The 120,168-nt window shown below is 47.3% G+C and overlaps 1 protein-coding gene, 2 long non-coding RNA genes and 1 pseudogene across 5 annotated transcripts; 2 read left to right on the top strand and 2 right to left on the bottom strand.

Annotated features, from left to right (window-relative positions):
- The first annotated feature begins 21,659 nt into the window (after positions 1–21,659).
- On the top strand, positions 21,660–28,389 carry LOC144382295 (uncharacterized). Its single transcript, XR_013448916.1, has 2 exons — positions 21,660–25,565; positions 25,823–28,389. It is a non-coding gene; the product is annotated as an uncharacterized LOC144382295 (long non-coding RNA).
- On the bottom strand, positions 25,334–32,780 carry LOC118524449 (uncharacterized). Of its 2 annotated transcripts, none has more exons than XR_013448918.1 (3): positions 31,444–32,780; positions 31,174–31,256; positions 25,334–28,335 (listed from the first exon to the last, which is right to left on the bottom strand). It is a non-coding gene; the product is annotated as an uncharacterized LOC118524449 (long non-coding RNA). The 2 variants fall into 2 exon arrangements; XR_013448917.1 differs by lacking the exon at positions 25,334–28,335 and adding an exon at positions 29,529–29,640 and having other exon boundaries at positions 31,178–31,256.
- Positions 32,781–33,029: 249 nt separating this feature from the next.
- HAPSTR1 (HUWE1 associated protein modifying stress responses) lies at positions 33,030–62,009 on the top strand. Of its 2 annotated transcripts, none has more exons than XM_078074812.1 (4): positions 33,030–33,411; positions 34,086–34,166; positions 44,902–45,177; positions 60,942–62,009. In XM_078074812.1, exons 1-4 carry the CDS (start codon positions 33,186–33,188, stop codon positions 61,001–61,003), a joined length of 645 nt encoding a protein of 214 aa, XP_077930938.1. In that variant the 5' UTR covers positions 33,030–33,185; the 3' UTR covers positions 61,004–62,009. The 2 variants fall into 2 exon arrangements, with proteins under 2 accessions (XP_077930938.1, XP_035930555.1); XM_036074662.2 differs by lacking the exon at positions 60,942–62,009 and adding an exon at positions 57,150–59,574.
- Positions 62,010–83,531: 21,522 nt separating this feature from the next.
- On the bottom strand, positions 83,532–84,592 carry LOC118524429 (PIH1 domain-containing protein 2 pseudogene; annotated as a pseudogene).
- Positions 84,593–120,168: the final 35,576 nt, after the last annotated feature.

Here is a 120,168-nt window from a genome sequence, read left to right as displayed (position 1 = left end):
CTCTGTGTTGCAGTGTCTCTGTGAATCTGTTAGATAAACATCTTTGGGGGGCGCCTGGCTGACTCCGTCAGTAGAGTGTGCGACTCTTGATCTCGGGGTTGTAGGTTTGAGCCTACATTGGATGTAGAGATTACTTAAAAAAAACTGGAGCCCCTGGGTGGCTCAGTTGGTTAAGCAGCCGGCTCCTGTCATGATTTCAGAGTCATGGGATTGAGCCCCAGGTTGGGCTCCAAGCTCAGCAAGGAGTTTGCTTGAGGACTCTCTCCCTTTGCCCCCCTTCGAATCAATAAATAAATCTTTAAAAAGATTTAAAAAATCTTTTTAGTGTCATGTTTCTAATGTACAGTCAAGACTGAGATTCACTTTACTGAATTGTTATCAAAATTATTTCACTAATTGGGGCGCCTGGGTGGCTCAGTCGTTAAGCGTCTGCCTTTGGCTCAGGTCATGATCCCAGGGTCCTGGGATCGAGCCCCACATCGGGCTCCCTGCTCTGCGGGGGGCCTGCTTCTCCCTCTCCCGCTTCCCCTGCTTGTGTTCCCTCTCTGGCTGTCTCTCTCTGTGTCAAATGAATAAAATCTTTAAAAAAAAAATTATTTCACTAATTATTCTTATGATTCCTTTTTTTTTAAAAGATTTTTTATTTATTTATTTGAAAGAGAGAGAATGAGAGAGAAAGAGAGAGAGTACATGAGAGGGGGGAGGGTCAGAGGGAGAAGTAGACCCCCGCTGAGCAGGGAGCCTGATGTGGGACTCGATTCCGGGACTCCAGGATCATGACCTGAGCCAAAGGCAGTTGCTTAACCAACTGAGCCACCCAGGCGTCCCTCTTATGATTCCTTTTAAAAAGGATACAGCAAGGGGATGTATCATGACATCCCACATAATTTGGTTCCTAGTTTGAAGTCCTCTGCTAAAGATAAGGAACTTTGATGCAACAAGGTTATTATTACTGAGCAGTGAATGGAGATTTAGTTTCATAAAATGTGAAAACAGGGGTGCCTGGGTGGCTCAGTCAGTTAGGTGTCTGCCTTCAGCTCAGGTCATGATCTCAGGGTCCTGGGATCCAGCCCTGCGTCGGGCTCTCTGCTTCTCCTTCTCCCTCTGCCTGCCATTCTGCCTATTTGTGCTTTCTCTCTCTCAAAATAAATAAATAGAATCTTTAAAAAAAATAAAATGTGAAAACAAATCTCCTAACCCTTTAAAAAATAGATCCGACCAACTCCATGGTCAAAAGAAAAAAAAGGGAAGTGTCCCATGATTTTTTCCCCTTTCTTTATATACAGCGATCTGTGAATATTTTTTTTTTTAAGATTTTATTTATTTAACAGAGAGAGACACAGCGAGAGAGGGAACACAAGCAGGGGGAGTGGGAGAGAGATAAGCAGGCTTCCCGCCGAGGAGGGAGCCTGATGCGGGGCTCAATCCCAGGACCCTGGGATCATGACCTGAGCCTAAGGCAGATGCTTAATGACTGAGCCACCCAGGCGCCCCTACTGTGAATATTTTTGATCATATTTATGACCTCCCCAATAATGCACAATTACCTTTACGTCAGTAAAGCACACAACTGTTAAAAAGAGACATTTTGGGGTGCCTGGCTGGCTAAGTCAGTAGAACATGTGACTCTTCGTCTCAGGGGTTGTGAGTTCGAGCCCCACATTAGGTGGGGCTTTTTAAAAAAGAGAGACACATTTTGTAGTGGAGAAGCAGACCCCGATTGTGGTGGTGTTTACACGGATCTGTAGACATGTGGTAGAATCCCATATGTTGGAGCACACACACAGAGTGTATATAAAAACTGGTGAAACTGGATGAGGTTTGCAGTTTGGCGAACAGCATTATACCGGTGGTAATTTCCTGGTTTTGATAACAGACTACATTTATTTATGTGAGATGTTATCATTAGGGGAAGCTGGGTGGAAGGTATATGAGAAATCTCTCTACTATTTTTTTTGGAACCTTTTGTAAGCCTAAAATTATTTCCAAATAAACACTTTATTAAAAATGGAGAAGGGGGGCGCCTGGGTGGCTCAGTCATTGAGTGTCTGCCTTCAGCTCAGGTCATGATCCCAGGGTCCTGGGGTCAAGCCCCGCATCGGGCTCCCTGCTCAGCAGGAAGCCTGCTTCTCCTTCTCCCACTCCCCCTGCTTGTGTTCCTGCTCTCGCTATCTCTCTCTCTGTCAAATAAATAAATAAAATCTTTAAAAAAAAAAATGGAGAAGGGACATCTGGCTGGCTCAGTCCGTGGAGCGTGTAACTCTTGATCTCAGGGTCATGAGTTCAAGCCTCACGTTGGGAGTAGAGATTACCAAAAAGAATAAATTAATTAATTTTAAAAAATGAGGAGGGCTGGGGCGCCTGGGTGGCTCAGTCGTGAAGTGTCTGCCTTCGGCTCAGGTCATGATCCCAGGGTCCTGGGGTCAAGCCCAGCATCGGGCTCCCTGCTCCGTGGGAAGCCTGCTTCTCCCTCTCCCACTCCCCCTGCTTGTGTTCCCTTTCTCGCTGTCTCTCTCTGTCAAATAAATAAAGTCTTTAAAAAAAAAAAAACTGGGGAGAGCAACTGGGTGGCTCAGTCGTGAAGCGTCTGCCTTCGGCTCAGGTCATGATCCCAGGGTCCTGGGATGGAGCCCCGCATCGGGCTCCCTGCTCGGCGGGAAGCCTGCTTTTCCCTCTCCCACTCCCTCTGCTTGCGTTCCTGCTCTCACTATCTCTCTCTCTGTCAAATAAATAAATAAATAATCTTAAAAAAAATGGGGAAAAACTGAAGAGCTACTTTGGGCATGTTTATTTTAAAATAAACAAACAAAACAAATAAAAAAATAGCAAAATTTCAGTGGCTTCCTGCTGCCTTCAGAATTCAGTTCAAAGCCCTTGGGATGGCATTCGCGGTCCTTCCTGGTCTGACTACTGTTCCCAGATCATTTAAGGTTTGGAACATACAATCAAAGTGTGTCATCAGTAGACAGCCTAGAAACCCAGATGTGAAAGACAATTAACAACTTTGCTCCTCAAGGTCAACCCTAGAGCTGGGCCAAGTCAGAGCCTGGGTCATGCGGACAGCTCATTAGATCCACAGCTCCCTTTTAGTGCAAATATTTTATGACCTCACTTAACTATGCTGAAAGAAAATTCGTGAATAAGGTAGCTTCTCTCTACACATAATTTACAAGACTCATGATAATTCCCCAACTATATTCTAAAAAGGAAAAATGAAAAGAAAGCCATTCGAAAAATAAAAAATAAAAGAAGGGCGCCTGGGTGGCTCAGTTGGTTAAGCGACTGCCTTCGGCTCAGGTCATGATCCTGGAGTCCTGGGATCGAGTCCTGCATCGGGCTCCCTGCTCAGCAGGGAGTCTGCTTCTCCCTCTGACCCTCCTCCCTCTCATGCTCTCTGTCTCTCATTCTCTCTCTCTCAAATAAATAAATAAAATCTTTAAAAAAAAAAAAAGAAAAAAGAAAAATAAAAAATAAAAGAAAGCCATTTCTAATAAAAAGAGCATGCATTTTTATAAGTAAATGCTTCAAGTTTATTTATCTTTTTTTTTTTAAGATTTTTTATTTAAAAAAAAAAAAAAAGATTTTTTATTTATTTGACAGACAGAGACACAGCAAGAGAGGGAACACAAGCAGGGGGAGTGGGAGAGGGAGAAGCAGGCTTCCCGCAGAGCTGAGAGCCCGATGCGGGGCTCCATCCCAGGACCCTGGGATCATGACCTGAGCCGAAGGCAGATGCTTAATGACTGAGCCACCCAGGCACCCCTATCTTTTTTTTTTTTTAATTTTATTTATTTATTTGAGAGTGAGCAAGAGAGAGAGAGAGCATGAGCAGGGGGAGTGGCAGGCAGAGGGAGAAGCAGGCTCCCTGCTGAGCCAGGAGCTCGATGTGGGGCTCCATCCCAGGACCTTGGAATCAGAACCTGAACCGAAGTCAGATGCTTCACTGACTGAGCCGGCCAGGTGCCCCTATAAGTTAATGCTTAGGAACAACTGCTCTGGAAGACTTAAACAAGCAGTCAGAGTCAAGTGATAAGGGTGTGTCTTGTAGCCACTCAATATATATATATATATATATATATATATATTTGGGGATGTGTGTTTCCAAAATGGTGGATGAATGATGGATGACTCTTGGTAAAATTCCAAAAAAAAAAAAAAACTCCAAAAACCAAAACATGATCTTTCCGGGATTTATTGGTAGTTAACTTACTGGAATATTCCATGTATAATGAAACAGTACAAAAGGTACTTTGTGATTATACATAAAACAGAGGTAGGTTCAAAGCTTATAGGGGTTTGTTTGTTTGTTTAATGAATGTTCAGTGGGATACTCAGAAGTCACATAGGGGACCCAGGACAGTTCTTCATTTTGTAGTACTGTCTGGTACATTATAGGACACTTAGCATCCCTAGCCGTTGCCCACTCAGTGCTCCCCAATAACTGTGGAAACAAAAAAGGGCCCTCTTAAATTCCAAATTCCCCAAATGTTCCCCTGGGAGGGGTGGTCATTTCTGGTTGAGAACCAATGTTCTAGAGCTGTGCTTTCCCATAAGGGTGCCACCAGCCACACTGAGCCTTTGCAATGTGGGGAGTCCCCAAACTGAGACGTGCTGATGTATAAAAAAAACAACACAGGATTTCAAAACTCAGTATGAGAAAAAAGACAATATTTGTGTCCTCCTTAAATTCATATGTTGAAATCTTGCCCCACAGTGTGATGGTTTTAGGAGGTGAGGTCTTTGGGAGGTGAGTGGTCATGAGGGTGGGGCCCCCGTGACTGGGATTAGTGTCCTTATAAAGGAGACCCTGAGAGTTCTCTCTCCACCACGTGAGGACACAGTGGGAAGACGCCGTCTGTGAACCAGGAAGAGCCCCTCACCAGACGCAGGATCTGCCAGCACCTTGATCTTGGACTCCCCAGCCTCCAGAACTGTGAGAAATAATGTGTGTTCTCTCAGCCCCCATCTGTAGTATTTCTGTTATAATCTGTCCTATACAGACTTGGACTTGGACTTAGCCCATCGGACTAAGACAGTAATTACGGTTCTGATTCTGTCCCACTTCTTGATTTCTTCCTTAGGTAGGGAGAGGCCTGGCCTTTGCCTCTGTCCACCTTGGGGCCTGAAGTCTCTGAGGATTTGGTTTATCTGTAGAGGCAGGTTGGGAGACGCTTTGAGAAGGCGGAGAAGAAAGGAAGAAGCACAGAGGGGTCGGGGGGCTGTGGTCACCAGAGTCCTGAGGCCCTCCCAGGTCACCCAGGGCACTGACCCAGTGAAGGAAGCAAGGCTGTTTCAGGACCTCCTGGGGAATGATGTGCAGCTCTGGAAAGGCATCCACAGATTAATGTCCTCCCGCTATTGATGGGGATGGTGATAATGACAAAATGTGCTCGCTTGGTGAAATTAGCTGGGAGGCCTGCCAGGAGCCATAGAGAGCAGACTCTTTTCTGTGGAGAAGGCCTCTCCCTCAGGAGACAGGCTAGCTGGACAAGGCTGGACGAGGCTGACCGGTGTCGGGGTGTGGGTGCCCTCGGCAGGTTGGCATTGCCACACTCTCAAGGGCACGTTGTGGGAGCAGAACGGGAGTGGTAGGCAGGGTCAGGGCACGAGGGCGGCCTGAAAGTCAGGTTGGGGACAAGGGTGAGGATCTCTAACTTCACCCCAAGTCTGGTGGGTGGCCTGAGGAAGGTCGATAAACCATTTGGTAGAAAGATGACGCTGGCTGCAGTATGGAAAGCAGACAGCAGGGGGCAAGAGGAAGCCAGCAGAGGTCATCCTGGGACGTCCACCTGCAGGCCTGGGGACACCCCAAATAAGGGTGTCCTGTTCTGGATGCCTCCACAGACAAAAGCCCATACAAGACGTGGCCATTGTCCTCAAGGGTGTTACAGGAGACACGTGTCCGTTGTCCCTGTGCCGAAATAAGTAAAAGATGAGTGGGTTTCAGCAGAGTTCTTACTGCAGCATGAATAAATAAATAGCCAGACGACAGGCAAATCTGTTGTGGGAATGTGCTTAACCCCCCAAGCCCAGCTGACTGAATGTCATACCCGGCCACAGGCATCTGTGTCCCAAATACCGTGTCTAGAGCTTTTCCTGGAAGGCAGTATGATGTGTACTTGTAAGATCATGACCATTCCCTCCTGTTAATTCACCTTTCAGAACTTTAGTTTCTTTATCTGCAAAATAAGATCACGATTTCCACCATAGCGTGGTTATGAGGATTCGCTGAGATGATGCACTGAAGTGCTTAGCCCAGTGCACCAAGAAATGATAATTATCATTATTGTTATTTTTTTCTTGAATAAGAATGTAATCCACATATATTATTATTAAGTCATTGTTCAACCACATAGGCTGTTTCTCCCATAGGACTGTGAGCTCCCCAAGGGCAATGGTACATCTTAGTCACCTGTGTGTGCCATAATAAACCTATTACCAGGAGTGGGAGTGGAGGAGTGAGCCTGCCCCTGTCCACAGTGCTGAATCTTCATGGCTTGGGTAGTTCCCGTGATGCTTCGTCTCCAATCCATTCACATCGTGTTCTTTGCCGATATGCCCTCTGGAGTGGGGCAACTCAGGAGCCCTGGGCCTGATCTACCGCATATGTTAACGTGTAGGAAAAGAACACATACCAACTGATCTCACTGTTGAAAAACACACTGTATGCACATTCGTTTTTGTAGAATACACATTGGGCACAAATTACTGAACATGTTTATAGAAATATGTAAAAGGAGGGGCGTCTGGCTGGCTCAGTCGGAAAAGCGTGCGACTCTTGATCTTGGGGTAGTGAGTTCGAGCCCCATGTTGGGTGTAGAGCTTACTTAAAAATCAAATCTTAAAAAAAGAAAAGAAAAGAAATATGTATGATATATACCAAACTGTTAATGGTGGTTGTCACATTAAGGTGGGAGTGGTGGGGTGCCTGGGTGGCTCTGTCGGTTAAGCGTCTGACTCTTGATTTGGGTTCAGGTCTTGATCTCAGGGTCATGGGATCAAGCCCCAAGTTGGGCTCCGTGCTCTGCTTAAGATTCTCTCTCCCTCTCCCTCTGCTCCTTCTAGGAGCTGCTAGCAGTCCTTGGAGTTCTTTGCATCCCACTGGTTTCTTCCGTTGTCATGTGGCATTCTTCCTGTGTGTGTCTGTGTCTCTTTGTACGAGGTTACCAATGATTGGACTTAGGGCCCACCTTAATCCCATTTGACCTCATCTTAATTTACACCTGCAAAAGACCCAATTTTCAAATAAGGTCACATTCACATTCGCCAGGGGTCAACACTCGAACATATCTTTTTAGGAGACACAGTTCAGCTCACAACACCCTGTTTCAGCCATACCAAGATGCCTCATTGTTCAATAATAGCTATTATGAACAATAAATTCTAATTTTCACTGACCACTTGGTACATCATAGGCACAGTGCTAAGTACTATAAATACATCCTTTTATGTGATTCTTTCTCGATACGGTAGACACTATTATTATCCCCATTTTACTGATGAGAAAACTGAGACCAGAGAGGTGAAGCAAAGTGCCTGGTATCTCATACAGTTAGTGTGGCAGATTATCATTTTCCAAAAGTGGTCACAGCAATATTTCCGGTTCCATGTGCCTTTCCAGAACCTTGTGACTCCCTGTCAAGAAGCAAAATCTACTTCCTCTCCATCTGACCTTGGGCAGGACCTTGGAACTGCCTCAATTAATAAAATATGGGGGGGGGGGTGCTGGGTGGTGCAGTTGGTTGGACACCTGACTCTTGGTTTTGTTTTTTTGTTTTGTTTTGTTTTAAAGGTTCTATTCTTTGACAGAGAGAGACACAGCGAGAGAGGGAACACAAGCAGGGGGAGTAGGAGAGGGAGAAACAGGCTTTCCGCCGAGCAGGGAGCCCGATGCGGAGCTAGATCCCAGGACCCTGAGCTCATGACCTGAGCCAAAACCAAGACTCAGGGGCGCCTGTGTGGCTCAGTTGTTAAGTGTCTGCCTTCGGCTCAGGTCGTGGTCCCAGGGTCCTGGGATCGAGCCCCGCATCGGGCTCCCTGCTTGGCGGGAAGTCTGCTTCTCCCTCTCCCACTCCCCCTGCTTGTGTTCCCTCTCTCACTGTGTCTCTCTCTGTCAAATAAATAAATAAAATCTTAAAAAAAAAAAAAAAAGATTCTCTCTTCCTCTCCCTCTGCTCCTTCAGCTTATGCTCTTTCTCTCTCTCTCAAATAAATAAATGTTTCAAAGATAAAATAAAATAAAATAAAATAAAATAAAATAAAATAAAATATGGGGGAAGTGATGCTACGTGACTTGCAACACTAGGTCATGAACGGCAGTACAACTTCCAGCTGCCTCTGTTTCTCAGGATGTTCGGCCCTGGAACCCAGGCACCATGCTACATGAAGACCCAAACCAACCACGCGGAGACGCCCGTGTGGAGAGAAACTGAGGCCTAGCCTACAAGCAGCCTCAACCGCCACCTATGGGAGTGAGGGAGCCTCCCAATGTCTTCTAGCTGCAGCCCTGCAGGTAAGGAAGCTCAGAGACAAGCCACCATCGCTGGCGTGCTCTGTCTGAATTCTTGACCCACAGCGTCGGTAAGCATAATAACTGGTTGCTCTGTGGCACTAAGTTTAGGGGTACGTTGTGTTGTAGTCGTAACGACTGGAGCAGCTAGCAAGTGGGGGAGTCAGGGTTTGAAACTGGGAGTCGCCGGCTCTTTCCTTTCTCCTTCTGCCTTTTCCCTGCCCTTGCAACCTGGTGAACCTGCCCTGTTGTCAGCAGTCAGGAGACTCCCCTTTCCTAGCCTAGGAATAACCTCGGACTAATCTCAAGAGCAGTCATTTGGAAAAGAAAACCCAGAATTCAAAGACGATTGTTTGCAGAATGTATAAGAGGCTCCCTTGGTGAGAGATGTGGTTCTTTCCACAAAGGAGAGTGGCCAGCCCACGATTCGCCCACACCCACGCCAGAAAACCTGAGTCAAACAAAAAGTGATGAGAACGGCTGGCTCTTCATTCCTGCCGCCCCTGCTCTTTGCTCAGATCACAAAGGCTCCTCTTTCTTGTTTTTTTGTTTTTTTAAATGAAGTCTTCAAGCATCTGCCAAGGCAGGCATTCTCTTTTCTATGCCTACCTTATCTCCTCCCCCTCCCCCGCAAAACAGTGGGGCTCATTCCTTCCATTTGGTTTAGCATTTAAAAAAAAATTGCACTTAACTTTTCCTGGGCATGCCTAGAAGCACATCTGTGCACCTTCAGGCTGGAGGGCTGAGTTTGGCTGAATGTGAATCTGTTTTCTTCCTTCGGGCATGAGGATGGATTAGGATGCATTGCAAGGTGGGAAACGGGGGGAAAAAAAACAAAAAAACAAACCAAAAAACGAAAATCCAACCATCTCAACTTAAGCTCTTTAAAAATAAGGATAATTAAGACAAAGAAATGCATTCATTTATACACCACCAGGAAGTTCAAGCATAGTTTGAGTGTGGACAAGGCTGGACCCAGCAGCTCAGACAACACCATCCAGACTCAGAATCTCTGCATTCCTCAGCTTTGCGTTCTCTGTGATGTCTTCATTTCCTGGCTCCTCTTGGGGCTCCAAGGCCATTTCAGGTTTTCCGTATCACTGAACCCAAAGCAGAGGAAGACAGAGTTCCTCTGTCCAATGGCTTGAAAAGACGTCAAGGATTGGAGACTTATTTTCTCTGGCTGGCCCTTCTTGGGTCCTGAGGGTTGCCCTAAACCGATCAGCATGGCCCAGCGACCAGAAAACACCTGTTGGCTCCCTTTAGGTCAAAGGCTGTGAGTTTGAAAGGGTCTGGGACAGAGGGCCTGTTATCCCAGGAAAGGGGAGAGGCTTTGGACAGCAGAAGGTAAGTGGCCACGACTGGATGGAATTGGGATGTGCAGAGAAAGAAACATTAAAAATTCACAGCCTCTAACAGAAGATATCCAGGGGCACCTGGGTGGGTCAGTCGTTCAGCGTCTGCCTTGGGCTCAGGTCATAATCCTGGGCTCCTGGGATCGAGCCCCACATCGGGCCCCTGTTCCGCGGGAAGCCTGCTTCTCCTTCTCCCACTCCCCCTGCTTGTGTTCCCTCTCTCATTGTGTCTCTCTCTGTCAAATAAATAAATAAAATCTTAAAAAAAAAAAATTACCCTAGTAATACACGAATATATTTTTGTGAGAGAGTCTAACAATTCAAATCTATGTAGAGCAAAATATGAAGTTCCTCTTCATCAGCTTCTACTATCAACAGTTTGAAGCACATCCTTACAGCCTCTTTGCTTTGCATTTATGTGGATATGTGCACAGGGCTCCTAGCTAACACTACTTGGGCACTTACTACCTGTCAGGCACTGCTCCAAGGAATTTACATAGATTAATTTGTTTAATCTCCACAACAATGGCATGAGGCAAATTCTATTATCTCTTTTATTTATGTATTTATTTTAAAGATTTTATTTATTTATTTGAAAGAGAAAGAACATGAGCAGGGGGAGGGGCAAAAGAAGAGAGAGGGAGCAGCAGGCTCCGTGCTGAGCAGGGAGCCCGATGCAAGGCTTGATCCCAGGACCTGAGATCATGAACTGAGCCGAAGTCAGATACTCAACCTGCTGAGTCATCCAGGCACTGCTCTATTATCTCTTTTACAGAGGAGGAAACACAGGTCCAGAGAGGTGAAGTAACCTCTCCAAAGCCACACAGCTTCAGAGAGGAGGAGCTCAGATTCAAACCCAGATAGCCTGGCCCCAGATTCTATATACGTAACCATTGCATTCTACTCTCTTAAGAATTTTCTCTTTTCCATAAAGGGGATCATACCTTGTGTATCCTTGGCATGTTGCTGTTTGCATTCGATACCTTTTAGAGAGCATTCCGTGTTAGTTCATACAGGTCTTCTTCCCTCACTTCAAGGGCAGCACAGTACTGTATGGTGTCCCAGCACAAAGATGCTGTAATGTATCTGTCCATTTCTTGCAGACAAACCGTCAAGGGGTTTCTACCCTTTCATTTTGACAAGCAATCCTTTGGCCCTCATCACTTGTCCATATGTCTCTGGGCACTCACAGCGATTTGCAGTTTACACCCCACTATCAGCAAATAAGCACCGAATCCCCACACTCTTGCCAGCGCTGGATGGGTACAGCTTCTGCTTACGGCCCCTGGATGGGGGAGGTGGGAAAGTTATAGCTCTTTTGATGTTTTGCTTCGCATTTCCCAGATTACCAGTGAGCTCAGGCATCTTTTCAAGTGTTTACGAGGACCATTTCTGGATTATCTTCTGTGAGTGGATATCTTCCTTTTTTTTTTTTTTTAAGATTTTATTTATTTATTTGACAGAGAGTGACACCGTGAGAGAGGGAACACAAGCAGGGGGAGGGGGAGAGGGAGAAGCAGGCTTCCCATGGAGCAGGGAGCCTAATGCGGGGCTCGATCCCAGGACCCCGGGACCATGACCTGAGCCGAAGGCAGATGCTTCACTGACTGAGCCACCCAGGTGCCCCTACTAGGGTAATCGTTTTAAAGCTCCCACCCTCCAATCCCTTGCCGTGATGTCCATTAACATGCTTCCTTTTGTGGAATATTCTCATTCCGTGAGGGACAGGGCAGGGTCTGGCATGGTCCAACCCCCACTCTTGTGCAGTTGGAGAAAGGGAAGCTGCCAGAGGTTAAGCTATGGGTCCAGCCTCAAGCTTTGATTCGCCGGCCAGCCTGGGGCCCCCACCCAGAATCTTGTTACCTCCATCCCACCCCACAGCCATCTCTGTCACGGAGTTCAGTTCTCAGCATTCCACTGTCTTTATACCCTTAGGGCATGTTTTCCTCCTTTAGGCTGTGCAAATAGCCCTCACTCAAAATGTCCTGTTCTGTCCTCTTGCCAACTCTCGGAAGCAGATGATATTTCCTCGTTTTCCACATGAGGAACCTGAAGAACAGAATGGTCAAGTAGCATGCCCAAGGGCACACAGCTCATAAGCAGCCGAGCTGCATTTCAAACCCATCTCTTTCTGGCGTTAAGGCTTGTGTCTTTTTTTAAAAGTTAGATTTAGGGGCACCTGGGTGGCTCAGTCATGCATCGGGCTCCCTGCTCAGCGGGAAGCCTGCTTCTCCCTCTCCCACTCCCCCTGCTTGTGTTGCCTCTCTCACTGTGTCTCTCTGTCAAATAAATAAATAAAATCTTTAAAAAAATAAAATAAAATAAATAAAAGTTAGATTTAATTCTTGTTTTAAATAAGTTACTCCTGATACTATCCATCCAAGAAAACCTAAAAGCAGGAGTGTATTCTGAGGTCTCACACTGCTGGTGTTCAGAGCCCACCATGGCTTCGGATGCTTGCATCCAAATCTGCACGGCCCTCTGGGCATGGCTGGCCTGGACCGACATCTGTGGTTTCGTCTGGGTCATAATGTCCCAGCCAAGAGGGTAGAGTTAAGATGAGAAAGGAGCCTTGGACTATGTTGAGCCCCTGGCCTCACCCCAGCACAGAACTCGTGGAGGCCAAGACCTGGAGTATGAACGAGTCAGCACAGAGGGAAGCAAAAACGATGACTCAGCTCCAGGTCATGATTTCCCTCTTCCTTGCCTAAGAGATGAGTCATGGCCTGTATGCCTTTAATTTTCAGACTTCTAACTCATCCCAGCAGGGACTAGGAAGCTGATGAAGGAAAACTCCCTGCAGCGTAGGCTCTGCCCCTGGATGGTCTGAGTTCAAATTCTGTCTCTGCTTCTTACTAATCCTGGGACCTTAGCAAATCACTGAGCCCACATTTCCCCACCTGTAAACGGCAGATGCTAACCCCTCTCTTGCGAGGTTACTCCACCTAATCAATAATTCATTGAGCACCTACTATGTGCCAGGCACAAGGAATGTGGTAGTAAACAGAACGGACAAAACTCCTGCCCCCGCGAAGCTTACATTCTGGGGAGAAAAAAAAAACTGATCAAATAATGTGTGTACATTGTAATGTCAGCTGGTGATAAGCGCAGTGAGGAATCAAACAGTGAGGTAGGACAGAGGGTCAGGGGGGTTGACGGAGACAGTTCCTATAAACTACCTGGCACAGGGCTCAGCACATAGTAGGGCCTCCACAAGGAGATCTGAATTCCCCTCCTTGTGGTTTAGGGAGTAAGAGCTGCGTGGTCTGCAGGACTGAACAGGCCTCTGCTCGCTGGAGGAGACAGAAGGTCATTCCCAGCTGCGGGGCAGGAAAACTGTTTGCTCAGTGTGTGTGTGTGTGTGTGTGTGTGTGTGTATGTGGTGTTTAAGATATTTTTTATTGAGATGAAATTCACGTAGCATAAAATTCACCTTAACCACTTTCAAGTGAACAATTCAGTGATGTTTAATATGTTCACACTGTTGTGCAACCATCACCTCCATCCTCTTCCAAGATATTTTCATCACCCCAAAAGGAAACCCATGTCCGCCAAGCAGTCAGTCCCCGTTCCCAGCTCCCCTGTCCCCCACAACCATTAGTCAGTGGCAGGGGCAGAGCAGGATTCAAACCCAGAAAGTCTGTGCTTGTCATGACCACTTGCCACTCTTGCCACTCCCCTGTCGTGTCTTGCTTCCTGTCATGCCTCCCATACATGCAGAGCACCGACTCTACCGGCTGTTTCCTTCAGGTCTCAGCTTGGGGACCACCTCCTCTAAGAAGCCCTCCCTGATCACCTCTTCTGCTAGTACCTGTGGCAGAGTTCTGTTAATTTTCCTCATAGCACTTAGCAGTTTGTAATTATTTTGTCTGCTGCTTTACCTACTTACTGTCTGCCTCCACCCCTAGACTATAAGCTTTGTGAGGACAGGGGCCCTTCTGTCTTGTTCACTTTGTACTCCCATTTCTTATCTCAGGGCCTAGCTCGGAAGAGGTACTTAATAAATATTAAGTGCACCTGGACAGTAGTTGAATAATTAAATAAATGAACCTAACATACAAAACATACTGATGTCATGTTTTTATAGGCCTGACACATACAAATTACATTGTTTTCCAAATATTAATTAATGAAGCCTTTGGAATGGCCCCGAGGGGTTGGCCAAGGGTGCTTCCATGCAGAAGATCCAAGACACAAATAGAGTGAAATGATTTATTCTGGGTCACTGATGACTCAGTGTCTGGGAATAGAAACATACTCCAAAACCTTTGCTCTAATTAGTCAAGGTAATTATTGGGCACAATAATTAGGCACAAATGACCTCAGCCAGGCTGTTTTGCAACCTCGGGAATTTAAGACCTGTACTAATTTTGCTTTAATGACTATTTCTTGCGGCTTGCCACCCCCAAACCTTTTCTGCTTTTTCTGAGCGCAAACATTTGTCTCAAAACACAGTCTTTTTGGGGCACCTGGCTGGCTTAGTTGGGGGAACGTGGGACTCTTGATTTCGGGGTTGTGAGTTCGAGCCCCAAGTTGGGTGTAGAGATTCCTTTAAAAAAAAAATCTTAAAACACACACACACACACACACACAATCTTTTCGATAAGAGATGCTTTTCCTCAACCACTGTCACATTCGGGAGTCATCCCTCAAATAATTTCCCTCTGATACAGTTTTTGCTTTTGTGGGATTCTTTAGGTTTGGGGTTATTATAAGAGGTGAATTCTGGTCCTTAGGAAACTCCTGGCTTGTTCGGTGGTTGAGTCAATATTTACTGCGCCCCCTACCGGGAGCAGAGCTCTATACACCACGCTAGAGTCAACGGGGAATAAAACAACTCCCACCCCGGGGTGGGGGTGGGGGGGAACTTTCTGGGCATTCCTGGCAGTACGAGGAGGGTTTGCAGCATTTTAGTGGTTTCTTTATCGTACTCTTAACCCCTCATCACAGCCAGCCTTTCCCGTGGCCTTTCTCTATATAAAGCATGGCATTGCGTGAGTTTACTCAAAACAGACCTATGAGGAAGGTACTATTATTAGTGCTAGTATTACCACCCCATTTTACAGATGGGGAAACCGAGGCACCGTTAAGTGCCTTGCCCAGATTCACACAGCTGGTAGGTAAGTGACGGTGGCAGGATATGAACCCAGCTCTCAGAATGGGCGCTCTTACCCACTTGACTGGACTCACCGTACCAACATTTTGGATTGTCCAGAAGGGCCCCCCAAATTCTCTGACATTGCACACCCACTTCTATATTCACACACAAACATCTGCTGGGGACTCTCTGGTGGGAGGCAAAGAGCAGGGATATGGAGATGAACCAGAGCACATCCTTTCCCCATTCTGAACTGCTCCACGCAGTAGCTGGGGTAGAGGGGATTTTGAAAAACCAGGTCAGGCCACTGCCTACTGAAAATCTTTTGAGGTTCCCAAGGCTCCTAGACTGGAACCCAGAGGCATCTGGATGTACCTATCATCCCCGGGCTGTAGGTGGCGCCATGGGGCAGAGACCCTTCTCAGGAACCACTGCGTTGCTAATCTAGCATCGCTCTTCTCTTAACTTAACCTACCCGCACCTCCATCCCGGAGCGCTGCGTGCGAACTCCTGAGGTGAAGGAGGAGGGAAAATGCACGGGGATTTAATCCAGTGGGCGACCACCAGATATCCATCTGCCTCTCTCCGGCTCCCACATCCTCCCCATCTCAGCTACCCTGGCCCACAGAACCACCACTTCTTGCCTCCAGGATTGTGATAACCTTCTTGCTGGTCTCCCAGCTTCCGCATTAAAACTAACAATCGCAGGATTTTTTTTTTTAATTTTTTTATTGTTATGTTAATCCCCATACATTACATCATTAGTTTTAGATATAGTGTTCCATGATTCATTGTTTGTGCATAACACCCAGTGCTCCATGCAGAACGTGCCCTCCTCAATCCCCATCACCAGGCTAACCCATCCTCCCACCCCCCTCCCCTCTAGAACCCTCAGTTTGTTTTTCAGAGTCCATCGTCTCTCATGGTTCTTCTCCCCCTCCGATTTCCCCCCCTTCATTCTTCCCCTCCAATCGCAGGATTTTTAATATGAAAAATTTCAAAAAGGTAAAGAGAATAAGGGCGCCTGGCTGGCTCAGTCGGTGGACCATATGCAACTCCTGATCTCAGGGTCATGAGTTCGAGCCCCACGTTGGCTGTAAAGCTTACTTAAAAAAAAGAAAAGAAAAAGAAAAACAGAAATAGACTGGAATAATGAAGGCAATTGCAACAATGATTAGCTCCTCAGCTCACGGCCAACCATGTTTTACCTCTTCTTTAGCCCCCTGGAATTTCTAATTCCTCCTCTCTGGGTTTTTGTTTTTGTTTTTGGTTTTTTTTGGACATTTTCACCCTCGGGGACAGGATAATCTGACTTTTCATCAGTTCCCCCTGCAGATGTATTGTCTGTTGTGGCAGAAACTTTATTCCAAGATTCCTTCAGGGAGTTGCTTTTGAATCCAAAGTCTTGCTACTCAAAACCAATTCAGAGACGTTTAAAAAAAAGAGCCTCTTTTGCGAATCTTGCAAATCAAAAGCCTTGGCTTTCAAGGTTATTATCTCTGCCATGAATTTCAAAAGCCTGTTTAGGAACTGGTGGAAGCCAAGAATTTGGCTCTTTGGCGCTTTCTTTTTTTTAACTGGTTTGGGTCAAGCCTCTCCAAGGGGTGTGTATCCAGAGTGATTCAGGCCTGAACTTCAATACTGGGTTTTGTGGGGAGAGGGGTCACAGGATTCCTCTTTAAAAAGGAACAAACATAGCATTGCTTCGTGTGCAGAAAATGCTACTCATTGCTATTTTTGTTGTTGTTAGAATAATTTTAGTGAATTTAAATGATTTCTCTGAATGCTCACAGATGTGATGTCCATTCCCTCGTGTTTCCCTCTGGTTTTAAGCTCTTCAACTATAATTTCTCCTAATTTAAACTTTCACAAGACCCTAACTCCCACCTCTGGGGCAGTTATTTTCTACTGAATAAGTCAGGTTCTTAGGTGTTTCTGCAAGACCGGCTTCTCAGGGCTGGACCAGTGTGCGCTTGCAAACCAGCGGGCCTGGCTATCACCTAAAGCCCCATGTCATTTCAAAGTCTGATGCTCCTGCTTCGCCTTGCATCATCTGATTTCCTGTCATACGTGTTGGCATTCATGTTGAAGTTAGTCACCTGTTAAAAAAAAAAGTAAGATGGGCGCCTGGGTGGCTCAGTTGGCTAAGCGACTGCCTTCGGCTCAGGTCATGGTCCCAGGGTCCTGGGATCGAGTCCCACCATCAGGCTCCCCCTGCTCTGCAGGGAGCCTGCTTCTCCCTCTGCCTCTGCCTGCCACTCCCCCTCTCGTGTTCTCTCTCTCTCTCTCTGTCTAATAAATAAATAAAATCTTTAAAAAAAAAAAAAGTAAGATTTTTCTTTCCAGGCAAATCCACTGAAATTTCCCAATGTTTTCCAACACCAAAAGTCTCCCAGAATCAGGACTTAGCCAGACAGGATAATTCAGGCCCAGACATGATACACACTGACGGGGAAGGAAGGATGGTTAGCGGTGAGAGCTACTTAGAATAGAATCGCTGGTGTTTATCCTCAGCTCAGCCAACAGCTTCCCTGGTGATCCCACATGCCCACAGCGGGGCTCTGTTTCAAAACGGGCAGTTTTCCTGATGACAAAATCGAAATAAACTTGTGTCCTTAGAGCTAGAGGCAAGAACCCTTGTATTTTTTTTTTTAAGTGGCCCAAATGATCGCAATCGGGTGTGATTTTTTTTAATAAACTTCTATTTTTTAAAAAAGATTTTACTTATTTTATTTGAGAGAGAGAGTGGGAGGGAAAGGGAGAGAGAATCTGAAGCAGATTCCCATGCTGAGCACAGAGCCCGATGCGGGGCTTAATCCCACAAGTGTGAGATCATGACCTGAGCTAAAACCAAGAGTCGGATGCTCAAATGACTGAGCCACCCAGGCACCTCTAAAAATAAACTTTTAGAACAGTTTTAGATTTACAGAAAAGCTGCAAAGATAGTACAGAGAATTCCCATATGCCCCACACTCACTTTCCCCTGATTTTCCTGTATTATAAACATCATACATTATCGTATATTTGTCACAATTAAACAACAAATGTTGATACACGATAATTAACTAAAGTCTGTACTTTGTTCAGATTTCTTTAAGTGTTACTGAATGCACTTTTTCTGTTCCAGAATCCTGTCCAGAAAACCACATTACGTGTGGGTGTCTTGTCTCCTTAGACTCCTTTTGGTTGTGAAGGTTTCTCAGACTTTTTTTTTTTTATTGAGATGTAATTCATATACTATAACACACACCCTTTTAAAGTGCCCAATTCATTGGGATTTAGTATATTCAAAAATCGTGCTAATTTGGGGCGCCTGGGTGGCTCAGTCGTTAAGCGTCTGCCTTTGGCTCAGGTCATGATCCCAGGGTCCTGGGATCCAGCCCCGCATCAGGCTCCCTCCTCAGTGGGAAGCCTGCTTCTCCCTCTCCCACTCCCCCTGCTTGTGTTCCCTCTTTCACTGTGTCTCTCTCTGTCAAATAAATAAATAAAATCTTTAAAAAATATAGTGTATTTAAAAAAAAATTGTGCTAATTCTAGGACATTTTCTTCACCTCGATAAGAAACCACATACGCATGTAGTCATTCCCCATTCCTGTCACTCCCCATTCCTGCCACCCCCAGCCCCTGGCAACAGCTGATCTACTTTCTGTCTACGGATTTGCTTATTAAGGATATTTCATATACATGGAGGCATACAGGGGCGCCTGGCTGGCTTAGTTGGTAGAGCATGAGACCCTTCAGCTAGGGGCTGTGAGTTCGAGCTCCATGCTGGGTATAGAGATTACTTAAAAATAAATGCAGAATGCCCTTCAATTGGGATTTGTCTGATGTGTTTCTCGTGATTATGCTGGGCTTATGGGTTTTGGGGAGGAAGATCACTGAAGTAAAGTGCCCTTCTCATCACTCATGTCAAGGATGTTGTACTACCATTAGGATTTTTCACTTTTTTTTAAAGCTTTTATTTATTTATTTATTTGTCAGAGAGAGAAAGAGAGAGCACAAGCAGGGGAAACGGCAGGCAGAGGGAGAGGGAGAAGCAGGCTCTACACCGAGCAAGGAGCCTGATGCGGGACTCGATCCCAGGACCCTGGGATCATGACCTGATCTGAAGGCACACACTTTAACTGACTGAGCCACCCAGGAGTCCTGATTTCTCACTTTTGATGTGAACCTTGGTCACCTGATGGACGTAGTGTCTGTCAGATTTCTCCACTGTAAAGTGCATAATTTTAATAGACAGTTACATTGATTTCCTCTTCACTTTGGCCACGTGGTTATAAATCTAATATTAGTTTTTGTGACATAGATCTATTCAAATGAAGGCTAGTTTTAACATACTTCATTTGGATTCACACTTTCAAAATTTGGGAGGCAGGGCTCCTGGTTGGTTCAGTTGGAAGAGCATGCCACTCTTGATCTCGGGTTCATGGGTACGAGCCCCACATTGGGGGAAGAGATTACTTAAATAAATTTTAAAAAACTTTATTAATTTTTTTTAAGTTTTATTTACTTGTTTATTTTTAGTAATCTCTACACCCCACATGGGGCTCAAACTCACAACCCTGAGATCAAGAGTTCCATGCTTCATTGACTGGAGCCAGCCAGGCGCCCTTGGATTCACACTTTATTATTATTATTTTTAAGATTTTATTTATTTGACAGAGAGAGACACAGCGAGAGAGGGAACACAAGCAGGGGCAGTGGGAGAGGGAGAAGCAGGCTTCCCCCGGAGCAGGGAGCCTGATGAGGAGCTTGATCCCAGGACCCTGGGATCATGACCTGAGCTGAAGGCAGACGCTTAGCTGACTGAGCCACCCAGGCACCCCTGGATTCACACTTTAAATAAAGACTTTTTATTTTTTCAGATAGAAGATATTAAATTGCATTAAAAATATCACGCTGAAGCAATTTGCACAGATTTTTAAACAAATATTTAATATCCAGTGTTGGTGGGTATATAGAGAAAACAGGCATTTCACACTCTGTCTGGGGTGAGGGTGGAGATGGGGAGGACACTCAGCAATTCACCTCCGAGGGCTCGAAATATGCCACCTGAACCCTTCGATTCTATGTTTAGAAATTTATATGAAGAAAACAAATGTGTATGCAAAGATTTGGTCAACAGAAAACCCAACCCAGCTCATTACAGTATTATTTGTAAGAACCAAAAACTGAAAATAAGCTAAGTGCCCCAAATAGGAAATTAACTTTAGAATTGATGACACAACCTGCCAGCCCAATGCCATCTGGTGTCAGAAGCGTTCTGTGGGTAATGTCAACTATACTTCAATTAAAAACATAAATCATAAACAAAAAGAAGTGTTCTGTGGATAGAAACATCTTAGGAGCCTCTTTGAGCCTCAATTCCTCATCTTTATTTTATTTTATTTTTTAAGATTTTATTTATTTATTTGACAGAGAAAGACACAGTGAGAGAGGGAACACAAGCAGGGGGAGTGGGAGAGGGAGAAGCAGGCTTCCTGCTGAGCAGGGAGCCCGACGCGGGGCTCGATCCCAGAACCCTGAGATCATGACCTGAGCCGAAGGCAGACGCTTAACGACTGAGCCACCCAGGCGCCCCTCATCTTTATTTTTTTTTTAAGATTGCTTATTTATTTGAGAGAGAGAGAGACAGACAGAACACAAGTGGGAGGAGGGGCAGAGGGAGAGGGAGAAGCAGACTCCTCACTGAGCAGGGAGCCAGATGCCGGGCTCAATCCCAGGACCCTGGGATCATGACCTGAGCCAAAGGCAGACGCTTAAGGACTGAGCCACCCAGGCGCCCCAGTTCCTCATCTTTTTTTTTTTTTTCTTTAAAGATTTTATTTATTTATTTGACAGAGAGAGACACAGCGAGAGAGGGAACACAAGCAGGGGGAGTGGGAGAGGAAGAAGCAGGCTTCCCACTGAGGAGGGAGCCCGATGCGGGGCTTGATCCCAGGACCCCGGGATCATGACCTGAGCCAGAGGCAGACGCTTAACAACTGAGCCACCCAGGCACCCCCCCAGTTCCTCATCTTTAAAATGGGAATAAAAATACAAACCTCAGGGCATCTGGGTGGCTCAGTCAGTTAAGCAGCCAGCTCTTGGTTTTGGCTCAGGTCATGATCTCAGGGTCATGGGATCAAGCCCTGCGTGGGCTCGGCGCTCAGAGAGCGTCTGCTTGAGATTGCGCTCTCTCTCCCTCAAATAAATAACAAATAAATCTTCAAAAAAAATATTAACCTCATTGGGGAATTATTAGGATCAAATAAGTTAATACAAAGGCCTTACCATAAATATTAAAACATGTGGAATCATATGTGTGGCAGGGGGACCTTCTCTGAAAAAGGTTATTATTTTTTTTTTTTTAAAGATTTATTTATTTATTTATTTATTTGAGAAAGAGAATGAGAGACAGAGAGCACGAGCAGGAAGAGGGTCAGAGGGAGAAGCAGACCCCCCGCTGAGCAGGGAGCCCGATGTGGGACTCGATCCTGGGACTCCAGGATCATGACCTGAGCTGAAGGCAGTCGCTTAACCAACTGAGCCACCCAGGCGCCCCTGAAAAAGGTTATTATTAACGTTAACTTATTCTCAGGTGTAAGGAGATACCCATCCCAGTCCTCTTGTGTTAGGCAGGGTCATATGACCTGCTCTGGTCAACAGATAATGATCAGAAGTGATGTGTCACTTCCTATTTGAGGCAGCAAAAAGTCTCTGCAAGACTCTCCAGGCTTCATCTTCCCTTTTGTGGAGGTTGGAGTCACAAGACAGAAGCCGCCTGTACCCCTGAGTCACTGAGCATCATCCTGGGGAGGGTAGCCGCCGTGGATCGTTGCCTGGACCCAGAGCTATGCCTGAGTAAGAAACAGTTGTTTGTGGGGTTAGCTGATTAGCTCTTTTTGTTGTTGCTTGGTGATTGACAGCAGCATAACCTCTCCTGACTATTATAACACATCTGAATGCTTCTGGACAATAACCCAGACAATGTGTTTGGACGATGCAGGGCACCGCCCCTCACATCCTTCATCCCACCGCACATCTCGGCTGTTGTTTCAGCCGTCTGGAGAAACCACAGAAACACATGCTGAGCCAAAACCAAGAGCTGGCTGCTTAACTGACTGAGCCACCCAGGCGTCCCTGGTGCTAATTTTTTTTTTTTTAATTGAGATATAACTGGCGTTTGATGTCTGACGTTGTATTAGTTTCAGGTGCGTGACATAATAGTTCAATATTTGTATATATTGTTAAATGATCACAGTAAATTTAGTTAACATCCATCACTACACGTTGTTACAAATTTTTTTCCTTGTGAATAGGACTTTTAAGATTTACTTTTTTTTTTTTTTTTAAAGATTTTATTTATTTGACACAGAGAGAGAGACAGCTAGAGAGGGAACACAAGCAGGGGGAGTGGGAGAGTGAGAAGCAGGCTCCTGGCTGAGCAGGGAGCCCGATGTGGGGCTCGATCCCAGGACCCTGGGATCCTGACCTGAGCCGAAGGCAGACGCATAACGACTGAGCCACCCAGGCGCCCCAAGATTTACTCTTTTAGTAACTTTCAAGGGTACTGTTTTTGTTTTTTTTTTTGTTTTGTTTTTTTTTAAAGATTTTATTTATTTATTTGAGAGCGAGAGAGAGAGAATGAGAGAGGGAACACAAGAGGGGATAGGTCAGAGGGAGAAGCAGACTCCCTGCTGAGCAGGGAGCCCGATGCGGGACTCGATCCCGGGAGTCCAGGATCATGACCTGAGCCGAAGGCAGTCGCTTAACCAACTGAGCCACCCAGGCGCCCCTGCTGTTTTTGTTTTTTAAGATTTTATTTTTAGGTAATCTCTACACCCAAAGTGGGGCTCGAATGCACAAACCTGAGATCAAGAGTCTCAAGCTTTACCCGAGTGAGCCAGCCAGGCCCCCCAAGGGCTGTTTTTTTTTTTAAGAAGGAAAGAATATGTCCTTGTGAAGTGATTCTGACCTGCCGGGCCATGGTTAACATTCCCTCATTTGGGCAGACCTGGAGAATCTGTATGTTTGCACCTGTTCCTTGTGGTGGGCAGCCTCTGAGGCGGTCCCCAAATATCCACGACTCTCTCGGTATTCATGCCCCGGTGCAATTCCCTTTCCTATGGTGTGGTTTGGATTCGCTGACGTGCCTCCGATGAATAGAATACCGCAGAAGTGATGGATGTCACATCCAGGAGTAGGTTATTAAAAACTGTCACTTCTGCCTCGGGCACCTTCTTGCTCTCTCTCTTCCTCTGCTGAAAGAAGCCAGCTGCCAAGTCGTGAGCTGCCCCCTGGAGACTTAATTAACATAACTATCACCCAAACTGTTTCCTTTCCCAACCGGGATTACAATAGAATCCTTTTGTAATCCCTCTTTCTGGTCCTTCCCTGTCCTTCCCTTCATCCCCAGGCAACCTTTGGTCTGTTTTCTGTGACTATAGATTTGTTTGCATTTTCTGTAAAGGGAATGAATCATAAAGCATGAACTTTTTTTTTTTTTTTGGTCTGGCTTCTTCCACTCAGCATAATTATTTTGAGATTCATCCATGTTGTATCGTGTACCGAGAGTTCATCCCTTCTTATTGCTACACAGCCGTCCGCTGTATGGATGCCCCACAGTCTGTCTATCCTTCCACCTGTTAAGGGATCCTTGGATTGCTTTCTGTTTTTGCTTCTTGCAAACAGGGCGGATATGAACCTGTGTGTACAGTGTGGGCATAGGCTTTCTCTTCTCTTTGGTAAATACCTAGATGGAATGGTGGGGGTCTCATTGTAAGTGTCTGTTGAATTTTATTTTATTTTGTGACATTTATTTATTTTTAAAGTGACCTCTACACGGGTAGAGATGACTTAAATCTCGAATTCACGACCCTGAGATCAAGAGTCAGACAGATGCTCTACCGAGGGAGCCAGCCAGGCGCCCCTGTATGCTGAATTTTCAAAGAAACTCTTGACTTATTTTTCAAAGTGATGGTACCATTTTACAATCGCACGAGCACTCTGTAGGATGTTTTAATGACCCTGGCACTAACCCAGTAAGTACCAGGGGTCCCAGTCACTGTGACACCCAACTCCCACCACCCCCATTTCCAAAAATGCTCCTTGGAATGGGACAATACCGCCACATCTGAGAACTGCTAGACCAGAGGCATTTTTGTTCCTGCAGTAGGAACCCCCCACCGACAAACGATGAAAGAAAGCTTGTGAACCTGTATTATCTGAACGGAGTTCATGGTCGCCTGAGGTACAAGATGGTGACAAGAGCAGGAGGTAGGTGCTGGGGGTACACCTTGCCTTGACTTTGCATTTTGTGGTTCTTTGGCTTCTGAAAAGACCAAACTGATCTTTATTTAGAGAACCAGGGTTTATATGTAGTGGAGAAGCACCGCGTGGTGGTTGGAACTCAGAGTCGGGACCCATTTGCTTTCCATTCTTCACTTTAGACCTTTTTGTTGTTGTTTGGTCACTGACAGCAGCATAACCTCCCCTGACTATTATAACACATCTGAATGCTTCCGGACAATAACCCAGACAATGTGTTTGGACGATGCAGGGCACCGCCCCTCACGTCCTTCATCCCACCACTCGTCCCAGAGTCTCCCTGGGGTAAAAATAAGTGGTGTTTGGTAATCCTGAGCTGAAAGGTGGTACTTAAGTCCAAAGTACACCTGAACTCAGTTAATTTGCTCTAATCACCTATACTAGCCAAAGATGCGTAGGCGGGCCACACACACACACACACACACACACACACACACACACACACACACACATCATTATGATGCAACCACAACCACACATTGCAGTACAAAGCCACCAAACTCTTTGTGATTTCTAAAAACCTTCATCCCTGGCCCCCTGTCAAACTGCATCATGCATCAGAATCCCTGGGAAGGCTTGTTAAAGCACGGACTGGCTGGTCCCACCCAGGAGATTCTGATGTCAGGTGTCTGAACAGGTGCCTGAGAATCTTCATTTCTAACCAGTTCCCAGTCGGCACGGCTGCTACTGGAGCCACCCTCTGAGACCCGCTTCCTTATTGGAAGCATTTATTTGTCGATATGAAGTCCAGCCAAGGCAGTGATCTTCCACCGGGGTGATTTTGCCCACCAGGGGACAAAATCTGGAGACATTTTTGGTTGCCCTAACTGGGATGGTGGGCACTGCTGCTACTGGCATCTGTTGGGGAAAAAGCCAGGGATGCTGCTCAACATCCTACAATGCTTGAGACAGTCCCCCCCCCCAAGAATTATTTGACCCAGAATATCAACCATGCCAAGGCTGAGAAACTCTCAACTGCTGAGGAATGCATAAATAAATTAGAAGATTATTATCAGAAGGAATAAATATTATGCAGCCACTAGGAAGAATGCTCCTGAGACCTTTTTAAAACTTGAGCAACTGTTTATGATATGTGAGGGGAAAGATAAAAGGAGTACATTTAACACATCAGTGGTTTTGTTCATTTTCTTCATACCGACTGCTTCCTAAAATTTTCCTGTTTATGTGTTTACTTATATGTCATCTGTCTCCATTTACTAGGATGTAAGCTCCTGGTGCACTTTAGGAGAGTGTTAACTAGTTGGGATACATGCCTGGAGAAACCTGATGTCGTGTAAGTTAAATCAGTGGTGTACTGGTAGGTTGTTAGCAACAGACTCTCTGGTGGCACCTGGGTGGCTCAGTCGGTTAAGCATCTGCCTTCAGCGCGGGTCATGATCTTGGGGTTCTGGGATCGAGCCCCGCATCGGGCTCCCTGCTCAGCGGAGAGTCTGCTTCTCTCTCTCCCTCGGTGCTCTCTGTCAGATAAATAAAATCTTAAAAAAAAAAATAACAACCGACTCCCTGAAACCGAAAATCTCTCATTTGTAGCATTTCTATGGCATAAATGTGCCCACCGTGGCTGATTTCAAGCTACTTCATGATGTCAGCAGAGGAGGAGTTCGATAGATGGACACAACTGGCTTGCTAAGCTCGCAGGAGCCAGCTCCAGCACACCACTGGAAATAATTACATTAATATAAAAGACTGAAAGGAAAAATGCCAAAAGGTTAATGGTAGTGCACTGGGATCATGCATATATTAGAAACCAAGAAGCTCCAGCTTGCTTGGAAATGAATTTGAGGGCATGGCTCCTGGGCTAGGGTTATGTCCTCCAAGGAGGAATAGAACAACCTAGCCATTAATATGACTCTGCTCCCAATTTCTGGTCTCAACCCAAATTCTAAATTTGTGATTCAGAGAATCAGTTGACATGATCTTATGGGAGTTCGGGGTGGGGGGGTGATGCATATAAACATTCGGGGCATAGGGGGCCCACGAGGTGCAGGTGAAATTTGGGTGAAGTAGAAAAGCATGCGGGCCCAGAGACTCTTCAATGGACTGGCTGGTCAAGGAGGGCTGCTCAGAGAAAGTGACATGTGAACTGAGATCTGAATGACAAGAAGGTGCCCGACAGAGACTGGGACTGTATTGTGAGAAGAGCCAGCAAGTGCCTTCCCGCTCAAGATGCACTCGGTGCCCCAGGAGCACCGGCATCGTTGGGAGCTTGTTAGAAATGCACCCACTCAGGGCCCACCCCAGCCGCACAGAACCAGACTTGGGCATTTGAACGAGATCGCCCGGGGATTTGCGTGAGGATCGCAGAGCTGTGGATTGAATCTGAGAGCCTGCATTACTGTTTCAGGATGCTGGCTGTGGCCAGCCACTGGGACTCCCATCGCCTAGACATCTTGCCCCAGGAGAAACTGGTTTTCTCATGACACGAGTCTTGGCAGATGGACCTGAGCCTTTGTTTTTGTCTTCAGAGCTGAGCCATTTTAAAACAGATTTTAGGAAAATCAAGGAATCACTTAGCAGGGGCACCTGGGTGGCTCAGTCGGTTAAGCGTCTGCCTTCGGCTCAGGTCATGATCCCAGGGTCCTGGGATCGAGCCCCGAATCGGGCTCCCGCTCAGCGGGGAGCCTGCTTCTCCCTTTCCCTCTGCCCACCACTCTGCTTACTTGTACTCTCTATCTCTCTGTCAAATAAATAAATAAAATCTTAAAAAAAAAAAAAATCATTTAGCAGGCAGAAACGGGAGGCCTGAGAAAGAGTCTATCGTGAGGCTCCTTTCGTGATGACATCACCGCCGTGCTGGAGCGTGCCTCCAGCCCCAGCCCTGAGCACCACCTGCAAAGCTGTGGCAAGTTGGGAAGGCCATGGGCAGTCTTTCTGAAAATGCATTAACTGTCTATGATTCACCCTTCAGCTAGCAGTCAGAAGGAGAGATCATTCTTAACCTGACTACTATTTTATAACTGGCAACAATTTGCAACTTCAGTTTCAGGCTGAGCACCAGCCTTGCAAGGAACACACTGTTGTAATGGGGAAACGTTTCATAAAAAGTGGGTAAGAGCAAAGAGAAAGCACAAAGAGCAACCTCAAATCTCCCCAAACTACAGAATATTACCTTTATTTAGCAGCACTGTGAAGATTACTATGAGCTTTACGTGCTATGAGTAATGAATTGTGTTTAGCTGTTGGTGCAGAGAGCTAACCACAGCTGCTTATATAAACTAAAGGGTTTTTCCTCCACTTACTTAAAAAAAAAAATTTTAGAGGTAGTCTAAGGATATCCACAAGTTCATCAGACTTCCTCCTTTCTGCTCCACCATTCTCTGCATATGGCTTCCCTCCTTTCGGTTACCTCATGGTCAAAGATGGCTGCTGCAGCCCTGGCTATCTTATTTGAGTTCCAGGCTCCAGGAAGGAGGAAGTAGCAAGAGCAAGAGACCAAGCTAAGTCACTTCCTTTTAAATAGCTTTCCTGGAAGCCCCACCCAATGACTTCCTCTTATTATTTCATCATCCTCCCTTCGTTGCAAAGGAGGCTGGGAAATGTAGTCCTTGAGCTGGGCACACTGCCCACTTGAATACAATTTAGGCTCTGTTAGCAAAAAATAACTGTGGAATGTATATTGGAAAGGGAGCTAGCCGGCTATGTTATGTTTATATTATCCCATTTTATGCTCAGTTTGGAGAGACCCTTTGGGGAATCCACCATTTCCTGCACGAGGCCTTAGATTCTTGGACACTTTTTCTGGGTCACAGACAACAGACTAGCAGTATTTTCTATTGCTTTTTTAAGACGCATAGAATTTGCTTGCCCAAGGTAAGCTGTGTTTTATCCCAAGGCGGGGAGAACATACAAGGCTTCCAATTTTTGTTAAAAATCTCTTTCTTCAGGGGGCTCCTGGGTGGCTCAGTTGTTAAGCGCCTGCCTTTGGCTCAGGTCCTGATCCCAGGGTCCTGGGATCGAGCCCTGCATCAGTCTCCCTGCTTCACGGGAAGGCTGCTTCTTCCTCTCCCAGTCTGCCTGCTTGTGTTCCCTCTCTCGCTGTGTCTCTCTGTCAAATAAATAAAATATTAAAAATAAAAATCTCTTTCTTCAAAACTTAATTTTGTTTCCTGTGTTTCTATTGAAAACAAGAGTTTAGGGAGAAACACGTCCCTTCAAACACCTCACCCGAGTGAGGTGAGCTGTGAGCAGATTTGATCATGAGCTTGCCTTTTGTGCCCCAGGAAAGGTATGAAAAAGGATCAGAACACATCTGTCCCACTCTCCTTCCCACACCTCACAGAAGAGCAAATGGTTGTTTTCTGTGCATGCAGACTATGAGATGGCATGGTGGGTCCACCCTCAACTCCCAGCAAGTCACTCCACCTTTGGAGTCTAGGACTACAGGGACAGTCAAAGAATCTCACCCTCAGTAGGGAGCTGAATGCAGCACGGGGGTGTATTTAGTATGTCAACATTGGTCCCAAACTTGAACAGGGCATATATTAAAACACACAAAAACACTGCTCTTGTATAAACGTATATGCTGTTAAGTGTTAAATAAAAGATGTTTGATTTTATCCTGTTATTTAATTGGCCTTTTGTGCTCACAATGTTATTTGACTTTTCTCATGTCTTTTGACTCATGCCCTTGAGTCTAACTTTGGCCTTTTCTGGCAGCAGTTAATCTGTGAGGCCACTTATACTGCTTACTGTGATGAATGCATGCATTATATATCATGAGAAGCTGTTGGTATCATGCATTCTCTTGACATTTCTGCGCAGTAGGGGAGGAAAAAGATGGGCTGCCATTTCAGTTTTAATTCAGTTGTGTTAACAAATAATCTTGTAGTGTGGAAAGCCTTCCTAAGCCTGATGCAAAACTCAGAAGCTATAACCCTGTGTGTTGTGGAAATAGAAAAGATGTCCAAGATCTATTATAAAATGGAAAATAAAAGCTCAGTTTCCTAACACGCTGTGTAATACATCTTTTATGGTTAAAAGTGTTTACGTGGGGTGCCTGGGTGCCTCAGTTGGTTGGGCATTCAACTGTTGATTTCAGCTGGGGTCATGATCTCAGGGTCCTGGGATTGGCCTGCATTGGGCTCTGCACTCAGTGGGGAGTCTGCTTGAGGATTCTCTCTCCCTCTCCCTCTGCTCCTCCCCGTGCTGGTGTACACTGTCTCTCTCTCTCTCAAATAAATAAGTTTTTAACAACAACCACAACAAAATAAAAGTATTTACATATACATACTTAGAAGTCTGGAAGGATGTTAAAAATGAAAGTACAGGGGCGCCTGGCCGGCTCAGTTCATGGAGCATGTGACTCTTGATCAGAGTCGTGAGTTCCAGACCCACATTGGGTGTGGAGCCTATTTAAAAAAAAGAAAAAAGAAAGTATACATTAACTCACATTTTCTTGAGTCATCAAACGCTAATTACTTCAAATGGATGTGAAGTTTCCAGAGCTTAGCTGAGAGATGTCATACGCACTGTTGCTTGTCCAGGCCTTCCAATTCCAAGGTTGGAGGCTAATGTAGGAGCACTTTCTCAGGCCCCTAGAGTGCTAGTCTTTACTGAATAATTTTGTGGACTGGTATGGCACTCAGTCTTTTTCTCATTTATTCTCATTTAATCCTGAAAGCAAACCCGAGGAGTTTCTATTACCAACTCCATTTATGATGCTCAAAGAGTCATAGTAATTTGCCCAAGGTCACTCAGATAGGAAGTGCTTATAAAATTTAGAAAGCCAAACTAGATGGTACTATCTCATCAACAGAAAGAAAGAAAATGTGGTTTAAGTCAAATCAGATTATTCCTGTTTCTTTTTTTTTGGGTGCAAAAAGGGTGGTTTTATTATAGCATGGGGACGGGACCCATGAGCAGAAAGAGCTGCCTATTCCTGGTTCTTTTAGCCTTTTCCACCTCTGTGCCTTTGAATCCATGCGTCCCTCTGTTCTGAGGGGCCTCTTCCTTCCAGGAACCTTGTCTGTGCTTCATGGCCTAGCAAAAACGCTTCCTACCCCAGGAAGCCCTCCGTGATTCCCACCACTGGGAAGTAACCTTTTATACTCCTTACACATCTTACGTTCTGCCCTCAAGACATGTTGCTTTTCACAGTGGCCACTGATAAGTACATCCCTCAGCTCTTGCAGGTTGACTATGAGCACCCACTATGAGCACCCACTAGGTATTGATGTATAATAATGTCGCTTAGGTTTTATAAAGGGCAGTTTAGAATGAAACTGACCAGTAGCCTGGTGTGAGTCATCTTTGTGTGTGTGTGTGTGTGTGTGTTTCTTGGGGTAGGGAAGAGGGGGAGAACGAGAGAGACTCATTTAAGACCACGGCAGGTCTCAGAAAAATCTCTATGAAAATGCACTCAGATTAAAACTTTTTTTTTTTTGCCATAAAAGTAACAGATTTTCAGATGTTTTTCTATTGTAATTATTATTGAAAAATTTTCTTTTTTTAAAAAAGATTTTTAAAATTTACTTGAGATTTTAAAGATTTATTTATTTGAGAGAGAAAGCACAGCAGGGCAGAGGGACAGAGGGAGAGAAGCAGGCTCCCCGCTGAGCAGGGAGCCCAATGCGGGGCTGATCCCAGGCCCTGGAGATCATGGCCTGAGCAACAGGCAAACACTTAAGGGACTGAGCCACCCAGGCGCCCCTGAAAAAAAAAATTTCTTTTCATATTATAGAGTCAATAGATTGTTTTTGTAGTCTTGTACAAAATAGGTAAACCCTAGGCTGTGTGCCTCTGATACTGGATGGACAAAGTACACCAGCCTGGTGCTCCCACTCTGGTTGCCTGAAGAACTGGAGGTTCCCCTATAACCCCTACTTTTGCCTGGCATGTCATTTCTATGGTGGCCTCTAACCCCCTTTCTTCCTACACCCTACTTACCAATCTTTTTAAGATTCAACCAGGAATAAGACTGCCAAGATTCTCCCCTCCGAAAAGTTACTTATTGTTGACAAGAGACCTGTAAGTAAACACATCAATAGTAGGATCATTTCAGGTAGTGAGGCAGGGTATGAAAAAATAAAACCAGGCAATAGGCGTGTGGAACCTCTACTTTAACAAGGCTGGTATGACAAGGGCTCTGTGCTTATAGGCCATTTGAGCAGAGCCTTGAGAATTGAGGAGGAGGAAGATTCCAGAGAGAGTACCGTGAGGGTAAAGGCCCTGAGGCAGAGAAGAGCTTGGTGTCCTGGGGAAACAGCAAGAAGGCCAGTGTGACTGGGCAGCACAAGCCAAGCAGAGGAGGGCGTGAGATGAACACAGACGACGCGGGCCCAGATCCTGCAGGGACTGGTAGGCCATAATGAGGGGGTCAGCTTTTAGTCCAGAAGTGCCGGCTGTAAAGCCACCTTGCTTTGCAGGAGCGCGCTGTGGCAGCTCCTGAGGGGTGGTGCCCTGGACGGCTTCTGCAGGCCCTGGTGGTTCCTGTCCTCGCCGCCAACATCTGGAGGGCCGATTTTGCCTCTGTGCGGTCACCGCTCGTCTGCGTGGCCTCTTCCTCCGGGGGCTGGAGCCGTGGGGGTGACGGGGCCGCATCGCGGCGCAGGTTAACGGGAGGCCAGGCGGTCCACCCCGCGCAGCCACGCGGGTTCCAGCCGGGGGAGGTGGGGGCTGGCGCGTTACGCAGGCGGCCACACGTGGCCCCGGAGTGCGCTCCCCGGGACAGGTGCGGGGCCGCCACCCTGGCCGGGGCGTCCCGTCCCGCGCTCCGGTTCGCTGGCGGCCTCTCGGGCGGGCTGGCGGCCGCGGCCGGCGCGTCACAGGACGCTGTCCCCGAAGGGCAGCGGGCCGCAGGAAGGGCCTGCTAGCCTCGCCACTTGCAAGTTTTTCTTGGGGCTCGGAAGCCCAACTTGCCCATCGGAGAAATGGGACTCTGAAATAAACAGATGGGGGGCGCACTCTGCCAACTTGGACGTTTTATTCTTTCTCTACGTCCCTACCCACTTTGGAGCCCAAGGGGCTGGAGCAAGCGGACTGCCACCCCAGACACCCGGCGTCCCCGACGGGCGGTGGCCCGACTTAATTTTGCGTCCCCTGAGGCCGGGAAGCTCCTAAAAAACCCCCGCGGGGCGCGGTCGCTGGGTTGGGTCACGTGACTCTCGCTCGACGCCCCGCCGGGGGGGGGAAGCAAGCAAGTGCGCATGCGTACCGTCTATCTTCTCCCCCTCCCCCCCCGGTTGGTTTGGACGCCACCACTGTCAGCTCCTCCCCCTCCTTTTCCTCCTCTTCCATCCTTCCTGACACACGCTCCCTTCCCCCCGCCCAGTGGTTACGTCAGGCAGACAGGACGGTGAGCCAATCACGGTGCTGTGTTCAGAGGCCGGCACGCGGAACCGGTCGGATCGGACCAATGAGAGCGCTCGGAGCGGGCGCGCCCCAACCGGGCAGGGGAACCGAGGCCGAGTGGGCGGTGCTTCCCCAGTCAGCATGTGGGCGGGGGAGGGCGGGGACCAGCAGCCGCAGAGGCGTCGACGGCGGCGGCGACGACGACGTTCCTCAGTCTTCGGGGTGGGCTCGGCGGTGCAGGCCGTGTTGCGCGGAGGGTTCGGCGGTCAGCGGCGGCGGCCCTACATGGGCCGCGGCGCCATGGGCAGGCGATAGACGGGCTCGGGCCGGCGAGGCGAGGGGCGGCGGCGGTCGTCCAGGCCGCGGCGACCTTCGGCGGGGCCCGGGGGTGGGGAGGCCCGGGGCGGGGGTCGTCCCAGACAGCGCGGGGCCGCGGGGCGGGTCTCGCAGGCCGTCGGGGTGCAGGAGGCCTGGGCCGCCGCGAGGAGCTGCCGCCGGCCGCTGGGCCCCGCCGCCGGGCCGCTCGACGACGACGCTCCCGCGGGGGCCCCGCCTAAGGAGGACGCGGCGGCGGCGGCGGCGAGGCCGCGGGAGGCCGCGGAGGATGGAGGAGCGGAAGGAGGAGGGCGAGGCCGAGATCCAGGAGCACGGGCCGGAGCACTGGTTCTCCAAGTGGGAGCGGCAGTGCCTGGCTGAGGCCGAGCAGGACGAGCAGCTGTCCCCCGAGCTGCAGGAGGAAGCGGCGGCCGCCGCGCAGCCCGAGCACAAGCAGCAGAAGCTGTGGCACCTCTTCCAGAACTCGGCCACCGCCGTGGCCCAGCTCTACAAAGGTGAGGCCCGCCGCCGCCATCTTGCCGCTGCCGCCGCCCCGCCGCCCCGCCGCCGACGCCGCCTCGGAGTCGGCGGGGAGCCCCGAGGGCGGCCGTCCGCCCACCCGCCCGCCGGGCCGGGCCGGGCCGGGCCGGGCCGCCGCGCCACCGCCGCCCCGCCGCCCCGCCGCCCCCTCCCCACAAGATGGCGGCGCGGGGGGCGGGCCCGGCGGGGGGCCGCGGCCGAGCGGGGGGCCTGCGCTGGGAGCGCCCCCGTTTGGGGCCGCTCTCGGGGGCCCGCCCGCTGCTGGGGCCCGGCTGCCGGCGCCCCCGGGCCGGGAGGACAGGGGAGGGGCCCCCGGTCACAAAATGGCGAAGGGAGGCGGCGAGGCCGGCCCATTGTGCCGGAGCGGGCCTCGGGGCGGAGACTGGGAGGGGGCGCCTCCATCGGCCGCGGTCGGTCCTGGGGCTGCGCCTCTGGGCCGCGCGGCTCGCCCTGGCCCCCGTCGCGACCCCCTTCCTGCAGTCCTCACACTTCAGTGTGGGATCCTGAAGCCCTGGAACAAAATGGCGAAACCTAATATGGCCGTTCCGGAGTGATTGACGCCCAAATAACATCTCTCTCTGTCTGTTTCTCTCTCTCTGTGTCTTTTGTGTTTTTTTTTTTTTTTTCTCCTCCCTCCCCGCTTTTTCAGACCGAGTGTGTCAGCAGCCAGGACTTTCTCTCTGGGTCCCCTTCCAAAACGCAGCCACCGCCGTCACCAATCTCTACAAAGGTAAAGATAACCTTGCTGCATTGCCGGCTAAGAGGAAGGGCAGCCTGCGTCAGGGTTTGAGCCTTGCGCCGCGAGGGTATTAGACACCCTTTTCCGGATTCAGACTGCCGGAGTCTTTGCCGCTGCGGAGTCCAGCCACCAAGTGCCCCGGGTACTTTGTTGGTTGAGAACTCCCGGGGTCGTCTAACTAGATCCTGCATCTCGGTCGGGGCGTTTGACTCCTCCCAGCCCCCGACCTCCCCCCGGGCACGTTTGACACTGGGGGCAGTTTTGAATGTCATCCCTAAGAGGGGGCTGCTGAATGTCCTACCTTGCACAAGACAGGCTTCCCCGCCCCAAATGCCAGTAGTGCGGAGGTTGAGAAGCCCTGAGCTGGGAGACGAGTGAGGCGTGTTTCTTCTCACTGGAGAGGGCACCCAGGGAAGAAGGGAGTTTATGGTGCCACAGACAGAGGTGGACACCTCCCGGAAGAGTCTTGAGTTAGGCAGTTTAGACCAAGGTATTTTCGTAGCATTTAAGTGCGTTGAAAACTAGCTGATTGGAATAAACTGTGCACATTAACATACTGCTCTTCTCTAGCAACTTCAAATATTTGCTTTCAAAACTACGGCATATCTGATTGTATAGTGTTGGCAGGAAATGTGTGATCAGAGTTTGCGTTGGTAGGTTTTGTGTTTTATGGTAGTGTCTTCCTGGAGCTAATTCTCTCCCCTCCCCTTGACATGAAGATATGTCAGTAAATGTTCTTGTTCATTGTGCTCTCTCAGTAACCATGGCTTTAGATTTTGTGTCTTAATGATTTTGAAGATTTGGAAATTTGGATTTGATATTTCTTTGGGGCAAGGTTTCTATGGAGAAAGGATTTGAATTTGACTGTTAATCTTAGTAAAAATGTAATTAAATGCGGGGCGCCTGGGTGGCTCAGATGGTTAAGCATCTGCCTTCGGCTCAGGTCATGATCCCAGGGTCCTGGGATCGAGCCCCACATCAGGCTCCTGGCTCAGCAGGGAGTCTGCTTCTCCCTCTTCCTCTGCTTCTCCCACTGCTCATGCTCTCTCTCTCTCTATATCTCTGTGTCTCAAATGAATAAATAAAATCTTTAAAAAAAAAATGTAATTAAATGCTTTCAAACTTGGAGAAGCTGCGCATAACAGTAATGGACTTTGTGCATTTCAAAACGATCAAAACAGGTTAAAACACAGGCTGTGGAGCGACTTCTCAGATTCTTACTTTTGCGTAAGAATGTGCAAATGATGGTAGCATTCTGTAGGAGAAATAATTCCTTACCGTGAGATGTCTTGGGTGGAATTTGCAGTTTTTTGGGATAGTAGTTTGAAAACATAAAGTGAAACTGGTGAATAGAATGTTGATTTTAGGGAAGGAGGAACTCATAGTCTATGCCTGCGAGAATGGGGAAAAACAGATGGTGCCCCAGTGGTCAACTTTGATTTTATGTAGCTGAGTTTCTTAAATTTGGACTCCTGAGTAAATTGCTATAACATCTATCAGTGCTTGAAGGTCTTCAGGACCTTGTCTGGATTGGCTCTTGGTTTCATCCAGAGAATTTTGAATAATACTTAAAACTTGTTTTGGGTTGCCTGGGTGGCTCAGTCAGATAAGCATCTGCCCTTGGCTCAGGTCATGATCCCAGTCCCACGGCGGGCTCCTTGCTCAGTGGGGAGCCCTCTTCTCCCTCTGCCTGCTGCTTCCCCTGCTTGTGCTCTCTCTCTCTGACAAATTAAATATTTAAAAAAAAAAACTTGTTTTAAAAACTCACTTCTTGGAGTATAATTTGGATACTGTATAATCACCTTTTTAAGAATCATAGCTTGAATTTGACATTCTGTGAAGACATAGAGCATCTACCTCCAGCCCAAGCCCCTGGTACCACTGATGTAATTGCCATATATATGGTTTCCTGTTTCTATAAGGTCATGAATACATACAGCCTTTTTTGGGCCTGGCTTCATCCACTTCCCATGTTTCTGAGATTGATCCAAGGAGTTCATGCTGCAGGTGTTAATAAGCAGCTCAGTGTCCATTTTGGCCCTCTCCCCCGCCCCAACCTTTTTTTTTTTTCTTTCCTGAGTAGCATTCTGTTGCTGTGGGGTGCTACAGTCTATCTATCTGTTTGTTGCAATTGATTTTTGCTTGAAGGGGGGGATGGCACCATTTTTGGTGGCTTTTGTATGCCTCTCTTTGATGAGGCCATACAAAAATAGGAACATTTTTTAGATTTTGTTTAATTTTTGGTTCTGTTGTATACTGTTACAATGTATGTTTTTAGGACTAAAGCTGACAGTTTTGTGTAGTGTTTCACATAAGAAGATGGGTTCAGAAGCTGAACTCTGAAATAATCCCAAATTGGATCGCTGGATTTGAAATTGCTTTTTATAATTTATTAGTTTTCTTTGTTCAGAAGATTTGATGAGAGAGTCATTTTTTAAAAAATGAAAATCACATGTTCTTGTTATTGCAAATGTGTTAGATTGTTAGAACTAGTTTTATTTTATATTCTATTTTTGTAAAAGTAAATGCATCCTTTTTTACCTGGTAGGAAAGGTAAGTTGTGGTTTGTGGAATTTGGTAGTGTAGCAACGTACTCAGATTATTTGATTGAAGGAGAGGAGATAATGCTCTGCAGATACACTCACGTTCCTCTTTTTCAGGGTGAAGTCTTTGGAGAACAGGACTACAGCTGCAGGAATAATTAGATACCTTAAATAGAACCAGTACAGTAAGCAAGGTAGTGTCACCAGTGCCTGCAGCCTTAAGTAGTGGTAAATCTAAGTCATTGTTCATAGCTCTGATTAAATATTTACATGTAATTTACAAGGGGCGAGATTTGGAGGGCTCTCTCTAAGTGGGCAGTGCTTCTGTTTTGTCTGATTAAATGCTTATCTGACAAGCTAAAAACGGCTCATTTTGCAGACCGGGGGGAGGTTCTTGATAACTCCTAAAACGAACACACGGGAAGTTCAGAATGGAGGTAAAAGCCTAGCTGATGGCCCCTTTTGATTGCTCATGGGCTTTTGAAAAGTCGAACACTCAGTTATTTGGTTTGGCTGGAAAGATTTAGAGGAGAGTGAGTTGTCCCTTACTGTGGACAGAATTCAGCAAAATGGAGTGTGTGGTTCCTTCTACTCCCTGTTGTAGGGCCAGACTTTGGTATTCTCTTTTGGAAAGGGGAGGAGAAAATCTTGGTTGCTGGTTCTTGTTTCTACCTTGATTTGGTAAATCTAAAGGAGGGGGATGTTTGTTTAGGTTTCAGTTATGTTCTGTTCCTGGCCTAGTACATTTTTTGATATCTGCAACTGAAGAGGGGAGTGAAAAGTTACTGAGGTTTTAATTTAGCCTGGGTTCATGCTTACCTGGGAAATAATTGGCCACACCTAGTGGTTTGCTTTTTAAAGCCCCCTCCTTGCATTTTCCTGGGTGCCAATTGTTATCTCTGTCTCCTGACTGCTTATTAGGAAATTATTCTCCTTGTTTGATGCTAACTTCCTTCTGTTTGGGGTTCCTTGCTCAGAAGAGAGGTTGGACTGGTGGTTGTCCTTTGGGACAAGGCTATCTTAGGAGCCCCAGTGGTCAGCCTGAGGTGGGTGCTGGTACCTTAGCTCTTCAGCAGTGTCCTTGACCCAGTGCTTGATCACACCCCACAGGGTCCCTTCTCAGCACTTACCTAGTGGTTCTTTTTCTTAGGTTTTTAATGTTCTGTTCTTCTTTGACTTTTGTTTTATGCTAAGTTCCATTTCTTTCCCTCCACTTTTAATTAATTGCTTATTCTTTAAAAAGTGTTTTTAATTTAATTTTTTTTTTTTTTTTTTAAGTAAGCTCTACATCCATCGTGGGGGTTTGAAGTCATGACCCTGAGATCAAAAGTCACATGCCTTACCAACTGAGCCAGCCAGGCACCCCTGCCTCCACTTTTAAAAACTGCATTTGAGACATTTGTTGCATGCTGAGTACTGTCACATACGTTGAGAGCTTTCTCTTGATAGTTTGTGTGAAAGATGTTCCTGGTTCTCTCCCTGAGCAGCATGTGCCCAGGGAACATCTGTACTCTAGCAGTGCTTGAAGAAGGCCAGCATTGTTAGAATGGCACCTACTGCTAGATGGTCTGAATTCTGGTTTTGGCCTGTCATTACTTAGCTTTGTGGTCCTGGAGGCAGATGATGGAGCTAGATACTGCACCATGGTGCTCTTTCATTCTCTCAACTGGAACTGGGGATAAGTTACCTCTACTTTAGAGGACAAGATCTGAGTTTAATGCTGGTATATGGTGAGTATTCCAAGTGCTGACCTTGTTGGTGTTTAAGTTCTCTTTTCCAGGTGTTTCTGGCTATGGGCAGTCCTTAAGATGGAAGAAATTCTAGGTTATTCTTTGTCTTTGCATTTCTTCTTGTGTTGAAATAAGCTTTGTGGTGTGGCGCTTTCCTCCTTCATCTCTCCCTAAGAGGGCTAAATGAAAATAGAATTGACAGGTGATAAAAATGGTATGATGCCCTTTAAGTCCTTATTTTTGAGATCTCCTTTTTTTTTTTTTTAAAGATTTTATTTATTTATTTGACAGAGACAGACACAGCGAGAGAGGGAACACAAGCAGGGGGAGTGGGAGAGGGAGAAGCAGGCTCCCCGCGGAGCAGGGAGCCCGATGTGGGGCTCGATCCCAGGACCCTGGGATCATGACCTGAGCCGAAGGCAGACGCTTAACGACTGAGCCACCCACGCGCCGCTTTGAGATCTCGATACCAAATCCCTTTATAATACGCTGTCTCACTTCAGTGTGGCCATCTTAGACTGTACGTAAAGTGAAACTGAGCAGGATGTGCTGAAAATTGATGGGCCCAGTGGTGAGTGATTGACATATGAACCAATGGTCAGAGAAAGCATGTTCCTCCTTGAGACAAATAGTAGAATTTCATCTCCTTAAAATTTGACTTTCTGGAGCTGGTTTGTGACTCCATTTTGCAAAAAACCATTACTGACCTTTGAGAGTTCGTTCAAAACACCAAAGTATGGATTACAATTAGAAACCCTAAGTCTTAAGTTTTATTCTTTAACTTTTGCTATAAGGAGCAGTGACCTCAGTCATTCCTAGCACCATTTGTAGATTCTGTTTGTAAATTTTTGTGAAAGACATTTTCTTCTGTATAACTTTTTGGGAAGGGATGTTTTGATTGCAGGTAAGCAGAAATTACAAGTCAGGCTTCAGTGGTGTGGACATGGATTGGCTCCTATCTGACTTGAAGGTTGAGGGTAGGATTGACTTTATTCAGTGGCTCAGACTGTCCTGCTCTGTAGTTTCTTGGCCAGAATTGGGTCACATGCTTACTCAGAACCAGTATCATAGCCACTGTTTGGGGCTATGCAGATTAAATTAGGACTAAACCACACGTTCCACCCTTTGAGTGAATGTGGAGGAAGCTCGCCCCAGAGCTATCCAAACAGAAACTTGGGAGTACCTTTAGGAGAGGGAGGATGAGGATTGGATGCCAGGCAAATGGGGTTGCTACAGTTTTTCCCTGGCTCCTGTCCTTTCTGTGTGTGCTAGGTAAAAATTAAGTAATTATCTGAGTAGCTAGAAGTTGATGCCTATTTTTGGATAATACATTGTTGGGGAATGCATGAGTCGTTTTCTCAGAACAGTTGGAAAATGGATTTTATTTTGCCTACAATTCAGATCTTTCTTCCTTTTTTTCTTTTTTTTTTAAGATTTTATTTATTTATTTGACAGAGGCAGTGAGAGAGGGAACACAAGCAGGGGGAGTGGGAGAGGGAGAAGCAGACTTCCTGCTGAGCAGGGAGCCTGATGTGGGCCTGGATCCCAGGACCCTGGGACCATGACCTGAGCCGAAGGCAGATGCTTAATGACTGAGCCACCCAGGTGCCCCTCAGATCTTTGTTTCTAATGAAACATTTTTAATACTTTTTTCCCCTGTGGCAGACTGGGTGACTAATGCGGATTGAATTTCTAAGTTCAACTATTTTGTAGTCATTAGTATTCTTTGGAAATGTTGCTTTGATCTAGCAATGTGCTCTTACAGTTTATAGGTTCTTTAAGGAGGATGGGGGGGATGGTTTCTCTTTTGCTGGGGAAGAACTACATTGTAGAAGGAATCTCTCAGTTACCTAACTTTGGGTAAGGCCCTGTGAGCCTCTCAGTTCCAGTTCCTAGTTTAAGAAATTGGATGTCTGCTCTGGCCAACTCACATAAGGTTTGTGAGTATCGAAAAGCTATAAATAGTTTTTTGATCTTTGTCTTAATCTTGTCTGCGTATCATGTAAGAAAGCTCTGCATTTGGTCTCCATCTCAGAAATCAGGTGATTCTGTGCCTGTTGTGCCTTCACAGTGGTGAGAGGATTAGACTTTTAAAAATCTGGAATTCCATTTCAGCTGCTTATATAAAAACAAGTTTTTTAAAAACGTAAGAAACATGGGACGTCTACTGTGACTTGTCTGCATCAGTTTGTTTCTTGAACAGGGAAATGAATGTGTTGTGCTTAAAGGTTAGATTGACATTTTGATGCCCTTGGGGTTTGCCTAACCTTCTAGCTTATGGCCCTATTCCACAATGGCTTTGGCTTCAGTAAAATAGTTTTGGACATACGACTGTCCCCACAGTTTTTGTGCTCTGCATTTCTAGAATTTGGATGTCTGTTTGTCAAGGTTCGGATGTATTTACAGCAGTCTTTGGCAGAGAGCGTTCAGAAAGCCATCTTTGTGTGTGTTTATTGTGCTGCTGTACAGTAAGTCAGCCTATGGTCACATTAAAATCTAGCCTAGTCATGCCTAGGATTCTCCAATACGTATTCACATCTCTCCTGTTCAGTTCAGGGTATGATAGGAGGGTTTTATTTTCAACCAAGTAACTGTTTAAAGTCCTAAACATAAGGACTGTATTTGAAATGCTTTTGTGTCAACATGAGATTTTCTGTTTAGGGAAATAACTGAAATTGGATTAATCTGGGTGGTAAGGTAATTGGATTTGGCTTTCAGGATGTGCTGTGAATGGTATAAAACCAAATTATGCCCAGGTGGTGCAAAAGCAGGTACCCGAAGACCTTAAATGTCATATCTGCTTTTCTCTTCCTGTACCTTCTAATCTGTAAAAGTCAGTGTTTGGAATGCCTGATTTAGTTTGTTCTTGGTTGGTTCTGATGTTGAGACTTGCTCAGAATTTCTGAGGTGAAAAGATTTGGTCAGTTACGTAAATTTTTTTTTTAGTTGGGTAAATTTTAAAAGAGCATCACAACTCACTTAGATAACTGTCTTTGATCTAAACCAGGGAATATTGTATTTTCCAGCTTTGTTCAAATCTGATTGAAGCATCAGGCCCTCCTTTGGGGCGTCTGGCTGGCTCAGTCAGTAGAGCATGTGACTCTTGATTTCAGGGTTGTGAGTTCAAGCCTCGGGGCGTGGAGCCTACTTAAAAAAGCCTCAGGCCCTTGCAGATCTGATTTTTGGGACTTGTGTCCTCAAACCACAACGTAGCCAGCTTTTTTCCCTGGATTGTCAGTTTTTTAAATAACCACCTCAGGCGGCCCCCTCCCTTTGGCTTTTGAGTTTTGTATCCAGTTGAGGGAGAAGGTTCTGCTGTCTGTTTGCCAGGTGTACATTTACATGCCTGCTTCATCCTGCTTTGGACTTGTTTCTTGTAGTCCTTCTGTGCTTCCAACATTTCCTCTCTCTACTTCCAGTTCTGGGCCTACTTCCATTTGGGTCTTGAAAAAATAGATTTTCCTTGGTCATTCTGTTTGGAACCCACTTCTCCACTTACGAGCTTGAGTATAACAGTTCTTTTAGTTAGGGCAGGTTTGTAGAAACCTGGTTGCTTTGAGGTTCACATTTTGCATTTCTCCTTTCTGTGGTGCTATGGGATGGGCTTAGGTTTTGCTCAAAGCTTTGATTTCTCTTCGAATGCTTCCAGCTCTTTCAGAATCACTCTTCTAGATAACAGCTTTGCCAAGGTCATCTTGAGTTTATCTACTCCTAAGGCTGGCTTTATCTAAGTCTTTAAGAGATTGGAAAGTGCTATATTATCCTCTTAAATGTTATTTATCTTTTTCTTAAAAAGATTTAGAGCACAAGTTGGGGGCGGGGAGAGGGAGAAGCAGACTCCCTGTTGAGCAGGGACCCTGAGATCATGACCTGAGCTGAAGGCAGAAGATGGCTTCACCGACTGAGCCACACAGGCATCCCAGTGTTATTTACCTTTAAAATGGAGTTCATGCTTGCTTTGTTTATGATGAAATGAGAAATCAGAAGCCATTGGTTCACATTGTAACTTTGCCATTATTCTAGTAATGAGACAGAGAAATACTTAATTCCAAAGGTGCTTTTTATATCTTTAGAATAAGAATAATCCACTTCTCAAAGTTGTGATGGAGTTGGCTTTTTTTTTTTTTTTAAAGATTTTATTTATTTATTTGACAGAGACAGCGAGAGAGGGAACACAAGCAGGGGGAGTGGGAGAGGGAGAAGCAGGCTTCCTGCCGAGCAGGGAGCCCATGTGGGCTCAATCCCAGGACCCTGGGACCATGACCTGAGCCGAACGCAGACGCTTAACGACTGAGCCACCCAGGCGCCCGTAGACTATTTTTAAGAGTGCTCCCATAGACAGCTTCTTCCATTTTTTTGTTTGGAAAAGTTTTTAGCAATAAGGACTGATCATGTAAGGAATAGGCCTTGTGCTAAAGTTCTGCTTGTGCTGCCCTCTTGCTGTCTTGCTTAATAATGCAAATTCATGCAGCTTGGGATCCTCTGTACTGGATTATTGTTTCTTTCTGGAGCACCACTCTATTATTGCTTTTCCTTTCAGAGTCTTCTGAGTTATGTGTTTTGGATAAGGAATTAAAAAATCATGGCCCACGGGGCACCTGGGTGGCTCAGTCGTTAAGCGTCTGCCTTCGGCTCCGGTCATGGTCCCAGGGTCCTGGGATCTAGCCCCCCATCGGGCTCCCTGCTCCTCGGGAAGCCTGCTTCTCCCTCTCCTACTCCCCCTGCTTGTGTTCCCTCTCTCGCTGTGTCTCTCTCTGTCAAGTAAGTAAAATCTTTAAAAAAAAAAAAAAATCATGGCCCAGAAAAGTAATAGAGGAATGGTTCTTTGTGCTACAGAAGAATTCTTGCTCTTACAAAAGACCCAGGGATAAATGGAACTGTTGTCTTTAATGTCATTAAAGGTATACTTGTGAGTTTCTGTGAGCCTAGCAGTTCAACTAAAAATAAAGGGCAGTGACTTAAATTTCCTAATAGGTCAGGGATCATTTATTGAAAACGTGCGTTCTTTATATACAGGGGTAGTATTTATTTACAGGGAGACTGGAAGGCCAGTCTGAGATTTTTAAGGCAAGGTCTTTCGGGAATGTTTGAGTTATGGGAAACTGTTGGGAACTGGAAGCACAGAGAAAGTATATGTAGGGAAATGAATGTTTCCACTGTGCTGTTTGGTTTTGGTGTGGAGTAGTCAATCAATTAATTCTTCCTCTTGATTTCTAAAATGTTTGCTGCTGCCTTCAGTGTGTTCCCAATTCTTGGTACTGAACCTGTCAGTAGGAGTGCATCCCCAAAATGACATGGTAAATGCAGGTGGCCTGAGTGATCTGTAATATTTAGTCATCTGTTGAAGGATCTGTTGAACGATGCTCCTACTGAGAATTCATTCTGAGAATTCTTTTTTTTTTTTTTTTTTAAAGATTTTATTTATTTATTTAAGACAGAGAGAATGAGAGAGAGAGAGCACATGAGAGGGGGGAGGGTCAGAGGGTGAAGCAGGCTCCCTGCCGAGCAGGGAGCCCGATGCGGGACTCGATCCAGGGACTCCAGGATCATGACCTGAGCCGAAGGCAGTCGCTTAACCAACTGAGCCACCCAGGCGCCCACATTCTGAGAATTCTTGTTTCTGAAGGAGAGTAGAGCTTAGTGGTAAGAACCACAGACTCTGGAGCAAAATTTTAGCTCTTGTATATATTCTGTGACCTTGCTAGAGTTACTAAGTGCTCAGTAGCTGTTTCCTCTTTGCAATAGGGGGATCCCTAGTACCACTTTCAAGGTTTCTTTTTTGTTTGTTTGAGCAATCTCTACACCAGTGGCGGGCTCGAACTCATGACCCCAAAATCAACCGCCCCATGCTCTATCACTGAGCCAGCCAGGTGCCCCTCAAGGTCTTCTTGCTACCTTTTTTCTCAGGTGAAGTGGAGTATAGTAATAATACACATTTAATAATTTACCCATCATTGGTATTATTAAACAGGCTAGCTTAATTAGATTAAGCTTATTAGCAAGATTTTTAAGGGAATAGCATTTTAAAATTGGTAACTTGGCTAATAAAAACTAGTCCTTTCTATTTAAAATTACTATTTTTGGGGGGCGCCTGGCTGGCTCAGTCAGAAGAGCATGCACCCTTTGATCCTCAGGGTTGTAAGTTCGAATCCCACATTAGGGGTAGAGATTACTTAAATAAACCTAAAATAAAAATTTTATTTTATTTTTTTAAAGAACAAGGCAGAAGCTCTAGGACTGTGTGATGTGTTAACCCTGAATTTAGACCATTGAGATTAAATGCCATGTGTAACACTTCAAATGTAGATGAAATACAGTTTAGTTTAATGGATTACCCCATACTTCATGATACTCATTTTGGTTAACTTGTAAAATGGTTTTCTTTTAGAAGAGAATGCAGCCTGGCTCTACTGATCATCATGTATCTTTTTTCTTGTTCTTTTTTCCTAACAGAAAGCGTGGATACTCATCAACGAAGTTTTGATATTGGAATTCAGATTGGCTATCAGCGACGCAATAAGGATGTGTTGGCTTGGGTTAAAAAACGCAGAAGAACTATTCGTAGAGAAGATTTGATCAGCTTCCTGTGTGGGAAAGTTCCTCCACCACGAAACTCTAGAGCTCCCCCAAGACTGACTGTAGTGTCCCCTAACCGAGCTACTTCAACGGAAACTAGCTCATCTGTAGAGACTGATTTGCAACCCTTCCGGGAAGCCATAGCTCTGCATGGTAAAGCCGTTTAAACATATTTCTTTGGAAAAATGGTTAAGAGTGTGCCTGTGGACCCATTTTCACATTTAGGTTTAGGTCCAGATATATTGTCTGTGTTTTGTCTATTACAGTAACTACGTGCTCTAGAAATGTTTAAGTAGAATGTAAGCTAAGAACTTAACGTGGGCAATTTTTGAATGTTAGCTAGCCCATCCTAAAAAATGTTTTTAGAAAGCTAGTTTGAGCTTATCAGTGTCACAAATAACAGAATCTTTTGCAACGTTGATTAGACCTTACTGCTTTACACTTACTATTGTACATGTTTTCTTACTATTCTGAGTCAAAGAGGAAGTTCTTGTGTCTTAAGAATTCTGTTACATTGCTGACTGCCTGGAGAGCCTGGTCAGTGGCAGGCAAGTGAGGCAGGTAATTGTTGGGCTGTTATCGTGGGAACTCCCTTTGACACTCTGAGTTACTGAGTGTGCCTGTAAAGGGGGTGAGAGTTGATGACCCAAGTGGGAATGGACAGATATAAGAATAAGTGACTTTGCTTATGTCTGTTGTCCCTTAGGTCCTTGCTTTGATAGTCAGGACTGTCAGGACAGTCTGTCACCATCTCCCCAGGCTAGACCTGCCAGACCTCAGGGCTTTATTAAGTATTACTGAAGAAGCCTGGGGGTGTGTAGTCAACAAGTCTGTTGTTGTTTGTCCCTCTCTAATACAGATTACAAGTAGAGCTGGAAGAGGTGTTTACATGACATTTAATACTGCTGTAAAAATAAAAGAACAACAAAGTAATGAGACTTAGTTGGAACTGAACAGGAAACATGCATGATGCAGGTGATATAAGAGGAGAGAAGTAATTAGTGAGTTAGCTCAGGAGGCCTGTTGAAAGTGAACATTTCTGGGCCATAGTATAGGTCATCTAAAACTAAGTAACCTGGTATTAAAAAGGGTGGGATAGAAATGCAGAGGGCTTCTATATCCTTGAAGCTTTAAGGCTTATACAGATTCTTGTTCTCTTTGGCAGACCTTGATTCTTTACCTAAAACCCTAATCAGAGCATGGGGTTGAAAAAAGTGTTTTTTCCTTTTGATAGTTTATGATAAGTTAAAAACACAGACATTTATTGCAAGAAAGTCCCTGATGTGTGGATGCAGTACTTAGCACTGCTGGCTGTTTCTAATGTAGGGGAATAGTCATGCCATCAGAACTTCTCAAACTCAGGCAAAAACAAGGTCGATTTGTTCTTACTCAGTTACAGATTTCACCTCTTTTACCATTAAGTTTGGAACAAATGACTGGAAGTGTGTGTAGTGACAGGTGACCAGCCTGTCCACAACGGTAGGGCTGGATGTGGTTGTTTCTAAGCATTCTGATTTTCTTTATTGTTAGGTGCATTTATGATTCATTCCATTCCTCTCTCGTTAAAGTTTTTTTTCTGTATCATACTATACTTTAGAAGATAGTTTTAAGACACACAAATGCCACTCCTATTATAAAATCTTAGTGCAGTTGTATACCTTGTAAAAAGTGCCAGGTCTCCCCCCCCCTTTTTTTTTTGACTGTTAAGCTTGTGATTTGTTATTTTCCTGAATTTTTGGAGTTTTAGTAACAATGTAGTTTTAAGAAGAGACTTTATAATCTTGACTTATATTTAAATTGTGAGGTTCAAGGAAGTTTAAAGCTGTGTAGAAAAATAATCTTTCCCTTTAGTAGACTTCAAGTAGCACCAGTCCAGGATATACTGGAGACTCTGTGTACTCTTAACTCTAAGGTTCCTACACTGAATTCCCGTAGTTAAAACACTGTTGTGGTCAAGTAATACGGCCCCTTGGAAGAGTATACAGAAACAAATTACACTGAGTTTTGTGCTTAGTGGTTTTAGAAAACATCAGTGTGTTGAGGAGAATGCTAGTCTGGTTTGAGTGTTTAAAGTGATTTGAATGATTTCTAGTGATAGGGCATTGTTGACTAAATTATAAAGCAATTAATGACCAGCTTTGTAACCAGGTGTCCTCGTGATCTGAGTTCCTGGATAATCTGTAAATTGAAGTGAAAACTGCCCAGATGATCTTCTAAAATGTATTTGGAGACATCTTGAGTAGGGGACATTCTTGTCAGAATTTAGTTTTGCATATAATTGCTTAGCCAGATTTGTGAAATGTAGTTGAAGTCAAATTGAAGTTCTTAAGGATCTGCATTGGAAGGAGAGTCTAAATTCATGAGGTTTTGGACTACAAGGTGGGGGGGGGCGGGATATAGGAAAAGAGTTGCGTATTGAGGTATACTTACTAAGTTTTTAAAGAGCAAACATGAGTGTAGAAGGTCACATCATTCTATCCCTTTTTATGAGAGGACAGTTTTCCCCCATAGTTTTTCTTAATCAGCTCCTAAATACTTTCCTGTACCAAACACACCTATATACATCTAAAATAAGCATTTTATTTAAAGAAAAATGGCAAAGATGTAAGATACTTGTAGAACATTTATTTCCTTAGACACTGAGGGTGTGATAATGAGTAAGATCTTCTGATTAGTATGTGTCAGCCTCGGACTTAACAAAATTTCAGTCATACATACATCAGTTAATGGTTATCCAGTAGTTTCAGTCAAATCTGTTGGTTATTGAGGCTTAAAGAATATCATCCAGTGCTTTATTTGGCACTGGTCTGCAATATAGGTTGCTTTTTTTCCTGTGTACCATGGGATCTAGGCATTTGGATATTAAACTTCCCAAGAAGTCAGAGAAATACGTAAGTGTGTGTTAAACTGATTTTTGTCCTTGCCTTGTTAATCCTTGTCTTAAAATAAGAACATCAAAAAGTTACCAAGTGCTGAATTAGTACCTGCCACCTTGTTTTTAATGTAACAGAAGATTTCAGATGGACCTAAAGTCCTCTGGACCGTTTTGTGGTTCTCAGTCTCCCTTTCTCATTCTACCTCTCAGGCATCTTTTCTCATTTGGAGCTTTTCTTTTCTTCGTTTTTTTTTTTTTTTTTTCTTCATAGGCTCTTTCAGCCTCGATCTTTCCTCAGGCTCTTTCACTGACTTAGATTACACTCTCCAGGTCTCAAGCTCTAACCGCCTCCTGCAAGGCCCTGTACTTGTAGGCCCCTGTTCCTGAGTGCCTGGTGCATGTGCTCCGTTGTCCTCTGGCAGATGTCCATACCACAACATCCCTGCATCTGTCTCACATAGATGCCTGCAGTCCTTCTAGCCCCGTTAGCAAATACCCATCTTTTCCTCATTGAGCCATTCAGATGGATATATGTGTCTGTGCCATCTCTGGGAGTGTATAAATGAAGAGTGAGTGCTTCCTTTTCTGTTGAGGCCAACACATACTTGGACAATTTTATTTTAATGGCATAAATGTGGTATGTGTAAGATATTCTAGGGGCAGAAAGGGACACTTTACTACGCAGCCTGGCCGTGCATTAAGAGAAGGCTTTTTGGAGGAGATGAGGACTGGGCTCCTGGAATAATCTTCCTGCTCTTGTGTCCTGGCCCTGGGATGACCCAGTCGCCAGCCCACTCCCACTGGAGTAGTCTTTTCCCATCTTGTCACTTCACTGAAAAATAACCTTTGTTTACAGCTGATAGGTTGCAGTCAGAACTCAGCATGGCATTGCAAGACCTTTCTAATTGGGTCTTGACCTTGGGTCAGATACCTTAGCCATACTGTCTCATCTGTGGAAACACCTCCATGCTCTTTTCCCAGATCTTTCCCTCTGCCTGCTCATACTTAAAGATGGATCAAGCGCCTCTTCCAAAATGAAGCTTTCTTGCAGATCTCCCTTCTGAAGCCTTCCTTGAGCTGTTAGTCTGTTCTCTCCTTGTGGCTGTCCCTCCCAATAGATTGGGGCTACCTGAGGGCAGGGCCTTGTCTTAAAGCTTCTGGCTTTAACAGAACCTGGCAAAGAACCTGGTGTAGATGTGTTCTGAGTTGATCAGAGTTCAGAGGTCTGTTACGTGTATGGATACAACACAGTGGGGCCAGAGAACCTTTAGGAAGAGTTGAGGATCACAGATCTCGGGATGACTGCAGTGAGGATAGAAGGAATGGTGCATACCTTAGGAGAGCTACAAAGGAAACTCCTTAAATTAGAACAACTGAGACTTTGAATGGGGCTTGATGATGATGCACCATTACAGCTACGTTAATGTTTACTTTGTGCCAACATTCTGCTAAGGAGGTTCTCATTTAATCCTGCACTTGCCTTGAGTTATTGCCATTTTGTTGATGAAGAGGGGGGCTTATTTGGCTTCGATGGAACAGATTAGTAAGTGGTAGAATAGATACTCCAGATCTGCCTGTCTCCAAGTGCATGCTCTTAACCACTGTGCCTCCATATTTGTACATTTGTGGTCCCTCCCCCATGGGTCTGGGGGTTGGGTGGGAAAGAAGATTTTTCTTCTCTAAAGACATCAGACAATACATGCATTTTCTGTCTTGGGTTTCTCACCATAAGTGAATCTCGTTAAGTAGGCTTGAAGTGAATGGTTCGTGACTTGCTGTATTTCTGGTTCACTTTAGTAGAAAGAGTGGTTAGGCTTTTTTGTTAGGTAGGTAGGCTACATTCTCAGTATGACCTTGGGCAAGATGGTTAACTTTTCCAAGGCAATCTCCTCCTTTGTGGAAGGTGATATACTTTGTAAGGTGTTAGATTGAGAAACTAAGCAAAGTACCTACCTACCCTTTCACAACACTGTTTTTTTACCTTGAGAGAAGGGGGACTTCTGATTAGTTCTAAGTCCTATGAGCGCCCTCTTTGCCTCTGGGTGGCATTTCACTGCAAAAGTAGACCTGGAGCTCGGGTTAGCCTCTGAAGATACTTTTTTCCCCTCCCTTTTCAGTAAGGATGGCCTTTTAAATTGCGTATATCACTACAGAGGGGAAGGATAATGTAAAACTTACTGTTAATTACTTAGGTTACTTGCTAGGATCTGGAGCTTTTTTTTTTCATTTTTCATGTTGTTATAATGAAGTTGGTGCTATTCTCTTTCTACTGGATGGACAGATTCTCAGTTGCCTTGCCCAAGCTACTGTTATGTCTGGAAAGCCTTAGATTGAAATCTGGTCTCCTCGTTCTGAGTTTTGTTCATTATTGGGGCGGGGGTTAGGTGAAAAGGGTCCAGAGTAGGAATGGGGCGTGTGTTCATGGAAGGGAAGTGAGAGACCAGGCTGAGAGAAGCAGTTGGATGCCAAGGCAGACTTCACTCTTTTGATACCTTATTCAAAACCGCCTCGCTCACATCATCTCATAGATGGTCTTTGTAGGTTCCTGGCTGCGGTTCAGACTGTCCCTATACAGATCAGAAACACTTGGTTTTAGTTCCAAAAGTCATTTTGATGACATTCTTGACTGAGGTACTAGGAACCAACCTCACTGGGCCTGGGTTGTCCCTTCTGTAAAATTCCATCCGTTCACACTCACAGGCCCCTCGCACGCAGGGTGTGGTGTCATAATAGGCGCTGGTGGGAATTGCTGTCATTGGCACTTGACTTTAGGATCTCACCTTGCCCAGTTTTAAGTTCCTTTCGTGTTTAAATTCACTAGTGTAAGTACTGAAAGGGGCTTAGGCAGGCTAGCCTTTAATGTGACCCTGGAGAATTTCAAACAAAGGAAAGAAACAAAGTTTGTTGTTTTAAAGAAAGCACTTAGTGAGTTAATACAGCAGCTCCTAAGTAGTGAAGTCTGCAATCTGAACCCTTTTTAGTTTGAAACCCTCCCTTTTGGTGGATGTGGTGTTACTAGTTCTCATTTCTGCAGTTCAAATCCTTCTTTGGAAGTGGTGGTGATTTAAAAATAAAGTATATATTGTCATTTTGTAGCCTTTTCTAGTGCCCAGCATTTACTGAACACTAAACACTAAGCACTGTTTATTAGAGGCTAGTGGTAGGGGCCTGTGATACAAAGATGAGTTACATAATATCCTTGAGGAGTTTCTAGCCTGGTAGAATTGTGTTAGAGCATTTGAGGTATATGAACACAGGCAGTCAGATTGAGACACAGTACCATTGCACTAGGAGTGTTAATAAACTCCATTTCTGGCTCCTCCTTTTTTGCCTAACAAGGTCTTCTCTGGGCTAACATACATGGTTATCCTTAGTCTTTTAAATAAATCATTAAATTGCTTGAAAGGTTCTTGGATCTGGAGGAACTGGGTGTAGGGCTTTTTCAGAAAATCATAAAAGGTCAGATAGGAATTTTTACCTAGGAAAAATGTAAGGCAAATTCCTAATTTGTTAATACTCAATGTATAAAACTAATCCCTTCTTCTCCTAGTGTTTATGGAAACCTGTGGATTCCAGGCAGCTTGAACCAATAGGGTTTTTGTTCCCTGAGCACAGGTTTTTGTAGCTTTTGCTAATTTATCAGAAAACATTCTTTGGACCTGTGTTGTGCACTAGAGCAGTACAGAAGAAAAGTTAAGGAATTTTGGTGAGAACAAAATTGATTGTTGATAGAATTTGCTAGATACCTGAGATCCAATACATTTAAGAAGAAATTTAAGTATTTGTGTTTGGTTCTGTTTCTTCCCCTTTCCTTATCACTCTTGTCCCCTTCCATCCATAGAGCTAAATAATTTAGAAACAAATATTTGATAGCTAACAAGTATAGTATACATGAAACTCCTTGTAACTTTCCGTTGCAGAGGACTAACTGGAACTGACCTATGGGGGATTTTGATCCATCCGTCACAGTCCTTCCTTCTCTTGCCTGTCTGTACTTCTAGTACAGCATGTGGAACACAGTAGTAGGGACTTAATAAATGCGTGTTGAATGTTGCAGTCTGCATCTTCATGAAATAATAGAACTGTTGATAGTTACTTAACAGTAAAATATTTTAAAAACTTACTTGGAAATTAAGATGTAAGAGATTAATGCACCAAAGCAATCTCATCACTTAATTGCTTAAAATTGATTATTTCACAGAATCTTCTTTAATTAAAATTCCTCTGCAGGCTGGAATTTCTAAATTATGGCCTTTGTTCAAGCCAGCTTTTGAGAACAAGAACAATGAAGGCAATTAACATTTTTGATGAAAAGTTGGCATTTTCTGTATATTAAGATTAGATATTAGCTGCTGAAGTTTCCAGAGTAGGACTTAACTAAAGCTACCAACATCATTGATATGAAATTGTTTTGAACTTGCAGTAAAATTTTGCTGGACATTTTTTCATTGATGTGAAAAGGAGTCCATGTAGCCATGCCTCAGTCAGTTTACTCACCTAGTACTGGTAGTTATGAAGCACTTTAACATTTGAGTTTAATTTTTCCGCTAGTTTTCTGATTTATAAATACCAGTTTCTCTTGGAAAGTTTGAAAATTTCCGAAAAGTAAAAAATTCAGTATCTTGTTATCCCACTATATAGAGATAACTACAGTTAAATGTTTGGTGCATTTTCTTTCAGTCTTTTTTTCAATGTATAAATATTAAAACTATTTCATAGTTGAGATCATACTGAATATATGGTACTGTATCTTGCTTTTTTCATTTTAACGTCGTGAGCATTTTTCCCATGGCATTAAAACTGTCTTTGAAAAATTTGAAAGCATTGGGCTGTCAGCATAACTGAAAATGTTTTCTTGGTGTGACACATGTATCTTTGTAATTGGTTTGATTTAGTGTGCTTTACTTCAATAAAAATTCCGTATTACAATTTACATATTGGGGTGGGGAGTGGTATCTACTTCAAATTACTAAAATCTTAGTAGAATTCCTTTTTCCATAATTTGAACTCCTTCCCTGGTGCATTTAAAACACGACATTTTACACACAAGTGCTTGCTTGCTTAAAACCTCAGAACACCACTCTGCAAAGGGAGCGCTACCCACTTGAATAGCGCAATTCATTTGAAATGCAAGAATGCCAGTGTCCTGGGGTTCCAGTCAGGAAGTTCTCACTTTGTTCAAATGGTGGGGATTTCACATCCCTCCTTTCATACTGGAGATGGGAGAACTGGTGGAGCATATCTGCCCAGGGTCCTGAGCCTGTGCTGAGTGGATCGACCGTAATGACAGCCCGTGTATTCTCCTCCAGGGCTGGCCCTCTGCCCTTGCAGGCTGCAGGGGGTTGGGGAGCGAGTAGACAGTGTAGATGCAGCCCCCAGGCCACGGGCTGCCGGACAGAGGAAGGGAGGTGGGCCGGTTCTGCACTTGATCTTTCCGTGCCTGTGACCTGACTCCGTGCTGGGAAACTGGAATGACGTGGAATTAATTCTGGAAACAGGATTTTCTTACTATCTCAAGCATGAATTTGGTATGAAAATAATAGTTATGTGCTATTTTTAACAACTGACCATGTAACATAGATTCCTATAACCTGGACTGTGACTTTGTTTTAGCTCCAGTGGGAGCTTTCTTTTCAAAGTATGATGAAATCATCCTAATCTTTTTTTTTTTTTCTTACTCCTGCACTAATCATTTAAAATGGATGCAGAAACTAAAACTGATTGAGTTTATCTTGTATTAAGCAATGGAGACTTTTCTGTCTAATCATACTACTTGTTCTGCTGCTTTTGTCAATTGATATTCCCATAGCCCTTTTGAAAAAGTGTGTTTTGGTAGAAATTAAGTTGTATGCCCTTGGGCCGTACAACTTAGTTTTTAGTTCTGAAGCATGTCTAGACTCTCTGTACTTGTATAGGCCTGATCATGTGGCTTAGCTAAGGTTTCCTGAAGCATCTTCCAGTAGCTGTCATTGGTTTATAAAATAAAATTTGGGCTGTTTAAAATAATATATTTTTTGGTTGTTCATCTTAATTTTTTTTTTTTTTTGACACTTTTGAAAAGTCTTTTTGGGGAAGATTTTAGATCGTTAAACTTTGAGAAGAATTTTCACTGCTGAGAGTAGATAGGAAGCAGGTAATGTGGCACATTGTGACTTGACTTTAGCTTCCAAACTAAGCCCCGAGTCATACACCCAACAGAAAAAAGATTGTGAATTTCCAGCAGTTACTGGGGAATTTTCAAATTGACCAAATTGATAATTTAATATCTCTTCTTTTTCATGGAGAATAGCAGTGGAAGCAATAGAAGTGTTTGCTTGATGTGCCTGTTCACTTCTGGTGGAGTATTTTGTGAGCCTTGGGTATTTGTCCCTTAGGTGTTAAAACACGTTGCCATGTTAACAAGAGGGATTCTGGGGCGGGGGGTGGGGGTTGTTGAGTTCTCTTGGTGGTTTCAAATGATAAAGGGATCCTCAGTTTAATTATTGAAGTAGCCCAGTTTCGTGCTGAAGGCCCACATTTTGCAGTGTAATCTCCTTAGGACTTCCTGCATTATGAAACAGCTATGAAAAGGTTATTGTCTTAAGTTCTTGGACACCTTTTAGTAGTTGGTTATGGACTGCTAGGTTAGAAAAAAGAAAGCACAGCTCTCCCCTCAAACTGGTGGAGAGCTGGAAAGAAATGCCAGCAATTTGGGAATAATTGAGTTTTTTAAAACTCGATGGCAAAGATTTAAGAGGAAAACCACCTGGGTTTGTTTCCTGGCGTTGGAGAGGTGAATGAACGTCAGCAGCTTTGGATTTCAGTGGGTTTCAAAATGGGCAGGGCTTTGACGCACCCTCCTGTTTTTAGAATTCGGTGAATGCTGTGTGCCAGGCACCGAGGGCATTAGGTAGAGATGAAACGACCCTGTCAATAGGAAGAGACAAAAGATCCTATTGCACTGTGTAAGATGAGCCCAGGACGTTTCTTTCCCTTTTCCTGTATGTTTAATAAGCCCATGTGGGCTGAGGAGGAAGCGTGGTTCATTTTTGGTGTTACACTGGAGATGTCCAGCAGGCAGTTAGAAATACGGATGGGTCCTTGAGCTCAGGAGAAATGCCTGCTCCTGTGGAAAACGATGCCTGTAGGTAAGCTCAGGGGTCAAGGACACCACCCTGGGTGACACCAACCTGTCAGAGGCAGAAGAGAAGCCCACAGAGGCCACTGATGGAACTGTCAGGCTGGAGAACAGGAAGGAGCGGAGAGTTTCAAGCAGGAGGGAAGAGGAGCCAGCAAGAGACTAAAAAAGGAGAGAGGTAGGAGAACCAGGAAAGAAGCCTGAGTGGGCAGGAGCTGCTAAGGAACTAGGGGCCTCAGTCGGCAGGAGCAAATATTGGGAGGTACAGGCCCGACCCTCGGAAAGAGATCCTCAGAAGGAACCGCAGGTCCTTTGCTTTGGCAGCGCACATCCACGCTCTCCCTGTAGGAGTGCAGAGGGCAAGAAGGGAGAGAAGCTAACTGTTAAGTGAGGCCTGAGGCAGGCCAGACCCTAGACCCTGTCGCCACTTCCTGCTGAAATGTTGACCTTAAGGGGCAGGGTCAAAGTGAAGGGGAGATCTTAGATCGTGCTTGTGTTTGAGCCCCAGCTCTTGCTCACTGGCTGTGTGACCTTGGGTCGCTTGCTTAACCTCTTAACCTCGGTTTCTCATCCGCAAAACTGGTAATACAGATGGCAGAGGATTATTTTGAGGATGAAATTTAAAAGTACGTAGCGCCTAACACAGGAAGTGCTCCGAGATTAGTGCCTTTGTCTTTTTTTTTTTTTTTTTTTTTTTTTTTATAGGCACCAGCCTTGGAACGGTGTGGAGCTAAAGAGGGGTGTGATCAGCCTTCCTCTGGCCACCAGTGGGGAGGGAGGACGCATCTTCCACAGGGAGAGCAGTGAGGGGGCTGATTGGTACCAGGGAGGGAGTTTGAGAGCAGTAAGAAGAGGTGTGGGCTGCAGAACAGGATCATCCTAAGGGAGACTGTTGAGGCCACGGGCCTGAGAATGTTCACAGAGTATTTGTAGTGTAAGAACAATGTTGAAGGGAATTTATTGATTTGATGTCGTAGAAAGCAGAGGATTTTTTCTCGACTTAATGTTCAAATTTAAATCACATTTATAGAGTATAAAATTAGAAAGAATGGGCCCCTACCAAACCAACCGGTAAGCTTATTTTAAAATCTAAGATACAAGTTATGCTCTTTGGGAACATGGATTATATTAGATATACTCTGTAATAGTCCAGCAATAACACAATCCCTGTGTGAGGCTAGAATAATGTAAGAGGAAGTTCATAAGGCACATCCACTGTCCGTGACGTGAGGTTTTCAAATTCAACACTGGTTAATGTTTCCTGGCCTCACTTGTTCCTTTCACAGGTTTATCCTATACATTTCAGAGTGGAACATATGTTTGCCTCCTTAGCTATTCAAGAGTCTAAGGAATGAGTGTCCAACAATGAGTTGCTGGGTCTATTCTGGATTTAATTCAACCTTGAAAGCAGCAGGATTTTTTTTTATACCATCCTTGTGTTCCCTCCTCTGAGGGATTATATATGGTAAATAAGGCTGTCCAAAGGAGTATCTACCAAATACAGTCCAGACCTTGGGTGATCATATAGCTTGATTTGTCCAAGGGCAGACTGACTTTGTACTTGATGTCCCAGCATACTTTTTAATAATGACCCCTTTTTTGGGCTCAAGAGTGCACTGTTTTGGATGATAAATTATAAAGTCAACTTAAGGGGTAGTTGGAACAAGCCCGCTCAGGCCTGGAAATGATGCTTGCTCTCCCCTGTGTGCACATAAACACACTGGAAGGATCTGTTGGGGATGGTAACTGGATAACCAAACTGTCCTGTTTAAAAGCAAGCACCTGCTGTCCTCAGCCATAAGATACAAGTAACATACATACCGAGTAGAGTAGGTGGGAGGGTTTTGTGATATGTGTGTACACCTAGCAAGGTGCTTGCGACCTAATAAGCTTCCAGTAATTGGTAATTATCAATATTGTAAATATTGGTAGTATTACCAATAAAACATCTACATCAAAAGCCCATGGATTCGTTTTTCCAGAAGAAAACATAAACTGCTCCCTGGTGACCCCCCCCCCCTTAAGAAAACAGGGAGACATCCTTTGATCCTATGAAACATTCAACGTAAAGTGGGTTGCTTTCAAGAGGGTTCAATAATCGAGCAACTCTAAAACCTTTTTTCTTCTTCCTAGGTCTTAGTGGTGCAATGGCTAGTATAAGCGTGCGTTCGAGTACCCCAGGCTCTCCTACACATGTAAGCAGTGGATCGAATGCTAGTCGAAGGAGAAATGGACTCCATGATGTCGATTTGAACACTTTCATATCAGAAGAAATGGCACTCCACTTGGACAATGGTGGAACTAGAAAGCGTACCTCAGCCCAGTGTGGCGATGTCATTACAGACTCACCAACCCATAAACGCAACAGAATGATCTAAACTGCAAACATTTTCACACCCACCATGCTGCTTGAAAGCCACTTGATCCTCAACATATATTATTGCAAAGGAAACATGAGGCCATCTTCCCTTGTTCACTGTTTAAGACAAGTGAATTCTATAGTGGTTGCCATAAAAGGAAGTTCTAGGTATTTAGATGCCTCTTGTAACTATGGCTTTCTTAAAACTATAATCCTAGCAGAGGACATCAGAATCGTGTAGTCATTAGCAAGATCATCATAGGCAAACATATATCCGTTCCAAGGCTAAAAGTGACCTTAACTGTATTTATTCTCAAAGGGAAAGGAAATATCAGATGTTTATTTGGTTATAGAATGCCTTTTTCCCCCCCCTTCCTCTCCTTGGTCCATTTCCTGCTGTGTTGAGTGTTTTGCTTCAACAGTATTGCCAGGTTCCTAAAATTATCTCAAACCCACGATTTGGCTTCCTTGTCAAATCTGCAGGCTTCCATTTTTTTTTTTTTTTTTTTTTGCAGCACTAGATCATGCACCTGGGCTCTTTGGAGTCACAGCGCGTGACTTCTAATGATTGGACTGTGCCCTGTTTTCAGTTTTCCAAGCAGTTTCTAATTCTGGTGATTGTGTGATGTAAAGAGGTGCTATGATGGTCATGCAATTAATACTTAATATTGAATCAATACACAGAACTTTATCGGATTCACTTTGTGTGTGTTAGCGCTCTAAAAGTAGCAATACTATTAAATTGCCCCCATACTGACCCTGTAGGCTTAAAATACTCCCGTTTAAAGACAAGTACTACTTCCCACGCAGGGTACTGTTCCTTATGGTAAATGTAAACACGTAGACTGCATTCAAGGGGGACCTAAAGTAGAGAGATCATGAACTTTGAGGATGGGCTTCCTTTTCGGTTCAGTATTAGCAAGAGGGAGATGGATGCTGGGGGAGGGTAGGTATTCCAGTCTTTTCGTGTCCCGTAGTACCTTTTTCATGAATGCCCTACTTTGTGTGCAGTTTCCATTGGAATGGCAGAAGATAAAGGTCTTTTATCTGCTAATAATGTGGTCACAACTTAAGTAGCACTCTCTGGTCCCTCTCCTCTAACAAGTGCAGTTTGGAATCTCATTCTCTAAGAGATGGAATCGCATGGAGGCTCTCTAGGTGTTAGGTAGACCTAAATAAAGGTTCCGAGTAGACCCTCTGTTGAGTCCCTGTAAGACCTCTTGTAGCCACAATGTTTTAGAGCATGTTTGATTGTTTCCTCTTCATTTTTAATATCTTGAACTGAATGATAGTCTTTTTTAGATGAAGAACTGATGTCAGCCTGCCAGGTACTGTAATTTATTCTATCATATTATTATATTATATATCAAGTAGGACAGTGAAAATGTTTCCTTGCAAACTTGTAGTCCAGTATCAGTTAACTTCCTGTTTTTATCCTGAAAAGACCATTGCAAATCAGTGTAAGGGTTTTTCCAGTAATTACTCACAGCACTTTGTTAAAGTTTGCAATTCCTTCAGCCATTTAATAATAATCTTTCTGTGAAGAAACTGCTGAGTTAACCATAATATTCATTGACTGGGTGGGAGGTGAATGGAATGTGTGAACTGAAGTTCTGTACTCCTTATAGACCTAGACCTTATTTAAAAAAAAGAAGAAAAACCAAGTCAATTCCATACTAAAACTAGGAACGAAAGTGAGGTATTTCTAAATTTTTGCAAAAGTGGATCAGTTTTTGTTTGATACATTGAATCTGTCATTTTACCTGAAACAGACAAGCCTATGTATTATGAATACTTTTAAGCTTCCCTTTGGACTATGCCCAGAAATGCATTTGGAGTTACTGTTTTTCTATCGTTGTCAATTTAGATTCTGGAATTGGCATTTGGTGGTGTGAAGCGTTGCCCACAAGCGGCCAGAACTCCTCTTCCTAAAGGCTTTTGAGATTGAGGAACAGCTGTATAACCTCCCCCTTATGCCCTGGTTCTAGTTCCTCCCTCTGAGTTGAATAACAGTTTTTTATTTTTGGTTGTTTTGTTTTAGTTGGTGCTCTGACGCTTAATCTCAGTACCCTTTACTATTGATTGTCAAATTTTGATAAAACATGTGCCATTTTCTTTGGTAAGAGAAAGCAGGTCTTATGTCTGCCAGAACACGATTTATATGCCTTATTGGCTCCATTAAACTTTTTAAAAACTTTAGCACTCGTTACTTTTTTCCACTGCATTTAATCTCAAATGCTGTTTGTCAACCTCCTCGTAACTCCTCCGCGTGCTCTGTCTCATTGCTCTCTCCCGCGCCCCCTGAGCACAAAGTAACTCTAAGATCTAGGAGTAGAAAGGGAAATGGTTTCTTCTCATAGGAAGACTTAGTTCTGACTGCTAGATTTTTGAAGCCTTTGATTGTGCCATTTTAGATCCAAACAAATCATGGAAGATTGCATATTGTGTGGTACTTTTTTAAATAACATTGAAATTTTTTTTTTCAGTCTCTTGAGAACAGTGTAGGCTGAATTTTAAAACTTAACAGTTTACTTTGGGGGAACAGAACCTCCCTTTATCTTTTCAGCTAGGTTCTCGGATTCTTTTAGACATCATGGCTCGTTAGATCTGTTCTCGTCACCCTAACTTGGCATGAGTGGGTTGAGTTCATCCTTATACTGCAGTGTTCTGAGCATGGCTGAAGCATTAAAAACTTAATTATAATGTTTAGTATTTTATAGAGCAAAATTAATGGAAAGCATTTGGCTGAGTCTAAAGACCCGCAGTCAAATTCTTCAATGTGGTTTACCCAACTGGAGTAGTGGTACACACCTTAAATCATTCAATGAATAAATAATTTAAAAAACCAAAAAACTATGGGGCTTGTCTGCAGTTTTGTTTTGGTCATCACATCTGAATTAACTTTTTTGATGTAATCAAGTTCAGGCTTTTAGAAAAGAACCAGCCTTCTTAATTTTTTTTGCCCCCCTAGGGGCTATTGGAGCACATTAAATTTGCCCGTGTCTTTGGGCCGTAGGGGTTCCCTCCAGCCGTGAAAGTGGGGCTGGCTTCTTCTGTGTAAGTCAGAGGGGGTGGCCAGGGCCCGACAGAGGATGAGCCAACCTCAGTGCAATGAAGGTGCAAGACACCAAGGGATGATTTGGAAATGGAGGGAGCTGGGGACCTAGTTGGGAACACGGGCTGCAGAGTTAATTTTAGAAAAGTATTATGAATAAATCACTAAATTTTTGGCATGATCTTTTGAGGGGTATGGTGACTATGTTAGTATATTTACCTCACTCGTTGCATTTGATTCCATATTGTTTGTTAGAGCCTGCTGCTTCATGAGAATGACTACCTAGGTGTCTAGTTACAGGGTGGGGGATCTTCAGAGCTATATTCTGGACTCTCCGGGTTGGGGTGTGGGGGCATGAGTTGAAAGGTTCTGCCAGAGAAGCCGTTGTTTATATTCTAAAATTACAAGAAACTGAAGGTTCATCCGTTTAATTTAGTTAAAGGAGGTGGTTGTGGTCAGATGTCCGTAGTACCTGCTCCCCCTCCTTGAAAGTTGTTCCCACTCTGTTCAGATGACCTGACCTCACCACGGCCAGCTTGCAGACTCCTCACTGCAGCGGTGTGTAACGTTTGACATCTCAGAGTGAGCAGCAGGCCCACACCCCCAGGCTGGCCATCCTGTCTCTCTGAGTTTGCGCCGAAGCGTGTGACGCGCTGAGATCCAGGCTTGAACTTCCTGCTACACACCTGCACGTTCTCTGTGAAGTTCAGCAGACGGCAGCCTAGGTAGGACACCCAGCAGGTTTGGGGGGTCCAACATGGATCGGGTGGTCCTTGGGAAATTGGGAAGTCTCCCTGATGCTGTTCTGCGTTTCCGAGGACCTCTCCGTTGCATTTGTATGGCATTAATGCTTTGAAGAAACACTTAAAACTCCCCGAAGTCCAGCCACACAGCTGCTTACAGTGTGTGCGCAGATCTTTCCTGCATCAGAATATATATGCTGATGATTTTATGACTGAATGGTACTCCCTTCTATGGATGGGCCTTTAGCTTCTCATAATTAGCGGTAGTAGAGTAGTGAACATTGTAGTTTCTTTAAATTTCTGTAGGATCCATTTCTGCAGGTAAAAATGGTCGGTTCAAAGGAATTCAGATTTAAAATATTAATGGGTCCTACCAAAGGACCTTCTGCAAAGTACCGGTTAATGAAAGCATCCACATGGTTCTCCCTACATCTGAGCCAGTGTCAGGTATCTGTACCATTTGCAGGTAGGGGTGATCTTACCATTTTCATTTGCTTTTTGCCCCTTGTTTGAAGGAAGAATCTTTGCTCGAAATCCTGTGGATTTGAATGCTGACTCCACCACTTAAACTGGGTGTGAGAACCTGGGTAAGTTTACCTCTTTGGGCTGGTTTCATCGTCTGTGAAATAGGTATATTGGAAAAAAAGAAATGATGTGAAGCTCAAGACCGCAATTCCTTGGGTGCGTTTACATCTACACCTATAATCTGCCTCCCCATCAGGGGAGCCCTTGAGTGCTCTGGGATGTGGCTGATAATTTTTGCAACGGCACATTAAGAAAAACTAATACACATGCATTTTTGTAAGGAGAATTAAAATGTTAGACATTAATATAAAGGCTCTTGTAATTTGTTCCCCCCAAAGGTAAAACCTGAATAGTTTTGGAGTGTAACCTTCCTAATACTTGTCTTTCATGTATGCAGCCATTAAAAGATATGCAGGTTGATTGATGGATATTTAGGAGTTAGCATTGGGTAATACACTTGGGGGGACATAAGTCATTGTGGGAGATGAACTTAGAATCTCCAGTCTTGGAAATGGACTGATTTCACCATGTTCCAGTGCAGTTTAAAACCGGAGGGATAGGTATTAAACACGCGGTGGAGCTTTTGTGCTGTGAGATGGTTAGTTTTCAGGGCAAGAGTTGTCCACACCTGCGCGTGACCCTGTTTTCAGACAGACTGAGTGCCTACCCTACGAGACACCACAGGCCAGCAAGTACAGGTGGCCTCGCTTCACTGGTTCTTAATCCTCAGGTCGGGGGGCCCCACACCTTCTGAACCCAGGTTGAGGGGGTGTTTGTGTTGCAAAGGGTTTTGGCGCAGACCTCTGTCTTAGCACAAATGTACCAGTTAGTGAGGGCTGTGGCTTTCCTTTGTTTTAGGATGGGGTTGTGCCACTCTGAGCTGCCAGAAGTGTTTAGGGCTCCCAATCCCTCACAGACCTGCCTTTGAGAGCTTCAGGAGTCTTAGGTTGGATCTGGCTTCTGCAGTGGGCAGGCTCAGCAGGCTGAGAACAGTCTTGCAGCTGACTGAGAAAGAAGGCTCAGGTACCTGGGACAGCCTGCCACCACCGTTCTCTGGGCTGCTTTTGGCCACCTGGGCCAGTGGACTCCCCATCCTGATGTCCTCCAGAAATACCCACCAAGGTATGTGCCATGGTAACTTTGAGATTTGAGGGAAGAGTCTCAGACTGTTGATACTCCTTAGGGGTGGTGGTGCCGGGGCTGAGATACCTTGGGAGTGGGAGGGGACGGGAACACCTACCAATGGTCCCTGAGTGCCGTGGGAGGAGGCCGATGGCTTCCCCCATCTCTTCCCCCAAAGCCAATCTTGTAACCACCATGGCAGGGATGGTTTCAAGGTCTATCTAGAAATTGGTAACTACCAAGACGTTCTGATTTGCTGTTTGAGGCTTAGGTGAACCTAAACATCTGGCATTGTGTTTTGCTTACACTTGTATTTGGTATATGGAGGCTTGTCTCTTGCCCATCTCAGTGTCTGTCAGATGAGCTGGACTGGAATCCACAGTAAGAGATACCTGTGGCCACCGAGACCGAGCGTGGAGATAGATACATATGCACTGTACTAAGAGAGCTGAGCAGTTCCTCTCTGTCAGTGCACGCCACTCCACAGTTTCTTGCTATCTCACTAGACCAGATTGCTGTTTGTGGTCCTACTACATTGATTTCACCACCAGATCGGAAACCCAGGTTCTCTGGGCATCCATGGCTGGCGTACCTGGATAGTAGGTGCCCAGACAGTTGTTGAACGAGCGAGTAGGTAAAAGGTGGCTTGAAATTTTCTAGGTTTTCATGAAAAGTCCCTAATTTTTCCTCGGGCTTTCACGGTGTGTCCAGAAGCAGGGTGTGGTGGTTAAGAGCTGGATCTTGGGGGGGCGCCTGGGTGGCTCAGTCGTTAAGCGTCTGCCTTTGGCTCAGGTCATGATCCCGGGGTCCTGGGATCGAGCCCCGCATTGGGCTCCCTCCTCCGCGGGAAGCCTGCTTCTCCCTCTCCCACTCCTCCTGTTTGTGTTCCCTCTCTCACTGTGTCTCTTTCTGTCAAATAAATAAAATCTTAAAAAAAAAAAAAAGCTGGATCTCTTGGGGTCAGTGAGGTGGAGGCAGCCCTGCCATGGGTCTGGGGGGGGGAGGGGAAGGTGCCTGCCATGGCAGCTGGTGCCTGGTGAGCACACACACCTGTTAGCTGCTAAGTGTGGTCCCCATCCTATGTGTGCTTGCATAAAATTCCCTCGTCAGAGTCTAGGAGGGATCTCCCCGGGGTTCTACACTAGCCTGCAGCCTCAGTGTCCCCCCATTTCCTCTCTTCCCTCAGATTGCATGGTTCTCAGGCTGCCCGCATGTCAGAGTCAGCCGTGCTCAGGCTGTACCCAAGGCAAACTAGATGGTTCTCCTTGGGGTGGGACGCAGGTGCCAGCATTTTCCAAGCTCCTCCAGCTGAGGACCACTGTACGAGGACCCAGGTGCATCCTGCAGAAAATGTAGAAGGGAATGTTGCTTTGGCCCTTTCCAGATTGTTTCCTGGGCAGGTGGCCAGTGGCATGGGACTCTGCCATCTCTGAGGCTGAGGGCAGCTGGTGCTGTCAGAGGACTCTGGCCCTCCCCTTGGGCTGCCTGCCCATCCACCTTCAGTCCCTCAGGCTTGGAGGAAGTCTGGACTTGACCAGTGTGTTCCTCTGGGGCAGGGTGCTTTCCTGGGCTTGGCAGGAGGAAGTTTGCACCCACAAGCCTTCAGGGTGTGGTGAATCATGGCTCACCAGGAGTGACCCAGCAGGTGTGCCCCCAAGATGACTCTCCTGCACCTGCTTGGGAATATGTCACCTTGGAAGGGATTAATAGAGATTCCTGGGCTCTCCACCCACATACACTGAACGCAAAGGTCTGGGGTTGGGGACAGGGTGTCTGTAAAAGAATAAAACAAAAATGGATCCTAAGTCCTGGCACCTGGTTACCTCTGTTTACATTTTAAAGATGACATTGATAGTATGTGCATTTGGGGGGGAGATTGGACAGGAAGGTCCCAGGTGAGGAGTCTTCCTCTTCTGAGTGGCCGCCTGGGTCCCTGCATGCGCAGCTGGGCCTGGAGTTGTGTGGCCTGCAGCTGAGCGGCGAGCTGGGCCGTTGCACCATCTCAACCTGGAACCCTGTCTCAGGGACCTGTGACAAGGACCAGTCCCTGTCCCAGGATCGCAGGGTGGGGCTCGCCCACCACACCCCAAGTCTCCCCACCCTGCCTAGAGGTACTGGGTGTCCTGTATAAAACATGGCTCTGTGTGTGCTTATACATGTGTATATCTGAAAAACAGTATACGGAAGGGGTCCGATACGCCCCAGACTGCACCTGGGTTTCCCGGAAGTGCCCGTTACCAGCCCGTGCAGATGTGCATCTTGTATCTTGTGCCCTGAATGTCGCTCGGAGAACATCCACCCTTCTCCCCATTTACCAGATGAGGAGCTGAGGCTTCAGTGACTGGCTCTGTGGCCGCTGCCCCGTGTGGGGCCTGGAGCCTCGTGCCTGTGGTGTCACCTGTCTTGGCAAGTTCTTGAGCCACCCTGCCTCAGTTTCCCCATCTGTAAAGAGGGTTGTGCATATGAACTGAGGTAATGCCTAAAACGGGAGGGTCCCTGGCACCGTGGCCCTAAGATGGCGTGCTTTCCGTTTCTCCACGGGGGAGATGAAGTGATCTCCCGGGGCTGGTAAGTGGTGGGTTGGAAGCTGCCCCCAACGGAGAAGAGAGCGCTCTGGGGGAGGAGTGGGGTACGCTGAGGTCAGCGGACAGTTCAGGTGCAGCGAGTGTCACCAGGAATGGTTTAGGTGACACTCCTGGGTTCGATGCGGACCCACCTCCAAGGGCAGGAACTATCTGTTCCCAGTGGCACACGGCCTTGACCTCGACCTCAACATAGGAGCAGGTGAGCTCCCGCAGAACTGCCTGGGACCTGACATCCCAAAGAAATCCCATGTCAAGTCAGCTCCCCAGCAGGGCTGCCTCCCCTCCCCCCCCAATCCACCGCGTGGGCTTTGCTCCAACGGCGGAAGCCAGAGTGCTGACAGATGTCCCCAGCACGGGTAATTGGCCAGCAGGGTCACCGGCCCAGTGATTGCGATCCTGCCCATCTCCCAGCCCAGCAGGCGGGGAGGCCCCAAGGAGACAGCGGTGGGGTGGGGGTGGGGGTCAGTTGTTTCCAGGCCCCCAGCGCGCCGCTGACTGGCCCTTTCTGAGGCCTGGGAGGAAGGACCGAGCTTGGGCCACAGGCACTGGCTCCCCCGCCCGCATTCTCCGTCGGGGCCAGTAGTGAGGGTTTCCTGGCCTGGGCGTGACCTGGCAGGGTTCGGTGTCCACCCCACTGGAACCTTCTCCCGCAGAGGCCTCGCCCTCCTTTTATTTTTTTTTAAAGATTTTATTTATTTATCTGAGAGAGAGAATGGGAGACAGAGAGCATGAGGGGGGAAGGGTCAGAGGGAGAAGCAGACCCCCCGCTGAGCAGGGAGCCCGATGTGGGACTCGATCCCGGGACTCCAGAATCATGACCTGAGCCGAAGGCAGTCGCTTAACCAACTGAGCCACCCAGGCGCCCTCGCCCTCCTTTTAACATTTACTCGGTTCAGGGGCTCTATCGGACGCAGTTCTTTGATTGACGCCTGCCCCCCGAGCTGCCCTTCTGCCCACTTTTTTGTCCCCTTACTTTCCTCTTCCCCGTCCCCTCCTGGGAGAGCCCTTCTGACCCCCCACTCCTGCATTGTTCTCTCTGCTCATTGTTTCTCATTATGTCTTGGGGATTTTATTTACTGGTTTGCCTTCCCTGGAGGCTGTGTGTGCTCCCTCGAGCCTGTCCCCGCGCCCCTCACTGGAGCAGACAGTAAATAGTGTTTGGAAGGGTGAGGGCATCTCCGCTGAAAGGGCCGGGGAGTGGCCAAGCCAGGACCCTAATTCAGATCTGTCGGGCTCCCGTCCTAGAGAAGGCACCAGCGTGCTCGGGTTCAAATTCACGAGGAGACGGGGAGTGTGGGGTGGTAGGACTTGGGGCAGGTTCCCTGAACCCAAGCCTCAGTTTGCTCTTCTGTAAGGTAGGGATGACAAAGGTGACCGCCTTGCAGTGTTCTGAGCACTTATAAATCCGTTAGCGCGGTCTTGGTATGGGTTCCACAACCCCTGGTGTTGGGGGTCTGGCCAGGGACTGAAAGAGATGCCCGTGGGACCTGCCCGACCCTGGTCAGCTCGGATGAGCTTGTATTGAGTTTGAGACCTTCTGTCACTTGCACACCAGCCAGCGATGCAAGCAGATGCTGAAATCTTGTCCCACGTCCCGCCGAGCCAAGCAGCCCACAAAGGCCCGACCCCCACTGGGGGACCTATGGTTGCCCTTGAACAGCTCCCTAAGGCTGGGAGCCCTGCATTCTCCTGCAGTGACTCACTTCCTGTTTGGGCCTGGAATTTGGAAGACTGAGAAACAGCTCAGCGAGCTCCATGGAAACGGCTAGGCCCACCCACCAGAGCCTTAAAGGGACAGTTGTTCCAGGCTAGGGCTTGTCGGGGGTGGGGATGGGCCCCTGGTGGTGGGGCTGGGGTGTTGCCGAAGTTAGGATTTGAACCCAGGGAGTCTGCTGCCAGATCCCACAGCCCTTCTCTTTTTCCCCTAAGGAACCTCCCCACCCCACTTCTGTGATGCCCAATCCAGTTGATGGGCTGGTTTGGAAGGACCTTCACTGCCAACACCTTACTGTCTGATTTTGTCAAGCTCGCGGCCTGTCTTGTCCTTTGTTGCCTGTCCTATCAAGCTGGGTAACCATATCCCAGGCTGATGGTGAAAATCCCATGAGATCCTGTTTGTTGGGGATGGCACACACTCAGATGCTGCTGGGGACAGATAAATGAGTGGGGCTGGCAGCCCAGAGACAACTAACTTGCAGAGTGCACGTCCCCTTCAGTGCATGTCCTCAAATTCATGTGTTCGGTCCAACTGAGCACCTGTGGGTGAGGCTGACCTTGGCCTTCCTTGGGTCAGGACCTCAGGAGAATGCCTGGGTGGATGCTTTTCTAGGTTCCTTCAGAAAGAGCTGTCTGGTTCTCTGGGCCTCACCTTGTCCACCTGTAAAATGGACCCTCTCCCCAGTCCTGGCTTTGGGGTCTGGGACACTGCGCAGTCAGTGGGCTGTAACTTGCAGATACTTGTCCTCAGGGTTTAGACCCTGCTCCCCCCACCTCCACCTCCCTCCCATTCCCAGGCTGTACCACATGGGGTGCTCGTGGTGCCCTTGGCCTGGCCGTCTTAGGTTCCTGTTGTGGCTGTAATTCTTCCATTAGCCTGTGGCAGAAGGTGTCTGTGACTGTGGACAAAGCAGGCTCCGGCTTCTCAGTGTGCGGCTAGCTGGGGACCAGACAGACAGGAATGGACCCTGCCAGCCCTGTAGGAATTTAAGTAATGGGCACAGGAGAGGGGCCAGGCATCCTCATAGCCCCAACTTTCAATAGTCTCTTGTAAGTTTATGGCAGCCCCTGAGGCATGTGTGTTCTAGCCTCTTTGGCCAGTGGAGAAGCTCAGAGAGGTTGAGTGACTTGTCTGGGAGATGCCCAGCTGTGACTCAAACATGGGATTGCGTTTCTCTAAAAGGTTCGGACTCTGCTCTCCTGTGTGACTTTCCTTACCTGAAAAAGGTACAATCCTTGTCTTCCCTAGAACTTGGGATCCAGTGGGCAGCATGACATTGACATTATCATTTTACGTGTTTAACTTTGCTTTTTTATTCACTCCAGTCAAATGGTGGTGTTTTGTGGTCTCAGCATGAAGAGAGAAAAATTGCGTCTTTTCCCACGCAGTCATGCTTTTTCTTTATTATAAGAATGGAATTCTTTATCAAAGTGGCTGGTTTAGGGGCACCTGGGTGGCTCATTTGATGAAGCGTCTGCCTTTGGCTCAGGTCATGATCCCAGGGTCCTGGGATTGAGTCCCACGTCGGGCTCTCTGCTTAGCGGGGAGTCTGCTTCTCCCTCTGCCTGCCGCTCACCCTGCTTGTTCTCTCTCTCTCTCCCTCTCTCTCTGACAGGTGAATAAATAAAATCTTAAAAACAAAACAAAGTGGCTGGTTTAGAATACGGAAGCACACTACACTATTCAAAGAAATAGAACACAGTCTCCGCACGTAGACCGCCTGGATTTGAATCCTGGCTCCGCTGACGAGCTGTGTGACCTTGAGCAGACCCACCTAACTGCCCTGTGGGCCTCAGTCTCCTCATCTGTAAGATGTGCAGAACAGCATCTTCTATTTCACGTTCTTAGGAGGCTTACATGAGTTTAATGAGTGAATATTTATAAATTCCTTAGGCTGGCCTTGCCATATACTTTCTACGGACCTTGACACATGACAGAGCTCATAGCCTCCCTTGTCCCCCCAAGCCCTGATCCTGCTTCTTCTGCTCTAATTTGGGTAGCCTGTCTTCTTTCTGGGCCAGATGTCCGAAAAACTACAGCCCGAGGGCCAAATCCAACTCACTGCCTGGTTTTGTAAAGTTTTATTTATTTATTTATGTATGTATGTATGTATGTAAAGTTTTATTTAGACTTGTTTGTTCACGTTACTGCCCCGGGGTGCTTTGGCGCTTCAACGGCAGATCCGAAGAGTTGGGAAAGACACCTTTACGGTTCACAAAGCCCAAAAATACGGACTGTCTGGTCCTTTACAGGAAGCGTTGGCTGCCCTCTGCTCCTAGCGCACGTCCTGTGATTTAAAATGATAGATGGGCTCATGGTGTAGGCGTTTGTCTCGCCGTCTGCTTGTCTTCACGTTCCTTGGAGAACCTCCTTCCTGCTCTCCGCGTGGCTCTGCCGTTCCTTCCTACCCATCTCTGTGATGTCAGCTTATTTCATGGGAGTCCGTTGCATGAGGCGCTGCAGCGCACACCTTCGTGCCCACATGGCAGATTTCTAGACCCCAAGAAGCGGACATTCTGGGTCAAAGCATACATACATCTAACAGTTTACGATCGAGGGGCGCCTGGCTGGCTCCGTCGGAGGAGCGTGCGACTCTTGGTCCCGGGGCTGTGAGTTCCGGCCCCACGTGGGGTGTAGAGATTGCTTAAATGAATAAGAAGTTAACAATAAAAGTTTATGATTGAGACTATACGGTTATCTTCCCGGAAGGCCAGTTTTTACTCCCTCCGGCTCTGTCTGCAAGTGCCCGTTTCCCCCTCTCCACCCCAGAGGGCCGATTCTTTTCAAATTAACTTATAGTTGGGATTCATAGCTCTCATAAAAGCCCAAAGGGACTTTTGGAAACGGGTCAGAAGTATTTAAGTTCAGGCAAAAGAATTCACAGCTGAGAATAGCTAAAGAAATTTTGGAGAAAAAAAAAATTAAAACAGAAAATAGTAATAAGTAAAAGTTAAGTATTAGCACCAATAGTAAGACGGGATAGAACACTCCAGAAAATACCCTGGTTTTGGGCGCCTGGGTGGCTCAGTCGTTAAGCGTCTGCCTTTGGCTCAGGTCATGATCCCAGGGTCCTGGGATCGAGCCCCGCATCGGGCTCCCTGCTCCGCAGGAAGCCTGCTTCTCCCTCTCCCACTCCCGCTGCTTGTGTTCCTGCTCTCTCTATCTCTGTCTCTGTCAAATAAATAAATAAAATCTAAAAAAAAAAAAAAAGAAAAGAAAAAAGAAAATACCCTGGTTTATAGAAGAACTTGGTAGTCCATCAGGAAATAGCACAAAATGACAGGGAGGGGATGGATTGGTCAACAGGTGGCATCAGGAAAGTTGACTATTTGGGGGAAAATTTTTGTTAGAGGATCACTTCATGCTCCCACATATATTGACAGATTAAAGAGTTAAATGTAAGACAAGCTCAGCAGGAAGCCTTCTCCCTCTCCCACTCCCCCCTGCTTGTGTTCCCTCACTTGCTGTCGCTCTCTGTCAAATGAATAAAATATTTTTTTTTTTTTTTTAAAGATTTTGTTTATTTATTTGACAGAGAGAGATACACAGCGAGAGAGAGAACACAAGCAGGGGGAGTGGGAGAGGGAGAAGCAGGCTTCCCGCAGAGCAGGGAGCCCGATGCGGGGCTCGATCCCAGGACTCCGGGATCATGACCTGAGCCGAAGGCAGACGCTTAACGACTGAGCCACCCAGGCGCCACCGATGAATAAAATATTTTTTAAAAAGATACAATTAAAAGCTGAAGGAAAATATGTGTGAATATTTAAACTTTTTTTTTTTTTTTTAAGATTTTATTTATTTATTTGAGAGAGAATGAGAGAGAGCACATGAGAGTGGGGAGGGTCAGAGGGAGAAGCAGACTCCCTGCCGAGCAGGGAGCCCGATGTGGGACTCGATCCCGGGACTCCAGGATCATGACCTGAGCCGAAGGCAGTCACCCAACAAACTGAGCCACCCAGGCGCCCCAATATATGTGAATATTTAACTTTGTAAGCGTAAAGGTATTGGGACAATATTTGTGTGTGTGTGTGTGACAGCTTGGGGGCGCCTGGGTGGCTCAGTCGCTTAAGCATCTGACTTCAGCTCAGGTCATGATCTCGGGGTCCTGAGACTGAGCCCCGCATCAGGCTTCCTGCTCAGCAGAGAGTCTGCTTCTCCCTCTGCACCCCACCCCCCCGCTCTCTCTCAAATAAGTAAAATCTTTAAAAAAAAAGTTTAAAATAAAAGCTTGATTATAAGTGTAAATTTAAACATTACCAATATAAATAAACTTGAAAGGATAAAGGGACTGTGACAAGTATGACAAATTTAATGTATATATATGTATATCTCTATCGATAAACACGTGTGGGGGCGCCTGGGTGGCTCAGATGGTTAAGTGTCTGTCTTCGGCTCAGGTCGTGATCCCAGGGTCCTGGCATCGAGTCCCGCATCAGGCTCCCTGCTAGGCGGGGAGCCTGCTTCTCCCTTTGCCTCTCTCTCTCTCTGACTCTCATGAATAAATAATAAACATTAAAAAAAAACACAAAAAAAAACACGTGTGCACATGCACATACATGAATAAGAAAGTAATATGCCTAAAAGGAAAAAGTAACAAAAAATATGAACAGGGAGTTTTCAGAAGCAGAAATACAAATGACCAATCAACATACGAATCACAAGTTCAACTTACTTTGTGAAACTCAGATTTGAAAAGGAGATACTGTGTTTTGTTTTGTTTTTGTTTTTTTAATTTTTTTTATTGTTATGTTAACCCCCATACATTACATCATTAGTTTTATTATTTTTATTTATTTATTTATTTTTTTAAAAGATGTTATTTATTTATTCATGAGAGACAGAGAGAGAGAGAAGCAGAGGGAGAAACAGGCTCCCAAGGAGCAGGGAGCCCGATGCGGGACTCGATCCCAGGACCCTGGGATCATGACCTGAGCCGAAGGCAGACGCTTAACCATCTGAGCCACCCAGGCGCCCTACATCATTAGTTTTAGATATAGTGTTCCATGATTCATTGTTTGTGCATAACACCCAGTGCTCCATGCAGAACGTGCCCTCCTCAATACCCATCACCAGGCTAACCCATCCTCCCACCCGAGATACTGTGTTTTGAATACGTTTTTGAGAAGATCCGTTGCTACCACCCAGCACCGGGAAGTCTGAGATGATGTACCCCCAGCACATGCTGTTCCTAACAGGACAGCCTGTCTGCCACACGTTGAAAAATCAGTTGGCCACGTATATGAAGATCTTTAAAGACAGTCCTAATTTCCTGTCCTCTAATTCTAAGTATTAATCCCAACAGGGGGGTTAATTAATTGTGGAAGGCAATTCTTAAGCAACAATACAAAGTGTAGTATTTGGAGTAACAAGACAACAGAAACCTGATATAGGGGACTGATCAAACATACCAGTTTCACTAGGTGGTTAAGCCTTAATAAAGCACGCCCTTGATGGGTGTCTTGAAAAATGGGATAATGCTCTTCACATAACAAATACGTACAGCATGATCTTAATTTGCCTAGAACAGTGCCAGGCAGCAAGTTTCCAATAAATATTAGCTATTATGATTATTGAGGATTGCAAACCCTCAAAGGATCATTCATTCATTCGTTCACGTATTCATTGCTCCGTTGACGGGCATCTGGACGTCTCACTAGTATGTGAGCCAGCTGCGGAGGGTTGTGGGGGCGGCAACCCTGGCTTCCCTCTTCCTCCCCATTCGGCGGCTCCCTGGGCCTCCAGCTGGCTCTGTTTCTGGCTGGGCACTGCCATCTAGAGGCTCCTGGCCCACAGGACAGCTGTCCCTTGTAGCCCCTCACCTGGACACGGGGCCCAGGTTTGCCCAAGACCTCTCTCACTGCACAGGCACTGCTTGGGGAGAGCTGCTTGTTTTCTGGAAGCCTCTGAGAACATCAATGCTAGTTCCCTTACGCCAAGATCTTATATGGAGCAAGGAAGCCTTTGGGGCAGGGTTTCTTAAAATGTGGTCCTTGAACCTGCAGCAGTATCATCAGTAGGTGGAGAACTTTAATAGTTCTTAAGCTCTTTGGCCCATTTTTTTAAATCAGGTTATTTGTTTCCTTATTGTTGAATTTTTTTTTTTTAAGATTTTATTTTTAAGTAATCTCCACACCCAACGTAGGACTGGAACTCACAACCCTGAGATCAAGGGTCGCAGGCTCCACCAACTGAGCCAGCCAGGTGCTCCCTTATTGTTGAATTTTAAGAGCTCTTTGTGTGTTTTGGATAAAAGTCCTTTATCAGCTGTGTCCTTTGCAAGTATTTTCTCTCAGTCTGTGGTTTGTCTTCTAATTCTCTCGATGTTGTTTGTCTTTTGTAGGGCAGAAGTTTTGTCTTTTTTTTAAGCTTTTTTTGTATTAGAGAGTAGAGGGAGGAGCAGAGGGAGAGAGACAAGGAAGACTCCGCATTGAGTGTGGAGCCCAGTGCAGGGCTCGATCCCACAACCTTGAGATCATGACCTGAGCCAAAATCAAGAGTCGGACACTCATCCAACTGAGCCACCCAGGTGTCCCTGTAGGGCAAAAGTTTTTAATTTTAATGAAGACCAGTTTATCAATTATTTCTTTCATGGATCGTGCCTTTGGTGGTGTATCTAAAAATCACTATAAAATAAATAAATATAAAATAATATACAATAAAATAATAAAATAAAATGATGCCTGGGTGGCTCAGGTTGTGATCCTGCGGTCCTGGGATCGAGCCCTGCATCGGGCTCCCTGCTCAGTGGGAAGCCTACTTCTCCCTCTGCCTGCCGTTCCCCCTGTTTGTGCTTGCTCACTTTCTCTCAAATAAATATTTAAAAATAAAATAAAAGTCATCACCATACCCAAGTCATCTATCTGGGTTCCCCTATGCTGTCTTCTGGGAGTTTTGTAGTTTTACATTTTACGTATAAGTCTGTGATTACAAAAAATTGGGGTTATTTTTTTGTGAAGGGTGTCTGGTGCTGCAGGCATGGTCATAGTGAGCCCTGGATGGTGGGGTCATCTGCTGCTTGCAAACCCCCTGGGATGTGAGTGGGGCTGGCTCATTCACCTACAATCCTTGGAGAAGGAGGAAACCCTAGTTTTTGCTAGTCTTCACACTCTTCTCTGCCACAGAGATACTGCACTTTTAAAATTTAAAATCTTTTTTTTAAAGCATTTTTTTTTTTTTAAGATTTTATTTATTTATTTGACAGAGACACAGCGAGAGAGGGAATGCAAGCTGGGGGAGTGGGAGAGGGAGAAGCAGGCTTCCCGCTTGAGCAGGGAGCCCGATGTGGGGCTCGATCCCAGGATCCTGGGTCAGGACCTGAGCTGGAGGCAGACGCTTAATGACTGAGCCACCCAGGCGCCCCTGCACTTTAAAAATTTCTATTTGATAAAATAAGCAGTGATTTGAGTGTAAAAGAGTAGAATTCCAAATGCATTGTTTTTGTATAATTTCTCTCCTCCAAGCAACACAGAGGAGTTAATTACTAATACCTTATCAATACCAGATGCATGAGAAAAAGTATCACAAAATAGAAGAATCAATCAAGAGAGTATCACAATCGAGAATTGACTGTGATCTTCGTCAAGTTATTAACTTCTGAGTTTTCTCATCGGTACAAGAGAATGAACAACAGTATCCTACCTGTGGCAAAAACTGCTCATTATCTCCCAAGATCCTTTCTCCCTTTTTAGCTGGGGGCGTATGGCTGCACTGAATAATGACTACACTTCCCACACTCCCTTGCAGCTACAGCCCTGTAGCTGTGTAGCCATGTGACCAAGTTCTGGCCAATGGGGCATCGGTAAAAGTGGAATGAAAAACTTCTGGGGGGTGTTGCCTTTCTCTTCTTTCCTCCTTTCCCTTGAGCTGGATTATAGGCGTAATGACTGGAGCTGGAGCAGCCCTCTGGAACATGAGGCCCTTTTAGGAATGGAGAATGGAGGGCATGCATAGAAGACCCCCAAGACAGAAGAAGGTCATTTCCCTGACACCATGGAGCTGCCACACCAGCCCTGGACCGCTTCATCTCAGATTTTTATATCACAGAAGTAATATTAGTACCTCCTGTAATGTTCAGGTAAAATAACTGTCCCTCCTGTCCAGTGAGAGCTCTAGAGAGGGGTGCTTCTACAAAGAAAAAACCATCACGATTGTGTTGTTAACTTCCTTTTGGTTCCAAACAATTGCAAAAAAAGAAAACAGCATCATCATAAACAACTAATTCCACTAGAAATGATTTCATTCGAGCTCCTCTCTTGTTTACTAGTTCTAGCTGACAAAGCCCTGCCTTACAAATTTGCATAGTATTTTAATTGGGAGATAAGTCACACATTCTTTTAAATAGCTGTGTTTACAAACACATAACTCAGTTGTTCCACATTTGAAACCCAGGCTTTCAAAACAATTTAGTTCCATTCTTCTTGGCTTTCTCTGTTTTAAAACACAAGTGGGAATGTTTTCCAGGAGTCAGTGGTCCCCGTTCAACTTTGTGCCTTGTCACCTGTGGATGGTTCATTTATCAACTATTTAATTCTACTGTGTCTAATTAATGTCTGGTGTCTAATTAATGTTGTTCTAAGGTCCTGTTTAACTCTCACCTTCTCTGATTTGGCAAAATGTTGCCAGTCTTCAGGACACAAACTTCGATTCCTAAAGAATTCCAGGGATAAAACAAGGACAGTCAAATTGAAGAAGGAAATTTGTCACAAGGTTTATTATCAATGAAAGGAAAGAGAAGAGAAAGATCAAGATGGTTACTCTTGGGGCACCTGAGTGTCTCAGTCAGTTAAGCATCTGCCTTTGGCTCAGGTCATGATCCCAGGGTCCTGGGATGGAGCCCTGCATGGGGCTCCCGGCTCAGTGGGGAGTCTGCTTCTCCCTCTCCTTCTGCCTTCTGCTCTGCCTGCTTGTGCTTTCTCTCTCTCTCACTCTCTGTCAAATAAATAAAATCTTAAAAAAAAAAAGATGGTTACTCTTTTTTTTTTCAAGTGTTTTTATTTTTTTAAGTAATCTCTACAGCCAACGTGGGGCTTAAACTCACAACCCGGAGATCAAGAGTCACACTTCCACTGACAGCCAGCCAGATGCCCCTAATCTTCCCTCTTCTTGTTCTCCCTTTTTTTTTTTAATGGAAATATAATTGTCTTCCCATCCTAGTCGTTTCCAGCATCCATTACAGTGACTTGATTTTTATGTTATGAAATGATCCCCACCATGAGTGTAGTTAAAGTTGCTACAATATTATTGACTGTATCCCCTGTGCTATACTTTACACCCCCAAGACTGACTTTGTAACTGGATGTTTGTACCTCTTAATCCCCTTCACCTGTTTCATCCCCCTCCTAGCCTCTCCCTGCACCTAGTGGTGCTATACAGCTATGAGTCTCTGTTTGTTCGTTTTGTGTCTTAGATTCTGCATGTAAGTGAAATCATCAGGGTGTTTGTCTTTCTCTGTCTGACTTGTTTCATTTAGCATAACATCCTCTAGGTCCATCCCTGTTCTCCCAAATGGCAAGATTTTCCTCTTCGTCTTGGTTTACACCTGTTTATTTTTCTTTAGGCTAATCCATATCAGGGTTTCAGCTGCCTTTCCCCAAAAGACAGGTACAGAATCCTTTCAATCTGCTCGATAAGGCACCCATCCTTATTCATGAAGTTTTTTTAGTAAGCGTGCTCATTATTTGGGCAAAAATAAAATCTAATACGTCACAATCCACAAGGTACGTGTGATCAGACACATTGCCTTGTGTCTTGAGGGGAGGCCATGAGGACTGGGGGAGACCAGTGAATCAAGGAATGAGCACCAGGAGAATTTCTGAGACGGGGGACAGGACACATCCCATCGGGATTCAAGACTAGAACTGAAGTTCACCTGGAAACAGGACCTCATCTCAAGGATCACATGTCGAGTTGACAGTTGGCCTCAAAAGGACTTTAGTGTGTATGCAGTGACTTCTCTTGGTGACCATCTCTCTCCTACACTTTCCAGAGAACCCCACCTTTATTTGGTTAGGCATTGCAGTGGTTTGGTAAGGCCGCGGCTGCAAAGCACCATGAACTGCTTGGTTGAAACAACAGACATTTATTCTCACTGTTCTGGAGCCTGGAAGGCCAAAGTCAAAGTGCTGGCAGGGCTGGTTCCTTCCGAGGGAAGTGAGGGAGAATCTGTCTTAGGCCTCTCCTCACTTCCACAGCTTCAGGCATCCTTGGCTCGTAGGTAGGTCGTATCTTCTCTCTGGGCCTTCACATCATCATCTCTCTGTGCACAGCTTTATGTGCAAATATCTCCTTTTTAGAAACATGCCAGTCTTCCTGGATTAGGGCCCACTCTCATGGCCTCATCTTAACCTGGTTCCCTCTGTTGGTCAGATAGCTCCATATATGGTCACATTGTAAAGTCCTGAGAGTTAGGGTCTCAACATCTTTTTTGGTCTCAACCAGTTCAGCCCATCACATCCACCCTCTTTAAGGGAGATCCCACAGTTGTGTGGCTAGGGCTACTCCCAGCCCTCTCTGGCTTTCCATATTCCACATGGTGTCTCTCTAGAAGTTTGAGCTCAGTATTTATCCATGCAGGAGGAGAGCAATCGTTTGTGATGTTTAGTGCAGGAATCCCTGAGGGATCTTTGAACGGGTCCAGATGGCCCGCATTCTGCGGGTAGCAGGTCCAGGACAGGGAACGTGTCCAGGGTCCCCTGGACCCAGGGACAGAACAGGATTCGGAGGAAAGACTTTGCCTGGGAAGCTGCATAGCCATGTGGTAGAGAAGGAGGACCTCAGGGACACCTGCCTCACCTGGAATCCAGCTCTGGAACTTGTAGCTAAGTGACCTTGGGCAAGTCACATGACCTCTGTGTGTCTCAGTTTCCCTGTCTTTAAATGGGGTCGATGATATTACTATCAGAGAGAGTCACTGTGTCGATGATATTACTGTCACAGAGAGTCATTGTGAGGCTTAAAGACCATTCCTTCATTCCACACATATTTATCAGGGGCCTTTACTAGATACCCTAGAGTCTAGAAGTAATTGAACAAGTTCAGGAGGGAATTATTTAGCAAGTTGGGAAGATGTAAGTGCTATAGGCAAAAAAAAAAAGAATGGGGAAGAGAGAAAGTGGCAATTTTGTAAATGGACCTTCCAACAAAGACCTGAAGGGGAGGAGGGAGTGAGTTGTGAAAGCAGAGGAAGTGCAAAGGCCCTGGGGCAGGAGTGTGGATTTGAGGAACAGCATAGAAGCCAGTGTGGCTGGAACAGAGCAGGGGAGTGGAAAGGATGAGGTGAAGGCAGAGAGGGACAGAGGCTGCTGAAAGAACCTTGGCCCTACAAAGAGGTCAAGTTTAGCCATTGGAAACATTGTGCACATTTTTTGGGCACTACTTTGCCCTGGAAACTGTGCTGGGTGTTGGGGCCTTGAAGAGCTCAGCCCTGCACTTGGGGCCATCGGGGATTTGCAAAGAGGCCTTCTGGGGAGTCCTTGGGGCTGCATCTGGGTCTGCTTAGTTTGTGACCAGAAATTGGTGCTCTGAAAGACTTTGGAAAAAGAATAAATGCACCCTTTCAAAATCCAATGGCTTATTTATTAGAGATGACTTAAAATTTTTTTCCTAGGGGTGGTGGAAGCCTGCTGCTTGCCTGGGTTACTTTTTCTCCTGCCCCCACTGGTGGCTGAGCTCGGGTCCCTCGCTTCTCCGGCTGCACTCCGGCCAAACGCTGCCAGCCTATGGGACGGGCACAGATAATATATTCTTTTGAAGCACATTTTTATTATTACTCAAATCTTTAAAATGTTAGGCTGTTGAATTTGGAACTTGGCTCCAGTGGGGCCGCTGGACTGAGCTCTTCCCCGCCAAATTCCATGCCCCCCAGTTCCTTGCTGGTTTCACTCACTCCAGATAGGACAGTCCCTGTGTGTGTGTCCCTGGGTCCCTCCCCGTTTCTGCGCTGTCTCCTTATCTCTCTCTGTCTTGACTCCAGGAATATTGACATTAGGGCTGGATGCTTCTGTGTTCGTGGTGTCCCTGCCCCCCCCCAAAACTAGATGCCAGTAGCATCTCCTCCCCAGCTGTGACAATACCACATGCCTCCAAATACTGTCGGCTGTCCCAGGGGGAACACAGTTGCCTTGAGAACCACTGGTCTCAAGGTGTGACCTTAAGCAGATCACTTCACCCTCTGAACCTCTGTTTCCTCTTCTATAAAATAGGGATAATACCACCCAGTGGTATATGTGGCTTATATGACACCCAGAGTGGATCATTTTTAGCATCCTTTACTTACTTTTTTTTTATGACAACTTTATTCAGATACAGTTCACATACCATATACTTCACCCACTGAAGGTATAATTTGATGGTTTTGGGCATATTACATTACTCATTTAAATATTTGTCATAAAATATGTATCACATAAAATGCACCATTTTGACCAACTTTAAGTGTGCAAATCAGTGGCATTAATTACGTTACTGACAAAGTGATCTGCAGTTGTCTGTAGCAATCCCAAACACTTGATTTATCCATTCTTTTTATCATTAAAAATCTATTTAAAATTTAAATTTTTAATTGAAGTACCGTTGACATATATTACTTTCAGATGCAAAACATAGAGATTTGACATTTATGTATATTATGAAATGCTCAGCATGACAAGTGTATTTGCCATCTGTCACCATATAGTGTTATTACAATATTATTGACTACATTCTCTCTGCTGCACTTTTCATCCCTGTGACTCATTTATAACTGGAAACTTGTCCCTCTTCATCCCCTGCACCTATTTTGCCCATCCCTGCCATTACCCCTCCCAGCTTCCTTCCTTTTAAAAAACAAAGGATTAACAGCTCAAAGAGAAGCATCCATTTCAATTTTCAAGATGTTAATCGAATCCACTAAACTGTTTCCTGTGTGAATTGGAATTTGCATTTACTGAACAAAAATAGCTCACCCCACAGAGCCCACCCTTTCGTGGGGTCCTAAGCTGTAAACACAAATAAAAACCCCCTAGTTTTTATGTGCCAACAGCATGCCAGAGTGGGAGCAGCCCCCGCTCTGTGTCCCTGTTGCTGTGCCCCCCCCCCCCCGCCAGTGTGTTAACTCTGCCGTTTGCACGCAGGGACCCTAAGCACCACGCAGGTGTTGAAGATGCGCACTGCACCCAGACAGAGCGCCGAGGATCCCCAACCACCAGGGATTTTCTCTCCAAACAGACGCAGGAGCCGGGTCTGTTTGGCTGTATAGCTGGGCATTCTCAGAATTAACTTCTGGAGAATGCAGTGTTTATGACAGTGTAAGTAATAAAAATGTGCTGATTTGAAGTTTATGTATGTATCATTAAAACTCAGAGGAGCACTGAATAATGTATAGAATTGTAGAATCACTATGTTATACACCTGGAACTAATACAACATTATGTATCAATTATACCTCAGTAATACATTTAACCTCCCCCTCATCCCCAACAAAAACCCAATGCTAACTGCAACAGGTGTTCAGAACTTAGACCGAAGAGAGGTATTTGTGGGGAAGAGGATTGCAGGGTTCACCTGGCGATGATAAAGAGCAGCCCAGCTTGGGGTTGGTTTTATTCTTGCTTCTAAGTTCTGTGTAGACAATGTGGTCCCTTATTGCCTGCCCCCAGGGTGGGCCACTCTACCCCACGCTGGGCTGTGGATTGAGGGTCAGCCTTCACGTGCGGTATGCACCCAGCACGCTGATCGTGTGTAGTGGGAATGCTCACACCGCACTTTAGGGATGAAGACACTGAGGTTAAGCGAGTGAGCAGATGTCTGTATGTCCAGTGCAGATCTCCCAGCTCTCAAGTCCTGGGGCACCCCACGTTTGAACACCTGGATCCCCTGAATTGTGTGTGTGTGTGTGTGTGTGTGTGTGTGTGTGTGTGTGTTGGAGGGGGGGTTCCTGGTGGCTCTCGGTGTGTGTGTGTGTGTTGGAGGCGGGGGTCGGCTCTGTGTGTGTGTGTGTGTGTGTGTGTGTGTGTGTGTGTTTTGGAGGGAGGGTTCCTGGTGGCTCTCAGTTTCTTCCTGGTGGCTCTCGGTTTCTCCAGGCCTGTTTCCCCAGGACAGTTTCTCCAGGCCTGTTCCCCACCCCGTGTCTGTCGGAAGTCTGAGGTTAGCTTTGTTGGAGGTCTGTTGGGGTGTCCTTGTTGCCCCCACGCGTGGGCCCTGCATCCCTTTTTTCGGGCTGCCTTAACAAAAGACCACACATTGGGTGGCTTAAAACAACGGGAATTTACTCTCCATGGGTCTGGCGGCCAGAGTGCGTCCACAGGGCTGGTCCCTGCTCAGGACTCTGAGTGGGAACCCGTTCCATGCCTCCCCACCGGCTCGTTGGTCCCGGCAGCCCCGGGTGTCTTGCCTTTGCAGGTGCCCCACTGTCCCACTCCCCGTGTCTGTGTCCAAGCTTCTCCCTTATAAAGACACCAGTCATTGGATTTAGGCCTCTCCCCGATCGGTCTCGTCTGAACTACTGCACCTGGAAAGATGCTATTTCCAGATAAGGTCACATTCTGAGGTTCCAGGTGGAGGAGGATTTTGGAGGGGAACACACTCTTCAACCCATGCCAGCCCCATCTCTGCCTGACGCCTATCCTAGATCTGCTTGGTGACCCCTCGGGGTGAAGGGCTCCGCTGAGGTATCTTCCCAGAGGGGCCATTCGAATCCAGTGGCGCAAGGGCCCCCGGCATGGAAACCACAGGACTGAGAGGTGGCGGCTTGGTGGGGGGAGGGGATAAAAAGGGAGAGGCCATGTGGGGTCGGGGTTGGGGTCCAGAGCAAGGATAGGAAGCCAGCATGGGAGTTGGAGATACTTTTTCACGTGGCTCCTGCTTGTGATGAGAGAGAGACAGAGACAGAAGACTTAGAGGCAGCTAGGCAGGATCTGAAGCCAGAATGTTCTCTGAGAGGGGGAAGTTCTCTGCTCCGGTTTGGAGCTGGGTCACAGGGAAGTGTAGCCTGGCCCCAGACCCAGATCTGTGCCACCAGAACTGCCTGGGGTGGGCCGTCCAGGGGGCTGCATTGTGCAGGGAAGGCTGAGTTGGAGGCCGAACCCCTGCAAGGGTTGCAGAGGCTCTCCTCCCAACCCCCTCCCCGAGTGCCCAGGTCAGCCGGCTCAGACAGGAGACCTTGAAAAACCTCTCAGATGGACAAGTACTAACCTCTGCAGGGCCCAGAGTGGGGGCTGGGGGTCCCGGGATGATAACTCATGGAGAATGGTGGGGCTCGGGCAGGAGGTGTCGCTGCTGAAATTTAGTCCTCAGGTCCTGCCCCTGACAGCCTGCTTCTCTCCAATTACCCTGGTGACTGCCGTGATAAATCCTGGCCACTGAAGTCTGGGTGCCCAGCAGGCTGGGAGGATCCAGGGCAGCCACGCTGGGCCCTCCTCCAGCCCTTATCAGCCCTCCCTCCCCTCAGAGTGGACTCCGGGCCTTCTCCCCTCCTTGTAGTCCCTCCTTGTAGGACTCTGCAGGACAGACAGACGAGCCAGGTGCCCTAATGCTCTCTTCTGGGCTACACTGGGTCCCCCCTACACCCCTTGCCCCATTCATATGCAGAAGTCTGAGCTCCCAGCATCTCTGAAACATACTCTATTTGGAGATGGGGTTTTTAGAGAAGTAATTAAGTAACAGTACTTCACTGGGGTGGGCCTTCATCCAGCATGACTGGTGTCCTTATAAGAAGAGGAAATTTGGACATAAACGTGCCTAGAAGGAGAACGCCATGGAAACACTCAGATGGAGTGTGGCCGTCTCCATGCCACAGAGAGACGCCCCAGAAGAAACCAGCCTGTGGGGATCTTGCCCCTGGACTTCCAGCCTCCAGGGGATAAATCTCTGCCGTTCAAGGTGCCGGGTCAGTGGCAGCCGGAGCCCATTCACTCAGCCCTGGGACCTGGGGCCAGCTCAGAATGACATAGCCTTCCTCCGAGTGGTCATCTGCAAGCTTTGTTTCCTTAACTGCACAGTTGAATTTTCCAGGGGAAACCTCACGTGGCTCCTCCATATGTGTACCAGGAAAGCAGGGTTGTTCTGGGGGATGGATGCCGTGGGAGGGGCTGCCTGGTTCCTCTGTCTGGCAGCCTTATTCTCACGGGAGGGTTATACCCATTTTGCAGAAGAACCATCAGCATGGGACTGGCAGGAGTGACCCCTGCAGAAAAACATGAATCCGTTACTTCCTTCCCTCTCGGTGCTACTACTGGGTGTTATCTCTACAGAGAATCAGTCCCATCCAGAGTCAGGAGTTGCAGTCTAGAATGGAGCACTGTGTTTGCAGGCAGATGCCAGGGGTCAAATCCCTCCTCACCACTCTGGCTGATCACCATGCGAACAAGTCACCCGAGCTCCATGAACCACATTTTTTCCTCTGTCAAGGGGGAGGAGATGCTGAGATTGTGAGCCTAGAGGGGACCTGGGGGAGTAGAAACGCGTGAGTTTTGGAGTCAGATCTGCGTTCGAACCCAGCTCTGCTGCCTCTTGGCTGTGTGGCCTTGGGTAAGTTGAGCGACCTCTCTGAGCTTGTTTCACAGGCCACAAAATAGTCTTTTGATTTTTTTAAATTAAGTTTAAAATTTTAATTCCAGTATCGTGAACAGACAGTGTTCTCTTAGTTTCAGGGGTACAATATGGTGATTCAACAATTCTATGCATTATTCAGTGCTCTCATCATTGTAAGTGTACTCTTTTTTTTTTTTTTAATACCAGGTAATTCAACTTTTATTTCAGTTTCCAGGGGTTTCTCATTCTGGTCAGCCACAATTTTTAATTCATAGGCTGGTTCCTTCATCTCTACCTGGATCTCTGTACTGGAAATCTCAATCAGACACCTTGTTTTGCTTGCAACTTCACCTTTTGGCAATAAAAGCTGAATGTGATCTGGATTGCTCACAGTCCTACTTACCTGTTCAAGGGTTAGTTCCTTTCTCATTTTCTCTCTTAAATCTGTGGGGTCAGCTTGCATTCCCATCAGATTTTGTTTCATCCTTTGAATGCTTCCTTTTATTCTAAATTTAGTGATACTGTAAGAGTATGAGAGAGTGAACTGGAATTGTTCCTCAATGCATTTCATGGTCATCCGTATTAATTGATCTTTTCTCACTTGGTCCTCTTCTGCTGCCTGGAGAACATCAGGATTGTAGGCAACATCGATGACTGTATAAACATCTGATGTCTCAGACATATCTTCTGGTCTGCCAACACTTAGAGGTACTGGATGAATGGCTGACTGGGGAGCTGGGATCCTTTTCCACTGACACAGGTTAATAAAAAGTACTTTTTCCTTTGGTTTCAGGATCTTGGTTTGTAGACAGAACTGTGGTTCTGGGGTGGCACAGAGCTATTTCCCTTCTTTCAGCTGCTGTTGAATGAACTCGTAGCTCTCAGGATTACTTTCAGCCAGATCATCTAGGAGGTTCCAGAACTGAGTAACCTGGGTGAGCAGACCCTTTGAAGAAGACTCCATGATTGAGGTAAAAAGGCCTCTTGAGTCTCTTCTCTCTGTTCCTTGACAAACTGCGACGCCTGTAACTAGGGTAACCGGACTGGGTACAACATCTTAATTGGGTCCAGAAAACTCCAGGAAGAAAGGGTTTTTACATCCAGTTCTGGAATCTCCCACTTCTGGTGTCGGGCTTGCTTTTCAGCCGAGGCCAACTGCTTCTTTTCCAGGAAGGTGCCCGCCTCCCTTCCGCACCTTTCGATCTTTAAAATGATTTTTTTTTAAAGATTTTATTTATTTATTTATTTGACAGAGAGAGACACAGCGAGAGAGGGAACACAAGCAGGGGGAGTGGGAGAGGGAGAAGCAGGCTTCCTGGAGCAGGGAGCCCAGAGCAGGGAGCCCGATGCCGAGCTCGATCCCAGGACCCTGGGATCATGACGTGAGCTGAAGGCAGACGCTTAACCACTGAGCCACCCAGGCGCCCCTGATTTTTAAAACAATTTAAAAATGTAGAAGTCATACTTGTGGGTTGCCCAGAAACACAGGGGGCTAGATTTGGCCGGTGGGCTGTAGTTTGCTGAGTTAGACTGTGAATTTCTCCAAAGCGCGTGCAGTGTAACATAAAGATGTAACATAAAGATGTTCGCGGTGCCTCACAGGAGGGCAGACTCCTTGTAGCCCCAGCCAACGTCTGGTGAATGATTGAGACTGTCTTTCTACCTCTTAGAGACAGGATTGTGGCTATTGGTTGGGGATAGGTATGTGAACAGCTGGCATGTTGCAGGAGGTACTGAAGATAATTCTGGAAAGACGGAAGCCCCTTCCAGCGGAATTTGCATCTTCCCGGAGGAGTCAGGGAGATCTTGAAGTTCCTGCAATTCTGGCAGCACTGGCTTCTCAGCCATTCCCAACTCAGCCAGCAGGGGGAGCTAGGGGACCGCTTTCCTTTGCGTGTCTGGGCAGCCGGGATGTATGGTCGGAGGCGCCCTGCTGGGGAGGTGGAACATGCTGGGGGCGGCCCCGATGACCTCCGAGTGTCTTTCCTGCCCATTGAATCTCAGCTCTTTTTGCGGAGGGAGGCACAGGGATGAGCTGCCTGGAGCTAGCCGCAGGAGAAGCCCCCCGGCCCTGGAAATGCAGTAAAATGACACAGCCCATGCTGCAGGGGGCTGTGATCCTGGGGTTTCAGTGTTTCAGAATTCCAGCGACCACTCCCTCTGGTGTGTAGGGATGTGCTCATGGAGGGATTAGTGGGGGGAAAAAAAAGACAGGGCTTTCTTTAATCACAGGCCGGCCCAGGAAGCACGGCAAATAGCAGGCAGAAAGAAAATGGTCAGATGGGCCGGTGTGAGCACTGAGGACCCACCAATGACAACCTCTTAGCCTTGCAAACCTCAGAGAAAGCCGAGAGGCAAAACTATCTGAAAAGTCCCAGCAGCTGCCTGCACTGTCAGGGCTGGTGTTGAATATGGGCTGCCCTGTGATTCTTCATGTCCCTGTTTGCAAGCTAGGGAGGAAAGATCGCAGATGGGTCCATGGTGTAGGGCAGTGTTTCCAAAGCATGGATTCCGACCAGCAGCATCAGCATCACTAGGAGCTGCTCAGATGTACACATCCTGGCTCCCACTCCCGGGAACCCTGCATCAGACACTGCAGTTGGGGGCTAGCAGCCAACCCCTGGAAGCCCTCCAGGTGAGTCTGAACCACAGGGCACCTGTAGCTGTTTTCAGCCTTGGCCTCCCACTGGAACACTGTGGCTTTCAAGCCTTGATGGAGGGGAGGGGAACCACACCCCATACCAATTTCATCAGGCCCTCTGAGGTTGGGACCAGCACCTGTGGTTGATTCTAAGGTAGCCAAGGTCAAGCCCAGTGGAATAGTGGAAAGTGGTTTTAGGGTCAGCCAGACTCAGGTTCAAATCCCAGCTTTCTCACTTGCTGGCTGTTTGACTCTGGGCAAGGCACTCCCCTTTCCTGGCCCACAGGAAGCTCGTAGTCTGAGGATTGAGATCATCTTTCCTGCCCTGCAGAATTGTTTGAAGGTTGAACAAAGCATCTGGTGCTTGGAAGCTCCTAGAACAGTACCGGGTGCCCCGAGGGAGTTAAGCACATGATAGCTCCCCTTTTCTGCTCCTGTCTGTTGCCCTATGGGATTTTTCTAGAGCAGAGACCCCATTGTAGGTTTCTTTGCATCCCCAGGGAATAATTAATCCCACAGCTGGGAGAGAGCTGGGGAAATGGGCGTGCAACACACTCAGCTACTGGACTTCTTCCCTCACAGCCTGGCTGCGATGGGTTCCGTGACCTTTCTCTGTGTTGTCCAAAGGTCAACCCTGATGTCTGTTTAAATTACAAATGCTCAGTCCCCTTGACCTTTAGGAAACTATCTGGTACAAATGAAATGGCCAGAATGTTAGAATATGTGTGCAAAGATATTTTATTGGTGCATTGTCTGCCCAATAAAATATCTTTGTTATGTTTGGTAATTGGAAACATAACTTTACCAACAGGTGAATCATAGAATAAATTATGGCAACATTCAGTATTGTGGAACATCATGAACCGGTAAAAAGAATTAGGCAGATCTATATGTAGTGATCTAAGAGATGTACTATATATTGTTAAGTGATAAAGCAAATTGCTGATTCATGCCTGCGATGTGACTCCTTTTTTTTCTTTTTCTTTCGAGGAAAAAGAGCCTCCATATTATGTGTTTGCTCATTTGTGTGTGCGGTGTGGGGTGGGGGTGCATAAAGAAAAGCAAAGCATGGAAGAATATACTCCAGGCTGTTGAATCGATTGCAGACAGGGGACAAACCCGTTCATGCATTAGTTCGTTCCTGGTTTTGCTCAATTAACATTTATATAAGGTCTGCTCTGGGTCAGGCACTGGAGCTCTGGGGATACGGCCGTGAACAAAGCAGACCGAGTCCCTGCTTTCATGCAGCTGGAGTGACCAAATGTCCAGGGTGCCAAGACACTCCTCGGTCCTGGGCAAACTAGGACACTGGGGGGGGTCCCCCATGGAGCTTGTGTTCCAGCCCGGGAAAGACAGGTGAACACCTGTTAGAGTCTGGCAGGTAGTTTGGTGGGAAACCGGCTGTTTTGGAGCTCTTCCAATTCGCTTACAGCGAAAATATCCCTCCTTTAAATTCGAATGGGCTGTCAGGGGTGCTCTGAGCCGTCAGAATGCCCCCAGGGTCATTGGCCTGCTCTCAGTTTTGCTGAGTCGGCAGCAGGACCTAATTTGGTAATGGAGAGTAGATGGCCAGCTGTCCTCATATTTTGATTAACCTAATGGCCTTCCCAGCACGACTCGGTTTCAGCTGCAGACATCATCGCAACTTTTAATGAAATGATCTGGAGGGCCATTAGGAGGCACTTCCGGCTATTAGGCGGCTCATCTGCACAGATCACCACCTGGCAGCTGAGCCCGCCGCCCCGCGCCCCGAGTGCGCTCGGGTTTGCGTTTTAAGGCACGGCACTTAGTCCTGTAGTCGTGCTTGACGGCTTGCTGGCCTTTTCGGCTTTCACCCCATTTGCTCGGTGCGGCAAGTGCAGCCAGGAGCCGAGGTCTCGCGAGCTCAGAGGCTGTGGGGCAGCTGCTGGTGTCCTGCCCCAGGACGGGGGGGGGGGGGGGGGCCCTGGCCCCAGGGGCCGCTCTTTGTGAGTACCTGTGGCTACAGAGACTCTGCGCAGGGCTTTACTCACTGGCCTGGGCATGGCTGGAAGTGCTGGGGGGCATGTTGTGAGTTGAATTGTGTCCCCCACGAAAGATGTGGAAGCCCTAAGCCCCCTGGGAAATGGGCACTTTGCAGATAGCGAGTTCAGATGAGGTCACTGGTGTGCGCCCTAATCCGGCATGATTTGTGTTTTTATAACAGCGGGAGATGTGGACACAGAGGCGGACCACAGGTAGGAAAAAGGCCGTGTGAACGGGGGGGAGGGCGGAGATCAGGGTGATGCACTCACTGGCCAAGGAACGCCAAAGATGTGAGCACGGCCCCAGATTCTCCCCTCCGCCCCCCAGCCTCAGAAGGCCCCTGCCCTGCCCATACTTGGATCTGGGACGTCCAGCCTCTAGGCTGGGAGACAGTAAGTGTCTGCTGTTGAAGCCCCCAGTTCGTGGGACTTTGTGACAGTGGCCACAGGAGACTCGAAGGGGGTCTGCCCCCACGGAACATCCCTCCAGCAGGGTTAGATGGGAGTTGCTGGATAAATACCCCGGAGGGTGCTCCGTCTCCCAGAGGGCCCTGGAGGGGTGCAGCCCCCTCTGCCTGCCACATGACCTGTGGACAAGCACAGCCTGCATGGACTGCCCCTCCTTCTTTTCTCCCCACCTGTGTTTCCCGGGATCCTGTCCCAGCTGAGCCGCTTGCACTTGTATCTCCCTCGCAGTCTGCATCTGAGACTGGCCCTGGCACTGGAATGCCTGCGTGTGTGCGCGTGCACCGTGTGGTGGAAAGACCCCAGGTCGCAGCCTCCAGTGTGCAGGAAAAGTAACTCTGTGTTCCGAGCACTGCGTGCCTGGGACACCTGAGGGGCCAGCTGGCACTGGGCTGGGGGGCGGCCAGACCTCAGGATTCCTCCGCCGTTCGCACCCGTTCCCAGTTCTGTCTCTCCCGTGTGACCCCAGCCAGGGCTGACATTCCTGGGTGTGATCATGGCCGAGAGACCCTGTGGCCAGGGGAGAACGACCTGCTCCCCTGGATGCATGATGGGGCTCAGGGTCATCTCAATTTTGAAAACGATGTCACTATTATTCAAATATATGAAAAACAATAACATGGAAACATTTAGAGTCAAAAGTGGAAGGTGCCCCTTCACCTTGTCTGTTGGTAGTATTTCCTTTTTTCTTTTTCAGATTTTATTTATTTGAGAGAGCGAGAAAGCATGAGCCAGGGGAGCAGCAGAGGGAGAAGGAGAAGCAGGCTCTGCACTGAGCAGGGAGCCCGACGTGGGACTCCATCCCAGGACCCCAAGATCGTGACCTGAGCGGAAGGCAGACACTCAACCAACTGAACCACCCAAGTGCCCAATAATATTTCCTTTCTTGACTATTACACGAATCTGCATATAGATACATTCACAGATACAGATACAAATGTAGCTGTGGATAAGCCATGGACGTAGATACATACATATGTATGTGGAGACAGGTTTGGATAAAGACATAGACATATTTGTAGGTATAAATAGATATAGGTCGTGTATTTTTAAATATACAAGTCATTGTGCTGTGTGGTCCGGTGACTCTCTGTTACACTGGGGAGGTATCTTGAAGATTTCCTGAAATAAGAACGTCTATATCCACCTTGCTTTTTTCATCCAGTCCCCTGTTAATTGGCAATCGCGTTGCTCCTCTTCCTTCTGCAGCTTTTCCCTACAGTGCTGCCACACACTTATTTTAACAAACAGGTAGACCTTTTTGTGCATGGATTTCTCTAGAACAGATTCCTGGAAGTCGAATCCCCGAGTTTAAAGGTAAGCACTTTTAAAATTGGGGGAGGTATTATCCAGTTGCCCTCCAAAAAGGTTGAACCAATTTCTGCTCCCAGAATAATTTCGTTTGAATATTAAAAAGGCCGGTGATCTCATTTTGTGCTTTAAGCTGGTGAAGTGGGGCAGATCAGTGACATGTAAATGGGTTGTTATGAATCAGGCAGGGCTGAACCAGCTGATACTCGGCAATGCTTTGTTGTTTGTTTCCACTGTGCACACTTGAAAGAGAAAATAAACTCCGTTTCCTTCATATGTTTTATAATTTGAAATTCCTCTGATAGATGCAAGACTTTCCATCATGGTCACAAAAAGCATGCTGTGGGTAACTGCAGGTCCCAAGGAGTGAGAGGCATGTGGAGCAGAGTCACTGCAGGTTGTAGCCCTGCAGCTCGAAGCAGAACTGCCCCAGCTGAGCACGAAAACAATCACTTAGTACTGTGTGTCTCTGGGGATGTTTGTTATGCAGCAGTGGCTAACTGATACAGAACTTTTTTCCTGTGCTCCCATCGACCATCTCTGTTTACCCCATCATCACTCTTCCTAAGAAACATAATAACCTGTTTCCTTCTCTAAGATCTTTTTTTTTTTAAAAGATTTTATTTATTTATTTGACAGAGACACAGTGAGAGAGGGAACATGAGCAGAGGGAGTGGGAGAGGGAGAAGCAGGCTTCCCACTTGAGCAGGGAGCCCAATGCGGTACTTGATCCCAGGACCCTGGGACCATGACCTGAGCCGAAGGCAGATGCTTAACGACTGAGCCACCCAGGAGCCCTTCCTTCTCTAAGATCTTTACCAGACTGTTCAGAGTAGGCAGAAATCATGTGTATCTTGTTCATCTAAAATTCTACCTGGCACATGGCAGGAGCGCGTTAAGTACAGTCGTCCCCCCCCCCACCTTATTCGCGGTTTTGCTTACCCACAGTGGACTGTGGTCTGGAGGCCAATGCTCCTCCTCCAGACACATCATTGGGGGGGTCAGCGGTAGCCTAGTGCTACGTCACAATGCCTACATCATTCCCCTCGCCTCATCTTCTCATGCATGTATTGTATCATCTCAGGTCATTACAGGAAGAAGGGTGAGTAGGGGACAATCAGATATTTTGAGATAGAGAGACCACATTCACATTGCTTTTAGTTCAGTACATTGTTGTAACTATTTTATTTTATTATTAGGTATTGTGGCTCATCTCTGACGGTGCCCAATTCATAAATTAAACTTTCTTGTAGGTATGTGTGTATAGGAAAAAACATGGTATATGTAGGATTCGGTGCTGTCTGCGCTTTCGGGCATCTGCTGGGGGGGGTCTTGGAACATAGCCCCTGAGGGTAAGGGGGGACCCCTGTACTTACTGGATGGAGAGATGAATGAATGAGAGTAAGGATAAATGAGCTTAGGGTGCCCCAATTCTTTGGCTGTCCTTGGATCCTCCTAATTACATTTTCTTCTTTCTTTTTGAAAAATTACTCTAATTTTGGCCAGAGTCAGTTTTTATTATCCACCAAAATCAAAGGTGCACAGAAGCCAAACCTTAACTAATACCTACGCGCTCAGCGCTTAGTTTACTAAAGCACTCCACCCTCTCCTTTGCTTTTTTTCCCTTTTACAATGGTCTCATGTGGTCTTGTTCCTTCCCTTTCCCTGGGAGGCCCCGAGGATCAGACAGGCCATGACTTGTTCTCGTCTTCCCAGCTGGCAGGTGGTCTGACTGAGCCTTGCACCTGCGTCTGTCCCTCCTGCTCCGGGGTCTTCCGCCCCCAGCTGTCTCCCTTCCCAGAGGGTCCTGCCCCTCACTGAAATGACCCAGGGGTCCTTCTTGGAGAACATATATGTAGTGTTCGAGCCTGGCCCTCTCTCCAAGAAGGTGTCTGTGTCCCCTGGGGTGCAGGAAAATAGAGTGTTACTTTTTTATGGCCAGGAAAACATTAATGAAAAATGAACCATCAGTGAAATTAATTTCAAAGATTTATGCATTCTCCGTGACTAACAAGCCTGCACCTGTTCATTTGACACCCTTTAACAGCTCCCCACTCACTGCCCCCCTTCCCAGCTTCTTAAAATTCTCCTCTTTCCCTGAAGGCACCTGGTTGGTGCATTGAGCAGTGAAATAAATGTACAGTGGGATAGAGACACGACTTGTTAATTAAAAAGGTTGCTCTGGCACTTCACAGTTAGGAAAGGATGAGCCAGGCTGAGCAGCAAGAGTTCCTGACGAGGAGACACTGGCTGGGTTGTTATGTGCTGTGGAAAAGGCACTAGTTCAATGGGACAGGGACACATCCATTAGCTTCCCCCTGAGCTCCCTCTGCCTGCCCACACATCTTCCCTTTGTTACGGTAATGACGGGCACCCTTGTAGGAGAAACGCTCAGCGAGAGGGTCACCTGTCCCCTGTCTCCCCTTCCCGCCATCGTTGGCACCCGCATTTTTCTCTCCCTGCCCCTATATCTTGTCATGTTTCCTTGTGCACTTGGATGGATGGATGTCTCCAAGAGGTTGACTCGATGGGTCCTTTCTGGTTGGCAGCTCTCAGAGGTCAGAAGCTTGCCTTTTAGACTTTGTAAAAAGTGACACATAAATCCAGAATTTCGATCGGTGGCAACTGGGCTTTCTTTGGATGTGGCCCCATGTCTGCACACTTCACCCTCTGCCACCTTCTTTCAGCAACATGGAAATATTTCTACAAATTTCTCATCTTCTTGCCTTTGTATGATCTTTGGCCTGAGGATGATTACCGTCTCCCTCCTTTAAAAAAAAAAAAAAAACTTAAATCAAGGGATACCGTGTGTAGAATGTACACCTCTTAGTATGTAGGTGGATGAATGTTTACATATGTGTACACCTATGCACCCACAACCCAGACCAGGATGGCATATGGAATATTTCTGCCTTCCCCAGAAAGTTCCTTCAAGCATGTAATTGAAGGTGATAGAAATCAGAAGAGTGGTTCTTTCTGGGGAAGAAGGTATTGAGACTTTTTGAAGGGCTGGTTCAATATGTCCAAAAAACCTCAGAGATTTTTGTCATAGTCAGAGGTCATTGTCAGAGGGTGGGGTTTCTCTGATGCACACGGGTTTCTTCTGTGGTCACAGACCCTTCCCCTGGCAGGTGCCATCTCTCGTGTGACCCAGGAATAACCCAGATAAGATAAAGACAGAGCTGGTTGGAAGTAATTCTGGAAACGTTATCTCTGTGAAGTCAAGTCACTTTTCTGGGTGAGAGCCAAGTGAACTTCAAGTTTGCCTAAAGGGACGCCTTTCGGCTTAGGTCTATATAAATCACAGAGCCTCCTCTCAAATTCAAAGACTGTGAAGACCATATTCTTCGGAGTCAGATCCTTTATGACACCATGGATAGCATTGACTCCTGATGCGTCCTTCTCTCTCGAAGCTTCTGAAAGCAATCTCTTTTTGCGATCTCAATCTTTTCATGCCAGAGGGGACTCTAGGTCTTTATCTTGGTGACTAAAAGCTGTATTTCAAGAAGGGCAGACGAGTTAGCAGCATGTCCTAAAGTCATAGTTAGACCAATGGAAGAAACCAAAGGGAAGTCTGTATGCCTTGTGTCTGGGCATGCAATCCAGTCAGCTGAAATCCCTAGCAGGGAATGGAGTGTGGTTGAGAATTATAAGCGATTGCTGCTGACCTGCAGGGTTAATTTAGAACATTTTAGAATATTAGGCTGCTATAATTTTAATAGAGGTTGCAGCCCTTAGACATGGGGGATAGTGAAACCTAACACAGCGCCCTCCATGAGATGCGTGGAGAGAAGACATGGAGGGAAGCGGGCAGGAAGGTGGGAAAGATCTGGGGTAGTCCCTTCTCTTTCTTCCCTCTGTGTTCTAGGAATGTGCTCACACAGGGGACTGTGCGCCGAGGAGAAGGACTGAGAGCTCATTGCTGGATGGTTTTCCTCCGTAAATACCCACATGCAGAGAGTCCTGTCTATATCCAGTGTAGTGCACGCTAGGCTGTTCCTCTTGGGTTTGGAGGCAGAACCTAGGATGTGGTGACCTCCAGAGACCCCTGGTAACTGGGGAGCATCATCTCTGCTGTTGGGGGGCCCTTGCTAGAAGAGCAGCAGCCTGTTGTCCATGGTGGGAGAGATCCCAGAGGGAAGGAGCACAGGCTTGGGGAACCAGTCTACACAAGTTCGAATCGAACCCAGCCCCATCACGGGCTAGCTGTGCCACCAGGAAGCTGCTCATCCTCGCTGAGACTTATATTCTTCACCCACAAAATGGGACGATGATAAATAACAGGACCTGTCTCACGGGGTTGTTGTGTGGCTGAAATAAGCCGATGTGTGCATGGGACGTCATGAAGACTATAAATTTCTGCTCCTGTTAATTTAGTTTCGGAACAATGCAGACTCAGTTTCAATCCCAGATCCAACCATTTATCAGCTGTATGACCTTGGGCAAGTCCCAGTTCAGAGGGAGCAATCATATAATCTCATAGGATTACGGGAACAATGAAAACAAGACCTACCACCAGTAAGGAATGCATAGCAGATACTCAAATATTACTCCTCATCATACACTCGAGTGGGCTGAGTTCTAAAATTGTGTTGGAAGGCTGTGTTTTGAACTAGGAATGCCCTTTCCAATTGAAAGTCCAGGCTCTAATGGACTGGTCGTGTCCCAATATAGCCTGCTACCTTCTGTTTTTAAGGTTGAGAACATTTTCATTATGCAATATTTCAAATCTTCAGAAAAGCACAGGAAATAATATGACACCCGTGTACCCACCCTCTGGAGTTAACAGATGTCAACATTTTGTCATATTTGCTTCAGATCCCTCCTTTACAAGAGGAAGAAAAAAATATTCTAGTTACAGCTAAGACAAGCTATTTAATCAAGAATGTAGCTTGATTCTGGTGATGAGCGGTCCTTTTTGGGTCCTGGGGACGACAGCGCGAATAGATGAGTTCCCCAGCCTCCATGAGCTCATAGAGCAGTAAAAGGTGACTACAAATTGAGAACAGATCATTGTCCCAACTTGGGACCAGTGATGCTACTGTGGAATTGCCCAAGAGCCGTGATGCTGGGGGGAGCGTGGGTGGTCAGAGAAGTTTTCCTGGACAAAGTGACATCTAAGTTGTACCTTGAAAAATTAAGTAGAATTTTGTTGGGTGGATTAAGGGAGAAATGGGCCCTCGAGATGGAGGGAACAGTATGTGCCAAGTCAGGGAGACCAGAAGTCCTGACTTTTTGCACTGTGAGATGTATCTGTTTCTTGTGGCTTCTGACACAAATTAGCACACACCGAATAGCTTAAAAAAATCAGAAATGTGTTGTCTCACAGTTCTGGAGGCCAGAAGTCCTAAATCAACCAACCGAGCCACCCAGGCACCCCAAACTATGACCTCATCTTAATTCAACTAATTACATCTGCAAGAACTCTGGGAGCTCAAGGATTTTTTTCCCCCCAGGATGCCCTTCTCCGTACCATGGGGGTGCGTGCATGTTTATGTATGCCCATGTGCACCTGCACAGATGCGTGGATGGAAAGATGTATTTTATACGTTTTGCTTGTGCTCTGCTCTCCATGTTGCCATTCTGGTTTGTAAGCACAGGGAGATATTTGTGGCCCTCCTAAGTTTCAAGAGCAGGAATTCTTGGTTTGGTTTTGCATTGATTTTTTTTTTTAATTAAAAAAATTTTTTTAATAGATTTTTTTTAAAAGATTTTTTTTTTAAAGATTTTTATTTATTAGAGAGAGAATGAGAGAGAAAGAACACATGAGAGGGGATAGGGTCAGAGGGCGAAGCAGACTCCCTGCCGAGCAGGGAGCCCGATGCGGGACTTGATCCAGGGACTCCAGGATCATGACCTGAGCCGAAGGCAGTCGCTTAACCAACTGAGCCACCCAGGCGCCCCTTTTAAAGATTTTATTTATTTATTTGAGAGAGAGAATGAGAGACAGAGCACGAGAGGGAAGAGGATCAGAGGGAGAAGCAGACCCCCCGATGAGCAGGGAGCCCGATGTGGGACTCAATCCCGGGACTCCAGGATCATGACCCGAGCCGAAGGCAGTCGCTTAACCAACTGAGCCACCCAGGCGCCCTAATTTAAAAAATTTTTAAAAGAAGATTTTATTTATCTATTTGACAGAATGAGAGAGCACAAGCAGGGGGAGCAGCAGAGGTAGAGGGAGAGTGAGAAGCAGGCTCCCTGTTGATGCGGGACTCGATCCCAGGACCCTGGGATCATGACCTGAGCCAAAGGCAGACACTTCACCGACTGAGCCACCCAGGTGCCCCTGATTTTAGATTTAAAAAAAGAGATTTAAAAAAAATTTTTAATTTATTTTTAAAAAAGATTTTATTTATTTATTTGAGAGAGAGAGAATGAGAGAGAAAGGGAGAGCACATGAGAGGGGGGAGGGTCAGAGGGAGAAGCAGACTCCCCACCGAGCAGGGAGCCCAATGCGGGACTCGATCCAGGGACTCCAGGATCATGACCCGAGCCGAAGACAGCCGCTTAACCAACTGAGCCACCCAGGTGCCCCTAGATTTTTTTTTTTTTTTAAACAGAGATTTCTGCTGTGGATTTTGCCAAGCCAAGCCAGGGAATCTAATGGATTATGGGGTGTGTCTGGGACTTAGGCCGGTTAATCTGATATTTCTGGGCATCTTCTAGGTGCCATATAATTAAGCTGTGGCTGATGCCTTTGTGCCATTTTTAGGTGGCTGGTTGATGAACATTCCAGGTGTCAGAAAGACCTAATTCATAAAAATGGGCTTGCGGTATGGTCTGAAAGCAGATGAATGCCAAGCGTGGGCAGATGGTTTCTGGAGCGTTTATGGGTCTGAGACAATGCGCATAAAAGACAGTTGATTTTTGGGGTGTTGAAGCTAGCGTCTGGAACTGTCAAAACCTGAGGATCGTCTGGGGAAGGCAGAATGCTCCATAACAAGGTGCCAGCATACCCCTTCCTCTGTGCAACACTTGGCAGTTGACAAAGACATTGATTTTGCACCTGTTCTCTCTGGGACCCACAGCATCTCAGTGATGTAAGCAGTTGCATATTTTATGGTTCACTCCAGGGATGAGAAAACTGAGACCAGAGAGGTGATATTGTGGAACGTTAGGACTTTTCTAGGTGATTACGTGGGGGGTGTTTGTAACATTCCCCCCCTTTCCACATCCTAATGGTGGGCCCAGGGCTCCTTCTTCCAGTTGGGGAGGAGGTGTTAGCTGTGGTCTCGGGATGGGGGCTCCCAGGGAGGACCCCTCTTTGTCACAGATTCAGGGCATCCCAGAGCTCCCCTCAGATGTCTCTTTCCTGCCAGTCAGCAACCCCTGCCTCTGAGGCCCTTTACTTCCCTCTAAGTCTCCTCACATCCCCTACCACCCCCTTTCCTTAGTGGGGATCTGGGGGATCATCCACCCAACCCCTCCATGTGCCAGGCACAGTGTAGAGCACGTTATATCCATTTTAAACCTTCCCACATCACCAACAGGAGGGGATTGTTCTATTTTGTAGATGGAGAGATTGGGACAATGATAAAAGATGCTTGTCCAAAGGCACTTAACTGGGTTAGAACCCATTTCGGTGAGGCAGGGGAAGCAGGCTTAGGGTTGGTTAGCTGAAATAGTTTCAGTGGGCTCTGGGGCATAGGGATTGCCCCAAGATGTGTGGTACCCAGTCCTGGAGTGATTCGGGCCAGAGATGGTGGCCGGGAGGGAGTGTGAAAAAAACCTGAATAAAGGAGGTGGTTGGGGGATGGGCTCTGGACTGGCTGGTTTGCTTGTGGAATGTGTGCTTGAAGGCGACCTGTTTGCTACCTTTAGGAACCAGCTAACCCTGGGAGGGTCTGTGCCTTCTGAATCAGCAAGTCTCCAAGATGTCAAAGCATCAAAAATATAGAATAAAAAAAAAAGGTATGATTAATACTGAGCCCTTCTTTTGAGTACAAAACCACCTCCTTTCTCTTGCATCCATCCATCCTTGTCAGAGACCGGGAGATACTTCCTTGAGACCAAGAAGAAAGCAGCATGTTTTTTTTTGCCTATGAATACTTATTTCCATGTTCCAGAGTGCTTTCCCTCTCTCTCTCTCTCTCTCTCTGCATCTTTACCTTCTTGCAGTCACTTTCTCTGGGGTGTCCGACAGGGCACCGCTCCTTGCTGGGCCCAGACTGGGTAGCTGTCAGTTCTCTGGTTAAAAAGCATAGCACACTGGCCAAAGGCTCCACGACAATAGTAATGAACAGACCGAAGGGTATTCAAACCCTTGAACTGCTTGCTGCATGTCTCTCCTAGGCCCAGGGCCGAGGCTGGGAATACTGCAGTATTCACGGTTCCCGGCTGGCAGGCAGCAGGACTCTGGGAATCAGAGGCTTTCTCTGCCCAGCGCTTGGAGATGAACTCCAGAGGCTCTGCCCTGCCGTGGATCCCTGGGAACTTTCCCACGGAAGGTTTGGCTGAGCACCAGAGAAAGGGCAGAGAGACCTAGATCTGAAATGAGAGCCTGTGTTGGGAACATCAGCACATTCCCATCAATCCTTGCTCTGTCTGTGAGTCGCGTAGTAATAACGAGCATGATAGCTTACTTTTATGGAGCTCTTATCATGTGCTAAGCACTGTCCATGCATCATTTACTGAATTCTCACAGTGACTCTAGGCGGTAGGCATGATTATTGCCTCCATTGTATAGAGGAGGAGACCAAGGTGTAGAGAGACAAAGGACATGTAAGTAGCAATTAATTGTGGAGGCGTGATTGAATTTCAGGCAGGTTGTCGGGGGGACCCAGACTCTGAATGCCATTTAACAGATGAAGAGCCAAGACTAAAAGGTTAAGTAAGTGACTTATTATATGTGCTGTTGAAGTGAGCACAGTGACTTATTTCCTGAGGGTTCTTAACCCTTAGAATCCCTCAGGGGTGATTTTGCACCCACTCCCCCCTGGGACATCTGGCAATGTCAGGAGAAATTGTGGTTGTCACCCTGGGAGGAGGATGAGGGATGCTATTGGGTGGAGGCCAGGGATGCTGCTAAGCATCCTACAGTGCACAAGACAGTCCCTACTACAAAGAATGATCCAACCACAATTATCAGTAGTGCCAGGGTGGAGAACCTCTGCCTTAAGGTCACATGCTTAGAGCCAAGCCAGGACCTGAATTCTGGACTCCAGACCCCTAGCAAAGTGCTCATCATATTACTCCAAGCGAAGGTGGTTAGTTGTTACCCTCTGCTTGTGCCAGTGCTTGTTACTGGCTCTCCACTCAGGGGGGAGCCTGCACCTCTTCCACGGGGCCTCTCCTTCACCCCCTGTGCTCCCAATTCCTTGCTGGGGGGTCTCTGTCGCAGTGCTCATAACCTCGTCACAACCTCTCCCTTTGAGAGAGAGGCTGGCTGATGATGGTGATGATATGGTGATGATGGTGATGGTGGTAATGATGGTGTTGATGTTAATGGTGGTGATGGTGGTGATGCTAATGATGGTGGTGATGGTGGTGATGATGATGGTGGTGATGGTAATGATGGTGGTGATGGTGGTGATGATGATGGTGATGGTGATGATGGTGGTGATGGGGATGGTGGTGATAATGGTGGTGGTGGTGATGGTGGTGGTGGTGATGACGGTGATAATGGTGATGATGATGATGGTGATGATGATGGTGGTGGTGGTGATGGTGGTGATAATGGTGGTGGTGGTGATGATGGTGGTGATGATGGTGATAATGGTGATGATGATGGTGATGATGGTGGTGGTGATGAGGATGATGATGGTGGTGATAGTGGAGGTGGTGATGGTGGTGATAAAGGTGGTGGTGGTGATGGTGGTGGTGGTGATGAGGATGATGATGATGATGGTGGTGATGAGGATGATGATGATGATGGTGATGATGATGGTGGTGATGATGATGATGGTGGTGATGACGATGGTGGTGGTGATGGTGGTGATAATGGTGGTGGTGATGAGGATGATGGTGGTGGTGGTGATGTGGTGATGATGATGGTGGTGATGATGTTGTGATGAGTGCTCCTGGAAGTTGAGAGGGGAGCATCTGGGGTGAGGATATAGAATGCAGATGGCTCTATCAAGGGAAAGCATAGCCCTCTTGGCTGTGGCCCAGGAGTTTTCCCCATATGTGATCTGTGTACTTCTTTCCTGTCAGACCATTCAGACCTCACCTTTTCCCTTAACTCAGGGCTTTGTAGTCTGTCTTAAGCCAGTGGCAGCTGGTGATAAAAGAGCACTTGGCACAGCCTAGGGGTTATGGCCTGGAAAGCGACGTGCATGAGCCTGGTTTAATTTTCCACCACATTAATATTAATAGGAGACAGTTGGCTCTGGGTGCAGTTGTGGGGGGGTGCCCAAGGAACAAAGGCCGCTCACAGTTCAGGAAGTTGGGAGGACACAAGGAGCTTGGCTGGGGCTCCGCTTCCTCACTGTGGACCTCAGGTGAACCCTGTGTAAGATGGGGGGGCTGGTTTGGAAGATACTCCCCTCTCCCCAGTCTGTTCTACTCTGACATTTTATCAGTCCAGCCCCCTACCATCTACTGTGTGGTCTTGGGGGATGAGTCATTATCAGCATGGGTGTTGGCTCCTTCTGGTGACAGGGAACTCACCACCTTCTAGAACAGCTCTTCTTTGGAAGCGCAGCCGTGAGCTTTGCTGTTGTTATGGACAGTAATAGTAATAGTAGTGTTTGTGGGATGCTGAGCACTTTGTGGCATGATTCCTCTTGGCCTCACAGCAATGCCTTGTGGGAGGCGTGATGAGGCTGAGAAAGGTCAAGAAAGTGACCCATGCTTGTGCTAGGAGGAAATAGCAGAGCCAGACCTTAACCCCAGCTTGTTTGACTTCAAAGCCCTGGCGTTTATTTAAGTGAAGTAACTGCAGGACATAGGCCCCCACATGGGTAACAGCTGGAGGGAAGGTAATTCCCAGCATCCTTGGCGAATGGCATCGTCCCTGATGGGCGGCAGCAGAAGGGTGGAGAAGGCAGGGCCTTGGGGTGATACTACCGAGTAACCCTGACTGAGCACCTTCTATGTGCCAGGGACTGTGCTAAGCACTCTCTGCTCATTAATACCGTTTAATTTCTCCAACACCACTGTGAGGTGGGTGCCATTTTTTATGCCCATCATCTTAGCTTTCTGTGGCTGTGGTGACGAAAGCCACATGCTCAGTGGCCTGGACAGCACAAATCTATTATCTTACAGCTCTGGAGGGGAGAAGTCTCAAGTGTCTCATTGGACTAGAATCAAGGTGTCGGCTGGGCTATGTTCCTTCTGGAGGCTCCAGGGGAGAATCTGTTTCTTCCCCTTTCCCCGCTTCTAGAGGCCACCTGCATTCCTTGGCCTGTGCCCCTTCCTCCATCTTCAAAGCCAGCAGGGTGCCAGCCTCAAAGCTCTTTCTGACCTCAGCTTCTTCCTTCTCTGACTCTGACCCCCTGCCGCCTCCTAAGGACCCTGTGATTTCCCTGGGCCGTCGGGTAATCCAGGAAACTCTCCCCATCTCAAGCCTTTTAACTTAATCTTATCCACACAGTCCCTTTCGCCATATAGGCTAACATATTCACAGGTTCTGGGGATGAGGACGTGGACACCTTGGGGCCATGATTGTGTCTACCACATCCATTTTACAGGCCCAGAGAGGTTAGGGCACTTGCTCAGAGCTGCACAGCCCGAAGGCGGGGCTTGTAGGAGCCTGGGTTCTGAGGCAGGTGGTCTCATACCCACCAGTTGTGTCCCCTACCTGGCATGTCACCACTGCTCCTGGGAAAACTGTGTTGACAGAACAACACCTCCACTTGACCTTGCAATTGGGTGGGAACAGGTGGATATTTCTGAATGGACATTCTCGTACTTGGATATACGATGGCGGCACCCCAGGTTTCGTTCCGAAAACATTTGTTGGGGCCCCTGCTGTAAAATAGACACCGGTCCCTGTTGTGGCACTTACAGTCTGGAGACGGGGACGCTAGACCGGGAGCCAAATGAATAAGCAAATCATCTCCTAAGGCAGAGGTGATGGGTTCGGGGGAGCACCTGGATTATGGGTTGGGCCCTTCCAACCAGTGGGCTCTGTGAAGGGCCGGGATGGGCTTTACCTTCAGAAGCCCCCCTCCTGCCCTGCCCCCGCCCCGCTGCCTGGCAGGGACCCGGGGACCTTTGTCGTGTCTTGACTCTTGTGAGCCAGGTGGATCTAGAGGCAGCAGGTACCTCTGACCGAGCCCGAGACTGATGCTGCCGTTTTGTTTTGGAGAGAGCTGGAAACTGCCGTGGTTTCTGTCAGCAGCTACTGCTGCATAGAACGGCTTTGCTGAGGCCACTCTTTCTGGGAAAAGGAGAAAAATGATGACATTTCCGATAGCCGCCTCCTGCTCTTCACTGAGGCCAGCCTTAAACACCCAGAAGCTGCCTCGCAGAGCTGGTACTTAATTACTTTTGACTTTGCAGATGGTAAGAGCGAGAGAGGTTCAAAGTGAAGGTGCATTGGGTCTGACCTTGTACAGAAAGGTCTTTGTTTTTTAACAGGACCCTTTGGAAAAGGTTTGGGCTTTGGGGTCAAAGACACCTGAGTGTGAATCCTGGCTCTGAACAACTTCCTTGCCTCTCTGGGGCTCAGTGTTCTCATCGACGGTGTAGGGAGGAGACTGCCCACCTCACATGGCATGAGGAGGGCTTCAGGACACCGGGTGTGAAATGGCCAGTGTTGCGCTAGGGGAATACAGAGGGGAGACAAAGTCTAATGCCGGAGACAGACAAAAACAAGCGAATAAACACAGAAAACCAATGATTAATGAGCACTCTTTATTTATTTATTTATTTTTAAATTTAATTTTATTCTGTTATGTTAATCACCATATAATACATCATTAGTTTTTGATGTGGTGATCCATGATTCATTGTTTGCATATAACACCCAGTGCTCCATGCAGTACGTGCCCTTAATACCCATCACCGGGCTAACCCATCCCCCAATCTCCTCCCCTCTAAAACCCTGTTTGTTTCTGAGAGTCCATAGTCTCTCATGGTTCATCTCTCCCTCCGATTTCCTCCCCTTCATTTTTCCCTTCCTTCTCCTAATGTCCTCCATGCTATTCCTTATGTTCCACAAATAAGTGAAACCATATGATAATTGACTTTCTCTGCTTGACTTATTTCACTTAGCATAATCTCCTCCAGCCCCATCCATGTTGATGTAAAAGTTGGGTATTCATCCTTTCTGATGGCTGAGTAATATTCCATTGTATATATGGACCACATCTTCTTTATCCATTCATCTGTTGAAGGGCATCTTGTCTCTTTCCACAGTTTGGCTATTGCAGACATTGCTGCTATGAACATTGGGGTGCATATGGCCCTTCTTTTCACTACATCTGTGTCTTTGGGGTAAATACCCAGTAGCGCAATTGCTGGGTCATTGGGTAGCTCTATTTTTAATTTTTTGAGGCACCTCCATACCGTTTTCCAAAGTGGCTGTACCAATTTGCATTCCCACCAATAGTGTAAGAGGGTTCCCCTTTGTCCACAACCTCTCCAACATTTGTTGTTTCTCGCCCTGTCCATTTTTGCCATTCTAACTGGTGTAAGGTGGTATCTCAATGTGGTTTTGATTTGAATTTCCCTGATGGCTAATGATGATGAACATTTTTTCATGTGTCTGTTAGCCATTTGTATGTCTTCTATGATGAAGTGTCTGTTCATATCTTCTGTCCATTTTTTGACTTGATTATTTGTTTTTTGGGTGTTGAGTTTGAGAAGTTCTTTAGAGATCTTGGACACCAGCCCTTTATCTTCAGTGTCATTTGCAAATATCTTCTCCTATTCTGTGGATTGCCTCCTTGTTTTGTTGACTGTTTCCTTTCTTTTTTTTTTTTTTTTTAAAGATTTTATTTATTTATTTGACAGAGAGATACAGCGAGAGCAGGAACACAAGTGGGGGGAGTGGGAGAGGGAGAAGGACTGTTTCCTTTAATAAGCACTCTTTAGGATAATATGCACTGTGTTAGAGTCTAGGGCAGGTGGGAACCTGCTCTTGCAAGGGGGGTCAGGAGAGGTCACTTTTATGAAGGGAGATTGAAGGTGAAACCTGGAGGGTGAGATGTAGTCAGTCATGGGAATAGTGGGGAAAGGGAGACAGCACATGCAAAGGCCCTGGGGCTGGGAAGACATGAGCTTGTTCTAGTAATGGATAAAAAGCAGTGAGTGAGGGAGACAGGACATAGGATGAAGCAGGAAAGGGAGGCAGGGAAGAGTCACACAGCACCTTGTGGGATTTTAGATTTTATTCTAAGTAGGATGGCATAGTACATTGAAGCGTTTTAAGCAGGTAGAGTGTCTTGACCAGAGCTATGCTTTTAAAAGACCACTCTGACTGCTGGGTATCACATGGGTTGGAGGTGGGCAGTTGGGCATGCGTCCTACAGACCAGGTGTGGGGTGTTGGTGGCTGGGGCTGGGCTGGAGGTGGTGGAGATGGACAGCAATGTTTAAGTTCAAGATGTAGGTGTGTTTTAGATAGAATCAGTAGGACTCAATGTCTGTTTGTGTACTGATTCTTTTCAATAACAGGCTGGTCTTGTTTTTATAATCCGCAGTCTTCAAAATGTACACGTCAGCACTAAAAAATTTGCCAGTCTTCAGATCATGTCTCAGCAGCACTTTCTTTATGACACAAATCACGGTTTCTCAGTCTTGGTGCTCTTGTCATTTGGGTTTGGGTCATTCTCCGGTGTGAGGGCTATCCTGGGCACTGTAGGAGGTTTAGCAGCATCCCTGGCCAGAGTGGAGGCTGGATCCATAGTGGGCAAGCGAGGCTGGAGGCAGGGAGGCCCAGGTGTGGAGGAAGGAGCTCCTGCACCCCTGCCATAGAAGCAGCTTGCTTGGGAGAATGGGGCTGCTCATTTATTCATTCATTCATTCCCTCGTTCATTTCACGGCTCTTTACTGAGGATTTCTATGCACCTGATGCTGTCCTAAGGCACCAGGCATGACGCTGTTTATAACCTAGTGGGATGAGACAGACGAACAAAACAAATATAGCAAAACAGCAACTGAACCATTGCGCAAACCAACCACCCCCAGAAATGCTGAGGCATGCTGGCAAGTTCTGTGAAGTAAATGAGGAGACATGGAGGCGGATGGGAGTGAAGGGGACCTTCCTCCAGGTGGGGTGGCCAGGAGTGCTCTCTGAGGTGGTGGCTTTCAAGCCAAGTCCATAGAAGGAGAAGATGCCTGGGGGAAGCCCGGGGAGGGGTTATTCTACAATGAAAAATCTCTCCAGCAAGAATGACTTGGGCTGTTCTAGAAGGAGTGGGGGAGGCTAGAGTTGGGGAGTGGAGGTGGGTGGGGACTTGTGGGCTAAGGCCAGGAAGTTGGTTTTTCTGTCTAAGCACAAGGAGAAGCCATCTGGAGAGTTTTAAGCAGAAGAGTGTTGTTGTCAGGTTTAGGAGTGGAAGGGTCTCTCTGACGGTGTTGGGGGAGATGGGACCGGTCTCTAGGAGGTTCTGCTGCAGATGCCTGTGGGGACATGGGGGAGGTGGGGTCTGAGCCAGGAGGAGGGCTTTGGTCTCCCATCAGGAGGGGTGGCCCCACCACAGCTTCCACGGGGCCCAAGGGCATCACCCTCAGACCCCAGAGCTGCTAGGACAGCAACCCTTCCCACCTCCAGGGAATCGAAAGCAGGGGCTCAGACCCGGTGGGGGCCCCTGGAGACAGCCCTCCCGCCCGGGACCTCCCAGCCGCAAAGTCACATGGCCTCATCTACCACCAACACATCTGCCTGCTGGAACTTTCCTTGCCGATTCTATTTCTGCTCCCCTTGGCAGCTCTGTGGAAATTAAAAGGCTATTTGCAGTGACTAATGTTGCTAATTCTGATCAAACAATTTAAAATTCATCCTTCGCCATATCAGAGACCCGCTAGGGAACAGAATTAACACATCATTCATGGCAATTTCTATGACGGTTGGTGGAAAACAAAAAAAGACATTAGAACTGGTCTTAATTCAAACCACTGCTCATTAAACTGCCTTCTCTATAAAATCCCATCTTGATCCATATGATCGCTCCCCGTCTGTTCCCAGCTTAGTAACCAAGAGCAAAGACCCTGACAGGCAGGCTGCTGGCTCCAAGGCACTAGAAACTTGCCTGGAATCTGGTGGGGATGCAACCTCTCTCCACCCTGCTCCCCTCCCGCCTCCCTCCCCAAGCCAGCTCCAGCTGCCTTTGAGCCATCCTGTCCTGGGACGGGATGTGGCTCCTGTGGCCAAAAGTTAAAATTCAGGAAGCCAAGTTTTAGAATGGAGCTTCCCTGTGTTCCCCAAACCTGAGTCCTTCAGGTGCCACCTGTGCAATTGTGACGATGTCCATGTTCTATCATTTCCTTAATTAAAGCCAACCCATTTAAAAATGCAATGAATATATGAATTTGATTTATACAAAATAACTTATTTTTATAATGTAGATAATACATTAATTTTTATAACATAGATAATATATATTAATTAAATTCATATATTCATTGCATTTTAAACAGAGAACTTGAGAGCATTATTATAAATGGAAAGCCAACATCACAAATGATAAATAAATGCTAAGTGTAAAAATAGATACAATGTTTTAAAAACATTACGCAGTTGATTTTTTTTACCCTCGGGCTGTGTGTGTGTGTGTGTGTGTGTGTGTGTGTGTGTGTTGAAATACATGTAAAAATGGGCAGTTCAAATTAACTAAATACATATTTGTAAGCCTTTTGACCATTAGATAAATATGAAAAATAAAAAATGAAGTGAGAATTGAAACATAAAAGCTTACATGTGAAACAAGAACAAAAATAAGTACAATGGAAAGAGAAACAAGGTCTTGGATTCTAGCTGGATACATTTGCCAGTGAAGGCCACTTAGGGAAGGCCAAGAGGAGGTGGAATGCAGCCTCCTCTGGAGGACCAGGGAAGACTTCCTGGAGGAGGTGACCTACCATCCCAGCAGCTGTGTCTCTTTGGGGTCCCGAGGGAGGCCTTTCAGCCAGCAGAATCTTAAAAGATTTGATTTTTTTTTTTGGATCTCAAATACCCAATGCTGGCAATTACCCAGTTCTACCTGCTTTGGGCAGGTGTGTGTATAAACTGACGAAGATTTTCTAAGCTCCAGTATTATGATAATGTCTAGTCTTCTTAATTCTGTCCTTCACATCACCATGGCAACCCACAAAACAAAAAAGGCAGGAGGAACGGTGTTTGATCTTATCTTGCCTGGGGCTTTGTCACATCCTTTGATATTCCCTGCGACCCAACACCATCAGGAAGTTCAGCATTGTGTATTGAATTCCCGGGGGTTACCTGGGATTTACTCCTTCCGTGGTACTAATTCCTATTCGAGAGGTGTGGGGAAATAACTAGACATTGCAGAGCAATTAACTGGAAATCACAGGAAAGCCATTATGCAAATTGTGGCAGGTTGTATTTTCCAAAGATGGCTGCAACAGTGTTCCCTGGCCCACGCGCGTGCTAGAACCTTGCCAGCCCCATCAAGAGTCTGTGTCCCTCCTTGTGAACCCGGAATGGCCTCAGTGGCTGTCTTGACCAACAGAGTATGGCAGAAGTGATGGTATATACAACTTTAGGTCATAAAAATGCTATGCGCATCCACCTGTGCTCATTCTTGGAAATCAGCCACCATGCTGGGAGGAAGCCCAGGCATCGTATGGAGAGGCCCAGGTGAGGAGGAATGGATGTACCCAACCCTGGCCCAGGTCCCAGCAGAGAGACAGCTTGCACTTGCCAGTCAAGGGAGCCTGTCCTGCCCTTAATCTCGCTGCCCAAGTGCGTGCTGTACCTCATAGAGCTGAGCCATTCCCACTGAACCCTACCCAGGTTATATATTTGTGAGCACAAGAAATAAATACTGTTGTTGGACGCCACTAAGTTTTGGAGTGGTTTGCTACTTGGCAATAGATAATGCAAACCAGCGTGTGTCTCACAAGGGTTGTTGGCTTTGTGGAGGTATAAGACGTGCTAGTTTTCTACCTGTTCATGTGCACTTCCAGTTCTGTTTTTTTTAAAAGGTTTTATTTATTTATTTGAGAGAGAGAGCACGAGCAGGGAGGAGGGGCAGAGGATAAGGAGAAGCAGGCTCCCCACTGAGCAGGGAGCCCGATGCGGGGCTCGATCCCAGGACCCCGGGATCATGACCTGAGCCGAAGGCAGACACTTAACGACTGAGCCACCTGGGTGCCCCCCCACCAATTCTGTTTTAAAATCAGACCTTATGATGCTCAACGATAGTTCTCAACAGTGACACCTAAGCAGAGGTTTGAAAAATGAGCTCAGCTAAAGAATGGGGAGCGAACTTGCAGGTGACAGGCACTGCTGGGCCAGAGGCTCCAAGTGTAGGAGCACAGGGAGTCCGAGGCAGTCAGGGGTTTCTGCAGCGTGAGGGGAAGGAACAGAGAAGAACGGGAGGAGGATGCACAGGTCTGAAGGGCCACAGCCTGGAGAACCTGCTGGGGATGCAGATGATTAGAGGTACCAGTGACTTGCCCCCAGTCATATGGTAAACTCCCTGGGTCTGGTTCCCAGTTCTGGGTCCGTTGCCCCCCAGCACAGAACCTCACCCACTGTTTTCGGTTCCAGTACAAATGGCCCTGGCTGGCAGTTCCCTTTAAGGCCCTGAAGGCTTGGAGTGAGAACAGGAGGGAGGTCCTGCAGTGCCACAACTATGACCTTGAGCTCAAAGTTCAACTGCCAGCTTCCAGATGCGTCAGCCAGCTGACCCACAACTAGTCTGGGTCTTGGTTTTCTCATTTCAAAATAGGGGTGACGATGATAGTGTGTACCTCATGAGACTGTTTTGCAGATGTCATGAATCCAGTGACATCAAACATTCAGCACACAGTAGGTGCTCAATAAACACAGCGCTTCCAACTTCAGAGGTGGAGGGGGTAGGAGACGTTAGGGTGGACACAGTGAATACAACCAGGCTTTATAGATAAGAACCTGTCAACTGAGAACCAAAATGATTTTCCGATCTCTCCAGGATGTCTTTTCAGATTTTCGAGACATTTCAGAGTTGAGATGAGGTGAACAATGGACTTTCAAGTAGGAAATGCAATCTCACGCTCACAAGAAACAGCCTGCCCCGTGGGAGGAGGCTGTGCTTGATTATTCAATTGAGGTTAGACAGTCCGTGCAGGGTTGAGACTTCCCTCCGGATCCCTGGGTCTCCCCAGGAGAGTGACCCCTGGGGAAATCTGTGCTTTTAGGCTCCTCTCTCAAAGGGTCCTTAATGGACTTCCATTGTCTCGGAAGTGGAATGGGATTCTTTCTGCCTAAAAATGGAGGTGTGATTTCGAATTCACACCCTATGCAGAAAGGGATTGCTCCTCCAAGTGCCAGGAATGGAAACCAGGCCAGGAAAGTTTCTCTTACCTTCCAGGGGTTCTGCCATCACTCCAGGAATGGAGGGAGAGGCGAGTAGGTGAGGAGGGAAGGAATGAATGAGCGAGGAGATGAGGTCATGAATAGGTAAGTGAGTGAGTGAGTCCACAACCTCGGTGAACCCCTGCTTTGCTGGTATTTTGCTTCAAGCCACCCCAGATTTTCACCTCTTCTCCCACCGCGGTCTGACTGCGTTTGCATATTCCTGAAAGTGGGGCATGACGCAGGGGCTTGGGCACAGGTAGGTTGTTGCGGAAGTGACGGGGACAGGGTCTTGGAGCTGGTGAAAGGCTGCAGGCATGGGGCTCACCTGGCTGGGATTGTGGAAGAACTGCCGAACACATCTTAGAACTGACTCACCAGAGGATGGGGGGCAGGCAGGGGCGTCTACCCTCGTCCGTCGCCATCTCCCATCCGTGGAGGTTTACCCCAGGTGTGGTCGCTCTACCTCATGTCTGGGATGCGTGGCTCTCCTTGGGCAGGGAACAGAGCACACAACATCTCTGTGCACCCTCGAGGTAGGCTGTGGCTGGCGCCCCTCACAGCCGAACCAGGTGGGCCCAGAGACGGTGGTGCAAGGCTCCATGAGCCTCAGCGCTAGCATCTCATCTCTGCTCCGTGTATTCTCAACCCAGCAGCCTGATCATGGCATCATCGGTCATGGAAATTCCCACCCCACACCCTGGTTTACAACACTTCAATGGACTCCCCTTTCTCTTGGGATAAAGGCACAATTTCTTCAAAGAGCCTACAAGGCCTCCCCTCGGCCTATCTCTCCAGCCTCAGGCTATGCCTGGCTTCCTCCTTGCTCCCTGAATTCCAACTATTCCGGCCTTTTTGCAAATCTTTGTCCTTGCCATGCACACATCGTTCCTCAGGACCTTTGCATATGCTCCTGCCTTTGTACCAAATGCTCTTTGGCCCAGTTCACTCCACTGTATCCTTGAAGTCTCATTTCAAGCATCGTTTCCTCCAGGAAGCCCCAGACCATGTCTGTTTCCTTTGCTACCCTGCTCTGACAGTACTTCTCCTTTCTGAACCCAAGTAATGGTTGGGATTTTGGGTTCATTCTGTGATCTTTTGATTCACCGGTATCCCCCACTGTGCCATGAGCTCTATGAAGGCAGGGAGTGTGTTTCTTTCTGCTTATTCCTGTCTCCCCAGTACATGTCCTCTGCCTGGGGGCAGACAGACGTCCTGTGCCTGGCATACAGTAGGCAGTCAATAAATACCCGTTGAGTGAGTGTGCGCGGCACTTCTCACTTACTCCTCCAGGTTTCTACTCTTGCCCGTTTGCCTGCAGGGCTCTGATCTGGCCATGCTTCTGGTCTTCCTTAGAAACAGCCTCATGGACAAGACATGCTTCTTAAGCTCTCCTAAGAGTCTGCATGTTGGGGCTTGCCACGGGGGCAACATGAACAGTCCAGGTTATATAGTCATAATCATAGGTCCCCACGCTGTCACTCAGTGGCCGTGTGACTCTGGGCAAGGGTCCAGCTCCTTCCCACGTGGGTTTCCTCATCTGTAAGACAGATGCTGACAGCACAACACAGTGCCTGCACCGACTACCCTTCCTTGCGTTTTGCTCCATCATGTTCCCGGGACCTCAGCTGGAGACAGGCACTCAGGGGGTTGGCGGAGCTGGGAGAACGTGCTGGAGGATCTCAAGGGGCTCTCTTTTTACTCCCTCTCCCTGGCTATCGATTGCTGTAACACCTGCAATTTTTGCTTCTTAAAAAAAAAATCAATACTCAATTAGCTGACACCTTTCGTAGGCTGTCCAACACAGGCCACTGGGGGTGGGGGTGGGGGAGCCCATCCCTGGGGCTGTGGGAGCAGGACGGAGCCTTGGCTCTTTGAGAAGCAGCCATCTCTGGGGCACGAGGAGCTGATGGCTGTGTGGGACGTGGGATGTATCATCCCGGCTGACCTCGGCCAGGAACTCTTGCCAGCAATCAGGAAATAGCGTGGAAGGAAAACTTGGAAGGGATTCATTCATTCAGCAAATATCGATTGAGTTCCTACTCTGAAGGGAGTGGATGTGGTGTGAGACAGGTGCAGGTTTGGATGCTGGATCATCTCTGCTCTTCTGAGTACTGCTGGTGTTCCTGGCGCGTGCCTGGCGTATGGCAGGCTCCTGCCGGGTGGATGGGTGCTGAGGGATGGAATGCATTTTGCAGTCATTGGCAAGACCCGTCGCTTCTCTGAACCTCGGTCCTCCGTCTCTGAAATGGGCAGGGGTTATTAGGAGACGCTGCACATGACATGCAGAGCTGGAACACACGGGTTCCCTACAAGTGATGGCTTTGACCAGGATGGGGACTCGAGATCTGTCGCAGAGAACTCTTTCCATCTGGAATTGCATTATATACCCGCACCTCCTCACTTCTGCGGCCAGGAATCCAAATTGTTTCTTCTCTTCCCTAATTACATCTATTTGCTTTTCTCTGTCTTTTGTTACATAATCTGAGATATTAGACTCTTTGGCTGTGAAGGTTGAATTCTCTTCTAATTATAACAAAAAAATGGCTTGCTCTTTCTTCTATTAGTTCTGATGGAAATTAGCGGCATACCTCTCTCCCAGCTCTGGGGGTCAATCTTGGGCCTCCAGCGCTGGTGCTGAACGCAGGCGTTTTGGAGGGGAGTGGGCAAGCATCCCTCTGTTGCCGGAGGCCAGTGTTGTGGTTAAGAGTTGCATAGACCTGAGATCGAATCCGATAACAAGCCGTGTGACCCAGGGCAGGCCACCTCACCGTTTCAGTGTCACTTTTCTCAACTGTAAAATGGGACTAATGATCCTTACGCGGTGGCATTCGGGTGTGTTTTCGTGCTGTTCTAAGATCTTGGAGGGTGAAGGTGGATTCTCTCTCTCTTCTCCTTTTTTACGATTTTATTTTTTAAGTCATCTGTATACCTCATATGGGGCTCAAACCTACAGCCCCAAGATCGACAATTGTGTGCTCCACCAGTTGAGCCGGCCAGGTGCCCTGAAGATGGATTCTCTCGATACAACACCTCCTTCTCCCACCTGTCACAGGCTGCGTCCTGGGAGAAGCATGGCCCACCTTCCCAGACATTCCCACGTCCCCCGGGGAGCCTGCTGTCAGAATTGCCGGGAGACCAAACCAGTAACCAACGCTATTTTCCTAGAACCTCTTTCCTCAAGGTGTTTGGATCGATAGATCCGGGTAGTGATTTCTGGAGTTGACTCAGACCTGCAGGCTTTATTACTCTCCCAAGGCGGTGGTGGCTTCCCAGTGGCATCTTTTCTTCACACCAGAGTGATCGTCCCAGAAGAGAAGCCAGACTTTCAAGGACACATGTAAGGAATGGCTTACACAGCTCATTCCTCACCTTTGGTCTCCCAATAAAACTAAAGGGAGGGAAGGCTTGCTGAAGCTGAGTGGGGGGAGGAGGAAGGGCGATGGGTGTGGTGGACAAGAGAGGTCTGACAATCCCCACCCTCTACGTTGTGGCTCAGTTTCTCCACACATGAGTTCTTCACCTACAGTCCTGGGGGGAGGGGTGTCCAGGCCCCCATGCTCCAGATCTTGAAAGAGAGGCAGGGCAGGAAGGAGATATCAAGAGACCCCAGGTGGAGCCCAGGGGAGTTTTGCTGTCTTGGCTCTGGGGCCTCTCACTTCTAACACCACGTCCACGGTCTGTGCGGAAGGAAGCTGACAACTGGCTCTCAGGAGATCCCCTGAGAGTCTTGCCCATCAGCCGGGTCCCTGGAGTAGCCGGAAGGCAGAGGTGGGCAGGAATGGGCAGTGGGGCCTGGAGAGGGGAGGAGACCTAACCTTTTAAAGCCTTTCCTCTGGTGCTTGACAGGAGTGCCCTCAGGGAGGGAGGAGGCTGCATATTGGGGAGAGGCTGAGGCCTCTGGAGGCCCGTGGTAGCCTCCCCTGGGCTCAGGCCCTGAGGAGCCTGTCTGTTCCAGGTCTTGACTCTGTCTGCAGCTTTCCTGGCCGGGGGCTGGTGCTCTCCCCTGGGTCCGGGACATGGGCTGTGCCTGTGTGTGTGTGTGTGTGTGTGTGTGTGTGCATGCGTGTGCACATGAAGGAGAGAGTGAATGGTCCACAGGGTGAGGGAGTATACAGAATTAAGAGGGAAAGCAATAAGGAGGAGAGAAAGGCAGCCGAGAAGGAAGGTGAAGGGAAGGGAGAGAGGGAACTGAAAAAGATCACCCCTTTCTCTGTTGCGTTCTTTCCCTGCGTCTTGCAGAGGGGAAGGGGACCACCCAGCATCCTGCAGCTGGGTGGGGGTGGCCGACTCTGGGCTGTCCGTGGGCTACACATCTGGTCTTTCAGCTTCCGCTGGAGGGAGCACCGCTGGTGGACCTGGTCGTTGCTATCCTGCTCAGGAAGCAGGATGCTGCGGACGCGCGGGGAAAGAATCTTCCAGCCCACTGGGCCCAGAGCCACCAGCCGGACAGCCCAGCAGCCCTGGCGATGACGCTGACCTAGGAACAGCCCCGGCCTCCTGCGCTTGGTTCTTGGGGTGCAGAGTGGGGGAGGGGAGGCAGGGCTGAGCGGTGGGCACCATGCTCATGAGCTGCCCTGTCCGAGCCCGGCCCGATCTTTCCCACAGCCACCGGCGAGGGGAAATGAGAATCCAGTGATGGCAGAGTCTTGGTGGTGGGGGAGTGAACTTCCCGCAGCCTATTGTGGCCCCAGGCATAGCCATTAACTGGCCTGGCAGCGCGGGGCCAGCTGCTGCAGGAGAAACGCATCACCTTCCTCTCTAGCAGGTGTCCAGGGTCAGGAGGCAGCCCGGCGCCGTGGGGAGAGTAGGATGTGATCAGGCGGAGCTGGAGTCACATCTCAGCTGTACCGCTTTCCAGCTCTGCATGTCCCATAACTGCCCCGGGTCCCCGTTGCCTCATTTGTCATGTGGGGATGATCATAGTAAAAATGCATTTGCTGACATTTATGGAATACTTACTATTCCAGATGCTTTAGGGCATTAGCTCTAATTTATCCTCCTAACAAGATTGGGCTTCTATTTCTGCAGAACTTAGTGGCGTGATCCTCGTCTGCCCACTTCTGTGGGCTGCCTGGGCTCAGCTGGCGCTCCTGGCTTGGGGTCTGCCATGCAGATGTGGGGTCAGGTGCAGCTGGGCTGGAATCAGCTCTGGCCACCGTGGGGCTGGCTGGGCTGGATGTACCAGCTGATTCTTTGCACCCAGGCGCCGTGGTGCTCCTGGCCTCTCTTTCCATGGGCTCTCAGCCTCCCGGACATCTCCCTGTGACCCTGTCACAGCATGGGGGTGTGTTCCTGGGACAAATTAGCATAAATGTAGCAGCTTCAATAATACCCAGTTAGCAAGTCGCAGTTCTAGAGGCCAGAAATTCAGGTAAGGCTGACTCAAAGAGTCCTTTGTTTAGAGTCTCACAAGGCCAAAAATCAAGGTGTGGATGGGCCGTTCCTTTTGGAGCCTCTGAGAGTGAATCCACATCAAGGGCGTGCAGGTCGTTGGCTGAATTCAGTAATGCAGGTGGGGTCCTCGTTTCCAGTGGGGGCCAGCCTTGGCTCCCAGAGACTGCCCATGTTCCTCTCCATGTGGCCCCTCCAGCAACGATGGTCTGAGTCCCTTTCATGCCCCGAATCTCCCTGACTTCTCTTTCTGCGGCATGTCTGTGCTTCTAGCCAGAGAAAGTTCTCTGCTTTAAGGGCTCATGTGATAGACTGGGCCCGCCTGGATGGTGAGGATAATTTGAGCTGGAGGTCCATAACCTTATCCCATCCGGATAGCCCTTTTGTTTTTAAGGTAACATGTTGACAGGGTCTGGAGATTAATCTCTGGACAACTTTGGGGGCTGTTCTGCGTCTCCCTCCCCCAAAGAGGTCTCCACGTAGCTGCATTTCTTCCACGGCAGTGGATTTGCAAGCTGCCAGGCCAGTGAAATGCTTTGTCTCTGGCCCAGGGTCACTTCTGCTGTGTTCTATGGGGCAGAGCATCACAGACCCCACCCCAATCGAGGAGGGCAGAGAAATGGGAAGAATGATCATCCTGGGATGCGGGCAAGAGAGGGTTCTCTTTATTTTTTCAAAATCTAGTGTTGCTACAAGAGCATGTCACTATAAACATGGATGGGATCGGTGGAGGGAGGAAAGGAGGAGAGTAACCCTCCTCCCTCACCCCCATCAAGACCCCCTGTCTTGATGGAGACACTCACTGCAGGAGAACACGCAAGGGGGGTGGATATTTGTTGGGGCCATCTCTAGAATATTAAACTGGCGACACCACCCTTGGTCCTTCTTATCTCCATTTATAAACGGGGAAACGGAAGCCCAGAGAGGTTACATAACTGGCCTACAGTCCAACAACCTGTAAATGACAAGTGGGACTTGGAGGAGGCCGGCTCGGCACCCACACTCTACACCATCAGGCAGATAGGAATGCGTGCGAGGGTCTGAGCATAGGGCTGGGGTGTGGCAAATACGCGACCATTAGCTGGAGTGTCCTTTATTAGCATTTGTAGGCACCTTCATTTTGGACTTCTGGTCTCCAGCACTGTGGGAGACCAAGTTTCTGTTGTTTTGCCATGGGAGACCAACCAATACAGCATGGCGAGAGGGCCTGTGGCTCCAGGCGTCAGGTGGAGAGGCACAGGGCCAGCTGGGGTTTGCGTATGAAAGGCATTCTCGAGGGCATGTCTTTTGCTATCAGGAGGAATTCGCTCTCTGCAAAGAAAGGCAGCCTTCCCTGGCCGACCAGGTCCACAAGATCCCAGAGGCCAGAGCAGCAAGAAGACAGAAAACAAGCAAATAGAGTATTCCACAAGGCAGGAAGGATCCCACTCAACTTACCCATGAGAGGACCATGAGTCCAAGATGGGGTGGAACTTCTCCAGGGTGGCATCGCTTGTAAATGAAGGTGCTGGGTCACATCTCAAGCCATGTCAAGTAAGTCCTTCCTGAATGAATAAACGCACAAGTGAATGAGTATTTGGATCCCATTGCCTACTGAGAGTGGTGCTCCTTGGTAAACGGTAGGATTAATCTGAGGGATGTGTGCTCTCCCTGCCCCAGGCCCACATGGACATTTGGGCGGAATCTCGGATTCTTCCCAGTGCTCTTGCCGTCCCCAGTGAGATGGTAGGCGTGTTTTACAGAAAGAGAATGGGCCATCCTCCTGCCATCTCTCCCGGAGGGGCTGGAAAGGGCCCCTCACAGCGGCCTCAGACTGGAAGGCATAAGGGAGGAGGCCTGCTGGATTTGGGGGGCAGCCCGAGTAGAGCCTGCTCTAATCAGAGGGTGCCCCGGCTCATGGGCAGACTGCTCGGGATTTCTGATAAAAGCAAAGGGCCCTGATGCCCTCACTGCTATGTCCTCAGCCCTTGGGACTGGAGTGACTTCGGCGGGTCGCTTGGGAGAGACGTCATGCTCTGTCTCCCTCATTCCCAGCACCCCACCAGCTCTGTTGTCCCCCAAGAAGACAGCAAGCCCCAGGCTGCCTCCCCTGTTGAAGACATGGTATTGGGGGTGAGGGAGGAGGGTTACTCTCCTCCTTTCCTCCCTCCACCGATCCCATCCATGTTTATAGTGACATGCTCTTGTAGCAACACTAGATTTTAAAGAGAACTCTCTCTTGCCTGCATCCCAGGATGATCATTCTTCCCATTTCTCTGCCTTCCCTCCCAGCCTGTTCCCAGGTAGTGAGAAAACCCATCTTGTGTTGAGCACCGGCTGTTTGCTAGCGCAGAAGGACACAGACCCTGGAGCTTGGCTGCGTGGGGTCCCGGTTCTGCCTCTCAGTAGCTGTGGGACTCTGGGCAAGGGACTGGTCCTCTGTGAGCCTAAGTTTTGTCACCTGCAACATGGCACAACAGCGTTGCCAACATCCTAGTTACCAGAAAGGTTAAATGAGATGAGTGGGTAGAGCTTGAGCCTGGTGCCTGGTGCAGCGTCAATGTCTGTGAATGGAGGCTCTCGGTACGTGGGTAGGTCCTGTCCTCCCTGCAGGCCACAGCCCACTTCCACCCAGTCAACTCCACCTTGCCCTTCGGATCTCAGCTCGAACAGCGCCTCCCCATGGAGGCCCCCCTGGTGAGGGCTGCCCCTTCACCTCTTCTCTCTCCTGCGCCGCGCTCACCTCATGGAGCGAGGGTGCCACTATGGTGTTAATGTCTGTCCCCTCTTCTGGACAGCTCCAGAAGCATGGCTGGCGTCCTTTTTGTCCCCGCTGTATCCTCCGTGCTAGCTCAGCCCCGACAACCCAGAGTTGTCTCCGTCCTCGGACCCTCATGAGCCCGACTGCCACGAACTCTCAATGCAATTCTGAGTTCTTTCCCAGCCCAGGGGATTATCAGTGAGAATATCTGCTGTCCTGGAAACGGTGACCCCCCCTAACCCATCTCTCGCTGCTAGTTCTACATCCCTGGGGAGGCCCCTCCAGGGAAGGAGTGTCCCCAAGATGGAGGGGATGCCCGCAGTGCCGCGGTTGGTTTGCATTCAGGGGCATTGGCTGGGCGTTCACAGCAGCCCCACTCGGTGGGGAAAGGCAGCCCACATGGGTCCAAGTTGATGACTTGTTGCAGCTGACTGCAGAGAGCGTGGAGCCAGCCCTGCTCCCCCAGCCTGGGGTCGGCACAGTCTTGGGCCCAGTTGGAGACTGAAGGCAGGGCTCTTGGAGGCCCCGGGGAGAGGAGACGGAGGAGGGACACATTTCCCCTGCTAGCGACGTCAGCTCTTTGTTCCTTGCCAGGACCACTCTCAAAGGGTGAGAGACTCCTGGCTGGGCTTTATTCCCTCCCTGCAGTCCTGGGAGACTGACAGAACTGGTGAAGGCTCAGTAGCTTCTACGATGCTCCTGGGACAGACTTGCCAGGGACCGTCTCTGCTTAACGCCTGATGATAATGATACTGGTTGGAGCCACATGCATATCACCCCTTTGGTAGATTTCACTTGCAAGACCCCATTCTCCTGCAGTCCCTTTGGTAGCATGGCAGTTCGGGAGCTAAATTTTGCAAACCGGCCCTAGCTGAATCACAACAAACCAGAGTTATCCAGGTTCCTGGGGACACATTCATCCCAGCCTCCTTTGGGCTCTCCTGGGAGACAGCCAAGGGTCAACGCTATGACCTTTGGGAGAGGGGAACTGGGTTCCAATGTTGGTTCTTCCATTTCCCAGCTGTGTGGCCTTGGACAGGTGACTTCGTCTCTCTGAGCCTCATCTTGCTCATCTGTAAAACGGGATCAATAACAGTAGGAGGAGGGGGCAGTGAGGTCAAGAAATTTATTTTCTTTGTTTCCTCCTTGAAAGGTCAGTCAGGGTCCACTGCATCTCTTGACCGAAGGTCGTACTTCCTGTCCAGACAGCCCTCTGCTCACACCTGTCCTTGTCTCCAGATTCTGGTAACTGCTTCTTCCTCTTCCTCGACCCAGGATTATCGTTCAACAAACTAAGTTCGTCTTCTGCATCCTTTTGCCCTCCTTGCCCCTTAAGCCCTGGTTCCCTCCTACCTCCCTGCTCTCTCCTGGGGCTTACCATCCTCCTCCTCTGCAGGGCCTTGGCTCTTGCCAGCATGAGATAACCCTTCCTTGCAACCCACTTTCTGAGGAATCAGCTGATAGCAGATTCAAGCAGGGGCTCTCCGCCTGGGTCCACGCATCGTGTAGGATTTTGCATCTGTCTGCATTGTTCTAGGAAGAAGGTCCATAGCCTCTGCCGCACCCCCATTCTCAAACCATAAAAAAGTTAAGAACCACTGGATCTTAGGTATCTGTCACTTCTCCCAGGATCATTAGATTTTTACAGATGACTTTTGAATAGCCAAAGAATGAATCTTTAATGGTGGCATTATTATTATTTTTTTAAGATTTTATTTATTTATTGGACAGAGAGAGACACAGCGAGAGAGGGAACACAAGCAGGGGAGTGGGAGAGGGAGAAGCAGGCTTCCCGCGGAGCAGGGAGCTGGATACGGGGCTCAATCCCAGGACCCTGGGACCATGACCTGAGCCAAAGGCAGACACTTAACGACTGAGCCACCCAGGCGCCCGGCATTATTAATTCTTTAGTGGTGGGAGCACACGGATGGCAGGGCATGGGGCAGCCTGGAGCCTGCTCAGTTGGCCCTACATGGACCAGGCTTGCCTGACAGCTGGGCTAATGCAGCTTAATGTATAGCGACTGGTTTTATTATCCCAAAGTGGGAAAACAGAGTCTGAGAGATTGATGTGGGATTCTTTTTTTTTTTTTTAAGATTTTATTTATTTGACAGAGAGATAGAGAGAGAGAACAAGTAGGCAGAGAGGCAGGCAGAGGGAGAGGGAGAAGCAGGCTCCCCGCCGAGCAGGGAGCCCGATGCGGGGCTCGATCCCAGGGCCCTGGGACCATGACCTGAGCCGAAGGCAGATGCTTAACCGACTGAGCCATCCAGGTGCCCCTGATGTGGGATTCTAAAGAGACCAGATTTACTATTCTCTAAAACTTTTCTGGAGTGAAAGACAGAAGACAATGCTAATAAAAAACAACATGCTCAATTAAATGGACCAGAGAACAGATAACAAAACAAACCTTGAAACCAGGGAGTTTGGTGGGCTGATGTAGGCTGGAGAATATTTAAGTGGGTTAGAATGGGTAGAGGAAAGAGAAGGAAAGTTTCTCCCTTTTTTTTTGCTGGGTGATCAGATCTCTACCTCTAGAAATTGGGAAGCAGAGTGCACATACCCTCATTTCTTAGTGA

This window comes from Halichoerus grypus, chromosome 6, assembly GCF_964656455.1.
Source record: "Halichoerus grypus chromosome 6, mHalGry1.hap1.1, whole genome shotgun sequence".
NCBI lineage: Eukaryota > Metazoa > Chordata > Mammalia > Carnivora > Phocidae > Halichoerus > Halichoerus grypus.
This window is presented reverse-complemented; position numbering and strand designations above follow the sequence as displayed.

Coding starts and splice junctions, on each gene's coding strand:
- HAPSTR1 (XM_036074662.2), top strand. CDS start 33,186: ATGGAGGAGCGGAAGGAGGAGGGCGAGGCCGAGATCCAGGAGCACGGG. Junction 33,412..34,085: donor CGTGGCCCAGCTCTACAAAG/GTGAGGCCCGCC, acceptor CCGCTTTTTCAG/ACCGAGTGTGTCAGCAGCCA. Junction 34,167..44,901: donor CGTCACCAATCTCTACAAAG/GTAAAGATAACC, acceptor TTTTCCTAACAG/AAAGCGTGGATACTCATCAA.